Raw genomic sequence first — 136,492 nt, forward strand, 5'->3', positions numbered from 1 at the left:
TGAGCTGCCTTGTATCTCCAGCATCTGAAGCAGCTGGAAACAAGGTGTTGAGTAGCACCATGTCTCCAGAAACAGAAGGAAGGGGAATTAAATTGTCAGACGGAGTGACGGACTCAGCCCCTGTTGTCCTGCTAGACCTGCAAGAACAAGTTTCCATGAGATAAAAAAGCAACAGTGACAACTATCTATACTTGGCTAAACTCTGACCAAGAGCCCTGAATGTGCAAATAGTTCAGCAGCACCCTTTTCAGGTTGCTATCAAAACTTGATGATTGACCAGTGGACTAAAGAGTCCTACCATGAACCTGAACCATATGAAGAAAACAACATAATAAGACAGAACAATTTTATGCTAATCCAAACTTAAACAAGTGCACACTACCTACTGCAAGGATTGGTCAAAGCATCATCTGTCGGCTTCTCACCAACCATGACATAAACATCAACAGTTCCAGAATCTTCATGAAAATCAATCAAGCGTCTTATATCTTTGTCGCCAGATATTGTGATGAGAGTCTTATTGTTGTTAGGGAGGAAATACTTGACAATCATGGAATTAGGATCATACTTCCACATCTCCGCCATCTCTAACTTCAATTCATCAAATGAACTCTCTTTATTTACACTGAGAGCATGAGCATCCCCACCCGAGTACACCAATGAACCATCATTGGCTGTTGTAAACTTCCCACCTGACTGACATATAAGAATAAGTTTTCCCTTACCCATAGCTTCACACCCAGTGCCAATATCTGTGAAAACCAACATCAAATGAGTCCAATAATACAAGAAACTTTCCATCAAATATCAAAATCTGACACATTAGGCATAAACTGCTTAAAAGCACTCAATGCTCCATTCAAGTTTCTTTTGCATCAAATATTAGCTCCATTCACAGCAGAAAGTGATGCAGGATTTAGAATTCACGTATCCAACTATTTGATATCATACTCTTGAAAAATAATCTAATTGTTTCAGGTCCAATTAAGGGGGAAAAGAAAGCAAAAATACTAACCTACAATTGAGCAAAATGCGTTATGTAAATATCCATAAAAATGGTAATTTTAGAGGTTCTTCAAGTTATTGTTTCTCCCCAAACCCTAGATACCAAATCGCAATCAAGGGTTTTTAAGCACCGCTGTTTAAAACAACTTTGACGAGATTTTAAACACTAAAATACAAGTAAAATTCGAAGAACAAATTAGAATAGCAAACCTGATCCACGAACCCTAGCTCGACATGCGGAAGAGGAGAGACGAGAGTGAAGAAGAGAAAGAGGTCAATGGTGAAATTGAGGCTAAATTGCATATAGCCCCCGTCAACGAGGTTAATCAAAATTTGGTATAACATTTAATGGTCCCTAATATCTGAACTTTCTACAAACAAAACATAATTTATCTATTTATATCACATAAGTCCTAATTCTTACAGCAATGACTAAAATACCCATGTGATCTTTATTTATTTATTTATTATATGAGACTATTGCTTAAGAGTACAACTCACATTACATGAAATTATAACTTATATTTATAAATCAAATATTGTTAAGATTATTTTACACATTAATTTTTATGAAGCACGGCTCAAATTTTAATATATAACATTCTCTAATATTCGAGGATGTCTACTACATTTTTAAAAAGGAGAAGACTACATTCACTTAAATTGAGGAAGGAAATTAAAACCCCATAATATTGAGGTTAGGGTTAGCCTAGTGGCTAAATACCCATGTGATCTAGTTTGGTGATAAAAATATTTTTATTCCCAGCAGCATTGCGTTTGGAATGTATTTGATAGAAATTGACAAGATATGCCTTTATTTCATAAAATAAGCACATTTAAGAGAGCTGCATAGTATATACATTACTGTCATAAAAAGTTTTACCCAAAGAGTTTTATTTATTTATTTTTTTCATGCAAAAGAGTCATTTAGAAAATAAATTTTATATCTTGAAATTATTATATAATTCAAAATTTTTCAAAAATAAAAGTAAATCATAATAATTATTGAAGTCACACCACAATTGATGCCATGTAAAATTATAATAAAATAGTTCAAGGCACATAAACAAAAATATATTTAAAAGAAAATACTACGTAAAACTTCAAAAGCTTTAAATCCAATAAAACGTACTTTACTTATTCTCGTAATAGTATTCTAGTATGCAATTAAAATTAATGAATCTAACTATTTTCTTTTTTTCACTTTTTTTTTTAACTTGAGAATTTCATGGATAACAACTTTACCTTAATATGGCTTTATTAGAAAATACTCTACAATACCCTCTTTAAAGAAAATTCAAACTAGTGAACTTTTCAAAATCTTTGTGATTGAATTTTTTTATAGTTAAAAAAAAACATGAGAGATGATGTGTCTGCATAATGTTGGAATTTGCATTTTAAAAATTTGATGATATTTTTATTTTAAAATCATTTTTAGAGGTACTTTAGACTTCTTAATTAGTTTTTTTTTAATACATCAATTCATTTAATATTTTTTAATTTAAAAAATTGTACTTTAGACTTCTTAATTAGTTTTTTTTTAATACATCAATTCAATTAATATTTTTTACCCCTTTTAGAGTACACTGTTACTAACACCTATCTTTTATTAATTGTTTTATCCCCAGGATATCTAAGGTTGTAGTTAAGCCCATCAGTAACATAATGCTTATTTTGTGGGAATACCTAATTTATATCATAATTAATGTTTTATTTTATGTGTCATCTATTGATTGAGTGCATGTTAATAATCAATAATAAAATTAATTAATATCATACATAAAAAATCAAACGAGATAGGTGAAAACTTGAAAAATTAATTTGCACCCCTATAAATATTTCTTAATACCCCTTTTCTTTATTAACCCCATTAAAATATTTTTAAAATTATAAAATTCTTTTAATACCTCCATCAATGACAAAAATACCCTTAATTAAAACTTATTATTGTAAACCACATTCTCTAATTGTTGTTTATTTTCATTATTAAATCTCATTTCAACAATAGGATTTCTTCAATTCAAAAGAAACAAAAAACAATCGGTTTTCTTCTCTCCATTGCAATCACCGGTGGTAAATTCCTCACCAAAAAATTAGAGGAAAAAACAACTTTTTTTTAATTTCTAGAATGTTAGATTTTTTAAAAAGAAAAAATTATTTAAATTTTGAGTGGGGTTTTAATTAGAAATCATCTTATTATGTAATTTTAATAAAAGTAAAAATTGTAAAATAATTAAATGAGTCTTAAGAGATATTGGAGGCGTGCCAATATTCCCACTCAAATTCAATATAAGAAGAACCTTAGAACTTTATGTAAACAATGGACGCATGACATCAAAGCTAAACATGCGGGCACAAATTACAAAATATATCTAATTGACGAGTTTGTAGCTTAGAACTGATGAATAAAAGGCCTGACCCAACCTGATTCTTGTAAATACGCGTGACGTAAAAGATTTTAAGTAAAAGGAGTTCGATGAGAAAGACGCCAGGGTGCCGACGGCACTAAATTTATTTTATAACTTGGGGCATGTGGGTGGGTGAGAAAGGAATCGTTCACAATCAATTGGGCCTAAGAAGGCCCAGATTCTCATTGCGGTGAAAAATGCACCATGGGACTTGGAATGCGGGGACAGAGGTTCGTATTTCACAATCGTAATGGCTCAATTTGAAGGAAAAGCAACAAAATCAATTAATTAATCTGTCGGAAAGCATGACATCTTGTGCTTTACGTGATGTTGTCGGGTGTCAACTAACTATAAAATTTGCTGCTGGAGTGGATCCCGTGGAGGCGTGAAGCTTCGTCCCTTTATTACTAGAGAAATATTATTGCTATTTTGTTTTGAAGCGACGGTAGTAATATTTGGTACGTGTTTGGTGTCTAACCACATGGTGGGTAGGTCCACCGTATTCTATCAATCGACCTTGTTATTATGTGAACTCCATGGCGGTCCCTTCAACAGTATCAAATTTGTCCATTGCATAAGGTTAAGACTCGAGATCAAGTTTCAATAGACTTTGGAGCATCTAAATTCCTAATGTACCCAGATTCTAATATATTTTGTAAACATTAACCAAAAAACATAAATGAATAAATAAATAAATGCACTGCCTAAAAGAACCTTGGCGTCACCGCCTCTCCAGAACCGAGTTTTTACTTTTGATAAAGTCACCAAAAAATTCTTTCTTTAGAGTTTTCAAAGTGAAAACTAGTAATAATACAAATGACTGTAAACATCTGGAATGAGGACGCTCTGCCCTTGTGGGCTTGTTCTGGCTTCACAAATCGCAATCCTGGCAATCTTACCTACTTCATAAAGATTTTCTTTCCTTAGAATAATGGAAAGACATTGCTAGAAAGCCTAGAGCTACCAAGGTAAAATAAAATGTTGAATTATGTTAGAATAACATCGAAGTCACTAAGTGTCCACTCTGCTACTTCATCTTTCTTACTAACAAAAATTTCAGTACCCGTGTCGAGTGATGTCCATATTCTTCTAGCTGGATGGGTGCCTGGATCCTAAATAGAAGGAAGCCATTTCCATAAATTAAAATTGATTGATAATGAAATGTAATGCATTGTCATTAAGGTAGTTTATGCAACACTAACCTGATAGAAGTATAGCCTACTGGATAGGCCACCGACATCAAGCTCCCAAGTTCTTGCATCCCCTACCCAACCCTGTCCTTTTTTGGTTGGATAGCCATATTCAGCCCAAATAGGGTGCGGCAGCAACTGAACTATCTCCTGTGCCTGAGGATTGCTGTAAGGATCGCAAGTGTCGACTGGCTGCTCCAAATGCTGAGCATTCCCAGGAGCACAATAGTAGTGATAAGCTCCATATGGGAAGTTGGCAGTATCATTCCTATAAATCTTTTTGTTGTGTGGAGTAATGTGATACGGTGGGCAGTTCTTCTGAGCTGTAGGGCTGCACCAAGCTGGAGTTCTAGGGTTTATGATCATCTCACTGTATCTGGTTACATCAGTAAACACGTCCCCATTACACGGACTGCCATCATTCTTCCAACAGCTGCCCATATCTATCAGGTAGAACTGGCTGTTTGGTCCTCCCCCTTGTTTGACATCCAAAGTCAATCTTACCTTGAAATTAGGTGACTCCGGAAGCTGGAAAACAACCATTTTGTTCATGTCACACAACCGTGAAGATATAGCAACACACAGAAGACAACAGAGAAACTCAACTTAACCGAATTGGACGGAATTGAAGTTTATCTCCATAAGCAATCAGAACAATATGGACATTTGATTACAAAAATTGGGTCACTCCAACTTGATCCAAGGTTTTGTAATCTAACTGTGTGATTTACATTTAACTAACTACCATAAGGGGAGCCAAGAAAGTAATGTGTATCTCTTGTAACTGCATCTAAAATTCTGTTTCAGTTTGACCTGTTCTAAAGGTTACAGAAATATGAGTGAAGATGGGTCCATTGATCATATATTAAGTTTTTGGTTGAATTAGTTGGGATTTGACTACCTCAAGATTGCAGTCCTGGGAATCAAAAAGGCTGAACATGAATACAGCTTCCAACCATAGCTGTATGGCTTTTATGACATACAGAGATAAATAATATGACCTTGTGACTTTCACTACTCTAATTCAAGGTCTATGGAAACAATTCCTTATGAATATGAAAGAATAAATATCTGTTGAGGCTTTACATATTAACTTTATTTGGGAAGAGTTATTAATCTATACTGGCTGGATAATGACAGGTTAATTGTTAATGACTTACCCATCTTTGAAGCTACACCCGAATTTAAATCATTCCAATTAGAGTTGCAGGAATATGCTTTAACTATCTAGTTTACAATCTTTCTCTTATCAATATCTGCCAATTAGACGAATACATATTTAGTATTAAGACAAGCAATAAGACTAGCTACCTATCTATTTTTCACTTGACGAGAGCCACAATTAATATAAAAAAGAAATAAAGACGGGTCAATATCCATAATAGAATTATCAATATAACAATTAATTAGTAATGGCATATTAATAAAAGAAAAAAAGAAATAAAGATGGGTCAATATCCGTGGTAGAATTATCAATATAACGATTAACTCATCCAATTAGTAATGGTATACTTACAGTTTTGAGCATTCCTCTTGTTTCATAATGGTAACCTCCAGAGAACCCTTTAGTTGCATCAGCTCTGAGGTAGAGCATCAACCAAGGATATTTTTTAGAAGTCTTGAGTTTATGTTTAAAAACCCAACTCCCAGCACCAACTTTCTTCTCCCAAGCCACCTCATAAAAGGAAACTCCATCAAGTCCGGCTTCGATGTCAGCTCCCAAATCATAAGTACCTTTAAAGCTTCCTCTCAGTGTACCATCTCTAAAGAGCTGTGTTGGTTGATGAAATAGAATGGGTTGATTCATACACCCAGCTCCAAAGCAAGGAAATCTTCCAGGACTAAAAGGTGGTACTTTTTTCCCATTTGCAGGACACAAACCAGACCTCGTGTCATAGTTTCCATTTTTCAACATAACCATCCAAAATTGCCAGGGATTTGGGGTGTCCTCAACTTGACACAATGAACCCAAATACAACTCCTTCTCTGCGGCATAAAGGTCTGGGTTGTTCACGGCTTCTGGGTTCAAGCCGGAAAATGCCATCCCCACACCAAGCTTGTTATCAGCTTCTGATACTCTGTGCACAAGAGAAGAAGAACCTGCTCCATTCCAACACAACAAAGATTCAAGACTTGCTAAAAACAGTAATAAATATAAATGAAAAAATAAAAAGAAAGAACCCAATAATTTTATAATGTGATTTTTCTTCTACGGTGATTGTGCTTACTTGAAAGATCAAAGCAGTCAGCAGCTCTAGGGCTGCCCATGCCAGGAGCTTCTTTGCCGACTTCATTGCAAAAGTCCCAAGCTTCAAACGCAACTCTCAAGCCATCTCTTCTCATTCCTGGGTCTCCCACAGCTGAGACAAATTCATTTCCAGTTGCACCATTTGCAGCACTCGACACTATGAACACATTTAGCAAGAGAAACATCAAATTCAACCACCGGACCTCCTCCATGGCCGTTCCCATTGTGTTCTGTTGTAAAAGCGAGGCAGAGGAAGGTGTTATTTATATATACGTGTCTAACTGGAGATTCTGTATGTGGGTCTGCTCGCTCAGTTGCAGCCTGCAGGTAAGGTGAAGTTGGCCTTCTCATGTATATTTTTAATTTTTAAAATTGATAATGTATTAGTAATTAGGATCCAGCTATGGTGCCACAGTTGTATGGTACCACAGCTGGATCCAACCATTGGATCTAGCTCTGGTGACAACTGTGGGCTAGATCCAATGGTTGGATCTATCTGTGGTACCATACAACAGTGGTACCACAGATTTGTCCTAGTAATTAAACTGATCATTGAAAATACAACTTTCCATTTATTGTGATACAGTAAGATATGATGACTGATAGTTGGATAATAAATTAATTTCCTTATACAATTTTTGTTGCTAAATATATTTGTGGGGTCGATTTTTTTTTTTTTCAAAATATATCAACTATGAGTTGGATGAAAAATTATTTTCATTGTCAGTTACGTTAGGTTGATTCTCTAATTTCTACCAAGTATTATATGATTTTATTCTAAATATAAATGATTCATTCTTAGGTTTGCCGTCATAAATATCTGGCAATTTTGTAAGCATAATGTTTTATAATAAAAATAAAAATAAAAATAAAAGTAAAAGTAAAAGTAATTGGAATCATTTTGATATTTTTTTTCCGGGAAAGTAGTTTTGTTTGATTGTTTGACTTTTACTTGAAGTTAACATTAACAATGACAGAATGTCCACCCCATTTCGGTGGGCTTTTTTGGTCCCAACCTATCTCGCTCGCACTATGTTCCGTGTGGGGTCAACAAAAGTGAATTGTGCCATTCGGCATTTGACCTAAAACGCAGTGACACGGATCACGGGAAAAAGCTTTTATGTACGTAGCGACTGAAAATCAAATCAATTTCTGGTTCTCGTTAGTCATTTTTGGGAGGTCGGATTAGACTGAATTAATTCTTAAAATTAAATAAAATTGAATTAAATTAGATTAATTTTAATTAGATTGAATTATATAGTATTGTCCTTTCTTTGGTATGGTGTTGGACAGGGGTATGTCAAATTTAATTTAATGAATCTAAAATAATATTTAAATAATATATTTTTCTAAATCATATAACTGTTTGTTAAATTTAATATTTAAATTTCAATATTATTGTAAATAAATGATTGAATATTTTTTATGTTTAATATACTACATACTAGTTAAAATAAATTATTGAAATATAAATATAGTTTAATCTTAAATTTTAAAATATTAAAAATAAATTGTGCAATAAAATTTTGATATTAGCAACAAATTTAGATTATAAGATATTTAATCCTATTTAAACCCATGTAAAAATAGACATTAATAATTCTATGAATGTTGGACTAAATTATTAGTCACGACAGTCAAATATGACACTAGATTTGATTTTTTTTTTTTTTATTCTTCAAATTAGTCTAACCCCACCTTTTATTATCCAACATCCGAACATAACCCTAAAATCCTATATTTAAATTTAGATATACAGTAAAATAAAATCACTTAAAAGTCATTCAATCAAATCCTTAAAGATTAATTCTTTTATTTATAAAATTAATAAATATAGAAAAGATTTGAAAAAATATATATAAAAAAATGTATTCCCAATTAGTCTGAAAATTTGAAAATTATTGACAATACAATTAGTTTTTGGGTAAATTTAATTTAACCAATTCCTGGAGGAGATAGTTGTTAGTTAATTCAGAATTTTACACTGTGGGATGAAACATTACAAATCCAAATTCAACTTCTTTGTAGTCTCTGTCTTATTAACGACATGTTACAAGACTTTTTAAGTTAAAACAGCTCTACCATTTTACTAACGTCGGCCTAATTTACAAGAAGAGTGCCTTTGAAAACTGCAGATTTCGCCTTATAGTACATTTGTTTCCAGTATTTATCCAGCATGCTTAAAACGATTTAAAATGCTTTGTGATATGATTAAAGCAACCGGGTGCAAATTAACCAGTGAAGCAACTTCTGGTGTGGAGTGGACTCCCAATAAATATGTATAGAATTACTTGCACCTGTTGATTTATTATTGTATTTCTTCGCAAGTACATCTGGTATTCTACTTACTTTGGGTATCTAGTGGTGAGTTTTTAAAACCTGTTAATTAAATAAAAGGATTGATTTCGAATTACTTCCTTCATAAATTAATTATCTTTAAATAATCTCTCTTACTTTTCAAAACTTTAATTTACCCATTTTTTGAAAAAAAAAACAAAAAAAATATTAACCCACTTTTATTTTTTTTTTCTTATCTTTTGAGTAAATATAAAAATAAATTGAAGTTTTCAAAAATAAAAAGGAATGATTTAGAAATAGTCAATTCACAAGGTAATAATCCGAAATTTACCCTTAAATAAGTTCACTTAATCCGTTTGACATCTTTGACAATTAATAATAATAATAATCTAAATTGTAAAACAAGCCGACATATGTGAACCTATCCATACGACGTTAGGGGGACTTATATAATTATCAATTGATAATGGAACTGGTAACGAATTTGGTAGAGCAAACAATTTTTAGTCAAGAATAGAAGGTCGACACATGTGCCACTGACTTCCTAATGAATTTACTTGATATGACTCCTACTCTCAAGTCTCAACTTTGTTAGTTTAGTTGATTAACAAAGAAAGTTGTTTTCACCAGCAAAGAAAAACCGAAACAAATTGGAATAATTCGTTAGCGATTCAGAATGTGATACTTACACACCGTTTTTTTTTTTTTTTTTAATAAATATATTGAAAATAAAAAAAGAGAGAGAGAAAAAAAATCTGCCCTTTAGCTGGGCAATCTTTAATTCTTTGCGTGATGTTTTAACTTAGGCAACCTATCAATCATTAGAATATCAATGATGAAAGAAGGACGTAGTGTTGGGGGGATAAGGCTACGTTGCAGACGCTGTACCTAACAGCTGCACCTTAGCCAGCTCCACAAAGGGTGGATTTGGGAAGCAATTTCTTTCTCCTGTGCATTCGTGTCCTTCCACCATTGGGTGCGTAGTACGTAACAGATAATGTACTGTACCGTAGCAAGCTCCCTGTTTGGGATATTCATGAAACCGGCGGCCACATACATGTGAAAATGTGTTATTTTTGTCGGGAAGAGGATACAAATACAATACAGATGTTGCTTTATAATTTGACTGCCTTTCCCTGGGCAAAATAAAGCTTCAAAGTCACTCGACATAATATAAAATAACAACAAACCCCGGCCCATTCTTCAAGTTGTTGAGAAATCTTCTGACCCACTTCTCCGTATGTGCTACAAGCTACATATGTTTGTTGTTATTTGTAACTATACGCCCCTCAATTCTCATAAGTTACGTATGTTCGATGATGGGTATATCTCAAATTCAAATATTTCATTCCTCCTCCTTAAACAAAAAAAATCAGAATCAAAACAGCTGTCCTCCGTTTGGTTTGATGTTGAATTTATGAAGAGGTGGACAAGGACAACCGCTCCAGCCTTGTTGGGAACAGACGCATGGCAAGTACCTATAAATAATTAAATCATTAACACGCGTAGTGGCGTACAGTTGTTTGGCGCATGGCCTCGGCCTACCTCTCCATCCCAAACTCAACCCATGTGATCAGAAAATTGCCATTAGTCCATTACTATGTTATGTAAATGGGTCGTACACTAGGTAATTTTTAAAAATCTCCCATGAGATTTGGGTTTGTTGTAAGTAAATGGCGAGAATTTATTTATTTGTAAAAAATCTCTTACCGTCAGTTAATTTTAACATTGATCACTAGTTAACTGTACAAAGATAATATTACCATTAAATATAATTTGTAGACTAACATAACTAAAAAAAATTAAAATTGTTGGCGCGAAAAACACAAACCCTATTTTTTGACAATTTTATCCTTGTCAATTCCAAAGATTTATAACATCATAGGTAAAGATTATGACTATTTCATTTTCAAGTTTTTAATTTTATCTTTCTTGTAGGAACTTTAAGGAAATATCAATAATTTAAAGATAATTTTTCAAGTTTTTAATTTTATCTTTTTTATAGGAATTTTAAGAAAATATCAATAATTTAAAGAGGGTAAAATAGTCAATAATTTTAATTTTTTTTTAGTTATTTCTGTCTACAAACTATTATTAAAGGTAATACTATCTTTGTACAGTCAACTAACGGTCAATGTTAAAATTAACTGACGGTAGAAAATTTTTTATAAATAAATAAATTCACACCATCTACTTGCAACAAGTCCAAATACCATGAGAAGTTTTTAAAAATTACCCGTCGTACTCTTCGTAATGGCCATTTATTTTCGGAGTAGTGCTATTAACTAACAGATTCATTTCATTATTCTCATTTTAATTTTTCGAGCCGTGATCATCCAGTCAACTCAACTGTCATCGTCAGCGTCGACCAATCACTGGGCCTTTAGAAAGATAAGCTGGCCGCCGGGGCTTGATAAATGATAAACTTGGGTCCCTTCGGACTTCCCCTTGCGTTGTGCTCAATTTTGTTTTGTTCACCGACTGGATTGACTGATCGAACTTGTTAATTTGTCTAATTCAAAACTTGTAAAATCTTATTTCATTTATGTTTGTAATTCTTCAAATTGCTTGTCAATAATGTCATCACTAGTTATGCTTTCAAGATTCATTCTGAGTTATCGTTGTCAGGCAGGCGATCTCTACTTGGAAATTGCATGTTTTGCAGGCTATATTTGCTGGCCTGTGCTTGCAAATGAAATTGATCGGCTTGTGCAGATTATTCGACTTTATTAGTTTTGTTTATGACTGAATAATGTTAAAGACCCGAACACAGATTAGGAGCCAAATATAGTGAGTGATCCATAGCGTCAATGTTTGCGACTACTTGCTGCTTATGCTTACTTAGTTACATCAACTACTACCTTCTCTTATTGTATAACAAAACGTGAAAAGGCAAGATGATATATGATAATTGAAAAGAACAAATAATTTTGGCTTACTAAAATTTTACTATCTAATATTCTAACTGTTACCATTTTTCATCAAAAACTTAAAATTTTGCTAAGGTTACGAGAATATTTAAGAAATTTCAGCTAATATTACTTTCCTAATTATTTTTTAATTTTTAAAATTTTTTTTATAGACATCCGATTTCCAAGCCTTTTTTTAGTTTTTTCTTTATTTCAGTTATTAGAATTTCATTTTATTAAAATAAGTAAAAATTCGTTTAATCCCTATATTTTGAGGTTAGTACTCGTTTTGTCTCTTTATTTTTAAAAATGCCTCAAAAATCTTTATCATAAAGTTTTTGACACCCCTACCGTTATTTTTTGTTCCTTTTGGCTTGTTTTTATAATAAATAAAAAAATAAATTACTAATCATGAATTACTTTGTTTATGAATGTATGATCATAGTTTTCACTAATCGTCACTCTATTAGAAAACTTAAAATTCTATTTTGAGAATATTTTAATATAACAAAATTCTAATTACTGAAAAAAAAATCTCTTAAATCAGATGTCTAGAGAAAAAATAAAAATTTAAACAAGAAATAAAAAAAAAACTTCAATTTGAAATTTCTCAAATATTCTCATCCTCGTGACCGCAAAATTTTTTTAACAATGTCAAGATTTGAATGGTAAAATGGTAACAGTCAAAATATTAAGTAATAAAATATAATTGTTAGAAAATTTTAATGGCGAATTTATATATCAAGAAACTTTGATTATATTCCTTAATTTTAATACTAAAGCTTTAAAAGAAGAAAAAAAAAACAAAGGCCCAGGTGATCATTTACTAGCGAAATCCTTAGTGGCTCTGGAAAACCATGACTACGTTCGAGAGAGAGCAAACATTACTTTCTGCAACACGTCAATTTCTTATCCAGACGCTCAATGAAGGACCTGATAAAATACACAGACGTCCCTCTCTTTCCTTTTCACGCATTATTTCTCACTGGAGTCTGAAGCTATCAAGTTCAATTACCGATAGATACAATAACAAAAGAAGAGAAAAGATGATCATTGTCTAGGTTTGAAATTTTCTCACCGTATGTGATTACAGTATTGACACATGTATCATATATCACCGATCACAAAATCATTTAAATTAAAATCAGAATTCCCCAGAAGCCATGGGATTATATTTTCTTCTAATGTTCAGTTTCTACAAGTTCCTTGTTCTTCGAAAAGGTGCACTATCTTAAAAAGAATTACTAAGGTTTATATACTCCTTCAATGACCAACTCATGCAGCAGCCAGCTGCAATTTGTTGTCGATAAACTACAATCTTCCCCCCTATCCTAAGAGGCTAAATACTATACACTTAATTTTTGTCATCTACTTTTTCTGGCGAGAAGATCATTGCAACTTCAATGTCTCTTCCAGGAAAGAATATAAACGAAAAATAATTCATCCCATGTCAAAGATGATTCTCCAGGAGATCAGGCAGTGTAATCTTTCCACAGTTGTTAGGATCAAGCCTGTTAAACTGATTGCAGATTTGTGATATATCTTTCTCTCCAATCTTTCCCATCTCTTTAAGCTTGAAGATAACATATTCTGATTTGCTGAAAACAAATTTTCAATTAAAAAACAATGGACCTAAGTTTTCAAAAATTTAATTACAAAAGCTACTTAAAAGATCATTTTTTTTTAGTTATTATTATTATTATTATTATCTAAGTTTCACAACGAATACACTAAATTCCTCTGTTAATAAACGTGCAACTACGTATGTAATTCCATAAATGAAAAGCAATCACATATCAAAATTTGTTATAGACAGAAAAGCTCAGAATCCTGACCTGATGAAGCCATTATGGTTCATATCCGCAGCAAGCAAATCATCAATGGTGATCTCTCTCTGCAACACCCATTTAGCAATTCTCCTGTGTCTCTTATCAATTCTCGCCTCTGCCAAATACAAAAACGCTCTGGCAACCATGAGGGTGGAAAACAGAAGCCAAATTGCAGCAAAAAATCTTCCAGGCAAGGTCTTAAATGCCCTATCCCCGTACCCAACCGTGGTAACTGACATAACTGACAGATAAAACGAATCAAGCCAATCAAGATCCTCAAGAAAAAAAAGGATCAGAGCTCCAATAGCAATACACAGAACCACCACGCCAAGTGCCAAACCAACTTTCAATCTTATCCTCATCCTTCCTTTTGCCACGTCAACAATATAATCCCTTGCTGAAAATCCTTCCTTCACTTTGCCCATTTGTATGCCAGTTAAAATCATGTTCTCTTGAAGATCAAGAACATAGTTCACAACCCCACTTAACAAAATATCAATAAACCCAAATCCCACCAATACAAATAGACAAGCAAAAACTTTTGTAGCCGGTGTTAAAGGAGCAATGTCACCATAACCAATGGTACACATAGTGACAATACAAAAGTAAAGAGCATCAACGACTGGGTGAGTTTCAACACCCGAGAAGTGATCTGTGTTAAAGGAATATATAACAACACCAACAAAAAGGTAAATAGAGAGCAAGACAAAAGCTTGTCTGATAATGAAACTGGACTCTGACTTCGGCTTTGGAACTTGGGAGGTCTGTTGTTGCACATCACGTAAAACAACCAAGGCTGGGGCAGTCTTGGACCGGTGAAGCGAACCGGGTTTCCAGGTTGTTGAGGATTCAGGCGGTGCTTGTGATTGTGGTTGGTCCAAGTTTTCGATTTCGTTGAAGATGTGTGGAGAGGAGAGAGACTGTGGGACTGTATGCAACGTGTCATGGTCGTGTTCTTCTTCAAGGATGGCTTCGAGTTGGTGTTGGGGTCGAGTTTGGGAGCCGAGAAAAGGCTCTTGTTCCATCCGAGAAAAAGAGAAAATGTAAAAAGAGAAGGTGGTGAAGGTTAAACGAGAAGCCTGATGGGTGTGCGGTAGTGGTTGATGATGTTGAGTACGATTGGTTGCTTTGGTTGTTCGCATAAGCCACCAACCCTATCATATTCTTGCCAGGTTATCATGTTCACGGACCCACACCCACATCAAAATAAGATTGATGTGGGTGTGGGTCCGTGAACATGACAAGTTCATTGGTGGCTCTCGCCTCTCCCCGGGTACACATCTTGCTGAGGACTGAGTTTTGCCATTTTCTCCCAATAACTAACTACTGATAAGGGAAACAAAAATTATATATTTGCGCTTTTTTGTATCTTGACGTTAAGGCTTAAGCCTTGAAAATTTATTCCAAACGGTAATTTGAAGCTGACGTCGTACGCGAAGATACTAACTCGGCTCAATTATTGATTGGCACATGACAGTTCACAAGCCATGTAGATGTAGCCACTTGAATTGTTGTGCATCATAGCCTACTATATTCATGATCCATATATATAATCATTCACAAGTGCATATATTCGTTTTTTTTTTTTAACGTTAACACACTATGCAATTTTAAAAAATTAAAAATTATTATTTTTAAATCTCACAATTTAAAAATGTATCTGCATAAAAAGAAAAATAAGGACACTTAGACTAGAGAAAGATTATATATACACACATTAACCAGTTATATTCAATAATTTAAGACAACCATTAAATCAAACAATATTTAGGTTATTAAATGCAATCTCTAAGTTTATGTAAATTACTCTTAGCGCGGCCTCCGTTTATACGTACATATAGAGCCTCGTTTGAATGTTTGAATGTCAGTCACATACTCATTAGAGAGATAGACAATGACCAAAGGAGCGCCCCAAGGGAAAGCATCCGGTAAAAGGAATAAAAAATATCAGATTCAGAGATGGGGTGGAGAAGACGACAAAGCCAATTCATGGAGACAGTTCCCTATTTTATTTTTAGCCCTTGCCCTTTCTTTTCTTTTTCAGGTTATTCTATTAGCTTTGCTTGTCTCATTTCTTTCGTTGTAAACAATCTGTCATTGTTCCATATGCATAATAGAGGGAAAAATCATATTAAAAAGAGGTAAGAGGAAAATCCTTTCTTGCTCTGTTATGTCTTTTTATATAGGGAACCAAAAAAAAAAAAAAAAAAAAAATTAGCAGAAAAATAAAATACAGTATGAGTTATGACGTTTGCAGCGCAGCAGTTATTTAACTTTTTTTTGTTCGTTCTCTCGTTTATGAAAGCAATTATTGACTTATAATTTCCTCTTTTTCTATTTGAAACATAAGGGGGTTGTTTGCTTCAAGGAAAAAAGTGTGAGAGTTTATTGACATTCGAATTATTTTGTTTAGTTCCTTATTATTTAATAAGTAAGTTTCATTAGTTAATAAGTAAATACATTGTAATTTAAAATGAGATTGTTTAATTACTAAAATAATAAGTTTTTTTATTGTTTAATTAGTAATTCTAATTTCAACGTGTTCAATAATATTAGTTTATAAAATAAACGTATCTATATATGATAGCTAAATTATTATTTTTTTTTAAATTTGAAAAATAAAATTATGTTTACAACCAATTCCGTCTTCACCAAAATACTACTAAACAATGAACATAATTCATTTCAAATTTTCAATCCAATGATGGTATAACCGTGCACAAAATTCCTAACACAAGTCATACGGAATCCTACATTGCCAAGTTATCGTCTCACACTACCAAACCAGAATTAGACTTTAAAGTCAAGTTCACCTATTTAAAATATTAACTTCCACTATCCTCTGCATATGGTCCGTATAAAAGAATTCAAGCAATGCTCTAACGATGTGGTCAGAATCAGAAAGTTTTATTGCATAAGCTCCCTCATGGCTCTCCCCGTAATCAGATCAAACCGAAGCCTCGTAAGGCCAGCCGAGCACACACCAACACCATCTGGCACGCTGGACCTGTCATCCATTGATCAAATACCAGTTCTAAGATGCAATGCTCGAACACTGCACGTGTTTAAACGACGTGGCCCTGAACCTGAAGCAGCAGCACATGTTATAAAAGGAGCCTTGTCTAGGGCATTGGTTCCTTATTACCCTCTGGCAGGAAGGCTAAAGGAGTCTAGCCAAGGCCAGTTTCAAGTTGAATGTTCTGGAGACGGTGCATGGTTTGTTGAGGCATCTGCTATTTGTACCCTGGATTCTGTTGATTACTTCAATGATGTTACATCCATTCCCTATGATCAGCTCCTTCCTGATTCCGTTCCGAAAACCGACGGCGACGTCGAACCCCTTGTTCAAATGCAGGCACGCATTAGTTACTAGCCACGATAAATATCAATTTTAACTCTGCAAAAGCCAAATAATTAAAAATATTTGATGCAAAATTAAGTAACTTCGTGTTTCCAGGTGACCCAATTTGCATGTGGTGGTTTTGTGATTGGGCTGACATTCTGCCACAGCATATGTGATGGACTAGGAGCTGCACAATTTCTGAATGCTGTTGGGGAGCTAGCTCGAGGCCTCGAACATCCCAGGGTGGCACCAGTGTGGCACAGGGACTTCTTTCCATCAACACCTCAAACTCGATTGGAAAATGCCACACTATTGCACAATTACTTACCGCCACCGATGCCCAGTTACCGGCTAGAGCATGCCAACATAGACATTCCAATGGATCAAATCAACCAGCTCAAGCGACAATTTTACGACTCAACAGGCCTAAAATGCTCTGCCTTTGAAATTGTAGCTGCCAGTTTGTGGAGGCACAGAACAAGAGCAATAAGCTTCGGGCCAAACACCCAACTCAAGCTTGTGTTCTTTGCAAATTGCCGTCAACTTTTGGACCCTCCACTGCCTAAAGGCTTCTACGGCAATTGCTTCTTTCCTGTGACTATTACTACAACAAGTGATTGGCTTACACAGGCGACGAATGTTGATGTTGTGAAACTGATACAAGAAGCAAAAGCCGAGCTACCTGTTGAATTTGCTAAGTACATGAATGGAGATTTTACCAGGAACGGTGAGGACCCATTCGCCCCACCTCTGGCTTATACAACATTGTTTATATCAGAGTGGGGACGACTGGGATTCAACCAGATTGACTATGGGTGGGGCCCTCCTGTCCACGTGGTACCAATTCAAGGCTCGAGTATTATTCCGGTTGGCATTGTGGGTTCGATGCCGTTGCCCAAAGTTGGCCTCCGTTTGATGACGTGGTGTGTTAGGGAAGCCCATCTCAAAACCCTCCTCGATCTCATCACAAATTCAATTTGACCCGTTCTTTAAAAGTTAAAACTGAAAAAATAAATAAATGAGTTGGACTATTGGCACCCCTCTAATGTCTTGATAAAACCCCTCTTCTAAACGAACTCCATTACTGATGGAAATAATTCATTATTTATAAGCATATCTATATTCTTTCAAAATTGCCCCTATATCAATTCCAGTAAATCGATTCTTTATCTTTGCGAACAAATTCTTTTTTTAAATTAATAATTCATCAAAAAAATAAAAAGAACATTATAAGAAAACTAAATTTTCCCTAAGGGGATGCTCCAGCCAATTAGGGAGTCATCTTTTTAACCTATGCTCAATTTCATCAAGACTCTAGAGGAGATTTCAAATGTTCATGCCAACTTCTTGGTAGATGTCGATGACTCGACTTATGAAAACATGCTTAATCTCGTTGCTTTTGTTAAGGAAAAGGTTGATAAGAAATTTGGGGTGTTTGAAATGATAGCTAGTCGTGTATTTGGCTAGGGGATGAGCTTATGCAATTTGTAGTTCTCTCTCGTAATATTTTCTGTTAATGCAGCATTACTTTTTTCTTTTTTGAAAAAGACATCTTTCATAAAGAAAGAAGATGAAAAAAGATTGAATTAGGGCTAATTTTGGAAGAACATATATATTCTTATAAATTATTAATTCTTCTAATTAATTAATGGGTTTTTTTTAGAAGAGGAGTTTTATTAGAACTTTAAAAGGGTGCCAATAGTCCCGGTCTAAATAAACTGTTGGCTTGATATGTACAACGATTGATGATTATATCATTTGAGCCCACTCATTTTGGGCCCTTTACGACCCAAGTTGTTATAAATTGTCACAAACTCATAATGTATGAATTTTTTTTTAGAAAAACTGTTATACAAGATTGTTAATGATATTACATCATATATTACAATTAATATTTATAAATAAATTATATGATTGGGACCTCCTCTCGTGAGTGGAGTAAATTATCTCTATTTAATTATTTAATAATTGAAAGATGACTAAAACTAACCCTCATAATACTTTTATGGAAGCTCAAGCCCTTGCTCTTAATGTTATAAGTGCAATGGCTCTTCCACTGAGTCAAAGACCCTTTGGTCCATAATGTATGAATTTAATTAACTAGATTTGAGCAATTTTATTTTAAGATAAAGGTGAAAATACAAAATAGGTGAAGCGATTTTGACCCTTTAAAAAAAAAAAAAAAGATACTATGAGGACCTTTTACTACTTTCTCCACTCATTTAACAAAATTTAAAAATCAATCTCATTCTACACACCCTCTCTAATGCCAAAATAATTTTAATCAAACCTAACACTAGTATTGTTATGTTTTATTTAAACCACAATAAATTTCATCACGTCCAAATAAGTACAAATTCCCTTTAATTCATTAAGAATCATCTTCTTCCACTCCTTTCTTCTTCTGCTTTGTTGCTCTTGTTTGATATGATTTTGTGCCACGATTTGAGAATTTCAAAGGGTTAATGAATTGTATGCCTGACTTACGTTTCTATTTTATCAACATCATCATCATCATCATCATTCGTTTTATTAACCAATTGTTTTGTGAATATCATAGTCATGGATTTTCAAACTAACTTTCAGGATGTAAATAGGGGGTTAGCAGCAGGCCGTAGTAGAACCGCACAACTCCTTTATTTAATTTTTTTTTAAAGCGATATTTGCTAAGGATATTGAGAATGGATGGTGATATAATTCTCCTTCTCTCCTTCCAAACACAAAAATAAAAATTTAAACAAAGCAACCGTGTCGACGCAGATTATACTAACTGGCGGACATAACTCCGCGTAAAATAGATAAAGTTGGACCAGTCCAAGCTCAAAGGCCCAGCCCAACTCTCAGCCCATTTTTAGCATTTTGAATTTTCGACACCAACTACAGAAAGTTCAACGTAGTTCCATCCAGCTCCCACTCCGAGTCCGAGCTACCCACCTCTCGACTTCTCGTCAAACTGTCATCATCAATTTAAACATTGGTGGGTTAGTGGAAAGCATATCCACTCGACCTTGATCTTTGATGATGAAAAGTTAGGCGCAGGGCGCAAGATTTCTGGCAAATGTGTTTTGTGTGTGGCCCCACTCTCCACCTATTGAAACTTTGGAAGAAAAAAATTAAAAATGATATGACACCATTAACAACTTTCTTACTGTGGTCCCCGAAGTTGTTGAGTTCCGAATGTTTTGATTTCATCAAATATTTTCTAAATTCCAACGTCATCCGGCCCTCCCGGGAATCAATCAAATTTATGCTTTTACAATTTCCTAAAAATAAAATTTAAAAAAAAAAATTCTAGAAGAAAAACCATGCCGTGCTCTACACGCATGACGGGCAACAAACGATTGGGGCTCCGAGGCTGCGTGGAGATCAACGACAACAACCAAAATATTGCCTGCGGGCTTTCTGCATGAGGTACAATTCCATGTCCACTATTCTAACTTTGAAAAGCCTGCAGGCTGTGACTTTCACACAAGAATAATTAATTAATTCCTTTTCCTTGCTCTATACGTTACTTGCGAGCCCCTATTGCCTGGGATCCGACTGTACTGCGGACGTTATGCCATATGCCCACCGTTTGTTATGGCTCCAAACTGAAATTAATTTAAATTATTTACCTCATTTTATTTTTCTAATATTAAAATAAATTTTGGCACTAAAAAATTTACTGGAAAAGAAGAATAACTAGGCCATTTGTTTAATAATTTATTTCGGAAATATAAAATATATATTTATATAAGAAAAATATTTAAAATTAAAAAGAAATACAAGAAAAATATCTTATTTATTAATTTTTTTCACACTAACACATATAATTTTTATTTTTAGTACTTAAATTTTTTATTTTAATTTCTATTTATATGATTTATTTAATTCATAGTAAATATAAATATAAGTGCATTTGAAAATAAAGGTAATGCTATATAATATTATGTTGTTGAGGGTTTATTGATTATTATGAAAATAATAGGGAGTAAGTGGTGGTATACATTGATTTTGCGAGAAACGGGCAAATCTCCTTTGGTTTTCTTGGAAATAGTGTCACATTTCACTGAGAACCTTATACTCTATTTTATTTATAAAATATTCATAAGTATATTATTATACAATATTTTTTTTTTCCATTCCGCCACAGGTTGCATTTGCATTTGCAACGTACATCTTCAAAATAGATTTGATGATACATATTGCTTTTATCTCTCTTGTTTTTTTTCAAGTGACCTTGGCTCAACGTAGAGTGGCAGTTGTGGAGTTAGCAAACCGGAGACTCACCTCCATATGTTTGTGCATTTACTGGGATCTTATTAGTTCTCCCAATTGATACTTGCTCTAACACTTATATACTGTATATGCCACCAAGTGTATATGCTTACAGATTGTATAACGTCAATCTTCACTCTGCACATTTTTCTCTTATGTACTTGCATATAAGCATGATAATTTTATACTGCACTTGGTCCTGTAACTTGTAGATGTTTTGCCTTTTGCCTTTATTCAGTTACTTGAATGATCAAGTAATTTAGGCTCTTTATACAATTATTAAAAAAAAAACAATTAAGGGTATTTTTCTTTTAGCTATTTAGTAAACAAAAAATAGTAAAGATACAAAACATTGACAAAAAAATTGACTAGGAAGATATTAAATTTAGCCCAATTTTAGCATTATTTTTTTCAATGCATTTTTTATGTCTAAATATTAATGTTGGTAAGAACTTGCAACTTGATTTACACAACCTGTCTATTTATTTTCTAAATCTGATTACAGACATAATGGCATGAGATATACTAAATATATGAGAAAAATTAACACTTAGTTTACTTGTAAATGAAACTTATTTCGATTAAGCATAATTTTTAAATATGTACAGGGGCGGCCCTTCCTCTAGGCAACTTAGGTAGTTGTCTAAGGGCCCACTATATATGAAAACCCCAAATTTCTCTCCAATATTATAACTAATAAATTATTTATTTATATGTATTAATATTATTCTATAATAATCTTTACTCAAATTAATTATCAAATCCCTACAAAATCTCTATTTAATGTTATTTCATTTCAAACTCTATAAAAGTCACACATTTGTTAACTTGTTATCCATTAATATTTTTATCAATTAAAAGAAAAAGGCACGACACATTCAATGCTTTAATGCATAAGGGGAAAAAAAGCTTTCTTTAATTTTTGCTTAAGAAAAAAAATCAGTTATTTCCATTGATCATTGTTGTTTAAAATTTCAATCCATCAAAGCTAAAGTTTCAAATATCTAGGTTTTTTTCCTTTCTATTCTCTTCTTAATTAGTTGTGTTATTCAATCGTTATTTTTTAAAAATATTATTGTTGTTTTCTTTTATTTATCTAGCATGATTGTTTGCTTGTTTACTCTTCTTTCACTAAAAAAGAATAAATGTCTAATAGAAAATGTGCATCAAGATACAAAAAACTTGGAAAAAAAAAAGAGAAGAATAAAAAAGTTAGTTTAATCTAAAAAATGAGCTCTTAATAAGTTTGTCAAAAGTAGTAAAAAGATGTGAATTAGAGTGAAAAATTAGTAATTGACAAAGTTTTTCAAAATTAAAATTGATAAAAACTTATTTAAGACCAACTAAGTCGCAAGAAAAGTTAAGTGATTTAGCTATGTTGAGAAAAATATATTAGCAAAATTAGAATATAAAAATTTGATCAATAATTTTGCACTTAAGAAAGCCAAAAATTTTGATTTTAAATAAATAACTTTTTAGTAAAACTAATACATTTACTTGACCTCAAATTTTTTAAAAGGTCTAATTAAAATAATTTGCCTAAGGCCTTAAAATTAGTTGAGCCACCACTAAATATGCGTCAATAAAAGCGAAATGTACCCCGTGTTATAATTAGTTTTTAAGAAAATGAAGGTGAGAGGAAAAAAGAAAAAAGTTATAAAATTATTTTTTAATTTACAAAGTTTAGGGTACTTTTATCATTTTATTGATATTAGTGTCTCATGTTGATCAATGTCCATTGGATGTAAATAAAAAATAGTGTAAGGTTCTAAATATAATTTTGATAATATTGTAAGCAGATAAATATCTTACATATAAAAAAGAGAAAATGAGTGTGAGGTCCCGAATGAAATTTGACATTAGTCAAGTCAAAGTGGTGCAGGCTGCAGCATAATCGGATCCGTCTGTTTGTTGCTGATTATGCAAATAATTTTCATTTTAATTTTATCAGTTTTGTTGCGCATCCTACTCCTTACAAAGACAGGTAATTATTGTTGTCACTAGTCAAAACCGCGACCTGCAGGATTCTTAATATTAAACACCACATGCAAATGGATTCGAAATCTCATGCATACAGTTTTGTCCGTTGACCTACACTGTTACTTCTCCCTACTCATGACATGATTTGTTTTTTTTTTTAGTGAGTGAATAAATTAAAAAAAAAATTATCTACGTCACTATGTGGTATTATTAGAAAATAATCTTTCTAATTCGATCTGAAAGGGGGCGGATAGGACAAAATGTCCCAATTTAAAATAGCGAAGAAAATACGAGCGAAATTGTTTCAGAAGTATTTAGTATTTACATGCGGCCATATTGGGTGTCAAAATGCAGTGATTGAATCCTGTGGTTACGTTTCTCCCCAAAAATGCCGAGTTTATAGGAACGTGTGGTGTGATGTAATTCCACCCGGCGGTTGAGAATTCCCAGGCTGTTGCCTCATCTCATTTTAATGCAACGAAGAGCGTAACAAACATTAACCCACGCCCACTTGCACACAACTAGTTATACTGGTTTCGTTTATTTACCATTCAAAATTTTAAAAAGAGGATTTTCAAAAAAAAAAAAATTGCTAATAATAAAAAAAAAGGTCAAACAAGCTGGAATCATTCGGTTTCTTGCACGAATAATTACTGTTTATTAAGAGGTCCATTTGTCAACATCAGTCCTTTGAACGTCTAATAAAAATACGATGCACAATTGCTCACGATTCGTCGGCATCCCCAAATTAACTTATTTGCAAGGTTCAAACAAATAGAAAAAAAAACGAAAAAAGGGTTCACATTCGAGGCTCGGACTACCGAGTTCCGGAGTTCTCCGTGTGTGGAATTTTCTTTTTAGGTAATGAATGGTGGGTTGGAAGTCAAAAATGATTTCCAGCGCGACAAAGAAAAGCCGTGATATTCTAAAAAGGTCATAAATTTCAAAAATTTAATTAATACGTACAAACAAAACAAATATAAAAAGGATTAGTCTAATTAATATTATCTGATCAGAGGCAGGAAGAGTCGCCGTTTTAGGGTTACAAGTGGCATTGCATCAGCTGCCTCTGCCCAATCAGAGAGCAGATAACTTCCCCTTTCAAGCCTTCTTTCTCGGTACATTACAAGCTTAAAAAGTAAAAACTAAAAAGCTTACGTAATTTTTTTCTTTCTTTCTTTTTTTTTAAAATTAAAACCTTCCCTTTATCGTTAACAAAACTTTGACTTTATGACTAGTTTTTGCCAACTGATTCATTTTTGCACGCAATCTTTCTTTGAAATGTGAATATAAAATAAACTGTTACCGTGTGACTTCAATTAGTTTACTATATGCATCCTTCGTCGCCAAGGTTCCCAACATTTGAATTGAATATTATTTAATAAGTTGGTGATCAGGAAAGGTCAGCAACTCTTTAATTTTTTTTTTTAAAAATTTATTTACAATTATAAAACCACGATAACCAGAAATTTAATTACACATATATAATTTCGTAATGACAAAGGGAAGAAGGACTCCATGTTAGCTTAAAGAATTCTAATGTAAAATTTTTTGACTTACCGTGAAGAGAAGAGAAGAGAAAGAATGAACTCTTGCTTTTTATATTAAGAGAGTGTATCCGGGTAATCAGTTTTGTTGTACCCAACGCTTTTTGATTAAAATCTTTTCTGTCACGTATAATCCCACCGAATTTAAGCGTGACGTTTGCGGAATTAAAAAAGCATTTCTTGTTTATCATTTTGTTTTTCTTGTCGAGTAAGTAAGGATACGGGGGGCTAGCTATAAGCCTATAGCTTGATTCAAATTTCAATGCACACATATTTTAAAAGAAGTTATTATGACTTTTGCGCTATACAGAGAACAACAGCCCATCTTATGCTTATCTGACCCAGACTCACTTACCCAATAGCTAATTCAGCTTAATAATGATCCTTTTTTTTTTTTTGAAGTACAAAAACAAAATCAATTAATTTAAATCAGGTAAAAAATGAGAATGAAATGCAAACAACCTTGTATATATACAAAAAAGCGGCTATTGCTGCTTTATGAACCTGAAAGGCAAGTATTAATCTGACTTTTTCTGTACAGAGAACAGGCCGCCTTATCTGACTCAGATTTACCAAATACACGCTAATTCAGCTTAATAATGATGCTTTTTTGTAAAACTTTTTTTATTTTTATTTTTATATATATACAAACAAACAACCTTGTATATATACAAACAAACAAAAAAAAAACGGCTACTGCTGCTTATGAACCTGAAAGGCAAGAATTCAAAATATTCTCTTTATTTTATGAATTATTTCAATGCAAAATAACAATTTATATCAAAATCTTGCTCACTTGGAAGGAAAGAAAAAACATTTTGTCTTCTCGGAAAGAGAGACTGAAAAATTGGATTTGAGATTTGACCAAATGAAAATACGAGTGGTTGACCACCAGCTTTTAACAATTCTATTTTTTACTCCTCGTGAGTGTTTTTGCTGAGAGTCAGTGTCATAAAGCTTGCCATTCAAGTAATAGAAATGCATATAAATTAATGTCAGCGAGCAGCAGCTTTGCTTAACATCACAGAAAGAGCCATAACTTCTAACTGCCCGCAGTCAGAGATCCCTCCCTGAAACTGCTTTTTGCAACTACCCTTTTCATCTCTGTCAAGGTATATGTTTCCCAATGGCCATTTGCTTTTCCTTTTTTCTTGGATGGGTTACAGCTTTTTATTATATTCTTTAATCTTTGTCGCAATTTATTTTTTATTTTTATTTTTTCTGGTGTGTTTGGATCCCATGAAGTTCAGTTTAAGCGATTTAAAGATGCGCCGCGAGTTGATCTTTTTAATTTATTCTCGGTTGTTGTCTGGACAACGAAGAACAAAACAGAAGCAAACGTTCTCTGTCTCTTTCCGAGATCCTTTTTTTAATGGCAGCTGAAGTTTATATGATTAGCTATTTGATTTTTTGTGTCGTGTTATGTTGTTTGGTGATCTTCTCAGCTGGTTGAATGATTTTTCTGCGGAACAGAGGTGTTTGTTTCTGGAATACAGAGCAGTTTCCTTATTGATTAGTTATTATTATTATTATTATTATTAATCTCCTTCACTTGCACAATTAAATTTTGTGAATAAGTTACTGCACTTCTTTATCAATCTTTTTGCTGCCATTAAATCTGGACCTCTTGAAATGCTCAAAAAAAATATTTACATATTGTAGGAGTGATATCTTGGGGACGGTGTAATGACCTCGGAGACCATGAACGGCGAATCAAATTCAAACGAGGCCTCCGCATCAAAAAGCCAAGAAGAGGTTGGCAAAGACTCCAGCATGAGTGGGAACGAGCATGATTCAGAGAAGGGCAAACAAACTGAGAAAACTGAATCTGTTCCATTCTACAAGCTATTCACATTTGCAGATTCTGCTGATACAGCACTGATGATCATCGGCTCAATTGGTGCTATAGGGAATGGGTTGTGTTTGCCCCTAATGACACTACTATTCGGTGACCTGATTAATACTTTTGGCGACAATCAGAATAACAGTGAGACGGTTGATAAAGTTTCTAAGGTAATCCCCTATTGCTTCGAGTTGAGCGTTCTGGGATGATTTCAAGACTTATCGTTAGGAAGATAAGCTTTGGTTGCAAATTTGTCTTTCTTCTGATATGACAAAATTTTTTTATGTCAACATTTTTAGGTGGCTGTAAAATTTGTCTACCTGGGTATTGGGTCAGGGATTGCGTCATTTCTCCGTAAGTACTCGTCATAATACTACTCAAAAGTCATTACAAGCTTTTATTTCCAAGAGAATTAGTTAATCTTTAGGGTCAATGATAACTGAGAAGCCTTTGTTTTTGTTTCGCAGAGGTGACTTGCTGGATGATTACAGGGGAAAGACAGGCTACAAGAATAAGGGGTTTGTATCTAAAAACTATACTGAGACAAGATGTGGCTTTCTTCGATAATGAAACAAACACAGGTGAGGTGGTTGGCAGAATGTCCGGCGACACTGTTCTTATACAAGATGCAATGGGTGAGAAGGTAGGATACTTTTAATTTGGCTAAGAAAATGCACCATCAGTTTCCTTAATCATGTCTTGCACAACACATCCCACAACTAACTCTTTCTAAATTTTGCCAGGTGGGGAAATTTCTACAGCTGATGGCTACATTTTTAGGAGGTTTTCTTATCGCATTTATAAAAGGGTGGCTTCTCACCCTTGTCATGCTGTCCTCCATTCCTCTGCTTGCAATGTCTGGTGGAGTCATGGCTATCATGATATCAAAGATGTCATCCCGTGGGCAAGGTGCTTATGCAAAAGCAGCATCTGTAGTCGAACAAACAATTGGCTCAATTAGAACAGTATGTTACGCGGCCGGTACAAGATAGAAATTCCAGCAAACGCTGAAATATCTTTTTCAAAACGCTTTGAATGACCATTATTTGATTTTGATCCAGGTTGCGTCATTTACTGGGGAGAAGCAAGCCATGAGTAATTACAAGAAGTTTCTTGTTACTGCTTACAAATCTGGCGTCCAAGAAGGCCTTGCTGCGGGGATTGGTCTCGGCATGGTTATGTTGATCGTTTTCTGCAGCTATGCTTTGTCTGTTTGGTATGGTGGAAAGTTGATTTTAGAGGAAGGATATAATGGGGGACAAGTGGTCAACGTGATGGTTGCTGTGTTGACTGGTTCCATGTAAGTTCCATTTCAAACTGTATATAATATTAAGATATAAATTCACATCCCATAATTCTGAAAAATTCCATCTCTTCATCACTACCAACCTTGTTTGCACTTGTTTTGGTTTACTGATCACTTCTTGCAATGACAAAAATTAATGCATCAGGTCCCTTGGGGAGGCATCTCCATGCTTGAGTGCATTTGGTGCTGGTCAAGCTGCAGCATTTAAGATGTTTGAGACCATCAACAGGAAGCCAGAGATAGATGCTTATGACACAAAGGGAAAGATATTGGATGACATTCGTGGAGATATAGAGTTGCGTGATGTTTATTTCAGCTATCCTGCGAGGCCGAATGAGCAAATATTTAGTGGATTCTCTATTTCAATCTCAAGTGGCACTACTGCAGCTTTGGTTGGGCAAAGTGGAAGTGGCAAGTCAACAGTTATTAGTCTGATAGAAAGATTTTATGATCCACAAGCTGGTGAAGTTCTTATAGATGGCATCAACCTAAAAGAATTTCAACTTCAGTGGATCCGGAAGAAAATTGGGCTTGTCAGCCAAGAACCTGTGTTATTTACAGGCAGCATTAAGGATAATATTGCATATGGAAAGGATGATGCAACTACTGAAGAAATAAGAGTTGCAACTGAACTTGCAAATGCTGCCAAGTTTATTGATAAACTACCTCAGGTTGAGTTATACACTATTTAATTTGTTGCTTTTGTGATCCATCTTTTTATAAAATATGATTGCTTATATGCTTTGATTCTCTTTGTTATAGGGGATAGACACGTTGGTTGGTGAGCATGGAACCCAGCTCTCTGGTGGACAGAAGCAAAGAATAGCAATTGCAAGAGCAATTCTAAAAGATCCTCGGATTTTACTTTTAGATGAAGCTACTAGTGCGCTTGATGCAGAATCAGAGAAGGTAGTGCAAGAGGCATTGGATAGAATTATGGTCAATAGAACTACAGTCATAGTTGCTCACCGTCTGAGCACTGTGAGAAATGCTGACATGATCGCTGTTATTCATCGAGGGAAGATAGTTGAAAAAGGTATGTGAAACATGTGAGGCTCATTTTAGATGATCCACATGAAGAGAAATGTTATACACAAATTGTCACCCAACATACAAAATTTTCATAGCGTTCAATCTTGTGGCATGTTTTAATCCCAATATACGAACCCTGAAAATTTTTATCATAATAAAACCAACGTTGTTGTATATGCTTAACAACATATATATATCAATTGATCAGGTACACATTCTAAACTGGTGGAGGATCCTGAAGGAGCTTACTCTCAACTTATACGCTTACAGGAAGCAAACAAAGAGTCAGAACAGACTATAGATGGTCAAAGAAAATCAGAAATTTCTATGGAGTCTTTAAGACATTCTAGCCACAGAATGTCACTGCGTCGATCCATAAGTCGTGGTTCATCAATTGGAAATAGCAGCCGCCATTCGATCTCGGTCTCATTTGGTTTACCTTCAGGACAGTTCGCTGATACTGCTCTGGGAGAACCAGCAGGCCCTTCACAACCAACAGAAGAAGTCGCTCCAGAGGTCCCAACTAGGCGCCTTGCCTATCTCAATAAGCCAGAAATTCCGGTTATTCTAGCTGGGACCATTGCAGCTATGGCTAATGGCGTTATACTTCCAGTTTATGGTCTATTAATTTCCAGTGTAATCGAAACATTCTTCAAACCACCTCATGAACTGAAAAAGGACTCCAGGTTCTGGGCACTAATATATGTGGCCCTTGGCGCTGGATCATTTTTGCTAAGTCCAGCCCAATCATATTTCTTTGCCGTGGCTGGAAACAAGTTGATCCAACGGATAAGATCTATGTGTTTTGAGAAGGTGATTCATATGGAGGTTAGTTGGTTCGATGAGCCTGAACACTCAAGTGGCGCTATTGGTGCAAGGCTTTCAGCAGATGCAGCATCAGTTCGTGCTTTAGTTGGAGATGCACTGGCTCGGATAGTTCAAAACATTTCAACAGCAGCCGCGGGCATGATCATTGCTTTTACTGCAAGTTGGGAGTTGGCCCTTATTGTCCTTGTCATGCTTCCTCTTATAGGAGTCAGTGGATACACCCAAATGAAATTCATGAAAGGATTCAGTGCAGATGCAAAGGTATATATTTTCTGAGTCTCAAATGTTATAGCATTTACTAGCTGTTAAGCATTTCCAAGCTGCTGCTCTAAAACTTCGTAATGATTATTTGTGAAGTTTTATGGTTTGATTTGATCATTTGGTCTTGAATTGCTGCAGATGAAGTATGAGGAAGCCAGCCAAGTTGCTAATGATGCAGTTGGAAGCATAAGAACAGTAGCTTCTTTCTGTGCCGAGGAGAAGGTAATGCAACTTTATAAGAAGAAATGTGAAGCTCCTATGAAGACAGGGATCAGGCAAGGGATGGTCAGTGGAGGAGGATTTGGCGCTTCTTTCTTCTTGCTGTTTGCTTTCTACGCAGCTAGTTTCTATGCCGGTGCTCGACTAGTAGAAGATGGAAAAGCCACTTTCTCAGATGTTTTTAAAGTAAGCATATCATTCGTCTCTTACGTCTATCTATCCAGTTTCCCAAAGTGGCAGATCTTTATAAACACTAAAATGTCCCACTGATACAATGTCTTATGTTTGGTTTGCAGGTTTTCTTTTCTCTGACCATGACAGCCATAGGAATTTCTCAATCCAGCTCATTTAGTTCAGATTCAAACAAAGCGAAGAGTGCTGCTGCTTCCATTTTTGCAATCATAGACCGGGAGTCAAAAATAGACCCTAGTGATGAGTCGGGGACAATTTTGGAAGATGTAAAGGGAGAAATAGAGCTTCATCATGTAAGCTTTAAATATCCATCAAGACCGGATGTCCAGGTTTTCCGAGACCTCAACTTAAAAATTCGTGCCGGCAAGGTGAGTGCTAAGCTGAATTTTCAGTTCCATTCTTTGAAGCAGTTAACTACGCACTGTTAGAATCTAAATTACATTATTCTATTTTTTGTTCTCTCTTTCAGACTGTTGCTCTGGTTGGAGAAAGTGGGAGTGGGAAATCAACAGTAGTCTCATTGTTGCAAAGATTCTATGATCCTGATGCAGGCCACATTACACTTGACGGAGTTGAAATTCAAAAGCTTCAACTGAAATGGTTGAGGCAGCAGATGGGTCTAGTAAGCCAAGAACCAGTTTTGTTCAACGACACAATCCGCGCCAACATCGCATATGGAAAGGGAGGGGATGCAACTGAAGCAGAAATTCAAGCTGCATCAGAGATGGCGAATGCCCACAAGTTCATCTGTAGCTTACAACAGGTTAGAACGAGCCGGTTACTACTGTAAGCAAATCAATATAAATATTAAAATAAGTACTGTACAGAATTGCATAACTCAATTAATGTGGGTTATACATGCTTACGCTACTCTTTTTAACCTGAAATTAATGTAGGGTTATGATACCATGGTTGGAGAGCGAGGACTCCAATTGTCAGGTGGTCAAAAGCAACGGGTAGCCATTGCACGAGCTATAGTTAAAGATCCTAAGATATTACTCTTAGATGAAGCTACCAGTGCGCTTGATGCTGAATCTGAACGGGTAGTTCAAGATGCATTGGACCGGGTAATGAAGAACAGAACCACAGTTGTGGTAGCTCATCGTTTGTCCACTATCAAGAATGCAGACATGATTGCAGTGGTCAAAAATGGAGTTATAGTGGAGAAAGGAAAGCATGAGAATTTGATTAATATTCCTGATGGATTTTATGCCTCCTTAATAGCACTTCACTCTAGTGCTTCAACTTCATGAGACTTTTTGGGCTAAATCTTTTTTTTTCCCCTTTTTTGGTCAAATTTTAAATTTCTGCGGAAATCTAATTTCAGAATAGTAGCAGAATGTAAAATACTGTTGTTTAAAAAATATTTAAATAGGGATAAATGAACAAAGAGAGGAGAAAATTACTTATTTGATTACGAATAAATACGAATGTGTTGGTTTCAAGAAATTATGAATTTTTTTGAGGATTGTTTAAGAGGAAGCGTTGAGCAATGGTTCCGTGGAACACAATGTCACTTTTCAACAACTTCCTGAAAAAAGAGAGAACACAATTTTACTTCTCAACAATTTCCTAAAGAAAGAGGGTGAAATTTTGAGAATACCTTTCGATTAATCTCTCTCTCAAATAATAACAACTAATTTATTTAATTTTTAAGACAAATTTGATAAATTTGTATTTTTTTTCTTTTCGTTAATATCTCTAAGAATATCATTGCAAGGGTATTATCGTAAAAATAAAAAAAGTAAGTGTAGAATTGTAATATAATTACCAACAAAGGTGTCATTAGATATTTTTTTTAAATATAGGGATTTAACTCAAAATATAAGAACTAAACAATTATTTATCTTGGGTGAGATTTTAGAATGTTTTTGTTATACTATATTTACTTAATGTATGTATAATATGTGTATACAAAATTAAATATAACTATTAATTACATAATTTTTTTTAAAATAAATATATACATATCATGTTGATTAAGTAGTATAGAATAAAAGTATTCTAGAATCCGGGGTTTCTCGAGAACGAACGTCACTAATGACGACTCGAAAGGCAAGTTTCACTTGGATCGAGCTTTTCAAAGAAACGGTCAAAGATTGGTTTGAAGATAATCTTCGATTGGGAAGCCATAAACTTCATTTTGTTAGACAAATTGGCACCGATATGCGACCAAACACGTTTAATGGCCAGCTATCTGAATCCGTTGCCTTCGCAGGCATGTAATTTAAGTCCAGGTCCAACTCTCTGCCAATAACAGAAGAAATTTCGTTAAATTAAATAATATTCCTTCCGCTCCCACTACTTTTACTTACTCTCAGTTACAAAGTCAAAGCCCATCTTTCGACGGCAAGTCGGCAACACTTATCCTATCTTTCTGCGGATAGAATCGTAGAAAATCTACTCCATATTGCTGTCGCTATAGAGACTTCTTAGCCAAAAATAATAATATTTTAAGACGAGTTCTACATCTTTCCTGGTTGATGAGGAGTGGCTTTCAGAAACAGAGCAAAGCAATCAATTGGAAATTGTTTCTCAACTCTCCAGGCCACTCTGTTTTGCGCTTTGATGGTTTACAAATTCGGAAGGCAAAAAACCCGAGATAGATTATCAATCGATGATTTACGTTTCTTCAGTTTCAGGTTATCAGCATTTTCTGCTTACCACTTTCAATATGTAAAGAAGAGTGGGAAACCGCCGTAACAGAAGTGCCCCTAAATATCTTTTCCCTGACATAAATTCCCAATGGCTAAGAAAAGTATTGACAAATTAACTACCAATAGAATTTGCCTAAATCCTAATAGCAAATTAAATATGGACAATATGCCACATAGCTAGCGACTTTTGTCAGCCTGAGTAGTATCACATGTTGATTGTTGACGGTGTCAGTGGGGACTGTTTGGTTTGGTCCGGTTTAGGGGTAGAATTGAACCAAATCTAAACCAATTAATTCATGATTTTGTGAACTAAATATTGGAACCGAACTAAATTAAACCAAATTAATTCGGTTCAATTCTATGGTCCGGTTTGCTTTGATTTGCTTCGAATAATTTTATCTTCTATATTTTACAAAAAAAAAAAGATATAATAGTAATATACTATTACTATAAGAATAATCTTGAGTTCTTAAATCCACAAACAATAAAAAAAAATAATAAAATTCAACAATAACCTAAAAATCCATTATAAATTACAAAAAAAAACTTTACTTCAAAATTTCATTGCTACTGAACACTTTCTCAATCACCACTTCTTGATCTTTCAAATTTCATATCCAAAGTAGCTTCATTATCTCTCAAAACCATTAGCCAAGCACCAACAATTAAACAAAATAAAGTAGAGCGTATAATATCACATTGATAATCACATATATTAATTAACAAATAAAAGTATCAATTTCATTATCTAAATATTATTCATTTTGAACCACATAAATGAAAGTTAAACAAAAAAAATTGTACAATCTGCTTAAATATAAACTTAAATATAAATTTTACAAAATATACCTTTTCAAAGTTTATCCATAAACTCATTTTCCTAAAGTAATTTATTAAGATTTGTAAAAGAGAAAACCACAGTTAATTTTATGTTAATATCAATATTTCAACCATATTAGGACTTAGACCTTTAATATAGATCTAGTTTAGGCTAGGGCTAATTTTAAAATTTTTATTTTCATAAATTCTATTTTTAATTTTTTTGGTGAACTATTTAGTTCGGTGGCTCCGTTTGGTTTTAAACCAAACCAAGACCAATTAGTTAAGAAATTTCGAAACAATTTAATTTTTGCTGCCCGAACAGAACCAAACCAAATGTCCACGCCCAGTTGAAAGTGGATTACCAAATCAATGTCTCTAACTTTATCTAATGCAATAGTCCCTTAGGTAGTATAAGAGACTTGAACTGTTTTAAAGGATCATTGAATAAGCCAGACTGTGCAAGCTACAGCACCTCGACCTATGCATTATCAGATTGCCATTGAGCCAGCAGTAAATGCAATCATGTGAGTTTGATTCTGGCACCCCACGCACCAGCACTACGTGCAATAAGTTTCTTCGGTCTTTACCCTTCTACATTGTTAGGATCGGAAGGAAAATTACGCAGCAAGAGAAAACCCAATTCCGTTAATCATACGATATGGATGTTTGTTGATGATCCCTAAACCCATATCCTGAGTTCGTACCCCAAAACCTGTAAATAATGCCTTCCATTCTCAGTTCATAATTCACATTAGGTGAGCTGCCCTCAATTTCTCCTAAGTGTAAGCATGTAATGTGAACCCACGACTATATGCAATTTGAGAAGCCAAATCCAAAAGTCGCATCTGTTCTCATGTTAGAAACAAAAATTATTATTCATCATCATCATCACTCTCATCACTGTATGAAACCAGGCCTGTCCTAGTTACATCATTAGATTTGTCAGTATCGCCATTAGATGTTCTCACTATGTCTGGTGATTTTTCTGTCTCAACATCAGGGGCTTTCGCAATGTCTGCAGGTTCTTTAACACTTCCCTCATCTATCCTTGCTTTCTTTGCTTGAGGCTTAACTTTTATAATCATGCCTAATGGACGAGTTGGTGGATTCTTCCTCCCAGCTGTTTTCTGTTCCTGAAAACAGAAATAAGATGCCTTCAGAAATTAAAGGCACATAGTGGTATGAAACCTTTAATTATACAACATAGATCAAGTCATCCCCGCAATAATATGGATCCACCAAGTTCTTTCAACTTAAAGAGGCTAAGTTCACCATGAGCAATCAATATTTGCTGTTCCGGGAAGGTGGGCTCGTCACTAATGCAACTAAAAAGAACTTTTAAGTACCAACCTGGACTGCAGGAAGAGGGGGTGTTTCCTTCAATTCATGTACAATAGTAGATTGTGCTGCCACCGCTGCCTGAAAGAAGAAACCAAAGAAATACCGTCTAAGACGAGGGTGAGATAAAAAAAAAGTTCTGGAAATCATTATGCAGCTGCATGGGCCATCAAAATCATTACGACAAGCATTCATAGACAGCTGAAGACCGTAATTAATTTGACAGCCTAGGTAAGCTTATATTCATTGGTTTAACACATATCCAAACCTAAAATGCTGCACATTTAATAAGTATATACATGTGAACGTGTTGGGGAGTTGAGCAATACTTATATTATTCTAACATAAAACAAAGGATAGGGCATCTGTTTTCTTGCACCTAAACCTTAAAGCGACTCTACAAATCAAAATTGGAGAGAAAATTACCTGGAAACTACGAAGCTGTTGGGCCTCTTCGTCAGCCACTTGACGCTCATAGTCTCTCCTAGACTGGAAGAAGAATTTAATAATTGGTAAAGGAAATTTGAAAGAATCATGGCTGATTTGGAATGTAAGTCAATAAGTAACAATGACATTGATTATACACCCCCATGAGGCTCGTAAGGGCATAAAACTTTATGGGAAGAGAAACTAAATAATCATCATACAGTCCAAACTCTTAACAAAAATGTGATAGGCAGCATACATGTTGATCAACAACAAAATTTCCTAATAGAATTCTTTTTTGCTTGTTGGTGGGGGGGGGGGGGGGGGGGTTCGCACTTCTACTAGAACTTCATACAATCTTAAAACATGGTCTCACCGTTTCCCATTTTTCAAGAAACTCAGTCTCATCTTCGTCCAGAGCTTTGGGTGGTCCTGCAAAAAAAAAAAAAAAGAGTGATTATTCTTGCATTCTTTCTAGCATGTTAACATTCAACAACATTGAAAAGTGAAGAAATCGATATTCACTTTGCAGTGACACAGCTGAACTGATCAAACATATATTTTAAACAGGATTAACCACATCATAGAATTAGAACCCATTCCAATTTAGAAATTTCACTGATATTTATTCAACCATTAGTAAAAGATAAAAGAATAAATCGACTAATAGAGACCAGCACTTACTGTGCTTGAAGCGTTCATTGAATTCTGCATCCTTCTTGTCTTTATTCTCCTTCAGTATCTACATGAAGGAAAAAGAACTATCAGCAACTCCGTAGAGCTCAACAATATTTTTGATCAGCCCAAAAAACAAAATCGAAAGAGGCACATTAGCATTATTATTATTATTATTTTTTTAAAAAGAACAAACCTCAAAGAGAGGCCTATCTCTCTGAGCAGTGCCATCATCAACTCGTTCGCCCCTTGTTCTTTTAGCTTCATCCAACTGTCACAACAAATGCATCAACTGATTTTATTAAAAAAAAAAATTAGGGTTTAGGAAGAGGTAATTAATTTATAGAAATTTGTAGTACCTGTTCCTCCGATATGAAATTCATCAACCTTATCGGACGCGATGATTCCTCCGCCATCTCAGAACTAGCCTAATGCAATTCAATAGGTTTGAAATTTCGAGGATTTAGATCGAAATGCGATGAGAATGACACTATCGAGAGCTTAGCTTTTAACTCAGCAGTTGCACCCGATTGTGTTTAATTTTTGGGCGGCTAATGTGCTGAAATGACAAGAGTACCCTCCGTTGTAATGCGTACCCTCAATAGTGATGCTATTTGAACGGAAAAAATAAACAGATGAGAGGCATAATTAAATCAACTGTAAATCACATGACTTGAGAGTAAAAAAATAAAATAATTAATTAATACTATAAACTTATAAGGTTTAATACTTCATGATGTATTCTTTCACTTTCTTTATTATTTTTCTAGTCAATTTATCTCAATAGCCTTAGTTCTCAATTGCTTATTAAACATATTAATATAATTTTCCTCTTAAATATATTTTATATACATGAGACGAATACAATTACTTTAAATTTCAATTTCTCAATTACGGCACTTATATTTATTTTCAACCAAAAAAAAATTGATATTATTATTTTTTCTAATCATTCATCCCTCTTCACCTCATTCTAAATTAAACATATTCATTCAAAATTGTAACTACAAGTAGGCTAAATCAAATACGGTATGCTAATTGGTATAATGTAAATGTAAAGCAATAAAAATTGTCGAATTATTTGGTACCTGGTTAATTTTACCTATCATGATAAGAGAAGAAAGAATGATGTTCAAAATTGACAATTGGGAATAAAAATTTTAGGAAGATAATGAAGTAATTATATTACAAATTTTTTAAATCTTATTTATTTATTTATTTATAGTTTAAATCTTCAATCTATTTGGATTTTGGAATAAAGCAGGCTGCCAGCTGGCAGCTCCAGTTGGCTCCATCCATACTGTCCGTAACTAAGGTTCGCCATCGCACCGTTGGTATTAAATGAAAAAGTTAAAAAAACAAACGTGAAGCCGCGTAGGAAGTGTGGCGAAGCAAAACCGCCACGAGCGAGCAAGCGCGAAGCAATACCAGCAACCCACGTCAGCATTGGCACTTTCTTGACCAATATATCTTCGCCACGCGTCTCTTACTAGTAATTCCAACCGCTCTTTCATCCTCATTCAAATTTTTGTTGGCAAAAATACATTTCAAATATTTCATCTTCCTGAAACACTTCAAGTCCGCAAAGCCTCTGAATCCCAGCGATGGAAACGACCGCCATTGCTCAACGCTTTCTTCCATGCATACCTTCCGACACCGGTGACCGGTTTCCGATCAAGTATCATCTGGGTTTTGGAGATTTCAGAGTTTCAGAGCGAACCCGAAATTCTTTCAGACGATTGAGTAGTCGGTTTTCGGATTGCGGACATCAGCAGTATTATGTATCGCCAAGGAAAGAAACCAAGAAGAAAGAAAAGGAAAAGAGTTCTGAGATTAAATCAGTGAGGAAGAAATTGAAGTTTATGAAAAGATTGTCCAGTGACTTGCTCCCTCTTGAGGCTTTTGGCAACGAGGATGCAAGTAGTTTGAGGAATGAAGAAAGGATTTCAGTAAGAACATGAACCTGTTACCTTCTTGGTGTTCTTTCGACTTTCAATTTGGTTTCTCTATTTTTCATATTTTCCAAATAAGCTATAAAAAAAAAAAAGGTATGTAAATAATCTCATGTTTCTTTGATGCAGGAAGCAGTACAAGTGCTACAAGCACAACTCTTGCAGTTGAGATCAGAGCAGAAAGAATTGAAGAAAATGATGAAAGAGAAGAAAGCACAGATTAAAACCACAATGAAGGAGAGAAAGGGTAATCGCAAATCTGGGTCATCATCGAGCTCATCATCTGAGTCCAGCGACAGTGATAATGGGGACGTAATTGACACGATCCCCTTGAGAAGTAACATTTTGAAACTATCAGAAAACATTGAAGTACAAAAGGAGATAATAGTACCGGCTTTAGCTAAATCTGCTACTTCATTGATTCAACAAGACAAGTTGGAGGATTGCTGCTTTAGAAGTGGGGGTGAATGCAGAAATTTAAATGGCCGGAGTAACGATCAAGGCTATGGCATTGTTGAGAGGACAACCACAACAAGAACTAAGAGAATTGAGGTCTGCATGGGTGGCAAGTGTAAGAAACTAGGAGCTGGAGCTCTGTTAGAAGAATTTGAGAGGAAGGCTGGTGCTGAATGTGATGTGTCAATGTGCAAATGCATGGGCAAGTGCAGGGATGGTCCTAACCTCAGGGTTTCAAATAGTCACGATGGAGATTCAGCTATAAGAATACAGGGCTATGCTAAACCTTCGATCAATTCTCTTTGCATTGGCGTTGGTTTAGAAGATGTGGATATGATTCTGGCAAATATTTTGGGCAAAGATATGAATAATAATTGCATGATGGCTCCTTCTTGACAATAGCTCATCCTTTTTATTACTCTCTTGATAGTTCAGCTGAAACTTGAGATGAACGTTGTTTTGATTTTGGAATTATAAAGATGGTTCCACAAGGAAGATGGTGACTTACAGCTTAGCAAATGTTATTTAAACTATAATTCTTCTAAATTTCTTATATTTTTTCTTTTTATGAAAAAAGTGGGTGAGACATACTATTTTTTATTCAAATGTATGTTCTCTTTTACATTCGAGGGGGTATTTGGATCATGATATAGAAGTTCGCTCATCTTCTAATTTAACCATGCAAATACACACTCAGATTGCGATCACTGTCAAATGAAGAGACAAAATAAAATTCATGAAAAGGCAGCTGAATTACTAAAGAATGCCAGCTTTCATACATTATTGTTGTGAATACAAGGGTAAAGATAACAACGATCAACCGTCTAGCAAGTTAGGTCAGTGTACAACAGTTTCTGGGGTAACTTCAAAGTTAGGGATGAACATATGCCTCAGTTTTGCCGACCGTGCTGAAGTAGAGTCCACAGTTTTGTGATTCAACGGCTGTGGCAAGGCACAATAACTGGTGAATAATCATGCTATTCCATTGAATTCTTCCCAGCTATCTACATCTAACTGCCAAAAAAGGAACACAGAGAATAAGGAAAGATACTTTTGCATCAAGTATCCAGAATAAACACATAATACGACTTGATAATTCAAGGCACTTTAAAACAAGTAGCAGCACAGTCAACCAATTATGGGTGCGTTTGGGAGTGAAGTGCTGCAGCGTTTAAGATGCAGCTTCTGTGGAATAAAAGCCATATCTGTGGAGTAGAACTGAGAAAAAATGGCTGCTGAGCAGCTGCCAAAACCTAGCTGCAAGGTGTTACCAAACACCGTGGCAGCTGGGCTGCCCACTGCCATACATCACTCCCAAAAGCACCCTACATCTTGGAAGTGCACATAAATCCACAGACACACAAATAAGCTCATTAAATTATTCAAAAACATCCTCCAAAACAAAATATGAGGTCTCGCTACACACGGGGTTGGGGTCCCTGGGAAAGTAGAGAAATGTTCCTGGCCAATGGTGGGCACTAATGAAAAATAACTGGTTCTTAACTATTTCTATCAATCAATGTCCACTCTCCTCGTGAAATAATATTCATCTTACTGACTTGTTCTGCACCCTTTGAGAAAACCTACCACTAAAGATGTTATCCTGCTTACTGATGATCAAAATTCCTTAACTGGCATTTTCTACCCAGTTCAGTAATACTACACTTCCCAAATAGTATCCCAACATTTTACATCCCAAGTAGTAAGGTGGCATTCATCCACTATTCCACTTGTAAAATTACTCATTAGTTCATCCCACTGTCCAAAAGATGAATGTCACCTCCCTAGTGATGGATAAGGTTGGATTTTAATAGTGGGTGTAGTATTATTCTATCCATATTACCAATCAGCCTACATTCATTGACGGGAATTCCTAAACAACTTTTAATAATTTTCTATGGAGTTAAAAAGTCTTTATGGAATCAACACGAGAGGAGTAAAACTCAATTACTCTTATAAGGTACTCTAAAGATCATTTAGGGTTGCAGGGATTGTCACAACTCTGCAATGACGAAAACAGTATACAAAAGAACTGAATTAACGAGCTGCAGCTAGGACATGGTAATGTGAAAATCAAAGCATCATGATGATTTGGATGTCAGTCACTCAATAAGTCATTGTATGTGTCAGCAGGAATGTAATAAATAATAATAACTGTGATTAAATGAGAACCCAGAGCAGCAAAACATCTAAGAGAGCAAAATGACCTGTAGATGCCACTGTCTCCACATATTATTAGAACGTGCATACAGCAATATGAAAAGCAACGATAGAAATGTAGCAACACAGACAAAATTAGCACTAGAAAAGCCATAATTCTTGATTACTCCTTACTACCAAGTTGCCAAGAAATGTTATTTGCAATCAGTGAATTTAGGAAGTAATTTTCAGAAAGAGATCATCTTAAATCTAGAAAAAGAGATATTTTAAATGATTCAATAACAAAAATGATAACATATTGTCCTTCTGGACACATTTAGCAGGCAACTCCAAGGAAGTGATGTACATAACATAATACTGTGTCGTCCTTCAGGATGCATTTTACAAGCAACTCCAGGGAAGGATAAAAACAAACCTCTCCATTTTCACTCTGTCAAAAGCATTTGGCAAACCTGCCCCTCCTCGACAAGAAGAATAACTGCATCCCTAAATTTCTCGTAATCCTCCAATGTATTATAAACCTGATGAGAAATCCTTGCATACCCTGTTATAATCCCATCTTTATCCCTAGCTCCAGCCTGAGGCTGACCATCATCCTTTGGCGCCTGATAATGAATAGGAACCTCGACTCCAAAGCGCACCCTTAAATGCCCCCTCAACCTCAAGGCATCATCCTCACCCATAACCCTCAACCTCGAAGGCAACCCAACCATAACCATTGCCGCACATATTTCAGGCGGAGACCCAAGACTTGTTCCCCAAGCATTGGCCAACATTCTCGCCATCTTCAGGGCTTGCTCATGGTTCCTCTGCATAATCCCATCAATTCCACCCTCAAACCTACTCACAAACGTCACAGCTGAGGGTATCACAAGCTGTGCACTGTAGTCTCTAGTCCCAATCCACGCGCTCTCTATTGGCAATCCATTACCAAACTCATGTGAAACCACCGGGTGATGCATATCAGACGATAAAATTGATTTTCTGCAATACAAGAAGGCTACAGATGGTGGGCAAAAAAACCACTTGTGCAAATTACTAACATAGAAATCGGCTCCAATTTCTTTCACATCAATTTTAATACTACCCATAGCATGTGCCGCATCTACAAAGACCTGATCCACACCTTCATCTCTACAAATTTTAACCAATTTACGAACGGGAATCACAACACATGGCATTGATGTAATGTGATCGATGATTGCTAACCGTATCATTTTTCCATCTTTTTTACCCTTTTCAATCCCCTTTTTAAACTCATTGATAATTTCTTCCTCCGAGGCTAACGGAAACGGTAACTGAACTTCAACAACAGACCCACCTGCACGGGTGACGTAAGCTTGGATAGATTTTTTAACGGCTTGGAAGGCGCAGTGAAGCATCAAAACGGTATCGTTTCTGTGGAACCTCCCCTCGGTAAAACCGCGGCCAATTTGCTGGAGGACGATGGCGGCAGCGGTGGTTGCGTTGTCGACAAGTGAGATTTCGCCGACGTCATCGGCGTTGATGAGGTCCTTGACGGCGGCACGTGACTCCAGAATCCCCTTGCGGAGAGAGTTGAAGTAGAAGTCGTCCGGTTGTTGGAGGAATTTGAGCTGCCACTTTTGCTGGTCGGCGAGTACGGACTTGGGGCAGCTCCCGAAGCTCCCGTTGTTGATGCGGGCAACGCCGTGTTGGTGGTGAGAGAACTCGTCGCGGATTTCGGCTTCGGATATGCAGCGAGTGAGTTTGGGTTTTTTAGAGACGTGGTGAGTCAATTCGCCGTTTCGAGCTTCTTGATCCATGGCTGATGTGTCAGAGTGAGAGTGAAGAGGGAGAGTGAAAGCAGGGGATGCAGGGTTAAAACTGAGGATAATTTTAATTTTTGGGTGCTGCGGCAACTGATGCCGTGTCACTCGCTGTGCGGAGACAGGCTACCTTTGTTATACACTCACGCAATATATGTGAGTGTATATAACAATTAAATATAATGATAATTACATAACTTTTTATATATATATATATATTAATTATAAATATTAAGTGATTATAATACAATAAAAATTTTTTGGGATGTCTTGACCTCATTAACTCCACGAGAAAATAATATTAGGATAACAAAAAAAGAGGTATTGGATTAGATTTAGTTTGGGTGAGATTTTTTCCCCCATTTGGGTGAATTTAGAATTTGAATTTGCTGCTTGGCAAAATTCTTACCAGTTGAAATTTCAGTTTTATACTTCAATAGAAGCAAAAGTTTGAATGAGAGACGAAGTTATTTTTGGAATATAAAGGGTTCGTTGAGTAAAATTAGATATTTTCAATGTCAATCAAGAGTGTATAAGCATTTCGGTTTTAATGAGTTTCAAATTTTCAATTTAGTAGTTAACTAGCTACATTTTACATACAGTATGAATATCTAATATAAGTTACCTTAATAATATATACATATTTTTTTTTTCAATTGTTGTACTACGTACATAATCAAAATAGAATACAACATCTACAAAATAATATTGTTGGAACTAAGACAAATATTATTTTCACAAAGTTATTTATTTATCAATAAATAAATAAATTATTAATTTATTGATAAATGAATATTCAGTAACTTAGAAAAAGATTTTTATTTTAAGAAGAGTTTTGTTAGTACATGTACATACTTACTTATAAAAGATGTTTCCCCAAGTCAATAGTATCTATTCATAATAGTATAGTTTAGTTAGGAAACTTGTAATTATATAATATATTTCTTTCTTTACTCAAGCACACGCACATATGTATGTATGTATGTATACATATATACATATATATATCCTTACGTTAAGAAATATGAATACAAAAGTATTGTCGAGCTTCATTCAATTATTTTGTAAATTTTATTCTCAAAACTTTAAATTTTCATGTCTCCTTTTTGGTCTCATTTGAAAAGAGTTCAAAAAAAAAAAAAAAAATACTTTCATTGAAAAATTATACTAAAAGTGATACACGCTCTACACAAAATCAAGGACAAGGTTGAATTCAATTTAAGAATAAAGAAAAAATAAACAACTTTAGATGCATATTTTGTAAATAGTTAAATTTAGATAATTGAAGTTGTAAGAAAAAAAGAACTCCTTAATATTATAAATTTTAGATTTGATTTATTATTAATTTTTGTATTTGATTATTTTTTAATTTATATTTTCATTAGGCCCTAAAAAATTAAAAAAAGTAAAAAATATTATTTTATGCATATATCAAAATTATTACTTTAGTACTCTATCCCAAACCGAGACTGAAGAATTTTATTATTTAATTAAGGTTCTTAATTTATTCTACATTTATTAATTGAGGTTTTACTGTTATTTGTTCCCCTCTTTCATCTAGAGCTCTCTTACGAGCTCAAATTAACAAAATTCAGCGTTGATCTTTAGTTGATCTTGTTCCATTATAAATAGAGAGAGAGCACAGTAGGTTAGATTTGTTATTTTTTGAAAAAAAAAAAAGGGTGGATCTATATGTTATTGGATGTCTCCGAAGAGATGTGGACCTATATGTTATAAATAAGATTGAATTTGAGATGAAATTTTGGGTGCAAGATGTGTTATGTACTTTGAATTTATATAATCACGTAATATGAAAGTTACAAGATTTGCTCTTCAGATACGATTATGGATCTTTTTTTTTCTTTTTCTTTTTTTTTTTTGTCGCAATTAACCATTCAATGTATCAACTAATGAATTTGTTGAGAGCTCGCGTGGCATTGATTTGGCAAGTCCACGTCAGACCTTTTTTGTTGGCAAGTCCATCAACTACCAATCAAAACGAGAGGTGCTGCCAGCACAGCAAAGGCCGTGAAAACTGAAAAGTGACAAGGGAAGTGTTTGAACCCATGGCCACCGGAAAACACGGGCATACACATAACACCGTTGAGTTAAGGGCAAGAGAAAAAGGCTTGCTTTATGCATCACATAAAAACCACAACACATAAAAACTCGAATTCTGAAATTCATGATATACATTCCGGCTTTTTGAATTTGAAAAAGATCACCTTTCTCTCAATTCCCTTCTCTCAGGTTTGTGATTTCCCAATTTTATCCAATTATCGTTTCTTATTCATTGCAATCGTGGATCTTCCGGGATAAACTAATCTGATTCTTTTTTCTTTTTTTCTTTTTTCCCAAGATAATTAATTGTGGGAGAAGGGTACAATTTTGTGGAAAGAGATAGCTAGGTGAGATTTTATCAAAGCCCGTTAGTTTGTCGAAGTGAAACTGAATTTAATTTTGGAAGGTGATATTTTTTGTGCTCTTTGGCGGTTTCTTGATTTTGACGGTCATTTCTTGAACTGGGTTTGGATCAAAATCCATTTTTAATGACTAGGGTTTTGGATTTTGTGGGTTGTTTGATGTAATACCTAGATTGATTTCGTGTCAATGGTTCTTTGAAAATCTCTGGAGAATTAAATTCCCTCTAGGTGTATCCGCTACTAAAACAGGATTTGGGGTTTGATTATTTATTGTTTCCTTTGAATTCTGATACTCGTTTCCAGGTATTGAGAATTATCGTTGCTTAGTAAAGGATCCTTCGAATTTCTATGGCTAATCCTCCACAAACTTCCCTTGGATACTCTGTTACTATCGGTCCTTCAAATCCTGACATATCATCACCTCAGCCCGAGAAAAGTCTAATTCCTCCTCCTCCAATGTCCTCCGCACCACCTAGATTTCCTCCGCCAAAGTTACAACAAGATCATATGACTTCCCCATCTATTAAAACGCCAAATTTACTGTCACCTGCAAATGGGGTAAAAACTGGCAGCCCAATTCCTCATTTGAGCACTCCACCTGGCCCTCCTGTCTTCACTTCACCTGTTCGGCCTGCTGCTGTGCCTTTCCGGACCTCTCCTGCAACTCCTCAGCCTGTTGCTTTGTCTTCGGGTTCATCTTTTCCTACATCTTCACCTCCCCATTTCTCCAATGGGTCAGCTGAATTGCAGCATCAAGTTCCTCATGCTGCAGAGGAGACGATGCCTGTTGGGGAATCCTCATGTGTTTTATTCTCAGCACACAAGGTACACTAATTCTCTCTGTGCAGAGGCAAATTCATTCGTAATGAATGATCCTGCATTTTTGTATCCAAAAATCCATCGATTCATGTACTTTATGTTGTTTCCACAATTCATCACCACTTGCTGTTTACTGAAATTTTGTTGTATAGGTGTTAAAAAAGAAGAAACAAGCTAATGTACCCAGTTTAGGTTTTGGGGCCCTGGTTTCACCAGGAAAGGAGGTTTCACCAAGTTTGCAAATAATACAGCGTGATCCTCATCGATGCCATAATTGTGGAGCATTTGCAAACATCTATTGCAAAATATTACTTGGCTCTGGTCAGTGGCAGTGTGTAATTTGCCGGAATCTAAATGGAAGTGAAGGTGAATATGTAGCTCCCAGCAAGGAAGAACTTCGCAACTTTCCTGAACTGTCGTCGCCCATGGTTGATTATGTTCAGACTGGGAACAATAGATCCAGTTATGTTCCTGTCTCTGATTCCAGAATGTCTGCACCCATTATTCTTGTAATAGATGAGTGCTTAGATGAGCCACACCTCCAGCATCTACAGAGCTCTCTGCACGCATTTGTTGAATCAATTCCACCTACAGCGAGAATTGGAATCATATTGTATGGTCGGACTGTTTCAGTTTATGATTTTTCAGAGGATTCAATAGCATCGTCTGATGTACTTGCTGGTGACAAATTGCCTACTGAGGACTCCTTGAAAGCTTTGCTTTATGGAACTGGAGTATACTTGTCACCAATGCATGCCTCAAAACAAGTGGCTCATGACATATTTTCTTCACTAAGACCATATAAGTTGAACATTACTGAAGCTTCAAGAGACAGATGTCTGGGAACAGCAGTGGAGGTTGCCCTTGCCATAATTCAAGGTCCGTCAGCTGAAATGTCTCGAGGGGTGGTTAAAAGGCCAGGAGGTAATAGCAGAATTATTGTGTGCGCTGGTGGACCTAACACTTATGGCCCTGGATCAGTCCCTCATTCTTTTAGTCATCCCAACTATCTTCATATGGAAAAGATGGCTTTGAAATGGATGGAGCTTCTAGGTCGAAAGGCTCATCAGCACAACGCTGTTATTGACATTCTATGCGCTGGAAATTGCCCTGTTAGAGTTCCTGTTTTGCAGCCTCTTGCCAAAGCTTCAGGTGGTGTGTTGGTTCTTCATGATGACTTTGGTGAAGCCTTTGGTGTGAATTTGCAAAGAGCATCCACAAGGGCTGCAGGATCCCATGGTTTCTTGGAGATACGCTGTTCTGATGATATTCTTGTAACCCAAATTGTGGGTCCTGGTGAAGAGGCACACATAGACACTCATGAAACATTTAAAAATGATGCTGCTCTCTCTATTCAAATGCCAAGCGTCGAAGAAACACAGAGCTTTGCAGTGTCCATGGAAAACAAAAGAGATATTGAGAGTAATCATGTTTTTTTCCAGTTTGCCATTAGATATTCAAATGTCTATCAAGCAGATATTTCAAGAGTAGTAACTGTCAGGTTACCCACTGTGGATAGCGTTTCAGCTTATCTCTCAAGTTTTCAAGATGAAGTGGCTGCAGTCCTTATTGCGAAGAGGACGCTTTTGCGAGCCAAAATTTTTTCTGAAGCTATTGATATGCGAACCATGATAGATGAAAGAGTTAAAGATATTGCTTTAAAATTTGGATCCCAAGTACCAAAGTCAAAGCTTTATCGGTTTCCAAAGGAACTTTCTGCTTTGTCGGAGCTCCTATTTCATCTTAGAAGGAGCCCACTTTTAGGAAATATTATTGGCCACGATGATGAGAGGTCTGTTCTACGAAATTTGTTTCTGAATGCATCCTTTGATCTGTCGCTTCGCATGGTTGCACCTCGCTGTCTTATGTACCGTGAAGGAGGCACTTTTGAGGAGCTTCCAGCTTATGATCTTGCTATGCAGTCTGATAAAGCAGTTGTTCTTGACCATGGCACAGATGTCTTCATTTGGTTGGTATGCTCCTCAACTCACTTTCTTTCTGTCATGGAATACTTCTTTCTTTATGTTAGTTGTGTGCAAATGCATTAATTTCATATACTCTATTTTCCTCTTCTCTGCTGCATAGGGATTCTGCATTTTTGAACAGTAGACATGGGCCTGCGTATTCATGCATTTTGAGGCCCAGTTTTTGCCTACTGTACTCCTATATCTAAATCATGGTTAGATTTCGAAAATGTGTCATATGTGGTGTATGATCAGCAAGGATTTGAGTGCACTAGGTATGGGTGTGTGAAGGGGAGCAAAAGTAGGAGCACACAGTTAATTGTTCAGTGTATTTGTGTATCAGAACATTAACAGTTTATTCTAGGTGGCAGACAGAAAGTGAAAGATTGGGATTGCATTCGTCGCTTCCCTGTTGTCTTCAGAACCTGCTTTCCTGATCATTATTTGGAAATCATTTGTGTTTTTCATTGCAAGTGGAAAGGCAAAGGAAAGAAGGCGAATGGTGTAGTGGACTTTAACAGACTTTTGCTTTTTAAGTAAAATCAGTGAAAATGAGGGCTTTATTTTCGTTCTATTCATTTGAATGTTAGGTTTATTTTGTCCACTTGTTCATCAAGATCTTAAGTTTTCTGTCATCTATCTTCCTTTTTGCAGATACATTGTACTTTTTTCCTTGCTTTTCTACTTACTCCTCCAATTTTTTAATGAATAATCATTTTATTGGTAACTTCAGGGTGCTGAACTTGCTGCTGACGAAGGAAGAAGTGCAGCCGCATTAGCAGCTTGCAGAACATTGGCTGAAGAACTCTCTGAATTTCGGTTTCCTGCTCCTCGTATCCTTGCATTCAAGGTTCTTTTCTGTTCAATTCCACTACCATGTATTGTTCTCTCATTTTATTATACTTGGCAGCCACAATTGCAGAGATTTTACTGGTCTGTATTTATAACAGGAGGGGAGCTCTCAGGCTCGGTACTTTGTAACCCGGTTGATACCAGCACACAAGGATCCTCCTTATGAGCAGGTAAAAGGGGAAGAGTGAAAATTCAGCTTAAATTTTATACCAACACCAGAAAACAAATTTGGTAGTGTGCTTCAGATTCCAAATCATTTGTTAACTTATGGCTATATAGACTGTTTGCATAACTTAAAGCATACTATTAGTGGGCGCTTAAAGTAAGCTGTGTTATGTTCATTGCAGGAAGCAAGATTCCCACAACTTCGATCATTGACACCGGAAGAGCGGATTAAGCTGAAAAGCAGTTTTTTATTCTTTGATGATCCCAGCTTCTGTGAATGGATGCGAAGCTTGAAAGTAGTGCCCCCAGAACCAAGCTAAGCAATGTTGTGAATTCTAGTGGCTAAATATACCTGAAAAAAGGAAGTCTAGGTAGGGAGCTCAAACCGCTCAGCCCTGTATTCTATTGGAGGTGCAAAACTGTCTTCTCCTTTTCTTTTTCCTTCATTTTGTCCCCACCGATAAAGAAATTGTAACTTGGAGGAAGTCTAGGGATATCTTCTGGTCTTTTTTTCTTTTCTCATGCAATTTTTTTTTTCAAAAAACATTTTACAACTGACAGTAGCTGGAAATTTCTGAAATTGGTACATTAACATATTGTTTATTTGGTTGATGTGATTTGGCAGAGCAATAAACATATCCTTTCTTCAGTTCACTGACATGCAGCTGACTATATGTTCAGCACTTCTGATGAAAAGAGTAAATGCAGAAAGTGAGTAAAATGAATCTGTAGGTAACAAAGATGGTTCCAAATTCATGGGTTAAGTAAGCTAAACTTGATTCCCAAGCAAAGAGAGGGATGGTGTACTGGTGTCGTATTTTTGTCTATGCGATTTAAAGAAAGATTCATGATTCTTTTATCATGGAACCAAAAAACCCAAGGAGCCTAATGGAACATCAAATCATCATCTTGTGTTGTGTTGTGTAGTTCCCCTGGTGACAATTCTCGGTAGCTTCTGCTTCACTATGCAGGAGGGATTAGGTTCTCCAAACAGACGACACATCGTTTTGACTTCGCAAGATTCCAAAATGGAAAGGTCTATAAGCCTGCGGAAGTTGAATATCCGAGCCGTTACGCGCCGGGAATTGGTCACAATTTATAAAACCCTAACCCGCTGTTTGACCCAACTGCACTGTCATTAGATTATTTGAGATAATATCATCTGGGTCCCTATTTTTTGAAGAAACAACATCAAATGACAGTTTGCAACGTGTTTTCAAAAAGGATACTGTCGTTATGAACTTTTAACTGGCGTTAAAGAAATCATCCACAATTACACTCTTACCCTTGTTGCTAAGATTAGGATAATAAAATGAACTTCTATTTTTTTCATAATCATTTTTCATCGTGCAAACAAAAAATTCAAATGCACTTAAATTTATCACAATTTGAAGGAAAAAAAAGAAAGAAAAGATTTGTCATAGAGTTCCTCACTTTAGTAATCTCCATTACTCTTGAAATCTCACCAGCATTTCATAGCAATGTGAAAGAAAAAATTTCGTTGCGCTTTAATCTTAACAATATTTAGCCGTCATTGTGGCAAGGACCTATTTCGAAAAAGATTCAATTTTCGTCTTCCATTGTTATATCTTCAAAAATCAGGGATGCTCTTTATCACTCCATTCCATATTATTTTCTAACGAAAGAAAATTGTAAAAATGGAAAAAGAAAAAAAAAGACAAAAATGAGTTTACTTGCGCACGTCTAGGCGGCTAGGGATTAATAACTTTTACGTGAAAGAAGAAAACGCCACCAGTCGAATAATACGTCAGATCGGTACGCTCACTCACAGTTTCCATTTAATTGTAAATGCGTTTCTCTTTATGATTAATTGCGAGGAATGTACGGAATCTGTAGTTGTTATAGCTGCTTTGAAGATTGTTTTTATCTAATCGAATGCATGTTTTTTGTACAATTATGACTGATGGAAGTTATTTGAGAGTTTGGATACGTATGGCTTTTTGGGTCTATCTAATTTTATAGCTGAATTATTTAAATTCTACAAATGCATGAGTAATTTTGGTGCGGTGTAAATGGTGGAGTACCTGTTTTGCAAGTTGATTTTCAGTTTCTCACTGGGTATTTGTGCATAGAATTTAGTTGAAGTTACTTCTGTCCTTAAAGAGTAATTTGCATCCTGAACCTTGGTATAGTTTTCTTGTAACAATAGTGGGTGTTTTGGTTTGTTTTTGCCAGCTTTTTATTCTACTTTTTGTTGTTTTTGAAATCTAATCTGGGGTTATGTTCATTTTATATATGAAATGTGACGTATCACAGTTCTAGTTTGTAGGTATAGAATGACTACCTGGGAATTGATTTTCTTTTGTATGCATGATGATCAGTTTTGGTTTTGGGGCCTCAATCTCGATTCAAGTTGTGTGGTCTGTGTCTGAATTAGTGTTGATGTATTGTGTCCAGGATTAATTTTAGGTTATGGCTGGTGGTGGGGAGAAAAAGTCCAAAGCTAATGCGACCGGTGGTAAGTGTTAACATTACAGTACGCTAGTTTATGTTTCTGTTCATGCATGTATGCATTATCTGATGTGAATATGCTTCTCTTTTTGTTTTGTTGACTCTGTTAGGAGGGAAGAAGAAAGAGGTGAAGAAGGAAACTGGTTTAGGTCTTTCCTACAAGAAAGATGAAAACTTTGGGGAGTGGTATTCAGAGGTATGTTGAAAATTTTTTATTTTGTACTCTGGGTTCCTGTAATTGTTGTATTAAAGATCACTTACATTTTCAATCACATATCTCAGGCATATTATTTTGTTACACATATGAATGCCCTGTTACATCATTTATCATTGGGAAGTGCGGTGGGAATTCTTAGGTATTTCAGGATTTGAAATGATCTTTTAGGGAAAAGAATTAGAGAGACCCATTAGGTCCATAATATCAATTCTAAATACAGAGCAACAAACAGGTTGGAAATATCCTCTGTGTGGGAGTTATTTATGTCATCCTTGTATTGCATATTGATGAGTTGTAAGTTAAAATAAGTTTCTTATATTTCATATGGTTTGTTTTAAGCATTCTAGCAATCATTTTATTATTGAAAAACGAAGTATCATAGCCAATTAATATCTGAAGTGGACTTGGAGTTTTCCTCTTGATCATTTGTAATATTTAGATCATCAATTTTCAAACTCTTTTTGGTCAATATTTGATAGAAATTTATTAGCAGTTGTTTGGTAACTACTTGATCAAAATTCCATACTTCCAATAAAGAAAGATTTTGATTCTGTAGCTGCAGCTAGGAGTTCGCTGAATTTGTAGGGAAAAGGTTTGGTGATTTGGTTTATCTAAGAAAGTTGTCCAAAAGAAAGTCTTTTAACAGTTACGTGAGCTGTGGATCCTAGTGAGATGGCCAAGCCAGGAATTGATTTTATTACTCGTCTTGGTTGTATTGCTTGGTCATTTTTCCGGCTGACCACTTGTATGTTCTGAGTGGCATCCGACTCCTGTTATGAGATCTATAAACATGCAAGCATGTGTATTGGAGTTGCTGGGTCTCATCCTTTTGCTCTTTACTGAGTTCTGTACTTATAGATTTTGGGTACATGATGATATTGTAAATATTGGATGTTATAATTATTTTTATTTAATCTTTATAGGTAGTTGTCAATGGTGAAATGATTGAATACTATGATATCTCTGGTTGTTACATCATAAGGCCTTGGGCAATGTCAATTTGGGAGACCATGCAGGTAAGTTTGAGTCGCTTTTCTAAGTCTTTTAATGTTTGTTCTTTTTTATAAGTACACTATGATAGACTTGTTAGTGCTATCAATATGCAGAAATTCTTTGATGCAGAAATCAAAAAAATGAAAATTCAGAATTGCTACTTTCCTCTTTTTGTATCCCCTACTGTTTTACAGAAGGAAAAGGATCACATTGAGGGTTTTGCTCCTGAGGTAAATTTTGAGTTCTTTTTTTGCTTCAGAAAATGAAATTTTGGTCACCCATTTTGGGTTGAATTTCATCATTTCGGTTTGCATGTCATATTCATCTTTTATAACAACAAAGTTTTTAAACTGCTTGGTTGCCCTTTTGCAAAAAGTTCACTTCAACAACCTGGAGGATGGCCTACTCTTCTCTTCAGGAACATGTTGGAATGTCAAATTTGAATTTGAAAAATGTTTCTATCGCCTTACCTTTTTTTTCTCCTTCCTCTTGGAGGGAATGCCGGTGATATACGGTGTAAACATGCAGTGCTTATTTGTGTTGCATGTGAAATTATTGCAGAGTTTGTTTTCTGTGCAAAGTAGAGCATATATTTCTTTTGGCAGCTGCTTGGCTAAAGAAAACTCTCTGTTTTCTTTTTTAACTTTTTCTTTTGGCAAATGTTATTCATTCCTTCTGTAAATTTTTTAAAAGAGATTTTTGATAATTGCAAATTTGCAATATAACCAAGGAAAGAAATGTGAACACTGTGGGATCCTTTTATTTTTTCAGGTTGCTTGGGTGACGAAATCAGGGGAATCTGATTTGGAGGTTCCTATTGCTATCCGCCCAACTAGTGAAACTGTGATGTATCCATACTATTCTAAGTGGATAAGGGGACACCGTGACTTGCCTTTGAAACTTAACCAGTGGTGCAATGTTGTTCGATGGGAGTTCAGCAATCCCACCCCATTTATCAGGTTAGTTGATGATGTTACTTTCTAGTGTCATCCATTTGATTTATTTTCACCATGTTGTTAGAATTTAGAAATTTGGTCTGTAGGGATGACAAAATGCTTTACTTTTAGTCGGCCTATGAAATTTTACTCAAAAAGCTTCAGCTATTCCAAAGTTGAGCTGGTGAAGTGCAGCCTCATGGTATGCTCACATATTATTTTATTTTTTATTAATATTACAGTGCATCCCTTTTCTTTCTACTGGAAGAGGTTAAATACTTTTGTGCCCTATGCTTTATATCCACATCAAACTTGTAGGCTTCTTATGTCTGTTTTTTCCAATCACTTCTCTCTCTCTCGCGTATTTGCATGTTAGCTTTGACAACTGATAAGTATTGTGTGTGATAGTCTGATGACATTTTCGAAGAACTTGCTGGTTGAAGAACATCTATAATTTGGATTGTGAATTTACTGGGCATACTTGTCTTCTTGTAGGAGTCGTGAATTTCTCTGGCAGGAAGGGCATACTGCTTTTGCAACTAAATCAGAAGCAGATGATGAGGTATGAAAACCTGGGTTTTCAATTTCGACTTGTGGCCAAATGTTCTCCGTGAGATAATAAAACTCTCTGTATTTTTTACAAGCTTTGAAGTGTAAGAGAAGGATTGATGCATGGGCGCTTTGTTGTTATATTCACTTCCACTTTGCCTCAGTTTGGATGTTACCTGTCAACTTATCATGCTATTGTTTAATTGGTATTGACTTTTTTTGCTTATAAATTATCTGCTCGAGGAATAGGAATGAATCCTAAAGTAAGAGAAGAAAGGATTAGCGGAATCTTGTGATAGATCTTGTCTGATACCTTGGTGCATTTGACCTGCATTATATGTCAGCAGCAGCAGCATTGCTTTCCTTGCTTCTCTTTTCATTCATGATATTTAGAGTCCATATTCCTGTTGGAACATGGCATTTTTTTTGTAATTAATTGCTGTTACTGTTTCCAGGTCCTTCAGATACTGGAACTCTACAGACGTATTTATGAAGAATTCTTGGCTGTTCCTGTTATAAAGGGTAAGAAGAGTGAGCTAGAAAAGTTTGCTGGTGGGCTTTACACAACGACCGTTGAGGTAACTAATAATTAACATGCTAGCTTTGGTTATCCTGCTCTGCTGTATTGGTTATCCTCTGTTGAAACTTTATATATTTGATGTGTCAGGCATTTATTCCGAACACTGGTCGTGGTATACAAGGTGCAACTTCTCATTGTTTGGGCCAAAACTTTTCAAAAATGTTTGAGATAATTTTTGAAAATGAGAAGGGAGAGAAGGCTATGGCCTGGCAGAATTCTTGGGCCTACACTACCCGAACAGTAAGACCTTTCAATATTGGTTGTTTCTTTGAGCTTGATGAGTCATTAATCTCGAGTACATTATTATTATTTTTTCCTTTGTTCTTGGGTATTCTCAGCTGAAGACGGTAAATATCCAAATATTATGTTCCTTCAGTGGTTTAATAAGATTTTCAAAATATGTTCCATATTTGTACAGATTGGGGTTATGGTGATGGTCCATGGGGATGACAAAGGCTTGGTGCTGCCACCTAGAGTTGCATCTGTGCAAGTGATTGTTGTTCCTGTGCCTTACAAAGATGCTGATACTCAAGGAATTTTTGATGCCTGCACTGCAACTGTAGAAACATTGTGTGAGGCAGGTATTTGTGCTAATATGGACTCAAGAGACAACTACTCACCTGGATGGAAGTACTCACACTGGGAAATGAAAGGTGTTCCCCTTAGGATTGAAATAGGACCAAAAGACTTGGCAAAAAATCAGGTCAGGACTTTGTTGTTTTGTATGTTACTTTCACTTCCTTCAATGTTCATTATTTCCTGATATTCTTGCACTTATTGTCTTTTACATTAGTGGTGTGACTGATGAACTGGAAAATGGTGCTTATTGATTCTATCCACAGGTACGTGCTGTTCGCCGTGACAATGGAGCAAAAGTTGATCTGCCTAGGAGCTCTTTGGTTGAGCGAATAAAAGAACTTCTTGATGAGATTCAAGAAAGCTTGTTTGTTGCTGCAAAACAAAGACGGGATGCCTGCATTCAAATTGTAAAAACTTGGGATGAATTTGTGGAGGCTCTTGGCCAAAGAAAAATGATCTTAGCTCCATGGTGTGATGAGGAGGTACGTTAAGGGAAAATTGGAAATTTTATGTAAAACAAAAAATGGAAAATTTTTTTTATGTAGAACTTTGTTTTTTGCTTCCTTGAACATTAAATTGTAAGCTCCTGGTGTTTTTCGAACTGTCAAATTATTTGTTCTGCTGATGCTTCCTTATTTCATTGTTGTGTTGCAAGGTTTTTCTTGCTGGAACTTTCTTTTATAAGACATTTTGCACTTTAATTACTGTGTGTAGTAGAGTTTTCCTAATATATTGCATTTATCTCTGGGCTAGTTCTATAATGAATCATCCTTTTGGATATACCTCTCCCGGGGCAGGGGATGCATATTTCTCCCAACATCTGTTGTTTTATTTTATTCGTTGTTTTTCTGTCCCCAGGAGGTGGAGAAAGATGTGAAAGCACGAACCAAGGGTGAGATGGGAGCAGCTAAGACCCTTTGTTCCCCGTTGGAACAGCCAGAAATCCCTGAAGGTACTGTCTGTCTGTCGGAATTGTTCTTTTTATATGATCTGCACTAATAATTAGAATGTATTTCAGTACTATGGGCGGATAATTTTTTCTTTAGTTGCATATCTTCAATTCTATGTTATGTTTTCCTGTACAATGGAAATGAGACTTTAACGTTCTGTTCATACTGAGCTCGTTTCAAGTGAATATTTGCTCTGCATCCGTTGAGTGATTATGGTCATTATGTGCCGATGGCACATGTTCTCAGATTTTGTTGAAATCTTTTAACTAATTTTATTTTTCTATGAAATTGATACAGGTACTCTCTGCTTTGCCTCTGGGAAGCCTGCAAAGAGGTGGAGTTACTGGGGCAGGAGTTATTAGATTCTGAAGCTTACCATACATTTCCTCTATATTCCTTGGATCATGTGTTTGATTCTGAAACGAACCGCAGAGAATTGCAGCAATAGGATAGATTTTCTTTATATAATTTGTATTGGAAAGTTGGGAGACGCACTCAGTTTTCCGTTTACTTCAATTTTTATGTTATTTTCAATTTCTCGCCTTAATTTGAAGGTTTTTCGAGCCACGAATCAAATGGTTCTTTTACTACGAAATTTGTGCTTGGATCTTGATGTGAGATTTTAACTTGAACTGCAAATGAGAACGGGATGTTCTGCGAGGACTGGACGACTAGCTGCTTAGCACCAGTGTAGTGGCAATTTGAAAAAGAATAATCAATGGTACAAACCGCGCGGCATTGATAGGATTTATTTATATTTATGAAGATATTATTAGAAAAGGAACACAATAAATATATTATAGAATAATTTTATTTATTTTAAATTTATACAAAATAAAGAGATGGGTTTTATTTTTATGGTTATATAATTACTATATAAAATTAATAAAAATATTATAAATTATAAGTTGTAGTGAGTGACAGTGAAAGAGACAAAAAAATGTATGTTATGATTCATATTTTTTTTGCTACTCACCTGTGTCCATATTTATTTTAATAAATTCAGTAATAATAATTTATCATGCGGGCGAAGTGCATCATAATATTTTTTTTCTTTGGTGGCGTGTAAAATTCCACACCCTTGGATTGGATGATACATAACATTATCACAAGGTCATCTCCAGATTTTGATTTCTGAGCCACGTCAGTAACTGAGAGTGCTCATTAGCATTATCCCAGACGAAGTCCAAAATCCAAAGCCACCAAAGTGCGGTGAAAATGGCGGCAAGCCTGTGTGAGTCGCGGTTGCTAAACCAGTATCATCCCTCACTTTCGTGTTTCTCTCCAAAATCTGTGATGGCCAACAAGAAGAAGTCTTGGAGTTGGAGTTGGGGACACCAAACGTGTAAATGGACACAGGTGAGTAGCAGAAGAAGTAGGCGGATGCGTGTAAGGGCCTCCCTTGGACTTGGAGGTCTATTAGGAGGGATTTTCAAAGGAACCGACACTGGTGAGTCTACTCGCCAGCAGTATGCTGCCACTGTTAATACCATCAATAGTTTAGAAGCCCAATTCTCTTCCTTATCTGATTCCGACCTCAGAGACAAGACTTCCATGTTGAAGGAACGAGTCCAGCAAGGAGAATCCCTAGATTCTGTTTTACCTGTACGTTTTTTGAAATATTCAAATTTCATGCACTCTGTTCATTTCAATTTTCATTTCTTCCCCTTTTTTTCCCTTAATTTTAAATCGAACGAAATCAGTTAGCTTGTGTTTCATTCCAGGAAGCCTTTGCTGTTGTGAGAGAAGCTTCCAAGAGGGTGTTAGGCCTCCGTCCCTTTGATGTGCAACTCATAGGTATTAATTAATAAATTTACTTTTCAGACTTACAGTTCCAAATTATGACATGTTACAGCATGCATTTGTTTGTTTTTGTGTAGGTGGCATGGTTCTTCATAAGGGAGAAATAGCTGAAATGAGGACTGGAGAAGGAAAGACACTTGTTGCCATATTACCAGCTTATTTGAATGCACTAAGTGGGAAAGGGGTTCATATTGTTACTGTCAATGATTATTTAGCCCGAAGGGATTGTGAGTGGGTTGGTCAAGTTCCTAGATTTCTTGGTTTGAAGGTTGGCTTAATCCAGCGTATGTCTCAATTCTTTTGTGTTCGCTGTTCTACATATCTGTTTATTTACTACTCTTGTCTTGAGTTATGAGATGATTCAGAAGACATAACAGTTACGGAATTGCTGAATTAGCTAACTGGTTGTATTGGTCTTTTGGACAGAGAGCATGACTAGTGAACAAAGAAGGGAAAATTACTTATGCGACATCACTTATGTCACTAATAGTGAGCTTGGTTTTGATTACTTGAGAGACAATCTTGCCACGGAAAGTAATTCTTGCCTTTTGTTTTAGTTTTTCTTTGTATCATGGTATTGTGGTTAGAGACAGTCCATTGAGAACTTTTATATATATATAGTAGTTTTCTGGTCCGGGATTTTAAAGTGCAGGAAAAGTTCGGAAAAACTTTAAAACCGCGGGGTTTTAAAGGTTAAAACTTGAAGTGCTTAAACCGCACATTTTATATGTTTTCCTGGACGTTCCTGCACTTTAAACTTCCGGATTAGAATATTTCTATATATTAGTAGTTTTCTGGTCTGGGATCTTAAAGTGTGGGAAAAGTTCGGGAAAGCTTTAAAACCGCGGGATTTTAAAGGCTTAAAACTTGAAGCACTTAAACCACACGGTTTATGCGTTTTCCCAGACGTTCATGCGCTTTAAAATTCCGGATTTGAACATTTCTATAGATATATTTATATATCATTTTGGCCTTAGTTGATTGTACTTTCTGGCATCTACAGAGTGTTGATGAGCTTGTCTTAAGGAATTTTAATTACTGTGTCATCGACGAGGTTGATTCCATCCTTATTGATGAAGCAAGAACTCCTCTTATCATATCTGGACCAGCAGAAAAGCCTAGTGATAAATATTATAAAGCTGCGAAGATAGCCTCAGTCTTCGAACGAGATATACATTACACAGTGAGACTGCTAACCTACATTTTGTATATCATTAACACTTTAGAATTTAATTTCGTACTCAATGGCTGGTTTTAATCTTACTAATCGAGTCCTTTTACTAGTTTACTTGTTCAACTGCAGAAGTAATAAGCTTAGTTAGAAGTCTATTTTATGATTCTTAATGTATTTTGTTTGCTTCACATTGCTGTTCCTGTAATTAATTGATCTTATTTTTATGTTGGGGTACAAAAAGTTATGGGATAGGAGTATCCATCCATAGCAATGAATTAGAAAATGAGATTGGAAATCAACATAATACCATCACTAATGTATACTTACAATTGTTAATTGTTATAGTAGAGGTCAATTGGAGGTGGGCAATGGTAGAACCTTGGAGCATAAGAGAGAGACACTTGTTTCATCATGAGCTTAAATAAAATTTATGGTTTCTATAATCTGAAGTACTAGTATGATCCAAATAGGTTAAACAAAACATGGCCATTTCATATACTTGCAAGTTTATTGTTGCAGGTGGACGAGAAACAGAAAACAGTTCTACTCACAGAGCAGGGTTATGAAGATGCGGAAGAGATTTTAGATGTAAAAGATTTGTATGATCCTCGAGAACAGTGGGCATCATTTGTGTTGAATGCAATTAAAGCAAAAGAACTATTTCTAAGAGATGTAAACTATATTATCCGCGGGAAGGAAGTACTGATTGTGGATGAGTTTACTGGTCGAGTTATGCAGGTAGTTCTTTTTCCAAGTTTTGTTCTATAGGAAACAAATGCAACTATTCTATTTTCTACTTGCTCCATGCATTAGTTCATTCCATATACTGTGGTAACAAAAAACCCTTCTTAAAGTTACAGAGTCAGTTTTATCAGATTTTCTGCAACAATATAAATTTTCAGGATGAATGATTTCTTTACTAAGAATTTAAAATTACCGATGTGCTTAAAAAGCAACTACTCGAGGAAAGAAATTCATGTTAGAGAATGTCAATTTAGAATTATTCGGGTGATCTATTTCCTGCTCTACTTCTGTTTGATGGTTGGACAATATTCTCATCGTTGCCTTGGGGCCCATTTGATGGCCTTTTTGACTGAAATTTTGGATTATGAAGTTCACATTTGGTTTTCGTGTACCAATCTGATTCGTATAGCTTATATTTTCTAGATGCCATAGAGGATATTGGTTGATATTAGTATAAAACCTGGCGTCGGATGTTATTAATATTTATTATGAAATTCCCCTCCATGAAATACTTATATATCAAACATTAAGGAAACAGGGAGAGAGAATTTTATGACTATGGGCACAGTCATAATGCTGTAGTCTTTTTGGCTAGGGGAGGCGATGGAGTGATGGACTTCACCAAGCTGTTGAGGCCAAAGAAGGTTTGCCTATTCAAAATGAAACTGTAACCCTGGCATCAATTAGCTACCAGAACTTCTTTCTTCAGGTTAGACCATTCTATCTCTCAGCTCAAGAGATGGAGAATTTCTGGAAAGCTACTTTCTGAACTTCCTAATGCTGATATGCCCCGTTACAGTTTCCAAAACTATGTGGGATGACTGGCACTGCAGCAACTGAAAGCACAGAATTTGAGAGCATCTACAAGCTTAAAGTAACAATTGTTCCTACAAACAAGCCTATGATCAGAAAGGTTAATTTTGCATGCCATCTACCTGTGACAATTTTTCAATTGATGCTAGTCTTTTGGAAGGATGGTGTGATGAAAAGAAAGTTTACAGCACAAAAAATGTTGATTTAAATTAGTAAACTGTCTGTAAGGATAGGGGTGATTTTATATTTCTTTTCTGAAATTTTGAATTGTGGGATTCGTTTGGGATTTCTACTTATTTCAGGACGTGATTTTATCATTTATTGCCTCTGAAGTCCTGTATTATATTTATAATTTTTTTGTCAGGATGAGTCAGATGTAGTTTTCAGGTCAACTACTGGAAAATGGAGGGCAGTTGTGGTAGAAATATCTAGAATGCACAAAACTGGTCAGCCAGTGCTTGTTGGAACAACAAGTGTTGAGCAGAGTGATTCACTGTCAGAACAGTTGCAAGAAGCTGGAATTCCCCACGAGGTTAGATATTTCTCGTTTGTGAACAAAATTTGTGGCAATAAATTACTGACGTGAAGTAATGGAACTCTTTTAGAAGGACAAAAGTACTAAACAAAACCTAACTATTGTCTAAGATTCTCATAATGAGGAAACTTAACAGATTTTTGTTTTCCTACAGGTCCTTAATGCAAAACCAGAGAATGTTGAGAGAGAAGCAGAAATTGTAGCACAGAGTGGTCGTTTAGGGGCAGTGACAATTGCTACCAATATGGCAGGTCGTGGAACTGATATTATCCTTGGTGGTAATGCTGAATTTATGGCAAGATTGAAGCTACGTGAGATGCTTATGCCAAGGTATCTTCTGATATTCATTACAATAAATTTTTTTGCAAGGGCCTCCTGATATCCATATATATTCTTACTGGTTTTTTCTGGCTCCAGCACTCTATGGATTTTTCTTAGAATAACTCTTAGGGAGGAGTTCAAACAATATACTAGTTTATTTCGTGCTAAAATGTGCATTCCATTATCTCAGAGTTGTTAAACCAGCTGAAGGAGTTTTTGTATCTGTGAAGAAACCTCCTCCAAAGAAGACGTGGAAGGTTTGTTTGTATTGTATCCTTGAATACCTGTGCAGAGAATGCTGCAGTATCCTGTAATTTTTCTATCCTGAAACTTAAGTATTAGAAATGAAATTACAGGTGAATGAAAGTTTATTTCCATGCAAACTTTCCAACAAGAATGCCAAGTTGGCTGAGGAAGCTGTACAATTAGCTGTCAAAACTTGGGGTCAGAAATCGCTAACTGAGCTTGAGGCAGAGGAGCGTCTATCCTATTCTTGTGAAAAGGTGAAATACTGAGTTGAGAATATCAATATTGCTATATCAGATTTTTAATGGAGAATTAAACTGCAGAGATACCTCATTGATGTTTTTCCTACATGCTTCCAGTGGTAATTATTTCATCCATAAGTTATTAGATGGTTATTATCATATCTTTGTTTCTACAGGGTCCTGTTCAGGATGAAGTCATAGCCAAACTGCGTATTGCCTTTCTAGAGATTGCTAAAGAGTATAAGGTTTATACTGAGGAAGAAAGGAAGCAGGTTAGTTTACACCCACTGGAATTTTACTTGGATTTTTCTGATCATTGGTAATTGCAGTTTCCTTTATTTTCGCGTCACTGCAGGTTGTGTCAGCTGGTGGACTTCATGTGGTGGGAACGGAACGTCACGAATCACGCAGAATTGACAATCAGGTTAAATTTGCAAACTAATTATCTAATCAAACTGGATAATTTTTTTTTTTTAATGTAACTCGAGAATCTTTTGCATTCTCTGGCTGTGCAGTTACGAGGTCGAAGTGGCCGACAAGGGGATCCTGGAAGTTCCCGCTTTTTCCTAAGTCTCGAAGATAACATCTTTCGAATTTTTGGTGGAGACCGTATACAGGTTTGATCTGTGATTGCAGTGTTCTATTTGTTGATACCACTCTAGGGCATGCTTACCAAAAACTTTCTTGATTACAATTTGTAGGGTTTGATGAGAGCCTTTAGAGTTGAAGATCTACCTATAGAATCCAAAATGCTGACTAAAGCACTAGATGAAGCTCAGCGGAAAGTAGAAAATTATTTCTTTGATATTCGTAAGCAATTATTTGAGTATGATGACGTTCTCAACAGCCAGAGAGACCGTGTATATACAGAAAGAAGACGAGCCCTTGAATCCGACAATCTCCAATCTCTTATTATTGAATATGCTGAATTGACAATGGATGACATCTTAGAGGTAAACTGTTCATGAACATTGTTAGCTAAGCTTCTATTTCTTTTCTTATCTTCTCCTTAACCATTTTCCTTTATAACCCATGTAACCTATCCTGGAGTATTTCTAAGGTCATTTTAATGAGTAGGCAAATATCGGTCCTGACGCTCCAAAGGAAAGCTGGGATCTTGAAAAACTCATTGCGAAACTTCAACAGTAAGAACCACCCTCCTGTTTCTTTGCTTCTTAGTTTTGGAGAATCTGTATGCCTAACAAGATGAAGTCTTGAATTCAATAAGATGGATCATAATGTGTTTCATGTTATTCAATTCTTATATGCTACTGTTGTAAGTGTGTTACAGTTTCTGTGCTGTATTGAAGGGTGCTTTTAGTTGAATTGGTCTAAAGATGCCACTTATTGTGAATTTCCTTGTTTAATATTTGACTATAATATGATTTCACTGACAAAACTTATCACTGGAAAATAGGTACTGTTACCTGTTGAATGATTTGACCCCTGATTTACTGAGGAATAAGTGCTCAAGTTATGAGGACTTACAGGAATACCTTCGTCTTCGTGGCCGTGAAGCTTATTTCCAGAAAATGGTCAGTAGATTAGTCTCCTTGCGAATGGCTTCTCTTGGTAATGGTGTTCTTGAACACAGAACGTCTAGGGTCATGTTCTTTTTGTAAGCAAATATAACTTCTGCTGAATTGGAGTATATTACTGAGCTGACTGTTGGAGAGGACGCACTGTGCAGTTTATTTAAGATAATTAATAAATAGGTTCTTATCATGCAGTTTTGCCTCCCATTGTGTTTCATTTCAGGATATGGTAGAGGAACAAGCGCCAGGCTTGATGAAGGAAGCTGAACGGTTCCTAATTTTGAGCAACATTGATCGCCTATGGAAGGAACATTTACAAGCACTTAAGTTTGTGCAGCAAGCTGTTGGCCTGCGGGGATATGCACAGCGGGATCCACTTATCGAGTATAAGCTTGAAGGCTATAATCTCTTTCTGGAGATGATGGCACAAATAAGAAGGAATGTCATCTATTCCATATATCAGGTTCAGATTAACTAGACGTATTGGCAACGTTGATTTTCAACGTTGATTTTCCACAGACGTGATCGGTTGAATGTAGTTTGTTTATTCTAATTTTCTCCATGTTGCTTTTTTTTTTTTTTTTTTAATTTTAATTTTTTTCCTTGTTTGCAGTTTAAACCCGTGCTGGTAAAGAAGGATCAGGAGCAGACTCTGACTGACAAGTCTGGCAAACTTGTCACAAATGGCAGGGGTGGTAATAAGGAACCCGATCCAGCTGCTGTTGAGTCATCGTCATCAGTTTCCAGTCCCCAAGCTAGTGCGTAAGGTTGATATTGGAAAAACATTTATAAAAAATTTGAGAAGGAATAGGATACTCCTGGTCCTGGAATTTAATTTTGCTCTGAAGGTGTATAGCCTGTATCAATTATGAGGTAGAAGAATTCTGGTCCGTGTACATCAGGATCTTGTTTATTGTACATTAGAGCAAGCAGATACAGAAATTAAGAGGAAACGAATTTTAGAATTTATTGTACACTCTGATTTAGACTTTATTGCATTGTACTAATACGAAATGCGAAGATTAATGAAAGCCCAAAATAATTTTTGCTGCTTTGGCTGTCTCAAAAGCTCCAACAACAGTTTCTCATCAATAAGATGTCTTGGATGCTCTCTCCTTCGACGGTGAGGAATGTGACCAGCTCAGACATGATGGAAAGTGCAGAGCAGTTGGAAACCCATGGCTTTGAACGCATTTTGCAAACCTGACGGCCTTGAGGAGTAATTCAATTTGTCTTCATCTGACTCTGAGAATGACTCAAAACAAATCTATATAGCTTTGTCTGTAGTTTTAGTTCATTCCAAAGTTCAATTCAATCGCGTATCCACTACTGCTTTGTAGCATATAACTGACAGGTTATTGACGGGGTGCTTCCGGTGTCTCAGACAACTTGAGGAGATCTACTTCATCACCATGAAGAATTTTGTCCATGAGTTGATTTATGATATTTCCTTTAGCCTGAGTCAAGTCAGATAATCAATCAAATATTTAAATTAGAAAAAGAACTTTAACTGCAAATGACGATCATGATTGACAATGGGAGATATAATATCCAAGATCATGACCGGTTACCTTTATCCCAACAGCAATTGCCGTTTTTAGCTTGACGAGTTCACCTAATCTTAAAGATCCACCTTTTTTATCTTTAACAAATATCACAGGGACGTTCCTTGATAAAGCCAAGCCTGGTAGATGCTTTATTAACCATCGTGGGTTGCAATCAGCAGCTAACAAAATGACCTTCGAGCTCAAAGCAAGATTCATTAGCATCCTTGTATCATAACTAACAAGATATTTCAAGAAACAGAGTTATGTCCTCAAACATACATAGACCACAACAAAGACATTAATTTGCTTCGATATATAGACAACTTGATGGATGGTACTGAATCAGGATGTCTATCTCTAGTGGTAAGAGATGCCGGGGCAAGCCACAGGTTCTAATGCTGGAAATGGGTATTGAACATGATCTGGAGATGGAACTGCTGCTCCGAGAGCAGGTTTCAACTCTCAGCATGACTCTTTGTCCCAGCCTTGAAGAGACATAATTTTGCTTAGATATACAGACAACTTCTTGATGAATAGTACAACTTAATGTGCAGGTATCATGTCTCAACCAACATATTTAAATTAATAATTGACGTTGTTCTAAACAAAGGAATCATCAATCATCTGGATTAGATCATTAACTAACTACAAAGCTCTGTGCAACAACAATCGGCTTATAAATGCATATTAAGTGATGGAAAAAGTAGCGAACAAGATATATTGTGTATCACGGGTCACGACTGATAACAGACGATGTTGAGAATCATGATTTGAATCCCTAAAGAGCTCGCAGTCAAATAAACCGAAGCAATACATGTTCCAGAACTACAGCTGGCTGAAATTAACTTTGAGATTATGATGCTACTATCATTTAATCCTCAGCCACTATCATATAGTAAGCCATTTTACAAAAATGCATCATTCCTCATCAAATCAAGACTTCAATTACACTTAAAATGACATGCTTGAAACATGGAAGTACCTACATAGGCGTAGTCTCTAGGAAAATCAAATCATAACATTATGGAAAATCTAAAGAAAATCTAATTACCTGAAGCTGAACCGAAGGCACTTTACTGTTGCCACATAAGATATGAGGTTGCTGAGGAAAGATTCCCATATTGGCTCTTGGTGCCATCCTCTCAAGCACACGGGTAACTTCATTGACCCCAATTGAGAATTGTTGCTAATTAACATTCCATTCATTAGATACAAGAAAAACATACTCAATTCATCATACACAATAATGCAGGGTTTACTCAGGAATTAGAATCCCTTAGTTATAAAGATTTTTATTATTCTATCCGAGGAATGTTATTTTTGCATGCAAGGCTCCAATAAGAATCAATAAAACTGAAATTTTGAATGCTGTAACAAACCTTGAACCACAATTTTTCAGGTAAAGAGTCTCCATGCAAACTTCGAGCTGAAACTATCTCCCTGATATAAATTAATTTAAAAAAAGGGTGGCAAGTTATGTGCTTGTCTAAATTTATAGCATCAGTGAAAAAGTACAAGTACTCTTTGAAGTTGTTCTGAAATAAATTATTATGTTACCTCTGAATCAATTTGAGCAAACGAACTAGACTTTCCCCTTCATAGCATCTGTACATAAGAAAAAATATCAATTTTAATCAAAATAAAATTTTTAAAAAAAAAAAAGAAGAAGAAACAGAAGAACCCCATATAACAGAAAACTGACATACTCTGATTCTTGAGGAACAGAATTTGGTGGCTTTGAGACATCATGAACAAGCTTTCTGCTGGCCCTTTTCCCTCCCTGCATGATTACGCACTACACACCACTTGCTCGACGAAACGCTCCAAACGTCTTTACTTTTTAATAACAGAAAAAGTAAAGCAACAACCCTATTTAAAAAAAGAAGAAGGTAATAATAAGGTACAACACCGCTCAAAGAAAAAGGCCCAATTGCCAATAAAAGGAATTAAATATTTGGGCCTCCACTGAGCCTAAAAAGTCGCCAACATGCAACGAATGAAACTGAAACATGGGCCCAAGGTCCAAATCTCGAATGCTTTTTGAGTTTAGTATTAAGGGCATACATACATACATACATACATACGTACGAACACACACATGTAAATAGAATCATTCTCTAATGAGAATTTTTCACTTTAACAAAGTGAGTGTACTAGTAAAAAATTAAAAAAACATAAATTTCAATACACTAACAGATAACAATACAGTTTTTGTTTTCAATATATTAAAATATATATTTTTTTAATATTTTAGTGACATCTTCACTTTGATTAAATGTGGATGTCTGATTAAAGAAAGAATACACGCACATATACAAATTTTACTGAGAACATCCTTATTTTGTTAGAGTAAAGTTGTCAGTAAAATACGAAAAACACAAATTTCAATATATATATATATATAGTCTGCAATGTATTAAAATTTATATTTTTTTCATATTTTACTGACATCTTCATTTTAATAAAATGTGAATGTCCTCACTAAAAAAAGATTAATATACACACACTATGATTAATAATAATCAATCACATAAAATTTGTACGGCAATCTAATTATTAATTGTTTAGCTTTTGATCAACGTTAACCTGGGACTGGGATGACTGACTAGAGACAAGTCTAGGATTGGTCCCCATTTCTTGGCCACCTGCATTATTGCTAAAAGAAAAAGACTTAAAAACCTCGTATCAATGCGTTAATAAAGCATTATAATTAAACATCATCACATTTTTAATGAAAACAAGACATGAAGTGGTCCTCGTAATTAGTTAGTTTCTCGAACAGAACCAAAAAAAAAAAAAAAAGAAATTTTAAGCAGTTGTTGGTGGAGAGATCCAAAAACAAGTTATCATTTAATTGTTTCCAGGCAAGTTACTGTAGCGGCCCCCCATCAATCAAATTTATCAAATGTTGAACCCAGAGAAAAATATTCATGGACAGTGACCTGCGATCAATTAACTCAATAATTAAACGTGCGAACAAATTAGAAGAGATCAGCAATGGTGTCCGAGGTCGTTGGATATACATTTTTTTTTTGTGGGTCATTCTGTAATTGAATTTACGTGTAAAGCAAGTATTGGTGATGCTATAAACATGCATTCTAGCTATCATATACGTAAATATAATGGCGCCTACCCGTTGGCTCAATCCACTGGACAATCGCAAAATTGCTAATTGATTTTTTCCTTTTTTTTTTGGTTCCCTTTGTATGTATGCGTGTGTAGGTCAGCTAAATCATACTATTAAATAAAGTTGTACCGTAATGACATCGATTTAAGGTGATGAAGAAGAATGTCGGTGTTTAAAACATGTTATTGCTGGCTATTTGCTCATTGTAAGGGCAGTAACTCATTACTTCATAAAATTTTGGAGAATAATTACACGTAAATTGTTAGTGAAGGTTTTTACTATCTTGGTATCATACCACATGATAAATTGATAATGTATGTAGGATTATTTATAGAAATCTTTTTTCACTCATGGAAGAAAACAAGCAAATGAAAAAAAAAAAAGGGGGGGGGGGGGGAATTGGGTTGTGTATGGTGCATTTTCTTGCCAATTATCCTTTATGAGACAAACTCACAAAAGCAAAAAAAAAAATGCAAATCTAAGAAAGATTTTGGTAAAATAAGGTAACGACAGAAGAAAAAACAAAACAGAGGAGGAAAATATATTGTTGTTTGTTGTCGCTGGCATGCATTGGCTGAAAAATTCCAAAATCCAGAAAGTTGCTGAGCTGATGCACGCGAATCCTGTTCCTGTATCACATTATGATTTTATGACTTACACATCACTAAGTTGTGTTTGGTTAAGTGGGCATTGGATTCCTGGCTGAAATTTATTACACGCTTTTAATATATATAACAACACAGCACTTGCCCCTTTGCATTTTCATTGTCCTGCTTTGGACCTTTGTCCCCTTACTTATAGACATTTTTTCTCAATTGCCTGTTCCATTCAGTACTCTTCTTTGTCCATGTACGATGTACGTTACCGATTGTTGCCCATGAGATTCGGATCCGATTTGAGGGTTCCTTGATAATTAAGTTTCACTAAGTAGCGTTTTCAGTTTTTCTATTCCGTCGTTAAATCTAACCTGTGAAATGAGCCCGGTGCGGGGGGTGGTACTCGGGTTCAAAGCCAAACAAGCCCGAAGGTTAAAGGGTATTGTGGTCTTTTTGTAAAAATGTACCGAAGTTAAGTCATTACCAACCGGTGAAAGTTAGAACTGTTTTGAGTTTTTTGACTGCCTTTATTGCTGAGACGATGAAAGAGCTCGGGATTAGAGTTGTTGTGGTTGTTGCCAATGCAACGTTCGTTATCTGTTTGTCAGTTATAAGATTAACATTCAAAAGAGACAAAAATCAAAAGCTTTTGTTCTGTAACCTTGAAAAAAAAAAAAAATGGAGAGCGAAAGAAATTGACCGAGTGACGCCGTTTGTCTTGTAAATGGTTATGATTTGCTCTGGCATTATCAACAATTCCCATATAAAAAAACCCAGCTTTGGCCTGTGTTTCATACGCTGAATGGAATTGGTGAGATAGAGAAAATGATGATAAATCACAAATGTTGATGTGAAAAAAATAGGTCAGTATTCCCCCCCCACCTCAAATCCTCTCTTTTTCTCCATTTGATGGGATGATCATGTTACAATTCACAAAACCTTAAAACTAGTAACTGAATTTGAGATGCCCCATGCAAACAAACTTATCATCATCCGACACTTACAATTCACAAAACCTTAAAACCTTTACTGGGTCTGGGTATCATCTTTTTTTTTTTTTTTTTTTTTTTTTGGGATCGCTGTGTATTGAAGTGTAGTCAGTAGTGTGTGAGACAGAACGAGAGAGAGACAGAAGGGAAATGGAGGAGCGGATGAAGACATAAGAGGGACCTACTGCTTATTTTCTGGCGGGCAGCAACGGTCACTATCAATGATATTTTGCTTTGGGTGGTTCTCTCAATGAATGAATGACCCATCCAATCACTCACACACTTTGCATATTGGTTGGAGAGAGAAGAGTAAAGGGAGATCTTGATTTAAATTACCAAACCATATTCATCAAACCTTTCTCTTTCTTTCTATCTATCTTTGTTCATTAAGATCCAAGTATCAGTTGGTGACTATCTCTGCTTGCTCGTGTCAAGCAAGTGTTAAAAAGCTTTGCTAAGGCGCTTGGGCTCTAGAGCAAAGCAGCAGATCCCATTCATATGAGGAGATCTTTTACTGTGAGTTGCTTCATCTTTGATTAATTCTTCTTGCTTCTTTTCTTTGTTCTGCTTTGCTTCTTACTTCTTCTCTGTATGTAACGCTCAGAATTTACAAAAATATCTGAAATTAGTTTTCAAGATGAATCATTCACCGGCACCCTGAGATGAATCGTCTAAATTCAGCCGCAAATTATATTATTAAGGGCAACTTTGAAGTCAGTTTCAGTCTGATCGATCAAAACTGTTTCCATTTTTCAGTTATTTGTTTATTTATTATTATTATTTTTATGACTATTGATTCCGCCTTCTGTATTCTGTGTGGCTCTTCTTGGTTTATTATCTCTTAGGCAAAATGTGGCTCATTTCATCAGCTTTCCTACATGATAAATTACAATGTAGCTGATTAAGACCTCAAATTAAGTTGAAAATTTAGTATAATTAATCCCTTTTCAAAATGTTCCCTTTTTTAGCTGGTGGATGTGTTTCTGGTACTTGCATTATTTAGTGAAGCTCCATGGGCTGTCGCGGGCAGCTCACAATGTAGTCAAAGCAATTTAGAGGTATTTCGGCCTCATAGTGTCTCTATCACTGAATTTGGAGCTGTCGGAGATGGTGTCACTCTAAACACCAAAGCCTTTCAGAATGCAATCTTCTATCTCAATTCATTTGCAGACAAGGGTGGGGCCAAGCTTTTTGTCCCAGCTGGCCAGTGGTTGACAGGTAGCTTCGATCTCATCAGTCATCTAACTTTGTGGTTAGACAAGGATGCAGTAATTCTTGGATCCACGGTAAGCTCCCTTTTGCAATCTCTTTATTGTCTAGAAGGACATATGCTCTTGAATCTTCAGTATTCAGTTTGCCTCTCTTTGCTTGGAGTCTTTGCAATTAAATCATGGCTATGAAATATTAATATATGGAATTGTCAGGATATTTTTCAATGTTTATGATGTGAAAGTTGCATTTAGCTCCTTTTCAGTAAATCATGCTCTATGGGCAAAGGGTATTAAATTATGCAAGAATCCAAGGTTTCGTGTGATCATAATGCTTCAATTTCTAGTTGAGGAACATTTTCAAAATCTGAAATGGTTCATTTTCAAGACCAATGTGGCTGTGGTCTGCTGTGACATTGAGGCTATTTGTAATTATGTTAGCACATTATGCTAAATGATTTATCCTTTTTTTTTTCAGAACTCGGACACTTGGCCGGTTATTGATCCTCTACCATCATATGGCAGAGGTAGGGAGTTGCCTGGTGGAAGGCATCGGAGCCTCATTTTTGGACGCAATTTGACAGATGTGGTCATAACAGGTTGACTATTTTGACAAAGAGCTTAGATAAATATATTGTCTGTTTTCTTGACGCCGCCTATCACTCTATGCAGGTGATAATGGAACTATTGATGGTCAAGGCAGCATCTGGTGGGAATGGTTTCGAAATGGAACACTGGATTACACCCGACCTCATCTGGTTGAATTGATGAACTCGACTGGGGTTATCATCTCAAATTTGACCTTCTTAAATCCACCATTTTGGACCATCCATCCTGTATACTGCAGGTTGGTTCTTTCTCTAAACATATTCTTATTAATTTCTGTCTGCTGGGTTCAAATATTCTTCTTTCCAAATTTAACTGTACGACGGTGGAGCTTTTACTTAATTCGGGGGAGAGTTGAGACTGTTTTTCTGGTTGAACAGCCATGTTAAAGTGCAGAATGTCACAATCCGTGCCCCACTTGATTCACCAAACACAGATGGGATTGATCCAGGTGAGCATCTTCTACTAATCTGAATATCTCCATTATGCAAATTGGTGTTTTCTAACATAATGAGGTTTGGTCCTCTACATTTATATGCATCCAGACTCTTCTGACGATGTCTGCATTAAAGACTGTTATATTAGCACTGGCGATGATCTGGTTTCCATCAAAAGTGGGTGGGACGAGTATGGTATTTCATATGGTCGGCCAAGTACAAAAATTACCATCCATGGACTCATTGGAGAAACTAAATTGGGTGCGGGGATTGCAATAGGAAGTGAGATGTCTGGAGGTGTATCAGAAGTTCATGCAGAGAACCTGTACTTTTTCAACTCAGTCAGGGGTATTAGGATAAAGACATCTCCTGGAAGGGGTGGCTATGTGAGAAATATCTCTATCTCAAATGTGACCTTAAATCACGTAGATGTAGCTATAATATTTACTGGTCACTTTGGGGAGCATCCAGATGATTCGTATGATCCAAGTGCTCTTCCCATAATAGAAAGGATTACCATAAAAAATGTCATTGGGGAGAATGTAAAAATGGCAGGCCAGCTAGAAGGTATAGAGGGGGACACTTTTCGTTACATTTGCTTGTCAAACATTAAGCTCAATGGAGTTTCAGAGTCTCCATGGAATTGCTCCTATATTCAAGGATATTCTGACTTGGTTTTCCCAGAAACCTGTGATCCTCTGAAGGAGAGTATCTTTCCCATGCATCACTTAGATTGTTACGATCTATCCAATCATTTTAGGAGTTCAAGAAATCAAAAAAGACTTGCTCGGTTATTATCTTGGTAAATAATGGAATCTTGGCATTTTATCTCCGGTGAAATCACCTTCTTCTGTGAATGTTGTCATTAGTTGGAAATTTGATTCTTGCCATTTCTCAACACAACCGCCCAGTGCATTGCCGATGAAAAGATTGCCTGATATGAGTTAAGTGAAGTGCTGATCTGTGGTTGTTGACCTGCGAGATGGTGTTGAGAAAAGGTTATTTCATGTAATTTTGTGTGCAGTTACGAATAATTGAGTGAATATCAGAAATGAAGATAGAATGAGCTTACTTCTGCAAAGGTCGTTCCTTTTTTAATTTTATTGTTTATTATTTTCTTCTGACTGCGTTTGTTGTTTGAAATTTCAGCAAGAGTAAAAAAAAGTGGGGGATGATGGGATAGAGAGTATACTCTGCCGCTGCTTTAGGCTATGCATGAAAGTAGCGCAATTTTGTTCTCCCGAAAGATTTCCTTGTATTTGATCATTTTGGTATACGATGAATTTTATTATAAATATGTGAAATGGGGTTATTTTCACTACACTGATGCAATGCTTACAAGTCGAAATACAAAGTTTAAATATCAAACTCGTACAATATCAGTAAAATTTTCCGCACGAGTTAAGTGGTTCACTTATGTTGTATGAGGAGGACGTGTGTAATATCATACCCCAACTTTGAAAGTGTAACATTATTCAAATAGTTTATATCTAAATGCCTTGTAGGATTATGCCAAAATCAGAGGCCGTGATTTCATTAAAAGCAGCTACGTATAGTTCTTTGTAGTAATAGATCGGGGTGGGTACGGAGAAAGGGCATTAAATCATGTTGCATTAAGATTATTTTTTTTCCCGAAATAGATGGACCCAAATGTTTTTTCTTCACTTTTTTTTTAACCAAAATGATGACTCATCTGTCTAGAAAGGAGGGGGAAAAAAAACTATAAACTGTAGGAAAAAGTAAATACATGGGTTGAATTCAGTTTACTAATGAGACACGCATCAAGACTATATAACCAATCAATGAATTTTTCTCAAAGGCTGAGAATCCACAAATTCAAAGCTGTTCTATTTCGGAGATGCCTCAGTACCATCCTTCTTTATAACAGAGCATAAAACCTGTCTTGAGATGTAAGTTTCTAGCTCTCTGGATACCTCAGTTAACTTCAAGTCGAAATTGCTTCTGTATTTATGCTTTGGTGATGGCACGACGCCAGAAAATCTAGTTGGGGAGACAGAAAATCGTCTTCTTGGGCTCGAAAATCTTCCTGGTGACCCAGTAAGCTTCCCTATAGAAATGAGAGGCGTTGATCCTGATCCTGTGGTAGCCAAATTCCTATCTGGGTTCATCAACGGCCCGCATTTAGTCTCCAATGGAAGTGGCCTCAGTGAATCATGTTCCGGGACTGGCTTCTGTTTCATAAGTCTCTCCCTGGCCTTTTCTGCTGCCAGTAGAGCTTTCTCTCTACTCAGCTTTATCAGTTTCCATGGGTCAATGCTCACTCGAAAGCCTTGTTTCTTGGGAGGTTCTGGATTTTCGTCAATTCTTATTGACAAAGCTGCTGGGTTCTGAAAATTCAAACGGATTTTCTACCAGGGTGAGTGTGAGTTAGAGTGAGTTAATTGCTTGCGATGGAACAAATTCTAAGATTAGTTCAATTAAAATATATACCTGATCTCGGTGTCCTCTGCATATGAATCTTGACACTAGTGTTGATCTTTCAGGTGAATCAAAGTCACTGCTGTCATCTGAAGAGAAATCTGAATCATCTAGTTCTGAAAATTGGTTCTGCTCTTTCATTGCCAGGATATAATCATATGTTCTTATTCCCTGCAATGACAATTAAATAGAGGGAGTAGACAGCCCAATTCTATCGTGTGGATAAGTATCAGCAAAGAAAGATATTAAGTAGTTTAAATTAAGAGCTCAGAAAGAATAAACAATCATGTCTAAAAACTTGGGTGTTCTTGGATAGAATGACAGCATTGTCAGCTCTATATTAACAATTTTTAAGCAGATGGGTGAAAATACATAAAGCAAGATGCTTCAATAACAAACCATGTTCGGACAGGGCAAAAAGCTTGAGCTCAATAAATTGAATCTGTTCAGCCACTCAACACAAATGACAATTTTGATCCTTTTTAATTGGAGAAATTTTGAAAGATTTGAAAACAAAAAAATGTGTGGCACATTTCGTTCATTTCATGATTGTCAAGGCCCATAATCGATAATAAGTATGTCTTATTGATTTTGTTTTGGTGATGCGTTATACCTTCCTTATGAGAACCACATGAAAGAAGAAAAGCTGTCCCATTGCTGCTGTACTGTAAGCTGTCATCAGAACCAAGAACACCTGTAACATACATTTTAATGAGTTACACCTCATGAAAAAATTGTGCAATGAAACATTGCCAGAGGAAAGAAAGATGACTCAATATTACCAAAATAGTAGCCAGAACTTCTCTTGGGAATTCCACATGCAGCCTCCTTTCAAGCTCCTGCTCTATTCCTTTCTTATCTACAAAACACCTGATGAATACGGCAATGGCAGTTCCTCCTTCTATAATTAGCTGTACCAGTTTCAATTTAATTGGCAAAGTAAACATCAAAGCAAGTACACTGAGAATAGGAATCAACATTTACAAAGAAACTGACCATTAACAGGACGAAAACCATAAGGAGAATAAACGTTGTGTAGTTCCTTTTCCCAACACAGTTGTTTAGCCACTGGAGAAAAAACAAAAAAAACACTCGGGGTAAACATTGGTAGCAATTGCCTTATGAACAGTGGACGCACAATGAAAAAACGACACCAATGCTAATAATGTCAAATAAACTACCCAGCTTACCCTGCAATGGTGATCAAACCCTTCAACACAGCGGTTGCAAGTCCTACAATGCTTGCTATGCTTTTTCACCTAATATGTATAAAAGAAAGCTTTACGTGACAATATACTTTAATTTCTCTCTCGACTAAATATGATGCTAGTATAACAAGAAACTACCAAAAATTGCAAGACGACCAACCTCAAAATCACACAGGGAACAAAATGAAATGTCGTCCTCTTTAAGCTCAGGTGAAATTGCATCATCCTTGATGACAAGGGGAAATGGAAGCAATGGTTCCAGTTGGGTACTAGTCTTCAAGGGATCCAGATACTTCCTCCTTATAAAAGTCATAAGTATCTTCCTCTCCATTCTCCTTAAAAACCTCATAACAATTTGTCCCAATATGTATCCATGATTCAGCTTTGTAAACCCATTGGCATTGTATTTGGCCTTTCTCTTCCTTCTAAAGCTGGTCTTATCAGTTGGGTCGATTGCTGTACACCTTATAAATAGAAATATAACTGAAAGTGCCTGAAAATAACATCAAGAAATTTAGTTGATATCATGAATCTTTTGACTTCTTGTTGATAAAGGAAAAGGGTACATTTGAATTTGCTTAACGATATTACCACAAATGAAAATATTGAGGTTACTGTGAATTCAGCAATTCTGTTTCCGAGGAAAAGGCCCAGAAACGTATAGAAGGCCACTACCAAACAACTGTACACTGCCATCCCCACCATCTGCAATATTCAAGATTATTTTTGCCCGTGAGTTTTTTTAACAGAAAATTGAACTGAATATCAATGAATCGGTAGAAAAGATAATATAATGAATGTAGTGCGACGTGTTGCTAATTGGACTACTTGAAGAAACCCTGAAAATATTACTAACGAACTTGTAGCAAAGAAAGCTAATTAAGACTGTGGTTTGATTATAAATAAAATTGTGGTGGTACCTGCAGAGGGTGGAGAGGGCGTTGCCAGCCATGGCGTCGCGTATTCATTGGAGAGAGGCCGACCGTTTGTTGCAGCTGTTGAATAGAAATAAAAACAGAGTTTGAATTGTAAGGTTACTTTTAGAGATCCATAGATGAGTTTGCTTTGAGCCCTGAAACTCGCAAGTAAAAAAACAAAAAGTGTTTTGCTCTTCAGACTTCAGCTCTTGTAAGGTGGCAGCAATTAGCCTGTTTTGGAGTTGTGTCTGTTTGTTTTTTTTTTTTTTTTTTGCCCTTTTTTTATTCGAAGTTCACGCCTTTCACGCTCAAAATGGAACTCGCATGTCCCATCTAATCTCAACGGTCAAATATTTCGAATTTTGAACGGCGCTAAACCAGATCGGTCACATGTTTTGATGCCGATCCAAGCCCATTTTTTTATGGCATTCGGGCAGTAGGCCCTGTCACAATTAGGCCTTGAAGTGGGCCTTGCCGAACACTGAGCCTACACTCAGGCATCTGTCATCAGTTGCCCGTGTTCTCAATTATTCTGTTTCCCTTGAGCTGATACTTCCATCTAGAGATGGCAAAACCGCGGGTTGGGTCCGGGTATTGCAATGACCGGACCCTGCCCGGATGCAACCGGTTTAGGTCCGAGTCCGAACTGGATTTTAATCTGGGTACCTGAATTTTATATTTTTTAATATTATGTGTATATATTTTTTATTTTTTGGTAATTTTATAAGTTTTAAATTTATTTTAATAAAATTGGACATGAAAATATGAACTTTAAGTATTTAAAACTTTATATATGCATAATAAATAAGTCAAATAAATATAAATATTTAAAATAATATATATTTTATAATATTTTTTTAATAAAATCCGGGTTCTGGGTTTATCAAGTGATGCCCAAGACCGACCCGGCTTCATACCCGGGCCGGATAATACTCAGCCGACAACACCTGGGTACGGTCCGGGTCCGGACCGAACGGGTATTTTTGCCACCTCTACTTCCACCAACTATTTGTGTAGGGGAGGCACACTCAATTTCTCTTTGGTCATAAAAGAATATCTTTAGATTTGGACTTGAATTCAGTACTAAGTTGATCTGCACTCAGTTACTTATAATCTTTTGCTAATCTTTTGCTATATGTACGTGTATAAAATATATATTTAAGATTTAATTTATATTCTTATTCAATAACTACCAATTATATTTTTTTAAAAGATTAACTAAAGATCATATGGGAACTGAATTCAAACTAACCTCAAACAGTTAAAAACAGGAAAAACAAAACCTTCGAAAATAAAATCGAGATAAGCAAACCATTCATCGAGATATTCTGAATGTACGTAGTAGTTGTGTTGATGCAGAAATCTGGTCGTCTTTAGGGCTGACCAGGTTGTCTCGTCAACACTTACACTGACTCTGACTGGAACACACCGCTTCTGGTACTTTCCTTGATTAAGCAAATCCAATAACTTGGGTCAACCTCCTTCCTCCTTTATTACCTGCACTCACAAAAATATATCAGGGGTGCTGGTGTTTTTTCGGGCAAAAACCCTCTGATACTTAAGTCAGTATGCGAGGTTTTAGGAAAAATGTTGAATTTTATATTTGTGCAAGATTATAATCGCTGAGTAGAAGAATGTTTTAGAAAGTTTTTTGTGGAAATGAATTCTAAAATCAAAATGACAGAGTTTCCCCCCTTCTCTTTTCTTTTTTATTTTTTTCCGGGTTTCCACCCCTTGTCTCTAGAACCTTCTCCCACGTCTCCCATACCTTGGCGATCATGAATCCTCATGGACCGCGAAAATCGTGCGTTGGTTATCGTGCTTCCCCAAACAATTTGGGATATGGCGAAACTGCCGTGTTAACGTAGGATCGTGCCCGCTTTCTAAGTAACAGGTCTCTTGTCGGTCCTTAGGTGTACCCCAGGGAGTGCTGGCACTAGGAATATGCTCATACCTTATTGAGCCGAGGGGACTCTTCCTCAGCTAGATAACGAGGACATGCACGACTGGTGTTCTTTTAATCACCCAAACAAGTTGTATATTTAATTATTGATCTCCAAATTAGATTATGCCTGCGCAACAACAACTTCAATATCGGTCTGTAAATATATATCTTCAAGCACTGAAATAATATATGTATGTATGTATTGTATGTACTCGGCAAACTAATTATTTCGTCTGACACAATAAATCCACCGTTTCATTTGTACATCTGACTGAAAGCTCTATAGAAGCTTAGGCAATACATGTTCACCTCTGGAATACACATCATAATTGTAACTATACACGGTGATTATTGATTAATAAACGTATGCACCAATAAATTTATCCTCTTTTATGGCTTAGACATGCCAAAACTTATCTCTAGGCTCTGGCCCCATGCTGTGAGAGCCATCGACATTAATGTAACCACCAGGTTATCCAATGCCTGAAACCCTAAATCGGAAGCAATAGCTCAAAATGCAGCTTCTTAATTATATCTACCAGCTAGCTACCTAGCAAGCTGCTTTCCCCAGCAAACCTGGGTTCCTTCTCTCAAGGGCCAAACCACCATAAGCTTAATTATGTAAAATGATTATATATTATGCATAGCGTAGGGCGGGCCCTAGTTAAGTTAATTTGTGGAGAAAGTAGTGCAAGATTGAGGAAGCTGTGGAGAGCCAGGCTGCATCCCGCTTGTCCCGTTATTACCATTGTTTCCGTTATTGCTCCCAATTATCGTTGAGATTGCTGCAGCTAAGGCAGCTGTGAAATTCGGGTCGGAAGTAATGGCTGCGGTGACCGTCTCAACCATTGAAGCATGGCGTTGCCCTAATTGCATATTATTTGGCATTCCGGCAGCAGGGCCGTACCTTAAAAGTTGTGGGTAGCCATGCAAAGGTAGAGGAAATGTGGACGACGAAGAAGGTCCCCGGAGGAATTGCATTGGGTTTGGGCTCTGCGTTAAGTCAAGGGTAATGGTGGGAAATGGTGCAGAAGCAGATAGAGTTGCCATTGTTGATGCAAATGGCACCGAGTGAAAGAAACCAGAACTTGTTAGACCGTCTTTGCTTGTGCTCGAACCTGACAGGAGCATGGCGGCCGCAGCTGAGGTTGTATTGGCCATGGCTGTTGCTGCTGGTGGCAGCGGGTGATTGTGGTTTCCTTCATAAGTTGTGATGAGAATGGTCCTATCCTCAGCGCATCGTTGCACCTGTTGATGATCAGAAACATGACCAAATTTATTGCTTCATATATAAATGCAATCAGTATCATGCTTTGTATATATATTAACCTATTATCACTCCAGTATCATATCATTGTCATTCAATTTCTAAATCACATCAGATTCAATTTCTAAATCACATTAAACCGATATGTTATTCGTGTAACTGTACCTGCTTGCGAACTGGGCATCCAACGGCCATGGTGCACCGATAGTAGGCGCGTGGACAAGGGTTACCCTTGGCCATCTTTTGACCATATTTTCTCCATTGACATCCATCACTGATCTGATCAAGGTCACAACCAGAGGAAAATAATAATAATCCTTAACGTCAGTTGTATAGATTCTCATAAATGCATGTAGATATAAATTAGAAAAGAGTAATAGTACACAAACTCCTTTTACGAACTATTCAATTTGTATTTGGTTGAATAAAAATAAATCGTACGAGCATGTGATGTTTACGTGAATAGAAATTGTTTGTGGCTCTAATATTAATTACTAAAAACAAATGTGATAAAAAGTTGCAGTTTGAATTTATTACCAAAGGAGCTTCTGATCTTGCTCTTACAGAAACCCTAGCCTTACGAAAAGGCACTTCAGAAACTTGCTCATCGTTCTTTGGTTGATGATCAAGTTTAGGACTTTTAGGAGAGCCCCAACTCTGAGACGTTTCGGCACCATCTTCACTATTAGAAACTTGCTTCCCTGGAATATTATTCTTAGTCAAAGGATGGTCAAGCTCCTTTGAAATTACTTCAGCAGTATTTGCTGGAGAAGCTGACAGCTCTCGTGTCTTGTCATCGGATACCGAAGGCTCGTTGACATTCAATGCAGCAGAAGGCCGTGGGTCCATAAATTGTTGAGCTAACATTAAAGGACTTGGCATGCCATTGAAAGCACCAGCCTTCTGTTCCAAGTTTCAACCGTAGTTCATCAGTTAATGAGATATTAAAATGTATGACAGTTAAAACGTTTAGAGCTAGCTATAATTTAGAAAACTAACTATGATGTTGTAATTAGTATCAAATTTACTCAAATTCCTTGATGAACATTAAACTACTATGGGTTAACAACCTGACAAAATCGTCCGAACATTGAAAAACATTAATGGCTAAAAAAAAAAAAAAAGGACCCATAGGATAATACGATCTTTTTCTTATATATAGATAGTTCGATCTGGGGATTCATGGGGCATTTGTTCTAGGATCGAGGAAGATCAACCTTTAATAATTTGGGACCAACAACCTTTCGGCTGTGCACGTAGTCGGCGCACAAAAGCCAACATAATTGAATACCCTTTAAGAAAACACGCGCTCTACTATAATTTTTTTTTTTTTTTCAAGGAAGAAAGTGAATGGTATATCAAGAACACCCTCTACTACTGTAAACCTAAACTTTATGTAAGCTGATTGAGGTAGTTAAATTTACTGGGAATGACAGATGTTAGATACGTCGCTTGCCACCGTTAGGTGGATTGCCTAATACACTACAAGAAAATCCTAAATGGCAAAGATGAACAAGTAAGTTATTGCAAAAGTTGACGCCAATTTGAGTCAGGCACGTTACCCAATTCCATATAAAAACAAAATTTTAGTTTGAGGATTTCAAACAATTAAAAATGATAATCTAACGTATATTAAGGTAAAAGGTAATTAAATTACTAACCAAATTCACCTGCCCTTGAGGGCTCCCATGTGCCAGTTTTTGCATTGCCAAGAGTAGTTGACTCTGCAAATCATTGTAACTTTTGGTTGTCTGATCCAACATGTTTCTCAGCTTTCTGTTCTCTTCGTGCAACCTTTGTAACTCGCCTTTAAGCTCACTCAGCTGAATATCAGAGACCCACTTGAAAATCAATAAATAGAATAAATAGCGTACAAAAATCAAAGATAGATGAAACGACATCAAATTTTTATACTGATATTGAAACTCACTTCTGTGTGGGATTTATCATCATTTGCTGTTCTTGAAATTCCAGAACATGAAGTGTGGAGATTTAATCCTATCTGTAAGAATTCATACATAACCTTGTGGTCATAAAACAACCCTGCGACAAATTAAAATGATAAAAGTGTTTCAAATCTTACGTTGACACCAGAATCAAGAACTAGAGTTGAGGATTCGATCTTTCTTTCTTGATCATGCAATTGATTATTGTTACTAGAAAAGAAATCCATTTCTTGGATCGGTGGCTTATCACGATTGATGGAATTCTCCATCATGCGATGATCAGAGTTTCGCCGGAGAAAGTCGCCGGAGTGCAAGAGTGCCAGTTCACGGCGTTGCTGTTGTTTTTCCATAACCAACGAAAGAGTAGTAGTAGTTTTTATTGTTGTTGTTGCTATGTAGTATTTTCAAGTTTCAACTGAAGTACACAAGTAATTTTCTCGCTGTATCAAAACAAGCTTAGCTTATAAGTGGGGGTCCGAAAAATACTAATAAGGCACAGGGAGAAAGAGTGAGCGAGGACCAGCCGTTATTTTCGCGGGGATATGACGTCACGACTCATTAGGGCACACGTGGCAATATTTGACCCAGGGAGGACATTATACGCGTGAAACCGACGGTGGATAAAGCGACGGATCGGCGCTTCGGTTCCGTTAAAATTAACTGTTCAGGATAACGGGGTTCAGAGTTTTGTTGTAGAGTTGAAGTGAGTACGGCAGTACACGTGGGGGCGTCGTCTTGAGGTCAACGAGGTTGACGGCACGGCTCTATCTTACGGTGGTTACGATGAAACCGGTCCCACATAAGAGAAATAGAAATACCTAATCCCACTGACTTTGAAGCCCAAGCCCTCCATGTCATTTATGTGTGCATCACCCACGTCAACTGCGCTTATTTTGAAGAGACTAATCGGCTCGGCTCGGCTCGGCTCAGCTCACACCTCTTGTTTTCTTCTTTTTCTTTTTCTTTTTCTGTGCCTTTTTTTCAGAGAACAACAATGTCAACAAAAGTCTCCTCCAAATTGAAAATACCAAAATAAGACAAATTCAAGAGTTCAACCTTGATTTGGATGCCTTAATGGGTAGTTAATTTGGTTTTGGATTTAATTTTTTTTTTTTATATATATGCACCTACGAGATATAATATTTATATATGCCGCCCATATGAATTCGACAGGAAAATGTGTAAATTCATTATTTTAATTAAAAGTAATAGAATTTAATAATTATAAGATAAATTCATATCCATCAGTTGAGACACAAAATTTATGTACCTATCATTATCAGTAACGAATTTATTATCGTAACTGCTTACAACTAAATTGCAAAATTTGCACCATTTCAAGGGTTGGTCATCCTTAGATAAAGGGTCTTGGGCAGGATGCTGCAACGTGCAACGGCCAAGATTTTCCCAAATATATGCAGTTGGACTATCGAATCATAGCTCCTTTTATTTATTTATTTATTTATCTAATCATAGATCCTGAAAACAGTAATATCCTAAATGAGCGGGAAAATTCAACTTGCTTGATTCTGGTTGATCTTAGGAAGTAGGGACCAGTAATCGTAGAATGGTCCTATTGGGATATACATAATTACTCAAAAATTACCCAAATCATTGATAATTAAACAGCAACATGTATCTGCTTTTCTTTTTTTAATACAAGTAAATGGCATCCAGTGTTATATACGCTATATTATTCTGTGTAGGTAATATACGCGAACTAAGGTGGCGTTTGTTTTTTAACTTAATGACTTAAAGTGACTTAACTTAATTAATTAAGTTAATTAGAGGTGTTTGTTTTTATAACTTAATGAGACTTTTTAGATAATTTTGACTTAATAAAATAAGTTAATTTTTTTGACTTTTTACTTAATGGAGAAATCTGAATTAAGTCAATTACTTGCTAATGTCAAAAATATCCCTGTTTTATAATTTATTTTTCATGTCTATCCCAAAACTCACCCATAGATATTTACCCCACATAAAAATATCTATGTTTTGTCTTTCTTATATTATATATTGTAAAATTTAAAATTTATGGTATTTTATATATTAAAATTCTAAAATAATTATGTATTCACTTGAATATAGTTTTACTTATAAATGTTAAAATATTGTGGTATTTAATATATTATTTATTTGACATTCAAATTTAATAAGGATACAAATGTAAAAGTACATATTTTCAGCTTTTTAAGTTGAAAAAAACAAACAACTTAATATTTATTTTTTGAGATTCAGACGAAAAAACAAACATATTATTCAGATTCAGACATTCAGACCTATTCAGAATTTAGACTAATTCAGATCTATTCAGATTTCAAACAAAAAAACAAACGCCACCTAAATGTATAAATAACAAATAAAAGGTTCCAATAATACCACATACATAACAGTTACATTGAAAATAAAAGTCCGGATTTTATTCTTCAAATTCATTAAGTCATTTATATTGATGAATGACTTCATTAAGTTCGAAGATCCATAACAGATATGTAAGGAAAAAGAATTTTAATTATTTTTTAAGAAATTAAAGAGGTGTGGATAGAATTTAAATTCATTTTTTTCTCATACCTTTTTATAATTTAAGTTTGGGTGACCAACTAAATAAATCTGCTTTAAAAAATACTTTATGAAGTCTCTGAGGACTAGTTTATTTTGTGTAAAAATACAAATGATCAGATGGTGCTATATATGTTCTGTGCATTATTGTAGCCGCTTAATTAGACCTCTGAGTATTTCAATATTGGTATTTTTCCCTCTCATTAATGTAAAATAGTATTAAGTTTTGAATATATTGCTGTTAATGTCTTGGTGAATTTTGAGAAAATATTAAAAAAAGAAAAGAAAAAGGTCAAGTATCTTTCTTAAGATATAATGTCAACAATGTCCAGCTTCTTGACAGTACTAAATGCCGACTGCTTACGGATAACAAAATTAAAATTAAAATGAATTCTAGCAAGACTGGCATCACATATTTTAATTTATTGCTAATCAACACCATATTTTTTTTTTTAATTTATACACAAAAAATCTCAGTTTGATTCGTCAAGTCGGGGAAAAAATTAGGTCAATGATAGAAGATTTCCTAATTGATTCTGAAATCCATAGCTGGATGACTGGAACGTCGCTCTCTTGGCAAATACATAATAGAAGACTTGAGAATGATCAGCTTGTCCCTTGCTCTCACAAAAATACATCCCACATCTTATAATACATGTGAAGGGTATCTCCAAGTCAATGCAACCAAGCATAAAAAATCTGCAATTTCGAAAAAGATTTGGCTATTATTAAATACTAGCAACTAGTTTGAGTCAGGTCTGGAAAATGTTGAAACAATGAAGCTTTTAAAGTGGCATTATAATTGGTATGTTTAATTAGGTGTGTTGTGACGAAGATTCAAAGGATAATTGCGGAACATTGGGTCATGGGGTAAGTGAAATCACATGAACGTGGACACTAAAGAGTCAAAAACATTAAGTAAAGACAGGAGGGAGAGAGAACATGGGAGAGCTGGCTGGCATTCAAAGGGGTATACGCAGGATTACTACTGTCTGTATAGCCGTGAGTGTTGAGACGGCTGCCTTTGCGCACACGTTCAGTTCCATTAGAATTACTAGTAAGTCCCCGACTCAACTCAAGCTTCCCGTGTACCTCTACTCTTCCTTATTAATTTGCAAATATTACTCACTTGGACGTCTTCTAGAAAGTTGGGAAAACCCTAACCCATCCCTACTAGATACAATATTACAACCCTGCTTATTAGTCCCTTACCTACTGCTTACATTAGACACGACCCCACGTTTGCTTTTTGGCTTTCGCTTTAAACTTTAGGGCAATTCTAACGCCTGCATGACGTGTTGCCTTATATGACTCCAATTTAATTACTTACTCTTGCTCCCATCCCCCCCCCCCCCCCCCCCCCAACCCTTCAAGAAGCGTTATTTATGTAGTATGTGATTATGTGTAGTCAATTACAGTGACGGCAGTATTGCCTTGCTGTGAATTATATATGCTGATATCTAGAAGAGACCAATATATATGTGTGTGTGTGTGTGTGTGTGTGTGAATTATATATACAGCCAGACATATTTATTAACCATGCAAGGATCTTTAAACTTGAAAGTATTTTGGAACTTGAATGACACCGTTAATTTTGAAGAGGAAAAGATGAACATCCATGCCCAAATATAAAAAATATTATCCCCTTTTATTACCCAAAATTTTTTTAAAAAAAATTAGAAGTCTAACAAAAGAAATCTTGAACCAACTATGGTGATAACGACCTGCAAAGAAAATAAAGGCACCCAAAGGTAATCCTAAAGCACGCCATGCATGACTGGCTATTTGTTGTTGAAAAAAGACTTTATATTTATCATATAGATTCTAAATTACATATAATAGCTAAAGAAGAGTGAAGAGTACAATATATATATATATATATCATATATATGGGTAAAATGAAATTGGCATGATAAGTTAAATATAAAGTTATAATGAAAAGTTATTATAGTCCATAGATGGGGAAGACAAGGAAAATAAATGCATGAAAGGGTTTGCTAATTGCTATCGAGGGTTCCGTGTTAAACTCATCTAATGTGATGGAAACTGACAAAGAAATGCTTTTCCTTTTTCCTCGCTTCCGTTTTAGCTTTGTTGTCTTTTTCTTTTTATTAGGGATTAGAGCCAATTCAGAATCTTGACTTTGTTTTTCCAAAAAGTCAGTTTCATAATGGGACCTAACTTGACGGTTTGATCTATTAGCCATTGGGTATCTGGATGGCTCAAGCTCGTCTTAGTAACTTTGAAAATGGAGCGACCTCCTTCTAGAGATGTGTTATCATTTTCAATCTTATAGACTTTGCTCTCTTCTTTTGTTGTTTTTTGAAATTGAATGGGGGCTTTTATTGCTGTCCCTCTCTTGCCTTATTATTTCTCTCATCTCTAAGCAGAAAATGAATTGGATTAACATCACGCCACCTAACCCAAACCATCAACTTAATTAAGCCTTTTTTTATTACAAAAACTTAATTAAACATCAGTTCGTCCTCTAACACCTTAGCTTGAGGGCTTAATTCATTTTACTGTTATTAATTTTTATTTTTCCTTAAAAAACTAAATTATTGCTCTATTAGTGTATTATTAGCCCAATAGTTCTTTCTTATGATTTTCTAATTATTTGCCAAACAATTGAGTCATACAAAAAATTAATTTTGGTTTGATGTAAATTAAACATTATGTAACCTAGCAACACCTTATTAGTTGTCCACCTAATTTTTAGCGTAAATTCAAAAATATACAATTCTTTTAAAAATTATCATCGATCCACACCTAAATTGTATGTGATCACTTTTTCATTAGTTGTGTTAGAATTTTGTAAGGAATATTTGAAAACAGACCACCGTGCCCCTAGAAATGTATGTGTTATTAAAGGAAACCGAGTATAAAGCTTAAAGCATTCAATATTTGTCCAAAATTTACACAATAAGTCTTTGTACACGAGAATAATTTACATATTATTTTCAAGGGCTTAAGAAGATATTGAAGTCTAAAGCACAACGGATGAAAAGAAAGGGCGTCGGCAAACTCTAGGTGCTGCTTTGGCCAGTCAATGCTGTTCTTTCTTTTTCTTTTGCTTCCATTCTTTGACTGTTAAAATAGATACAAGTTCAATGAGTTTGTGATCGCACGTTCTCACTGTCATCCACTGGGTCTGCCGTCCAAGTTTCTTCATGATAAAAAGTCATGGACCACTAAGAATTAAGTTGATGAAAATTATATAAGGGCGATAACATAACGACGCAATATGCCCAGGATTAAAAATATGACTGTGATTGTGAATTAAAATCAAAATTCATGCAGAAGCGGTGCAACTTCTAAGCTAAAGTAAATGGGTTTGGTGAGTGAAAACGAAAGTGATTTTTATTTGTAAAGTAACGAGAACAAACAGGTGGGTTTGTTTTAGCTTAGGAAAGACGTTCAATAGCGGTCTAAAGAGTTTGGAAGAAAGAAAGCAGAGGACCCTCTCCTTCCAAAATAGAAGGCAAGTTAACTCCCACGTTACTCCTAATCAATCAAAGTCAGTAACCAGTATTATAGGAAGAAAAGTTGGTGCTCTCTTTAAATTTTGATGAGACGGCTGGAAATAGAATGGGCCTTTTTTCTTCTTTGTCAAATTTGTCCCACTTCGCCATTTATTTCGTCTTCAAAATAGGACCACTTTTTTCTTTCTCTTAGTCTATGCGGAGAAGAATAGGTTATTAGCCAATGGCCGTGGATGTTCATATTCTGGTCGAACCAATTAATTTAGGCCACATCAATTTATATAAAATAAAATTATATAAGAGTTTGTAACTCTTTCATTAATCATCTTGTTTTCTATCCTATATACAGATTAAAAAAATTTCTAAGCGATGAATTTTTAATATCAATCATTGATCTAAATTATACAAATTTTAAAATTATAATTTAAAAGTAATCTTGTATACAAAAATATTTAATCACAAAGAAATAGAAAAAGAATAATATGTTATCTTAAATTTATGCAAATTATATGGGAGAAGAAGTGATGTGACTAATTATGGATGCAAATAATTTGCAGGAAAAATCTAAGAGCTTATTTGTTAAACATCTAAAGTCTTAAATTTTATAAATTTCAAACACATTTTTTCAATTTTCTTGTTTATTTTCCTAAACTTATGTTTGATGTTTGTTAAACATTTAAAGTCTGAAATTTTATAAATTTCAAACTTTTTTTTTTTCAATTTTCTTATTTATTTTCCGTAACTTATGTTTGATTTCCAGACACTTATTTTATAAAATAGAAAACATAATTGCTTCATTTATTTTGAATTATAAGTACATAAAATGTCAAATAACTATTTAAGATATTTTTCATTTATAAAAATAAACAAGATGTCACTTGTGTTTATATATTAAAAAAAAGTAAGAAAGAAATCCGATATGTCATTTAAATATTTATATTCAGACTCATTAAACTTCAATCAAATTAAGATCTATTCATATTTTTTAAAAAAATAAATAAATACTACCCAAGTGGGCTTAATTAGATTTATTTTGGTCCTTAAAATTACATTTTGTTTGGAGCGGGGTTTTGTAAGGACAATGTAGTTATGCTAATAGCATTACTGTTTTGGACCACACAATTGAAGCCCAGTTAGATTCCCACTCCAGCCAATACAAAAGACTTGTGAGGCCTGGACCAACATGTTTTCTGTTGGACCGGACAGTGAACTGTGGAAGATCTCTCAGGCCTTTTCACAAGGCTTGTGAAGCAGTGGACCAATCATTTATCCATTTTAATATTTTAGTGCTACTACCAATACACAGCAAGCATTTCTCAAGCGATATATTGAGACAATTTCTTACAAGAAAATCACATGCCATAAAAGTTTTGAGTTTTGACTTGCCGCACTGGCAGTGGCAGGCATGGATTATATCTTCCGCGTATGGTGGTCGATGTTAGCACAATCCACATTAATGGTGGACTTCAGTGGACAGCGATAACTCGAGACTCAGTCCAAATTCAATTTTTTTATGATTTATTCTCACAAGTTAACGTGGTTGGTGGGTGTAGTTGCTTGCGTTGACCACGACTGTCTTGCACCAGCAGTCGCCACTCATCACCCATGAATTAATCAATCAGAAAAATCCCAAGTCGAACTCTCAATCCAAACGCTTCCTGTCGAAAAAGTAAGTTATAATGTTGACTAATAATATTCTTTTCGTATACTATTCTATTGTCAAATTGGGTAAAAAACTTGAGCTCTGACTTCGTCGTAACGAATTGCAGGCCAAAGTACGTATATTTTAAGACCAGCTCTCTGCTGGCTAAGCAAATTCACAAACGCATATGGGCATGGCTTCTTCCTCCTTTCCTCCTCTCTTTCTCTCGTTCTTGATATCTATGAGCATGCTCCTCGTCCTCTGCTTCGCAACACACACAGCTGAAGCTAGGAGAGACAGAGACCCCCTCATCTCCAATCTTGTTAGTAAAGAGCTATTTGCTGCCATATTTTTACACAAAGACGACAATGCATGCCCAGCAAAAGGTTTTTACACTTACGATTCGTTCATACAAGCCACCAGTTGTTTCCCAAGATTTGGCAACGTGGGAAGTTTAGCAACTCGCAAGCGTGAGATCGCTGCTTTTCTAGCTCAGATTTCACACGAGACCACGGGTGGATGGGCAACTGCACCCGATGGCCCATTCGCTTGGGGCTTGTGCTTCAAAGAGGAAGTTACTCCTCAATCCGACTACTGCGACTCTTCCAACCGTAAATGGCCTTGCTATCCTGGAAAATCTTACAAAGGCAGAGGACCTATCCAACTATCTTGGTAACTATTATTTATACTCTTCATTTATTTATTTAAGCATTATATATTTGGTTAGGCTCATCAACCATCAAATGTATATCATATGCATGTATATATGTCTTTGGTTTAAATTATTTATTTATAGTACATACACATGTGCAGGAATTACAATTATGGACCAGCAGGGAAGGCCTTGGGGTTTGATGGGCTAAGGAATCCAGAAATTGTAGCCAACAATTCTCTGATTGCATTTAAAACAGCCCTCTGGTTTTGGATGACTGAGCAGAAGCCGAAGCCATCATGCCACAATGTTATGATTGGAAAATATGTTCCTACAAAAGCTGATTTAGCCGCTAATCGGACGGTTGGTTTTGGGCTGGTGACGAACATAATCAACGGTGGTCTTGAGTGTGGAATCCCTAACGATGGACGAGTCAACGACCGGATTGGTTACTTTCGGAGATATGCTAAGTTGCTTAATGTTGATACGGGGAATAACTTGGATTGTGAAAACCAGAAGTCATTCTAAAAACTTTTTCTGTTTGTTTTTAGGTTTAAATAATGCTTTCAAAGTAATTGGAACTTTGTGTTTTGTTCTGTTTTTATTTTCTGGATTCATTTCTGGATTTGAAGATGTATGCCGATTATAAAATGACGAGCAAAGCTGCTCGCACCCAAGGATATCAAATTGTGAAATTGTGTTGTGTCTTATTCATGTTATATTAAATTTAAACAAGCACGAATATAATCTATTTATTAATCGTGTCAAAACATTAAAATACGGAGACAAATGATTTATTAATTATATTAACCCATTAAATATATTTAACACTAAAAATTAATTTAGAAAATAAAAATATGTTAATATTATTCTTAAAAATATGTCATAGATAAGTTAACGTAGTATAAATATACACAAATAAATTTATAACGCTAAATAGATATGACATGAATAATTAATATAGTGCACAATATACATATTAGTTAATTTTTTTTCAATAATATTACCACATATTAGTTGATATTAATATCATAAACGTGTAATCATATTGAGGTGATCTAATATAAATATGAAATAATTATTTATTGTGTCATGTCCTGTCAACATTCAACCTATTTATTAATTGCGCGCGTCGATATCTACCAGTATGAATACGAAAAAATCTCTTATATTTGTATTGTGCAATCGTGTCGTAACCCACTTTACCCTCTCTACTCCCAACTAAACAAGATCCGTAAAATGAATATGACATTTCGAACATCTCTCTTGTCTTTATCATGTGGTCATTACTCCAGTCTCTAGTGCTTGGTGCTTGGGTTTTCGCTTCTAGAAATCGAAATTGTGTTTTTAAGAGTGCCCTTCAAAAAACTACCTCACTTTTCGCAGTGGATACCCGGCAATTAATAGGGTCTCGAATCTGACTATGATCTTGGGCCTAAGTTTTTTGTTCGTCCGGACACTCAAATCTATTGTTTACCATGTCAAAGCTTTATGTTAAAAGAAGAGTGGTGCTTTTAGCATCTCTTCATTTTTTCTCATAAAACTACTCTTTCATTGTAATTACTTTTGAGACCAAAATAAATTTAATGAAACTCATATTTTATCTCTTCGAATACTTCAACCTACAAATAAATTTGATTTTTCTGCAAATTTTTCATGTTTTAACAACCCACTTTTATAAATCAATTTTTCTTCTCCAATATCCGACTGTTCATTTTTCTAATTAATCTGTACAAATTTAAAATAATTTCTTCTTCCTTCTCCTCTTACAGGTTTAATCGATTCAATACATGAAGCCTACTTTTAAATTCTAAAACTAAAATATATTCAATTTAAATTACTTATTTAGCATTCAAAAAGTTATAACTTTTTTTTTTTTTTACCTACAAGATAGGTGTCACAGCTTCAAGCCATATAGGCCAATGCCGAGGCTTGGTTTGAGGTCTTGTACCAAGTCGAGGGCAACAGTGTGGGTGTGCGTGGAGACGCTCACTAAAGTAAGGAAAGTTGGCATGAGTCGTGATAGCAAGTAAGGTTGAGGTATCAAGCGATGCAAGTTTGGTGCACAGGATGGGGCGTGACAATAACTGGCGCACACTAATGGGTAGTGCATGAGGGCACACAAGGCAGTAAGCGCCAAGGCATGTGTGGACGGCGTGTACACTGGTGAGCAGCGCGCACAAGAGCATGTGAGGTAGTGCATGCCAAAGCGTGCAGAGGTAGTGCATAACCATAAAGCATGTAGCGCATAGCATATGGAAATATGCATAAGCGCCAAACTATGCGAATATGAGATGCACCCAGGGGACATACAGTGGTTGTGTTCAGACAGTGGTAGTTCAGTGTAGAGTATGTTGAATAGAAACTCTCTAGTTGAGGCTACGAAAATAGGCAAAAGTGGGCTAGTGCTGTTGGAACAATCAAGACTTAGTCAAGCACATCAAAAAATACCTAGGAACGTAGAGATCATGTAGGAAGTGGGCTATTGGTGACTTAATCAAGCTTTTCCTCGATTTTAGGCATAGTGGCTGATGGTTCCTAACCGCATGGGTAGTGGGAAGTGGCTTGCTAAGTAGTTTCATATCTTATGCCTTAATCACCTATTTAAGAGGGAACTGGGCAAATACTTCCTAAACTTGAGGGATTGTAATTTGAGATGACATCATGGGAGAACGCCACTTAACCTAGGTAAGTGGGGTTGTCACTTGTATATAAGGCATGGGTTCTGCACTTTGTAAATAGCTTTTTAAGCTTTTGGTTAGAGAGCTCAAGGAGCATTTAGCTTTGGCAAAGAAGAGTTCTTCCATTCTTTGTATAGAGTGTAGTCTCAAAGAGTACACAAGCTTTTGGTTTAAGCTATTTCTTTTCTATTGATGAAGATTTAGGGCCTGGAGCCTTCGTCAAATTTTTTGTGTTCTTGTTGCCTCATGCCTGATTCTTGTTTATTATTGTTGGTTTGGCTAGTCTATTGCAATAAACTCTATTACGGCGCACTCTGTTGACATTGTTGAATGGCTGGCTAAGTGAAACTTAGCACCATCACGCGGGTTGTCATATCTTCAAAGAAAAACTGGTAACAATAGGCATGATTGCATTCTTTAGATTTTAAACTCGGAAAGTACACAACGAAATTTAGAGAAAAAAAATTACAAATTAGAAAATCATTTATTTAAAGAAGGTCATTTTTGCTATTAAATAAATAGATTTCAAAACTGGATTTTGATAGAGATAACAGAAGAATGTTAGAAGCACCGCTCTAAAGAGTGATGGAAAGTTGGGCCATACAAAAGTAAAGATTTTCATGGATTGCTTATGGCAATTGAAGCAAACATTTGAGTAAAGATTCTCGTGTGGATGTATCTATGAATTTTTATACAAATTTAAGGTTCACAATGGTAGGAAGGGCTTTGAATTTCACAGTATTGTGAAATTCCAAATTCGCTCAAAAAGTTCATATAAATATCTGTCTGATAATTTTCTTTTATAGTTTGAAAATAGATCTTACAATCCGAGTGAAGAATAGAGAACCACTACTTGCTTAATCTATCATTTACACGTGTCCCTAAATTATCACTAAACTCAAAATGTTTAAACAAACAAACAAACAGCAGAGGACTATAATGGAGTTAAATTATTCATATATATGGATGGCCCTTAGGCGCATAGCCTAACAATGGGCTATTGCTCTCTCTCAATTGTTGAGGGTACGAGATTGAGTTCCATAGAGGCTCTCTTTCCTTACCACAAAAATATGGAATATGATGGGAGTTTTCTCTAATGTTGTTAAGTGGGAGTAGATTTTTGAACTAGTTTCAGTAGATTTTTGGACTGTATTGTAGACCCATAATCGTAATATTTTTGTAAATTGTAACCATTATATACGTATGGGATGCGTTTTTTTTTTTGAAGCTGTAAAAAGATTTGTTAGGATGCATGCACTAAGAAAATTTACAGCCAAAACACTACTATTAATGCTCGTATCATTTGCTCTAAAATATATACATAAGTTTCTGCCTACGCTATTCTTTTTCACTCCTGAACGAAATGTTGTTAGAAAAGAAAGAGAGGCATATATATATATCGATCAAAATCAGCTCAGCAGGCACTGCTACATGGCCCTCGTGATCTTTAATCTCCTCACAGTGGACAAGAACATCCTACAGGCAAACAACACAACAAGATTATCACTTTAATTGTGCTATAAAAAAACTTAATGAAATTATTTATTAAAAAAATCAGATATAGAAGAAAAATATATCGTTAATTAAAGGGATAAATATATAGATGAAGCTTACTCCCAAGGAACATCTCCAACCATCATCCAGTCCCCTTCCTTGTCTTCATATGTTAACACATGGCATGTCTCTGAATAAGCTGATACTGATCCGTCCATCTCAGACCCTGCTTATTTGTGCAATTAAAAATTAATTTTATTTTTATTTATCCAGTTAAACTAATTAAAACTGCACCAAAATACAGTTAAATTAACTAACTTACAGATAATATTGGTGCTGAACATATAATCGAGGGTCCTAATCAAGTCATGGTAACCGTCATGGGCTAATAGATCAAGTTTTCTGCCGATTGGGATCCCTTCCATGTAGACCTTCACAAAGAACGTAGCACTACTGCCTTCGTTTTCTTCTTCTTCTTCTTCGAGGGCTCTTCTCATAATAAGCGGCTTTGTCGGTGGCCAATCCGATGCTTGATCATCATCCCCCACACTAACATTGAATATACATAAATAACTACTCATTATTTATCATAACCAAGCAAATTAATTAATGATCATAAGCAGGGTTGCATTATCAATCGATATGTATGTATGCATACCTTGGTAGTGAAAAAGGGTCATCTTGTTGAGAGGCCGAGATGCTCAGTCCAAGCCGAAGATCAGTACTAAGGTTTCTTCTTATCTGAGTGCTGCTCTCAGTAGAAGAGGAAGAACAACTTGCAGCTCTGGCTTTGCCCATTTGCTTCAATTGTGGAGACTGAAGAGGAAGAAGCCGCCACCCTTGGGCTTCTATAAATAGAGAAATATGGATTATTACTCTGTTGATTGTTGGGGGAGGCATTTTCTTCATATGACTGGTGCTGGGCCTGATATGTTGCTGGAGTAGCCGACATGTACACGTGTCCATTAGAAGCCGAACTGGCATAATTTCCTTTTTGAACCCCAAATTAATTAAATGTGCTTCATGTGTGCATTATTATTTAATTAACTATTTAAACGTATATACATTTTGTCATTGAGTTCACGCTAAGGTAAAACTTAAAAAGACTCGTAAGCATCATCTTTCATGATCGCATTAATAGTAGACTTGAATTCCTCTCTCTCTCTCTCTCTCTCTCTCTCGTTAAAAGAAAAAGTTGAAAATTACATTCAATAGCATCAACTGCACATTTAAACACTATACTTTGTAAAGCAAATTAAATACTATTACTGTTAGGTAGTTGAGGGAATTATATGAATGTAGACAATTCTCAGAGTCCTTGGATGTTCCAACAGGATACAAAAGCATCGATGTTCGAATCCTTTGCGAGAATAAGTCTATTAAATTCGACCAGCTCGTCCCGAATCAATGTCCAATGGATAAGATTATCGTGTTAAGCACCCATGCCTTTGATGCTAATGCATATAATTAAGGGTATTGGTAATGATGAGAGTACTATAGGTGTTGTATAACAGAGTGACAGATTAATGTGGGTTTAATTAAATGTAAGACATGAAACATTTCCATTGCAAGCCATAGTGTTTCACAAGATATTTTAGTAAAAAAAACTATATAATATTATTCATTGCATTCCAGCCTTATTATATAATATGTCTTTAATTTGATGCATCTCAATTCTCACAACCCATCATCATTATGAGAATGGAGTGTCACCTGAGAAGATTGAAGACATACATATATGTTCTTTTTTTTATTTAAAAAAAAAAAATCTTTTCTTTTTAAGATCCTGTCTTGAAGATAATTTTGCAAACACAGGGAAAAGAAGAAAAGACATAAAGTGCACTTACATTGTTGATGATTTCTTCTACATTCAACAACATTATCCTTTCCCCACGTTTACACTCCACGTGTCTAATGCACGCATATCAAATTCATTCTTTATATATATATAAATATTTTAACTATATATTAATGGGCATGAAAAGGAACAGGCAATCTTCCTTGTAACTAAAGAAACGCCAATTGTTAGAGAAGAAGAGACTGAGCAACAACGGGTAATTTAACAAACAAACGAGGAAGAAAAAAGGAAAAAGGAAAAAACAAGGTAAAAATGTTCCCCGCTAGCCCTACCATAATGTTGCTTCAATTGGTCATCATGGGACTTTCTCTTCCTCCAACGACTTTTATTTTGTCTATTATGAAGTTAGAGCATAATCACCCAACGCCCGCCCCTTTCCACAAATCCGCCACAAAATCTCTTCGCAATTAGCTGTGTGTTTCAAATTTCACGCATCTGCTCCATCATCATGTCTACTCCTCTAGAATTATCAGTCAAACTAATTAGGATTGCTTTTTATTTTCCCATGCTATATTGTCTCCATAAACAGGCCCTACTATGGAGGCTAGATCCCATTTCCAGCCTTACTTTATCGACTTTTTTGTCTCATTGCCTGTAATTGATTCGTGACTTTTCCTACAGTGTGTTCTCTTGTTTAGTTGTTTTCTGGGGTGGCTGGGTATTTCATCGAGGCCAACCTTTGAGCCACCAACGCAGTATCTAGCCACTAGCCTCAATAATCAAATATTGTGCTTCCCTGTTACTTGCTTTAATAGTAATGAGTTATGTGCATTATGAGCCTTTTCTCCAATAACTAGAATGTATATATAGTGATGTCGCTTGCTCATTTTAAAGTAGATTGCACTTTTTAGAAGATTACACAGTACCGAGATCTGCACTTTATCGGATTTGTTTTGTCTTTGTGTGTGTGTGCGTTTCTTTTTTCTTTTTTTTTGGGGGAGGGGGGGGGGGGGGGGGGGGGGGGGAAGCATGTTCGAGGAAAAAATAAATAAATAAATAATAAGACGAGCAGTTGCCACTGTGTACTAAATTTTTTGAACCACGCAGCACTACACAGCCAATGACAACTCGCCCTGCCGCCGCTATGTTCCGGCGGCTCAAGGAAGGCCGAACCCTTGCCTGTGGCGGCCCTATCTAGTTTTAGACATTGGGTCAGGGTCATATCAATATCATCACAAAAAAGTCTACAAGTGTTTGACATATCTCTGGTCATTAATATTAGCACAAGGATGCGGGGACCCAAATCTACTGCATCCACTTATCTTCAGACCTTCACTCGCCCGTGATTAATACTTGCATCGCACGAGTAATTAAAACATACCAAATAGGCTCAAGATGTTATATACAATGCACCATATCCTTTCCACGTTCCCTCGGCGCACTGATAAGTACTATTTGCAAATCACTAAATAAACTGACGCGAAAATGGGGTTATTCACTATCATTATGATATGCCCAGTACAGAGGAGCTCCACTTGCAAAATAATCAGCATAAAATTCTACAAAATAGGGAAAGGGAAACTTCCCTTCGGTACCTTTCTACATAATGTAACTGTCATCGATTAAATTCGTAACTATTTGTATGCATACTGTGATAGAAAATTGGAAACCTCGGATGCAACCTCATAAGCACTCTCCACACATCGACCCAAAGCCACACCAGCTACATAGTTTCCCCCTAAAAATAGCCCTTGATATCCATTATCTCTCAGAGAAGATTTTGCAGCATCTAAGAGATCAAGATGACCAACCAAGAACTGTGGAATGGCTTGTTGCCACACTCTCACACCCAATACAAGTGGATCTTTAGCATTAGGATTTATAAGCATCTTTCTTAAGTCGCGGTCAACTGCTTCTACAAGCTCGCTCTCCTTCTGCAAGGAGGAGAAAATTGGTATTGTTAGAAGTAACAAGAAACAGATTAAGGCTTCAGAAGATGTAAACCTTTTGAATACAAACTCGTCAATATAAATATCTCCACTTAAAAGACAGCTACAAAAGATAGATTGGCTGATGACGGATGAAAACTAGAGAACAATCATTCTTGAGGAATAACTATTACATGCGTGCAACATGATATTTTCTTGTGCTCAAATTTGAATTTGTAAATGATTTTGACCATTAAATGTCTCCCAGATTAAATCAACTGAAGAAATTCTCACTGCAAAATAGATGCAAAAATATGCTTCTCCTTTACCTAAAGTTTCTTTGTATCTTTCTAGATGATTTAGAACGCAGATTAGTCATTTCTTCATTCAGCCAAAAATCACCAACTCTACAATGAAAAAGTTCCTATACCTTTACATGAAAATCTCAGTATGTTTTCATGAAACACTCTTGTATTGTCTTAATTACAAGACAATGTTCCATTCTCGGAGGTGGAACCATGACTTTATTTTTCTTTGGAAAGACAAAATAATTTTACTATTCAATGCCAAAATTATTATACCATCCAAATAGGCATGAGACAATTTAAGGAACCAAACCTAGAATTTTTAATTTAATTGTATCCCATATATATAAATAAAAAAATGTAGTTCTTTTTTTTTTTAATGAAAAAAATGAGTTCTACCGGAAAAGGAAAGAAACAAAAGAGGAAGAGGGAAAGGGAACAGAAATTAGAAAGGTATATTCTGGCATTTTATTAATTGATAGATGGAGAAAAATATAAGGGAAGATGAAGAGAAAATAACTAAAATACAAAAATACAGACATGAAATAAAGAGTCCACTCTTAATATGCTATCACAAGTCCTAAAAATACTGGAACTCTGAAATGACAGGGGCCAGTTAACAGAATATGTAATTCTTCCAAGATTACATAGCCTGAGGAATACGTGGCTCTCCCCAGACCATTCTTCAGTCCAAAAACACCATCTCTACCATCAAAATACTACCATATCCATAGGAAAAATATCACACAACAGACAAACAAATAATATATGAGAATTATCTTACCTTGGACAAAATTCCAAGATTTGTAGCACCTCCAATGTAGTTTAAGAGCAAAACCCTTCCAGCTGGTGCTCGGTTGGGAAAAAGTGATGAGCTATATATTGTTCCTTTAAAAAGGGAGGAAAAAAATAAGTCCATTTTAAAATAAAGCTCTTAATATGGTTTGATGACGCTTATTCTTTATAAAATGAAAATAAAGCATCGTATTACCTAATGTTTCCACCCCTTGGCTCCGTGGATGCAATTGGCCAAACCCTTTTAATTCACCATCTATCAAGCACTCTGTCCGAATTGCTTCTTTTGGATAAGAAACAGACACCGCAGCAACTGGTGGGTAGTAAAATTGTGAGAGTGCACCGGCAGCATCTACCTGCAAAGAAAATGTAGAGATGTGGAAAGAAAGTCTATAAGCTAACATACAGTATAAGATTGTCAGAGTGAGGTCAAAATTTGAGTTGATCAAAATTATATGGTTGTGCATGTCTACACGTAAAGCAAAGGCTCTTTGGACCTAATGAAATGATCCTTGTCACCCAAAGATATCACTCAATTAAATGCCATATCAACCTCTCAAGGGACAATTCATATAAAATTAATATATTGAAATCCTACGTAAATTTACATCCTAAGATAAATATCACTATTAGTTCGGGGTGTATAGAATAGGCTGGATGCAGACATTCAGGCAGTATAAAAGTGAAGGAAGCTCCTATCTGCCAATGTGAGCAAAAGAAACATACAGAAAGTGGACGTAGTAGACTACTAGCGACATAAGATGGAACTGTCATAACAACACTTCTGCTCCGCAGAGAAACCAATCCTTCAGGTGTTTCATAAGTCAAACTATACTCTCCGCTATCCAATTTCTTGACCCCTGAAAGCTTCCAAGATAATTTGACTTTGCTACCTAACCTGCCAAGATTACCACATCTCATTAAGATCTTCTACCTTCCATCCATACTTGAGGAACAACAATGAGAGAAAAAGGAACTACCAGAGAGGCTTCTGTTTGTTGCTCAGAATGGCAAATAACCATGCTACCAGAATCATGTAATCAACAGCATATAAGATCAATAACAGAAGTTACCTTTTAGATATTGCCTCTGGCAGCATAGTAAGTCCCTTCCTAAAAGATCCAACTGTTTGGCCCTTTGGCTTTGGTAGACGCCTGCAAGAAAACTCAACTCAGCAATTTGAACATAAATTCTTAAGAAAAACATCACATAAGCCTCAAAGCACATATAAATTATTACGGGTCTCGAGGTTGCTTAGGAGCTTTATTTTTTTCCTGGATTGCCTTAAAAGTTCCACCAATGATACTGCCACCAGTCTGCTCCAGTTTCCAAACCTTTCCAAATGCTGCTTTCATGCTTAGTTTTGAAGGATCTCCTGCATAAACCCCTGCCGGCAATAACAACTTTATGGTCAATTGGATTATTAGGGAACTTATACAAAATGTTGTTTCTAAGAATTCCAACCCCCAAGCACAGAGTTAAAGCAACCAAAGCTTGATAGAATGCTTAACAACATTTGATACTGAAAATACAGATTATCAAATATCACCTGAACAAAATGGCTCAATTAGACGCTCAAAAACCTCATCACCAAGGTTACGCCGCACAAACTCCTCAACTGATTCCTCGTGACCCTGTCACCTTTGTCAAAGTCTATAGTATGAGAAAAACAATTGATGAAAACATGAAAAGGGTGTATGGCCTTGTGATAAATATAATTTAAACAAACAAATGAGAGTAAGAGGACAAACTGGAGGAGGAGGTCGAAGGCCAAGAGCACCAAGGCCAGCCCTAATTTTCCCTCCGATGCTCATCAAATCAAAGATAGGAAGGTCTGTTGGACTAGATGGTACTGGCCTCAATCTCCCATTCCATAATACAAATCTCGGTGCATTTGGGTCCCCCAAAACTAGATCATCCTTCAACCCACTATCCACCTAAAATGAAAATGTACATTATCAATACAATCAAGTTTCTCAACATTTTAGCTAAAACACACGCAAGCCTGCAAACAATTTCAAACCGTTAAAACAGCACGCAAGCAGTTCCTGAATCTAAGAAACTTTAATTGAGCCTCAAACTATCATCGAACTAGCTTATAACATAACAAACACGATGAAGCGCTTAAAATAAATAATGCAAATGTAGAACTGAATTCCAACAAAACTACGGCCATCGTTTCATTTAGAGCTTATAAATTAATAATTGCAGGAATGATAAAAGCTTAATATGGGTCTAAAACGTACCACCATTTTGAGCATGGGATCAGAGGGCTGGAAACTGTTGGGCCCCTCTTCCCAGAGATATCCATCTCTCTCAACAGTGATGATGTTTCCACCAACTCGATCTCTAGCCTCGGTGACAATCACATTTGGAGCAACAGCGCTGTGGTTGGTGGCGAGTGCCTGGGCGATGCAGAGGCCACTGATTCCACCGCCAATAATCACACAATCTGCCGTGGCGGCATCTGCAGCGTTGAGATTTGGGCTCAACTTAGATGGAGAAATTTTGGATTCTTCGGCGATTGAGCATCGAAGTTTGAGGGGTAGTCGGTGAATGCGGAGCTTTTCGGTGGGTTTTAAGGGACAAGGGAATAGAGATGGTGTCGGCCGGAGAAGCGAGATGTCTGTGAATGTCAACGTCGGCATTGGCACTTGGCAGAGGAGGAGGAATTCGAGGTTGTTAATTGTTACCGTGCCTTCTGGGTCTCGAACCTTTTGTGCTACGACTTATCTCTTAGGGGAAGCATACGGTGTACATACTCACACCAAGTGCTCAACTTCTAGAACGCTGTATGTATCTCTTACTCAACCTCCCTTTTGACTTTAGCTTTCTTTGCCCACTAGAAAAATCTCATCGCTCTACGAGTTAGCTAGTTAATGATCCTTGTTCTTTTCAATAAATAATCTTCCGGTGATGCTATGGGCCTAAAATCAATTTCAGCCTCAATTATTGTCAAATGCGGAGTGCAGCTCTGGTTTCATATTCCTTACTAATTACTGCATAATTTACTACCACGCTCTAAGAGCATCACCAAAAATTTCTTTAAATAAAATTTTATTATTTATTTGAAGAGTTACATCATTATTTAAAGCTCTAAAAGACATTCCAGTTAAGATTGTTCAAATAAAAATTGATTTTCTCTCTTTAAATTTGGAGAGTTAATTTCTCTCTCTTCAATTTATATTTTATTATTTTTCATTGAAGAAAGAGAGAGAAATATTTTAATTGCTATTAACTTTTCCTTTAAAAAATTAATTATATGATTAAAATAATATTAACTTATTTTTATTTAAAGAGTCTTTTAGAGAATATCATATTTTTTCATCCTTCTATTTGCCACATAGGTAAACAAATAGGTATTTGAAGAGTAAAATATATAGAGGCTTTTGAAGATGCTCTAACAAACACAAACTCACAAACGCTTATAGGCTATTATATCAATCAAAGAAGTTTAAGTTTGTGGTGAAATATGAGCAATAAAGGGCATTATCAACACCCATTTGTAGACTTTGACTTTTCCAGGCACATATAAGTTATACTATAACCCTTATCCTTGTTACCCTCTACGCTCAGCATCTCGACAACATTAAGAATAATGTATTTCTGGCAAATCGTGAAACTGAGAAGTGTGCAAATGAGCAGAGTTGCGAAATGTTTGTTTTTTGTGGACCACACAAATGTGAAATTTTGTGTCAATCAGTCAAAAGTCAAAACCTTGTTGCATACACCCGCGTCTCTAAAATCTTCCAAATCTGCGAGAACAAGTTAAACAGACTTCCTCAAAAAAAAAAAAAAGGTTAAACAGACTTCCTAAACTTATAACCCCAATTTATGTGACCTTCCCAAACAAAATGAACATTCCGTAGTTCGTCTGTTTCTTATAGAATTATTTTTTTTAAAGTCAGATTTGGACTTGGTCTGTTTTAAAATTTTTATTTTGATTAGAAGAATTTTACTATAAAATAATATTTTAAATTTACTTATTTTGATAAATTTACGATATTTAGAGTTATTGTATAAAGGGTCCAAAACCCTATCTTTATTAATTCAGACTCATTCGATAACTTCATAATTCAGAAACTTTCGTTTCTCTATTTTTCAACCTTAAACATTTTTGGTTCATCAAATATTCTTGAATTAGTTAATTTTAGGTATAAGTAAAAAAAAATTAGTGACATAAATGAAATACTTATAAATGGACATCTTTTTTCTATATTCTAATTCCATCTAAACAGGTGCATAAATTGACATGGCTAACCCCGTGATTTCAAGACAAAATTTGAATTTAATTCCCTACTCTAATCCATGCGAGGCTTTCCAAATATGAGATAAATATTTAATCCCAAAAGCTAGTCCAATCTCATACTTAATCATGGCTTTCGATTATAGTCTTTAATTGGGTAGAAAAAATGAGAGGAGAATAGAGGAGTGGAAAAGAGAGAGGGAGGAAGAATTAAAATGAGGAAAAAAGATGATTAATTTTAATTTTATTATTTAATTTGACATGAAATTTATTTTTTTCCTTTTATTTTTTACCTGTCTCTTCCTTTCCTTTCCTTTTAATTTTTTCAAACCAAACAAAACATAAGTTTCCATTTCCCACTTATAAAAAAAAACCTCATTGCATTGTCTGACAACCGATTGCAAATCAAATTACTCACTTCGTTACAGCGAGCCATGGAACAATAGGACCATTGAAATCCATTCAAGAATAATCAGTACAATATGAGAAAAAATGTGAACCTCGTAGCAATATTGTTTCTAGGGTCTTGTTCAGTTAAAATTAATAAAACTTACAGCCCACTTAAAATAATATAAAAATTAAGTGGACTCCACTGCCATATTACTCTTTTTTGCATGTTTTATAAGAATTGTAAATCGTAACTTAGTAAAACTCTTGTTTTTCATAAGAATATTGTGATAGTATTGACGCACCACCGATGATCAGCCGTATGATTCGCGCACCAAAGGGACTCTAAAACAAGTTGCAGTATGAAACCTCGTGAATAAAAACGAATGCTTCAATAAATCAAGTGGGAGCAAATTTCATCCACAATGCCAAAGTCAGCACAAGCAAATAGTTGCTGCTCAATACATCACAAGACAAATCGCCAATCGGAAATCCTACAAAATACTAAGAATTAAAAAAAAAAACCTATAAAAAAGGGACACATTCGTCTCCGATTTAAAAATGAATGACCTAAAGGGCAGACTTTGCTAAAAAAAAATATAAATGTCCAAATATTGACACGCTTATGAACTTTGTACAAAATATGCGGCATAAATTTATTAATTGAATGAAAATATAAAATAATAAAAATAAATTACGTGAATCAAAATATATTTAATCTAATTAATTAAATTATATCATATAAATTCATACAATAACTTGTAATTCTATCATTAGTTTTATTATAACGGTTGCATGTCTTTAATATTTATTTTTTAATATTTTTTTAAGCTATTATATATGGCGGCGAAGCCATTGTGCCGACATAGAACGAACATTGGAAATAAGATGGCATTTTTATTGCTTGTCACTACGGTACTGGGATATCATACATCATAGATTTAGATTGTCGGAATTTATTAAATTTTGTTGATTTTTTTTTTTGTTATTTAGTGTTGCATATGTTGTGGGGTACTCCAGGTTACCATAATCGGACCCATGCTTATTTTATCAAAATTAAAAACATACTTATATAGTAAAATCTAATTTCATTTAAGTCCAAAACTATTACAGTAAGTGAGTAATGCTAACGAGACCTAATTTATTTCTCGCATTACCAATTTTTAATGCATATCACTATGTGTATTTTTCCATTATCGTAAAGGAAAGATTACATAATTCTCATCTCGGAACTCATTTATCTTTTATTTTTTAGTGTAAATTTTTACAGACATTCTCCATAGATTTTCTGAGAATGCTATAATTTATTATCAACTTTCAATAAACCTATAGTTGTATTGTAAGTAGATTGTAATATGTATGTATAGAAGCAGATGTGCATCAGTAATTATCTTTTTAATTATAATTTTGATGCAATAAATAAAAATACCAAAGATTAAGAAAGAATTTGGTAGTCTCAAATTGAACCAAGTGCATAATTAATACTCATTATCTTTGACCATGATGCACATTCTTTTTTCTTTTTAATTGTTCTTTTAATGCCATATTTATTGGTTTAGGGGATTCGGAGAACTCTACTTCCAGGTCATCTTAGGTTTTTTAATTTAATATCATTAACGCCCCATTTGCTGTTTAGGTAAAATCGATGTCTGCAATTCTTTAATGTATTTTTGTAAGAGTGATGATACAGTCATAAATTCTTGTACAAACTGATGTAGTATTCATTAATTGGTTGAATAAAAATATAAAATAATAAAAATAAATCATTTGAGTCAAGAGATATTTAATTCAACCAATGAATTAATACCACATCAATTTGTACAAAATAAATTTGCACATGAGTTTGTGGCTATATCATTACTCTTTTTCTAAACCTTTAGATTTTATTGTTAAGTTAACGGTTGCAAGCGTCCGATTTGTAACAGTAGAAATTATAAAATAATCTGAAATTTGGTAGATATATTTCCACCCGAAATTAAAATACATCCGCTTAATACCAAATTTACCCTCAAAATAACGAATTTTTTCCCTTATTTTCAATTTTCTTATTTACTCCCATCCTGTTTTCAAGTTCATGAAAAAGATAAATCAATGGGTTTTTGCCCCATTGGGAGAGCCCTTACACTTACAATGTTGAGAGTAAGGGTTCGAGCCCTTATAAAAGCATTATGAAAGTTAGTTTCAATCCTCCTTCAATTATCAAATAATTGAGTGAAAACAGTCTTTCTCTCACGAAATGTAAGTGGAGTGGACACCCCTCGAATATTAGAGAGGATTTAAAGAATCTGGGTAGTACATCAGTAACAGTCCTGTATAACAATATTAAAAAAAAGTTAATAAAAAAATATATTCAAGAGAAAAAAATCACAAAAAATAAAAAGCATAGTATGCGAGGAAGCCTCCTAAATTCTTAGAACTCTTATACGATGATAGTTAGAATTCAGGAAACTACAGCAACACAAGGAATCATACTAATAGTTTGATTAGCGAGAACTACAAAGTGAAATGGGAGGAGGTGACTTGAGGAATGAGGTTGGTTCTTTAGATGTTTAGGATTGTGTTTGGTATTGAAGTGTTGTACTTTTTAGGATATAGCTGTTGTGAAAAAAATATAATTATAAAACAAAAAGTTAATAATATGTATTAAATATAAATTTTGAATAATAATTTTAAAAATTATTAAAAATAAAATATATTTTTCGTCATCTAAGTGACAAATCATATTAATATAACTTTTAACTTACAACAGTTAATATTTACCAAATACTTTAATGTTATAACTTCTACTGAACCTTAATTTTAAACACACCCTAAATTACTTTTTCAATCAAGCTTGAAATTTGAAATTATTTTGACCCCCATAGTAGATCTTTATTTGGGTCACCGATTCATCATATATTGGAAAAAATATTTTGTTAGCAAAACCAACTACCAGCCATAAATTTCTATTTTCTTTAGGTTTTAAACGCCATATATAATTTGATTTTGTGGTTGAAATCTATGCCTTGGTGGATGCCAATTTACGGTGGATAAAAATTCAAAAAAGAATAAAATAGTTGTTTGAGGATAAAATTATAAATACAATAAAAAAAAATCATAAACGGAGTGTTATTACACAAAAAGAAGGGTGAAATTTTCATCACCCTTTGAAAATTTGTTAAATATTTTCGAGTTTAGTTTAACAAATGATGGGTAACCTGTTTTTAAAAAGTTACAATTACTATAATTCCTTTTGAACAACTTAGTTGCGCGATAATAGTAACTGAAAAAATGTCGATCCAATGCTAAAAGTATAAGCAAAATCATGCAATTGAAAATTTGTAACATTTGAATTTCATAATAAATTGAATACATTCCATGATTATGATAATTTTACTTTTTACGTTCTTATTTGAAATAAAAATATATATTATCACAATTATCATAATCACTATAGACTTAAACAGCTAAAGGGCTTTGATATATCGTCGTGAACCTTTAAATGTAGGAAAAAGAAATACAAAATCAGGGAAATTGTGAGAAAAAAACGTATAATAACACTACAACTGGACAAGTTATGGTGCAACGTGTAACATTTTAAGATTCAACAAAATTTTCCTAGAACGAACCAAAGCCGTCCAAATGTCGACTCAAACATTAGATTGATGATCATCACTACAATCGGTTCCTCGCGGCGGGCACTCTTTGCCACGCCGTTCCTATCGGACAATTTAAAATCGAGGGTTAAAATCGTCAATTTGCAGGAAGAGCGGTGCGCACTTCGCATTCGGTCGTTTCGAACTTTCGATTCAAAAATCAGTGGCCATTTGATTTTCCCGCTTCTTTGTTTCGCCGCAAAACTTCGCGATCCGAAATTTGATCACTTTCTCTCTCCCGTGAAGAAAAAATCTCTCTGCTAGATCTCAGATTTCTCGCACGAATTTCGAAACGAGCATCTCATCCCTTTACGCTGCCAAATAACCAGTGAGCGATATCCTTTATCTTCCTATGAATTTCTATTTTAAATTTGATCAGTTGAACTTTTTATTCGTCATTTTTCACTTTCTCTTAGACTTCTCGTTATGGCGGATCTTAACCTAAATATTTGTATTTAAAACCGCATAAGTCGTCGTTCTAGGGTTTTTATGGTAGCTGATTTTTGAATTGCACAATTTTTACCTGTTTTGCTTCTTAATTACTGAGATCGAAAATTTGTAGTCGGTGGAAAATTGAGAATGCTTGAAATTAGTTTTAACCTGTCTTCTTGTTAGATCTGATCCGTTCTTTGTAGATGGCAATGCTAATTTTGAACTTATTCTCTTTGTAACAATCTACCTTGCTTAGTTCCCTCGTAATTTTCTTTTTCAGTTACCACACTGAGTTTTGGAATTTTTTTTTTTTTTGGTTCCAATTGCTTCTTACTCTAATTGTTTTTGTTACTCTTTAGGTTACAGCTGTTGTTGGTGGTGTTGGTTTGTCGTCTTTGCAGCTTAAGAAATCGTGAGATGGGGGTTGATGTGCGACAAATATTGCGAGACATAAGTGAGAAGGAAGTTGATGTGCGACAAAAATTACAGGACGTAAGGGATGATAATGCCAACTTTAAGAATTTACAGCATAAATAGGATGTTTTTTCATTGCTTCTTAGTTAAAGTTGGCTAGAAGATTTGGTGTAATTATATTTCAACTAAAATTATTCTGTTGTCCTAGGTTGATAAAAGATGGCCTGTACTTATTTCCGACATCACAGATCCTTTCATAAAGTCAATACTTATTTAATTCTAAAATTTCGGATAGTAACTCGTTTACAGAATGGTTTTCCAAGATCAAATAATTAACCCTTTTGTTTTTAAGATGCTTGATAAACTCATTTTTGCTGCATAGATTTATGCTTGTCCATTATTGGATTTTACTTGGGATAGTGATTGTGGCAGTTTTTTATTGCTGTTTTCCTTGAGATTGTGTGTGTGTTTAATTAGTTGTTAAGAGTTGCGTGGAGAATGGCTTTTGCTTGGATTTGTAGTTCTGTGCAATTTGTAGACCTTGCTTGATCAGTTGATATATTGGTCATTTTTTTGTATAATCAAATTTTGTTTGGAACTCCAATAGTGTATATCTTGTAAATATTGCCTTCTCAGAAGTTATGTGAGGGCACGCTGACAACATAATGATTTTATAGAACTGGTTATTTGGTAACTCAGTTTTGCACATTTTGTGAATTTGGCTTTCCCTGTGTTTAAAATAAGTGTGTGTGCCTCAGCATATTTGAATTTGGGTTATAATGTTGCGATTGAGCATATTTGAATTTTGTTTAATCAAAGCTCCAAGTAAATCATCAGTTGCCATCTGAACTAATAATTGAATGACCAGAAGATGAATAATTGCAACCTAAATGAATTCCTGAGAAGATGAATAATTGATGAGCTGCAAATTATGTTTCAGGATGGAATGACCAGAAGTCAGAGTTTTGGAAGCAATAGTCGTCCATCTAGCCAACTGAGAAAGATCTCAATTGGAATTACTGTAGACAAGAAAAAACCTGAAGCTGCAGAGGAAGATGAGGCTAAAATTCCAAATGTGGAAAGGATGAATCTGAACAAAGAAAAATCCATGCAAGCAGAAAATAAATGTGAGGGTGCCTCAGCTGCCACCAAAGGAAAGCAATCTGACGCTACAGAGGAGATGAGGTCACCTTGGATTACTAAACGATTCTTTTACAAAAATGCACCCATTTCAGATACTGTCCCATGCACTAATCAACCTTCTAGCGGACCTGCCACTGGTGGGAGGCAGAAAAAGCTTAATAGAGTGAAGGATGCACAACTAGCACATTCGGTTCAGTTTTTTGCAAACCATTCTTCTATTTTACGATCTGGAGATAGCAATCAGAAGAAGTTTAATGGCATAACCTATTCAAGGAAGGGAGGGAAGAATGGGAGCCAAGTGCAGGTGGAAGAGTTCACATTTGCAACTGCACAAGAAGCAATCGTATCGGATAAAGTTGTGGCAGCAGAAAAAACGGATAAAGCAGAAAACAGAACTGAAACTTTGAGAACAAAACTTTGGCAGATATTGGCAACTGTTTCTTCACCCAAAAGTCAGCCTTCTAATTCTCAGGCTAAGGAAACAGGTGTGGATAAGTTGAAGCCAGAGCAATTTGTTGATCAAATTGGTGACAGAATTGTCAGACCCAGGCAGAACTCAGATACTATAGAAACTGATTCTGAAAGTCCCAAGCAGCCTACAAGTAGACCCTTAACTCGATCTTTGTACAGAAAGAGAGCTTCAACTAAAGTGCTACAAGAAAAAACTAAACTTGGTTCATCCTCTAATACCAAACAAAAACACCAAATGAACATATACTCTTTCCAAGATGGAAGGTCTGCGAACCTGGATGGTGCTATCAACTTTGGCTCTTTAATGTCTACGCTGAAGAAAGGTCAGATAAAGAAATCAATCATTGAGCCACATGAAATTTCCTTTGCTGAAAAGGATAATGCAGATGAGCCTCAGCTAGCAAGTAACAAAAGTGTGTCTCCAACACATGCTGAAAAAACACTTGATCATAAAGAGGACAGTATTCATGGTTGCCCCCCTCAGAATAAGAGAGATTACTTTGAAAATAATAATAAAATGCAAGACAACGAGTTTCATCAACCATCAGATTTGAAAAAGATGAATCAGAGGGGTGACAGTCTGGCATCAGCAGGAACTAGGGAACATCAAGAAGATTGCAGCAATCCATCTTCGAAGAATGTTGTTGAACCACCAGATGTGATCGAAAGTCCAACATTTGCTTTTAAATCTCCTATCTTAAGCCCTTCTCCCTGCTCCACTCCGAGAACAGTCCAAATGGAGCAAGATGTTCACGATCCTCCGCTGAAATATAGAAGATTTAGCTTACGAGCCATCCGTAGCTTCAGGGCTTTGCAAACTTCAAAACCAGATTGTTCTGGGTCAGATGCAGAAACAGAGTCTCCTGTATCCTTAGCTAATTGCTATCTGAGGGATATGTTAGTTGATTACATGCAATAATATCAATGTGAGAATATCTTTTCCTGCCTTTGCCTTTCCTTATTATGCTTCAGGGTGATGCAGAAGAACTTCAACATTTTTCACCCAGAAAACCATCACCTTTGAAGGAAAAAAAAGACGCAGAAGAAGACCTGGCTGAATTTTCATCTGAAGATGGGGATCTTGGGAGCTCTGAAGATGGTTCCCCCATCATCAAAGCATACGAATGTATGTTTGCTTGATAATAATATTTCTAAAATTTGAAATAAATAGATTTCCAGTACTCTTTTTTGTTTTTTTTGCTGATCTCTTTTGTGAAAACTAATTTAGCGTGAGCTTCATTTGATATTTTTGTGCAATGCAGTTGCATTGCAGAACCTGTTAAAATACTTTCCCCATACTGTTGCATGTTTGCTTTCCTTATTCTTAGATGTTATTACTGGCAGTTTTGTATGATAGGTTTAGTACATTCAATTTAGGAATGATAAACATCATCATATTCTAACTATGATCTCCTTTCATATTAGGGTATTTCCTAGGTAATTGGTGTTTTAGTTATTTCATTCTTTTCTTTAAGATTCTACCTTCCCCACAGAAATGCCCAGGACACTTGACTTCAGTGCGTTCAAAATGATTTTTTTTTTTAAAAAAAAACTGTTTCAATTAGAAAAAGGGTCATAGTCGTTTTAGTTTTCACCCCTAATACAAACGACATATAATTTTCAATAATTCAAAAGAAATTTTGTCAGACTAAAACAAGTTTTATAAAGTTTGTTGGATTTTTAATTTGTCAAGAGTCAAGATATCACTGGTTTTAGAGTTGTTCAAAATTCGGCTTTAAGGATACTGGGTATGACAAAATAGTACAGGCATCTTTCGGATATCCTTTGGTATCCTTTGATTTATTCTGCTGTCCAACATATTTCTTAGAATTTTGGTTCAACAGGCAGTTCCTGATTCCTCTGTATGTAAACCAATTCAAAGAGCATGACATCTTCTCAAAGAATTTAAATTTTCTGATTCGTCTCTTTTATTTCATAATGTCAGCCACTTTGTTGGCTTCATCTTATGGTCACATGCAGATAACCGAAACATCTCTCCAGAAATTCACACTAGTGAGGAACCAAACTCCATGCATTGTCATACTAAACGGCTTTGCAACCATCAAGGCATTAGAGTTGATCAATTCAGTCCCACCTCGCTCTCCACAAAAGGTATAATTTTACTTATATGTCAATATCTTCTGCTCTGATCATCTCCATATGAAATGTTCCTTAAAATGTTATATCAGTTTTTAAATTCTTTCTTCTCTTTTTCTGCACCAAATGAGCAGACAATGGAGAGAGAGAATGGTTCCTGGAACCTTCAGAAGAGAGCCAAGAGGATGAGTTGGCAAGGTTTTTCCTTTGTATGCTAACTGAAGCAATTATGGTTTTTCTTAGGAAACTATCTTAGCTCCAATCTGTTTGTTGACTTGGGTTTAACATGACAATGTTTCAGGGCTGTCACATTGTTTGCTGTTGGTTTAGAAAATTTCAGAAGGAAAATGGATGCTGCTACGAAAAGGAAGTCCTCTGAGATTTTGTTGTCTGTTTCTGAGGGGATACATTTACAGCTGCAGAATGTTGAGTCACAGATCCAAACAGATATGTAGGTTTTTTAGATTGACATTTATTATTGCAAAAATAAATTACTTAGGTCTGAACTGATGATCTTCCAGAGGGAAGCTGACAAGCCTCAGTAAATCAAAAAGAAAGCGTCTGGAAACAAGATTTGAGGGTAACGAATTATGTAAACTGAATAGTTCGTTTGGTTTTCGTAACTTTGTTAGCAAAAGTGCTTTATTTTATCTTAAAATTTGTCTTTATAATCTTGTTGCTTGAGATAAGAAGCCTAAATTAATGAAAATCTAGTGGTGTTTCTTGCACCATAGTACACATCTATGGTGTTTCAGGACTTCTATCTAAGTCACCCCTGAAGGGACAGTTTCAGCAGATATACAGTTAATTCTTTAATCAATGTATTATGGCGCTACCGATTTTATGGGTTTTTAATAATAGCTCAAGAAATTCACTTCTAGGAATTTAGCTGTTGAGATGTCATGTCCATTTTTTCACTTTTTCATTTTTGACGTTTTGCTTTTGTTTCTAATGCAGAGCAACAAGAACAACTGAGTTTGATTCATCAAAAATTCAAGGAAGACATTCATCATCATCTCCAGAGCTGCCAAAGTACCATTGAGGAGCTGGAGGCCCACCAGATTGAACTGAAGGGAACTGTGAAAAAGCAGAGTATGATAACGATTAAATCTGTTATTATATATTTTCATAACTGATATTGTTGTTAATATATATCTTCCACCTCTGTCAATGTATAATTGCTTTACAAACAATTAAGTAGGTTTTTCCATATGGCTCAAGTGATTTTGGGGACCGAGAATACAGTAAGATTTAATTTAATTCTTTGAGTGGAAGCAGTTGACGAATGAGGTTAGCAGTCCCTTTGTGGGTCTCAGGATGACTGCATGTCTCGGAAGATGAATCATTCCATATATTTTGCATAAGGCTAATCAAAGGTTCAATCTGGATGAGTCACTGATGTGAATAGATATGAGATTGTCCCTAAATTTGTGCAGAAATTTTGGAAAAGAAATCAATATCTTTAACTGTTCGGTGGAAAAATAAGTGTGTTTTGGGATCTAAACAGAATTGGATCCATTTCATTTTTCTGCCTCTTCCAAAAACTTGTTGACAATTTTAAGTGCATTCAAGTAAATGGATGTTTCAAATCTTTACAGTGCCATGTTATTTCTCATTATCATTTATTGAACGTCCTGTACAGGATTTTGGTTTATTAGTTATCTTTTGTGTTGACAGGAACATCGCATCAAAAGCTCATCTTCCAGGTGGAAGAGGCAGTTCAGACTCTACTCAATGATGCCCAAAGAAGAATCACAACCGTCCATGAGGCAAGCTTCTCCTATTTATATGATTTTTATAGGTTGGTCTTCTGTTTATTAAATTAATTGGAGATTTAGGCACTTGGACTTTTATGAGCATGAGATGGCCACACCCACTTGGCGTATTCTTGGCTGAACTGCTTTTAGCGCATTCAATTTCCTAGGTGTTGACAAACTAGAAGCAGCTTAAGAAGTAATCTCTCTTGGTATATTTGTAATCTGGCCAACTTATCATTAATTCTTGGGATTCTACTGGGATATCCAGTGAGTGAAAGTTAGATCCTTAAAAGACAGTGCTCCATTTTGAAGTTAATCAAGTTGTGCCTTAGTTTATGTAAATGCTATGCAACAACTCTCATGTAACTAGTATAACGTGATTGTTATTTTCATTGTTCATTGCAGTCGGCGAGGAATAAGATGCTCCAGTTGAAACATGTAATAGCTCACAGTCTGAAAGAAGAAGGTATTCTAAATTGACATGATTCATACAGCCCGCTAGCAACAAGGAGAATTTGTCCATAATTAGACAGAGCTGGAGATTTTTATTGATGCTTGATCTTATAATCCTCTAGTCGAGGACCTCTACGTAGGAATTTACTTTTCATTATATTCCAACATGTAGTATGCAGAAGAATGCTTGCAATTGTAGAGAGATTTATTTGATGAACAAAGAATACGTAATGCTGACGTTGTGTGCTCACTCACATTCCTGCACTGCGTCCATTTTCAATTGTATTGCCACTGTGCTTTCAAATCGGTCGATTTTCAAGTGTTATTATTATGCATGTACATTTTTTTGGTACGTTTGGGTTCATAAAATTATGCTTTTTAATTGTTAGGCTGGAGTTCTTTTTCCTTTATCATTGAAGTGGTCTCGCCTAATTGGCAAATACAAAATCTTATCTGTTTGTTTAGCATGACCGCTTGTGGTTTTGCTTCGTCGCTTAGGCGGGAAAAAAGTGCCGACAGAACAACACAGGGCACGTGAATTCACACGGCATCACGTGAAGGACACGCTTTTCTTCCTAGTATTTTGCTTCTTTCCCTGGTTGTGAGGGCACGATATGATGTTGTGAGGGCAGAGTGCAGGACTGCAGGTGAAGTACTTTTGGGGTGCGGGGACCCCACTCCACGTGGGTATATTCGTGGGCTCGTGGTAAAAAAAAAAAGAGTTGTGTCTTCATCATATCGGAAAACGTCGCCTTCGAAATATAAGATAAGGAGCAGATAGGCTAGTCTATAATTGCAAAGAACTGAACGTGACTGATGAGATATTTTTCCTGTCATTTTTGCCGTGAAGTAGAGGGGCCCAATTACTAAAGCAAATGGCCGAATGGGTCACTTCCTACTTTGTGTCACAAAGAAATGGGTCCTTCTCCGTCCACCCCCAGTCTTACACAGAAATCAAATTACTAATTAGGACATCCTTCGCCCAAGAAGAGAAACGTTAAGGTGGGATCCTACCACCAGGCTTGGACAACTCCATTACCACAGGGTTGCGAGGATGGGAGTAGACGTGCTTAAATTTTGTGCACTAGTTCTTGTGGATGCTGGCTGGCACTTCATCTCTTAGGATTCTTTCATTATTATTATATAAACAGTTAAGTTGTTCGAACACTCGACTCAATTGACTATTTGATATGAAATGGTCTGATTTCGTAGCAGTCTCTCTCCATCTGGGAAGCGCGTAGAGTGAAAAAGCAAGCAGATTCGATTTTACAAATATGCCAATATAGAATCAGCCTTTCGGCTGCTTACAGAAATTACATCGATCCTAGTTAGCTATCTGAGACTGTGTTTTCGTCACCTTCTTCTTATCTATTATCATACTTATCCTATATATTATCGTCTATTCTTATATTCTGATAAGTACAAGAACTGATGAGATCAAACCCAAATTTGATTCATTAGAATATCTCTTCAACTACGGAGAATTAAAATTAAAAAAAAAATGGTTGCGACGACAAAACGCATTCGGAACAGCATCCAATTAATATCGCCCAGCTGAAGTTGACCAGCAAGAAGAGCGCTAATTTAACTTTGACCATGTAAGATTTTCCTCAGCTACCCTAGCATAATAAGCAAGTGTTTCCTATTTTTGGAGGACTAAAGGTTGATGAAATTTCTGTTAATGCAGGTCTAATCAAGAATTTTTGGAGCTTGTGTGGGAAGATGGTCAACTTCGCATGCGAGGTTCTTCAAAGAGAACTCAAAAGAGCACTTCCTCGTGCATTGATCATGCTTCTCGCTCGTCCAATGCTCGTTTGGAAAATGGGGGAAATACAGACACCTTTCCTCCAAAGAATGAGAACCAACATGAATCGCTGCTTGAAATATCGTATAAAAGCCATTTTAATGCATTTTCGGAACATGCTACAGGTTATAATATTGATTATGATGATAAGCTACGCAAGGACTCTCAAGTTGTTCCGGTGCATGAAACTACCCCAACTCCAACGGGTAACCGTCAGTCTCGTGATTCAACTCCACTTAAAAGGCCACGAGTTAAATACAGCCCGAATCTACTTTCATTGGATGTATTGAAAAGAGAACCTGAAAAGAAAAGAGAGCAGCCAGTTAACTTTTCTCTTTTCTTGAGATCTCCAGCGCTGCGAACAAGCAGTAGGAGAGGTTTCTCAAGAGCTGAGCCTGAGAAGGTGCAAAATAAGCCTCGACTGCTATCGCCAGCAGCTAATGGTTCAGCGAGTGTTAAGGGATTTCAGAACCAGCTGAATTCTGCAGACACAAACGCGGAGCTGTTACAACCAGTCCCAGTCACAGTCCCCGATGTACAATCGGAAGCTGATTACAGCCGAACCTCGAGCTTACCGGCTGAGAATACTGTCAAACGAAAGCTGGATGCTGGAAAATGTATAGAACCACCAGTTCCGTCTTCTTCCTTATGCTCACTTGGAGCTTCAAATAATAATCCTGCGTGTACTACTTTTAATTTGAAGAGGAGATATGAAGATACCGAGGTATCCGCTTGTCCTTGTGACCAAGTACGTAAACTTACCCAGCCCCTGATTTGTTTTTCATGTTCTTAATTTTGCTATGATTCTAAGAAAGTTCAATTTTGTTTGGTGCAGTATGAGAAGAAACTGGAGAGAAAAGCAGTGACTGTTCGGGGCAGCAAAAGTAACCGGAAAAAACGAACTCCTGAAGTTCATAAGCGATATGAACGGGTGAGTTAGTGATCCCACTCAGAAACAAAGAAAAGCATGCATGTTCCAATGTAGTTAATCTACACACACACACACTTATATATATATATATATATATATATATCGCTAATTGGCTGACTATCTGCCTTCAGAAGCGAAGAGATAAGATCAACAAGAAAATGCGTGCATTACAGGAGCTCATACCAAATTGCAATAAGGTAATTAATTATATACAGCACCGGGCTGCGGGCTACCCTACCTGTCACCTTAGCTAAAATATTTATTTATTTATTTTACCACTTCCTAACATCAGACGGATGATGCTTAGGTGGACAAAGCTTCGGTGCTTGAGGAGGCCATTGATTACTTAAAGACTCTTCAGTTTCAAGTAATGGTATAAACACCATACTATAGATGCTTTTGTTTTGAATGAGTGTGTATATATATATTAGTTATTTTCAGGGGAGCGCTTATTTTTTAAATGTGGACACCTATTAAACTGTAGAGTTATTTTTTAACACACTATAAAGTTATGTAGTTTAATAGTAGTAGAATCTAATTCTATTACACGTGCTTGCATGAAAAAAATGACGACCTCCACAATATATATGTGTGTGCGCATGCGCGCGTGGCAGGAATGACCTAATAAATTAAGGCGGTTTCTTGAATCTTGATGCAGATGATGTCAATGGGAACAGGGGTTTGTATGCCTTCGATGATGCTACCTACAGGAATAATAGGAATGCAACAAATGCATGCAGTTGCACCGCAGATGAGTCATTTCCCTCCCATGGGAATTGGAATGGACGGGAGAATGCAAATGGGTGCTGGCTGCAACCCAGCACAGTTCCTAATGCCACCCATTCCAGGAGCCACTGCTGTGCCTGGAATCCAGATGCCTGGCTTTCCTGGACAGCCGCTGCCCATGTCCATGTTACGCACACCATTAGGACTAATGCACAAAACAAATCCAGTTGCCGGCGTCTCTCGAGCTGCTGCTTCAATGGAAGTCAAGGACTCTGCACCGCTCACAAATCCCGGGGATTCCAATCAGAACGTAGAAATTAACAAAAGAAACGTTGAGCACCACAAGATTCGACCTTCTGCTTAGGTTTGGGCTAATGTCATACTCACAACGAACATTTTTTTTTAACCCTTTTAAGACTAGACATAAGGGAAAACACGTTAATTAAGAAGATTCACCATGCATTCATAATTTGCATAAGCTTTTAGGTATTTCCCCATCACTCAAGTCTTATTCCTTTTGTTATAGGTTCCAGTTCCCAGGCCGTGAAAGTTAATCCAGAAATTCTGCTTCATTCCGTGCAAAGATACCATGATTCTGTCACTAGCAATGGGGCTGTTGGATCTTACAAGCGAATAATATTGTTTCCGGTACTACTAGTGGTACGGTTCGATTACACCAATTGACTTTAGTCCTTCAACTCATTTCAATTCAAAAGAAAAAAAAAAAAAAGCTGACTATTGAAAATGATGCAGGCTAGAAATCGCAATGCGCACTAAATAAATTCCACAAGAGGATATATGTAACCCGATCGAGAGTCCGAGACAATAAATACCTCCAGCTGCTTGGCCATATTTCTCCAACAGCCGAAGTTCAGAGGGAATCTCCAAATAGGCTTGAAGGTGATGTAAGTGATTATTGCTTTGGAGAGCCCGGATAATTCAACCTTGAGATGTCTTTCACCAGCTGAGACTACTGCTGAGGAGTTTCAACGGCTTCTATACAACACAAGTTAAAATTTCGATAAGGCATTGCTTTCTAGCAGTTATTCACCCTCAAAAATCTTAAAAAGAGGAAAAGCCTCCTGCCTGCTGCAGTGAAAGAAGCATTAACACATTATTTCTTCCCAGCAAAAGTCGCAGGAAGAATGGGATCCATCTTGAACATTCACCGTAATGGCTAGCAGTTGAGGAACTTTCAGAGACTACACGAACCTATCTTTAATTACCCGTGAGTTGGGTCTCTCTCTGTTATTGCTGTAGTGCAGGGATCTGCAAAAGATCGTTCTTTGATAAGTCAGATATCTGTAGTCTGTTCATCGTGTAAGTGAAAAAAACGCACATGGACTAGTTCACTTTATCAGATCCTCACCATAGTTTGCATTGGAAGATTCTTTCTCAGATGTATCGTGTTCACCCAAAAATGTCTATTAGAGGCTGATATCACCCAGAATCTTTATCAATGCCAATTGGAACATTGAGATCTTAAGCTGACATCAGAATTGACTAACCACTTCAGCATCATCGATAGGATCACTAGGAAACAAATCCGAATACAGCATATGTCCTTCATCCTTCATCTCTATCAGTAAGGTTACTAGTACTTCTTGAACCTTAATAAAGTCTAGATGCATTTTGCTTCTGGCATGGAACATGTGAATGCAAGAACCAATCTGGATCCAACTACTTCCTGGTTTCTTCACCACACCATTCTCTTTTATCATTTTTCTGAACTTCAACACACCATTCAATCTGTGAGTGTATGCGTATATATTGGATATGAGAACATTGTGACCTGGATTGTTCTGATTTCTCTGGAGAATGTGCTCTCCAACAAGCTGACAAAGCTCAACCTCATTAACATGGGTGAGTTTTCTAAAGCCTAGGAACTTTATCACTTGATGCTTATAGAAGGTTTGGTCCCTGATAATTTCGCTTTCCCACTTGTTTTAAAGGCTTGTTCTGGATTGAATGATCTTGAACAAGGTAGAATTGTTCGAGACCAAAATGGTGTTCAACGAGACTCGTTATAATATAAGCCGTAATATTTACGTTCACTGTGCTGTGATTGATATGTTTGGCCGACTACTCTTGTTGGGTCGTTTTATCAAATACAAGTGAGTGCTTCTTGTAGACAGCCAAAGTTAACATAGACACTGACAAGTTCTGAACCCAACTGTCTGTCGGTACTCGTAGGGTTAAAGAAACCAGAGACGACAAGACGGGCGTGTAAACTTTTGGCTTCAGAAAGATGAGGTGGCGACTTGAGTTGAGAAAATAAATCGGCGCAAGATATTTTTTGTTGATTGAAGAAAGATTTTTGAAGATGGAAAGCTGTGGCAGTGGGTATTTGTGAAACAACCAACGGTTTTTTTGACGTGTCTGGAAAATGAACGGGAACTGCCTTTGCTGAGTTGGATTGTGATCACTTGTTTTGTTTGTAGTTTCATCAACGGCCTGTTCAGAATCTGCTGCTTGATTTTATGCTACACCGTTGATGAGCTCAGCTAAAATCTTTAAAAATGCGCCGTAATTTTCAAGAAGCCGTGCAAGGGCATGCTTTCCTGACGGCGTCGTTTCGCATCTCCCTGCACTCCTCCCTACACTCTTACTCGACTAACGTCAATCGACTGAAAAATAAAATAGAAGGATCACATTCATATTCCAATTGGTTGCTATCAAGTGCAAAATATTCCACAGCCTATACGCATTTTCAAAATAAAATTATACTGAGAATGTTACACGCAAAAATTAGATAAAGAAATCAACTGAATCACATTGAGGACTACAGTCACTACACCACATATAGTAAGCAAATAGAATCACTGTAGCGTAAGCCAAACGAGGAATACTCTTAACTGTGAACCTTTTCCCCCCCTCCTTCTAGACAAGAAAAAACTATGCAGATTCAAGCATGGGGTGTTTGGATTCATTGCTTCTGTCTGGTACCACAGTATCACTAATTGCTAAGGCTGTAGCTTGACCATCGTTAAGGCCAATAGTTGAGAATGCAACACGCAACGACTCAGCAGATTCTGAAGCTGCTGGTTCATTGACTCCAGTTTTGGATACTGTAGGTTTAGGTCTTTCGCACTCAACTTCCTGCTCCAATTTCTTGAACTCCTCTTCTATGTCTTCGTCATCAATTCCTGTGTATGATGGCACTGATTTTGAAGTGACCAAAAAGACAAGTCAGATACAATACAAGGCTGAAGTAACAAAACCGTCCAGATATATGAAAGCCTGAAGTAACAAAACCATCCATCCAGATATATTAAAGCCTTGATTCCTACAATATTTGCAATTACCACAATTTAAAGCGTGTAGTATAATCAATAAAATACCTATGACTTTTTCAGCCTGCTTTTGCAAATCAATGCTCTCCTCAAGTTCTTCTAAACAGAGTTGAAGTTCCTCCACACTGATCTTATTTTTCTTGATTGCTTGAGCTCCAATTTGGATTGCTTCAGAGACCTATCATCAGGAGAAAATGGATCAGAAGAACCTAAGTATCCTGTATTTATTCTCAAGAAACCTACAAATCAAAGCCAGTCGAAATCATTTCGCCTATGCTAACATACTTTTTTGGTTGATTCAGCATTTTCTATCAGACTCAATACTTCCTCCACTCTGTTCAAAAGCGATGTACACTTTTCTCGACTCTCTTTGGTCAGCTTTAATTGCTTTGCATGTCTCAGGGCCACTGTCTTGTTTCCAGAATGCAAGGAAGCTAATGCTGATTTTCTTGACCTGTACAGTAAAACTTCTAGGCATCAGACTAAACCATTTGTTTTCGAACAAACTCGCTGCACATCCAAGAAGCAGATGTTGATTACACTCAATAATCTTGATTACACTCAAGATTATTCAGCATATTTGGCAGGTATCGAGATCAAAGAATATTACATTTCATAGTGCCTATCAATGATGTCAAGCTGTAGCTGAAGCTTTTCCACAGTCCAAATCAAGTGCAAAACATCATAATCTAAACTTGAGATGCTGGAAACAGCAGCTGGAGAAAGGGACACTTTTACACCCTGTAAACATTATCTATTTACACAACTTTAGATGAATAAACACAGATATGCTTATTGCATAATAAGATAACAATATATGCATTTATTACAGTATCTACAGGCATGTTTACCCCAGGGAATAGCGAAATATTTGCAATATCTTCTTTTTTGATCTTGGACATCTTTTGTGGTCCATAAAATATTATCTTAAGCTTTTCCTTTGACATGTCCATAAAATATTATCTTAAGTTTTCCCATTGACATGACTAAAAGAGCTAGATAATTCATTATCTATAGCTGTTTCCCAGTTCATTCTGATCTCACAATTCAATAAAACCAACTTGGCTTTCAAGAGTACAAATAATTTTTTTTCTTTCAAAACACAAAACATAAAACGTAAAACCTCAATATGCAATACCTCTGTAAACTCATTCTTGCTGATTGATAGATACAGTGCTTTCCCTCGTCCAGTCAAGAAACTCAAAACTGCAGATGCTTCATCTTGTCCTCCACACTTGTCCTGGAACTTCTTCATTGTAATAATGCATGAAGAAGTCCAATGGCTTTCCGATAAAAGTTTGATAACTTCATCTGCTTTATCCTTCAGAAAGAGTAATTTTATTACAACCCAAGTCAGCAAAGCCTATCCTCAACTACTTTGGCTGGCAAAAACTGAAATAAACTCCTGGAATTAAAAATGAAACACTTCTCAATTATATACCTTCAAAACTTCCATTAGAATAACATGATCTTTGAGCAAAATTTCTGGAGTTGCTGCTGATCTGGCCATTAAACTTCTTACTTTTCTAAACAACTGGGTGAGCCGGCCACTAGCTGCATCCACTAGATCCACACTTCGCACAACATCACCTTCATTATACATTACAAACTGAAAAATAAAAAAACAACGTAAAATGTCCAAAAACCAACTCCCAAACGAACGCAGATGTGCGCGCGCGCAGAGGGGTGAAGCCAATATGAATGATCAAAAACTATTTTTATTCAAGCAACGGAAGCAAAATTGTTGAATGCAAGAGGGATAGACTAAAAACATAAAAAAAACTTATTAGCTCCTGAACTAGACAATTTGTCACTGGGAAAATCACTTAACGGTGGAGTATCAAGCACTAGCTTGCTTCATCGATCATTATTAACGACTTTGATCACAAAAGTAATCATTAAGATAAAAAAAAGAAGCTCACCAGAACATCGTCAAAACACAGAGGTGTCAATCCTCCTCTATTAAACCACTCGTTCTTTACCTTAAAGAACGAACAAACAAATTAATAAATTCCAAAAAACAAACATTTTCTTTTCTGTTTCGTAATAAATTACGGAAAGTAAATGAGAAATTAAAGTCTTTAATAATAAACGTGATACTTTACAAACCTGAGAAGGGTGAATGATGGCAAGGCTAAAATGGCGCGCAATTTTGAGGATCAAATTTTTCCAAAATTGGAATTTGGGCTCCCAATCGGATCTTTGTCCACTAAAAGCTTTGAATCGGGCCGTGGCGATTACTTCGTCGTTCCAATCAGGTACTTCCTTTAATACGAATTCGCGCACAGAGGTTGAACTCATCTTTTTAGAATTCTAGGGCAAAATCAGTTTGAATTTACGAAAATTCGGTTCGCTCTCGAATCTCGATAGGCTTTTTTTTTTTTTTTTAATTGTTGATGGGTTGAATTTGAATGTTATGAATTCCCACGCGATGACAGAAGGGTCTAGATTCTGGACCGGATCCTTACTCAACCCCGCACAGCGAAGCGAAGCTAAAAGGAATCGACGTCGTTTCGTTGCTCTCCACCTACAGGGCTGCACCCTCGGAGACACTTTTCATCGGCCAAAACGACACTGTTTCGTTTCTTATAGAAAAAATAAAAATCGATGCTGTATAAATTGATATTAGTATGTAAAAATATATTCGTCCCTTTATTTTCTGAGTCTTATATTTGTGTGTTTTTCTTATCTTATAATAAAGGATTGAGATCCTTTCTTGATCTGAGTACTTTGCACTCCTGATCTTTTACAATTAGTAAATAATTAAGATTTAACTATTTTTTCATTTTCATTTATTAACCACCAATCATATTAATAGTACTTGCTCAGATAAAAATCATATTAGATAATGATCTTAATCCTATAATAAATTCCTTACTTTATAAAGTATAAAATTCATTAGAACATTACTCTTATCCTTAAGCACAAAGTACATTTTCTTTTGATAGAAAAAATACACATCCTTTTTTCAGTTGGAGTTTTGAAAATAAAAATATCAATAAAAATAGAAACTAACAAAAATAGTCATGCGCCCCCAAATTTCATTTCATATACATATGGAATATTTTGTTTTCGATGATCTATTTAACAATACAATTATTGTATTCAAAAAACCATTTGAGAAGACATCATTGTAGCTAAGGGTGGGCAAATAACCCAACCCGATCTGATCCGAGTTTCGATTCGAAAAATTCGAGTTTGAATCGAATTCAGATGAAGGCTCCAACTTGATTGAGTTGGATTTTGGCCAACTCGATCAAATCATGATTGAATCGGGTCAAACCCAATCTGATCTGAAAATCCAAAAAAATCAAAGGCAAGGCAAGCATAAATCTTCGAGATCACATGTTCAAGTTGAGTTCGTGTTATATTTTTTGCAACCCAATTAACCTGAAATCCGATTGGATTTATCTGAACCCAATCTAAACTCAAATTTGTCCACCCCTAGTTGACACTATCCAAAACCGCCTTACCATGATGTTACCATCACATAATGCACCTTTACCATCATTTAGAATAGCCTTCTAGAATCTACCGTACGAAGGTGATGCTGAACTTTAAATCTTTAATATTTAATGACATCACAATGAAGCTGGGATTTGGGCAGTGATTGCTTCATCTCTAATGATTGTTTGGCGTCGGAAATTGCACCTTTCATAGATCATGAGAAAAGGATTCTAAAGGTGTCGACGGTGTAATCATTAAGTAGATTTTGCTTTTTTTGGTAACTTTGGCCGATAGCGACCACTGTTTTTTTTTTTTTTTTTGGGTAATGAAATTTAAATATTTATTAAAAAATTAAAAAAAAAAGATAAATTATAGGGATAATATAAGTATTTTTTTCATCTTGGCTTCCAAAGAACAATTATAAGTATTTGCCAAACACTTATATGGCTGTAGAGCCACAGTCATCTGATAAGTAATTTTCAATTTAGAAAGGGAAGTCAAAGAAAGTGAGAAACAAATAAGGAATATGAATTGATTAGAAGGGAAAAGACAATTTTCATTCTCTAAATAAAAAAAACCCTCTAGTACAAGCCCAATAAGGTCTCTTAAATAGTTTTGTATACATACCAAGAAATTGAAAGCTACAAAAGAGGAAAATCACTTGAAAATAGGAATATGAACAATTAAAATGGAAACGTGCATAACTACCACTAAATACATACACCCACTACTATATTTTATTCTACCTAAGACCATAACCATCTGAAGAAACTTGAGCCCCATGCATCTTGAGCACATACCATTCCCCACCCATCAGAATCACCTTATGCCCAAGGTCAAAGTGCCCCATTCACTTAACCAGTATCAGGTGGTGTGAATGATGGAAGATTTTTAATCATGAACAACTGTGGCCTTTGGCAGTGATGGCCAAGAAAGAATTTCTCATCACAATAATAACATAGTCATTTTTCACGTCTAGCATGTACTTCTTGGCTAGTTAACCACTAGATAGGAGGAGTGGTGGCATTGGCTGTTTGGTTTGCCTTAAGAGGGGGGCCCAAGATCCCAGTAGAACTATTTGGGATTGGTCGTTGCATTACGGAAATAGGTGGTGGTTAAGAAAAGTGTTCGGTTCAGCGATAGAGAGAATTTTGCTCCTCAATCAGTCTTGCCACACCAATGACGTCAACCAAGGTACGAGGCTGCTTAATCTTGACATCGAGAGTCATATTTCATCTTAAAGACCTGCAATGAAACAACCAATTAAAAAAGTTTCAAGTAAGCCATCAACTTGATGAGAAAGCTTTTCAAAAACTTCCTAATACTCAACCACCAAAGGAAGTTTGTTTTAGGCATGTTAAAGCTTCAGAAGGATCCTTATAATCCCTTGGACCAAAACTGAGGAATATAGCTTTGGTAAATTCAGTCCAAGTTTTTGGTCCTTTGAACTTGGTTAGCCAACGATGCCATTGGAGTGCTATTTCTTCAAGATGGAAAGAGGCCAATTGGACTTGCTATTCTGAAGCAATGTTTTGGAAATCAAAGTATTGTTCGGCTTTGTAAATCCATCCGATAGGGTCGTCACCACTAAACTTTGGGAAAGAGAGTTTGAGATGGGTACTGGATCAATCTGATTTGGAGGTGGAAAGTGAGGTTGGCAAGTGTCAAAGGATGTGAGTTGTGGCGAATGGGTTTATCTCTCTTTCCTGGGAAGTGTGTTGAAGGCGTAAGGATTGAAGTTCAGTAAGGATTCTTTGAAGGGTGGCGTGAACTTGGTCAAAATTGGACTCATGTCTAGCAAGGATTTCTTGAACCTCTTCACAAAATTCGGCATTGGATTTATTGTGTGTAGCCATGGATCGTTGGATGCTCTGATACCAGATGATAAGTAATTTTCAATTCAGAAAAGGAAGTCAGAGAGAGTGAGAAACTGAGAAAGAATATGAATTGATTAGAAGAGAAAAGACAATTTTCATTATGAAAAAAAAAAAAAAAAACTCTAATACAAGTCCAATAAGGTCTCTTAAACAAATATGTACACATACCAATAAATTGAAAACTACAAAAGAGAAAAATCACTTGAAAATAGGAACATGAACAATTAAAATGGAAACGTGCATAACCACCCCTAAATACATGTACCCACTACTATATTTTATTCTGACTAAGACAATAGCCATCAGAAGAAACTTGAGCCCCATGCTCCTTGAGCACATATCATCATCTCACCACGGTACCAAAGGGGCCTTGCTTCTTTCTTCTGAATTAAACACAGTATTCTTAGACTAAATTGAACAAATTCCACTGAGTGGGTGCACGTGGATTTGCTAGAATCTTTTGAGGCCGCTTCGCCCGTTAATAAGATTGACCAGGGAGGATGAGAAGACTCAAAAGATTGGCAGTTAATCATTCCAGGGGAAATTCCTTTATTGTGAAGATTCACAAGGACCAAGAAGTATTGGGGAGAAAATGGTAACGAATTCGATGCCTTTAAGATTCATTAATGGTGTATATCTAAAGTTGCTAAGCACACAAATGCACTGCTTGCCTTTACGGTGGGTCCGAGGGTTAGCGTAGCTCGGAATTTTGCAATGCCAGAAGCGAAATGGCAATTGCATTTGATGATTCTCCATAGCCAAAGGTTTCCCTTATCAATCTCCTCCGAGTATAAAACACACACTAGGTGGAGTTTGCTACTCTTGACATTGTCAAATGTCAATAACCAGTTAACTATTTCAATTAATCTTACAATTGATGAATTGAAAACATCATACTATACTACAAGGGTGCCTACTGCTCAGCCATGCGATCAACCAGATCAATCATGGCCTGGCAGCCGGCCTCTTTAATTATAAACAAAATAATAATAATAATAATAATCATAGCTTGAAATTGCAATCCATTACGCACGATGATATTACTAAAAGGTGGCAATTCCTGCAGCCGTTGCAAAGAGTAAATAAAACCACAACTCAAGTAACAGTCTGTTTTGAGTCCATGTATATAGTATAAATTGGAAAGTATCAAAAAATTAAAATTCCCAAGATTTACATAATGATTATAATCTAATTTCCTGTAGCATCAAGAATTGATTTCTGAAACTTCTTCGTGGACCTCCACGGAAATCGGAATCCTATTACAAGAAATTAAGCGGAGGAAGCCCGAGCTAGCGTTGCTTCCAACTCTGAATAGAGAATGAACTTGACGACGTTCCTGGACTTGTTGCCGGGAAAATTAATCTTGCGGCACCACGAGTCGGAGTCGGACGCTTTACGCTTTCTCGGTGCAGGAGGACACGTCAGGACGTCTGGAATCCTATGCTCTTTAGAATTCGGCGTCGTACACGTACAATTGACCGTTAAATTTGAATCTTCTTCCGGCGATTCATCAACAGCAAGTTTCTCCAGTTTTGTAGATACAGCGAAGGTTTCATTCTTGTGAACGTGAGGCGTCAGCATATTGCTTATTGCTGCTGCTGCTACACAGATAAACGAAAGATACGAAGGAGAGAAGCTTGGGCTGGAGACCGGGAAGAAATTTATTCAAATTGATGAGCAGTGGGGTCGGTCTGTGGGAGTTTTTTTTTTATTTGAAATTTAATTTATAGGCGGGCGGGCGGGCGGGCAGAAAGAATTGTTGCGTGGGCTGACCGTTGCTCGTCCGCCTTTATTATTTCCCCAACTGTAGAGGTGGAGTGGGGTTCTTTGATCTGATTTTATTTTAATTTGTCTGGATGAAAATGTAATAAACCAGCCAAAAAGGTTACTACTACTTCACTCAACTTTTAATTAAGAGAAGAAGAAGAGCCCCATCAAAATCTCCAACCAGTGTTCCCACTTCACCGCCGTGCCCATGGATTCTTTGTTTTTTTTATTTTTTGATGTGGGATTCTTTGTTGAAATAACTAATAAGTGAAAGCGAGTATTCCATTTAAATGATTTGTATTAGGGTCCCAATTATCTTGACCGTTGACCCACCCCATATCACTATCAAATTGGCACACGACTCTTAAACTCGTTGAGAATGCTGTCGCATTTGGATGTAGGTAGGTCCCTGGGATTAGTTGAATCTTAAAACTCCTCTTTTTTTTTTTCTTTTTTTTCCCACGCATAGTTCATAAAAATTTCCTAATTTCCAGCTATTCATGTGTTTGTACCGAATGTCATGTCACTGTTATCATCTGTTTTCATTCTTTAAAAATCTGATTTTAAGAATTAGTTTTATCTTTATTAAAATTATATATATATATTATTATAAAAATTTAAAAATATTTATTATTATTACCAATTATAATAAAATAACAAAATAAAAAATAAAATTAATAATATAAAATATTTGTTTTATTTATCAATTATTATATATACACAATAAAAAATATTTACATAAATATTTATAAATGTGTAAATTTTATTTATTATCAAGTCTATTTCAATCATTTATATTTTTATAGCACTTTAATAATAAGATTTATCAAACACATACGACTACTTTTAAAATCCACAATACTTTTAAAAATAAATTTTACCAAATATTTAACTTATTTTTATTATAGTTAATTATTTCTATAGTATAATTAATAGTAATTGTTACTGAGCATACCCTTAGCTTGCTCAATAGAATTTCGAGTAAATTAGCTTTTTTGATTACATGGCTCAGCGTGGGCTTGTTTATAATGATGATTGTCGAGGTGAAGTCAAAAGACCCCCATTACTATAAAGAGTTGGACTATTCGCACCCCTCCAAAACTCTTTTACGACCACATTTCTAAAAACACCCTGTTAAACAACTAAATAAATTATTATTTCATAAATCCTTTCACACTATTTTAAGTAATATCCATACAAACAACTCTCTCTCTCTCTCTCTCTCTCTCTCTCTCTCTCTCTCTCTCTCTCTCTCTCTCTGTGTATACACTAAGAATTGTCAACAAGTAAATTGATGTAGCGCAAAGTTTATTATCAAGTTGCAAGGTTAAAAACTAAAGTAAGAATGATTGTTGGTTAGATGTATAAAAAGTAAATTTAATCCTTTCGAACACGTGACAATTCTATTAATCATATGTAGTCTATAGATTTTACTAGTAAATTCTATTATCAAGTTGTTCTATGCTACAATCTTTCAACAAAATTATAGCTTTGAAATGATTGTTCTGTAGAATAATGATCGTGATTTGAAATAAAATCTCTTAAAAATGAGAAAGAAAAACGTTAATGGATAGGGAGGTTTATTAGGAAGAATTAAGGGCATTTGTGACCTTAAAAGAATTAAGGTATTTATGACATTAAAATAAAGGATTTCAAATTAGATTATTGGTTTAACCACTTACATGGGGTTCTTTTGGGAATTTAGCGGGGTGCCAACAGCTCCACTCCTGCTGTAAAACAAGGAAAAGAAAATTTGAAGGCACGCAGTTGATGGATTGCTGAGGCCCACAATTCCGAAAAAAACTGAACTCTGTTGAAGCATAGAATAACGAACCATCTTCCTCGAACACATAAAAAACTATTAGTGATGGAATCAGAATCTTAGGTCAACCTTTGACGGAAGCCAAAATATATATCCCCCAAATAGTAGGGTTATTTATACCTTAAACTTATTTTGAACGCATTTTTATTTTCGACATTCACATAATAAATTCTCAAAAACTAGTTTTTGTAGTGTACACTCTTTTAAATGCCAAAATAAAGCATCAAATATTAAATTTATAAACTAATAATGATGCAAAATATTTCTTTCGTAAAACCGTTTAAATTAGAGTATCATCTGACCTCATTTAACACATTATTAAAAATCTCATTGAATCATTTAAATTAAAAGAAAATCACGCTTCATTTAGAATTTAAGCTAATCATCTTACCTTGGTCGAATTCTAAAACAATATCTAGTATTTCCTACCCTATCAATTTATATAATTGTTAATACAAATGATAGTAACCCTAAATATATATATTATTTAAATAATTGTTAATACAAAACTGCAATATCTAATGGATTCTGTGACTCACTTACTGTTACCTATAATTAAATATTTTACAATTTTTAAAGTAATCAAACGATAGTAACCATAATATATATTATTTACATATTTGTTAATATAAAACTGCAACATCCAATGGATTCTTTTAACTTATTGTTACCTATAATTAAATATTTCTTATCTTGTTATTTATAGCCTGCAATTACGTTCAACAAATGAGTTTCCCATGTATTCATTGGTTATTTATATTAGACAACTCCGCATTAAGTGTACCAGTAATTAATTATCTCCACCAAAATAAGTTAAAATGCGAAATCGAAGGAAACAACTCATGCTTTAACTTTGCATATACCCAACTCCTCAAATTTTCAGTTCATTTCACGAGTTGTCATATGTCAGAGTTACAAGTTAGCATTGTGACACTACAACGTTGACAAGTTATATGAGATGTCATCATTTATTTTGGTACATATATACTATATACCCATCTTTGCAAATTTCCACGTACAATACAAACACAGTCATGTCTTATCTTCATCTTGTCATGGTAGCTTCGGTGGTCCTTGTTGTCTCATACATGAAAAATAAAATGTGTGATACTTTGTGTATGCTACCAGAGGGACATTCCTGTACGGGTACGGAGTAGAGCCCAGGATTTGCATTTCAGACCCGGAGGTGGCCAAACACGTACTATCCAGCAAGTTCGGATTCTATTTCAAACCACAATTAAGGCCTAGAATTGAAACGTTAGCCGGTTAAGGATGGGCTTTAATCAATGGGGAAGATTGGGCCAGCCATGGGAGGATTATCATCTCTGCCTTCGCCATTGACAAGCTGAAGGTCTCAAACTTGCCATTGTTAAATAAGCAGCTGTTCTTAATTAACTCACCAAGTACCAATTATTGAAATTTTTGTATCTGTTGATCAGCAACAATTAGCTTCTATGTTCATGGCTTGTTGAGCCGCACTGGTTATGATAAGGGAAATGGCAGAATGTACATTATCCATGCTTGAGGAGTGGAAAAATCAGCCTATAACAACTGAATCAATGCAAAATGATAGAAATGCAGGAAGAATTTAAAAATCTATAGGCAGATATAATCGCCCACACTGCATTTGGAAGTAGCTTTGCGGAAGGAAGAGAAACCTTGGAGGCTCAAGCAGAGCTTCAGGAATGTTGTGCAGCTTCAATTTCTGACATTTTCATCCCTGGCAGCCAGCATCTATACAATGGCCTTGCTCTTCTACGTTCACTTCTAACCAGGATTTGTTGATGGTTCAATCCCAGGCCAAGTGCTCAACAAATTAATTTCTTGATTCTTTCTGTCTCTTTTTGATACCTCCCCACTCCATGGAATATTGAGATATGGAAGCTGGACAGGAAGGTCAAAGAAACACTAAGAAGCATCATAGAGAGTAGGCTGAAAGCTCCGTCAAAAGGAATTTCAGATCGCTATGGGGATGATCTACTTGGTGTAATGATAAAATGGTTTAAACTAGAGCTGGTTTCCAGCTCAAAAAGGATGAAATCTTGGAGGAGTGCAAAGCATTCTTTTTGCAGGGCATCAAACCACTGCCAATTGGTTAACTTGAACCGTCTACTTCTTGAGCGTACATCAAGACTGGCAAGCTAAACTTCGAGAAGAAGTGCTTGAGTATTGTGGGATTGGAATTCCTGACGCAGATATTTTATCCAACTTAAAGTTGGTAAGATATCAAGACCTTGTTAATTAATTCGGATTTTTTAATTATGGCCCAATGGACTGAACTTGAGATAATTCACAGGTGAACATGGTTTTGCTGGAGGCTTTGAGGCTGTACAGCCCTGTTATACGATTGTACAGGCAGGGATCACAAGGTATGAAGTGAGGTCATGTAATGATTTCTAAGGATACGTGGATTGTAATTCCTGTTTTTAAGATACAAAAGGACAAAAAGTATTGGATAGAAGATGCTGAGGAATTCAGTCCACTAAGATTCATCAATGGTGTCACTAAAGCGGCGAGAAACCCAAATGCTATGCTTGCCTTTGGAGCCGGTCCAAGAGCTTGCATTGGTCAGAAAATAGAATTTTGAAATGCTTGAAGCTAAAACAGCAATTGCATTGATCCTTGAGAAGTTTTCGTTTTCACTATCGCCTGATTATAAACACACCCCCCCTGGGACCAATCTCGTTTTGCGCCATCAAAATGGCCTCCCTGTTGTCGTAATGCCTTTGCGTTAATTTATGTGGACATATTTGGCTACCTCCTGCTGGTTTAAGTTCAGCCACATTAAGGTCCCGTGTTCGGTATATATCCTTTTATAACAGCTGCTTTTGTTTTCTTTTCTAAAGTACAAAGTGCAATAACTATATCATGAAAACGAACTTTGGTTCACCGTTTTAAGTTGTAAAACATGTTATCTCACGATTTCCAAAACTTTTACTCCACTTTTCTTATCTCAACAATCTCTTTATCCTGCTATTCATTTCGCTCGATTTCATCCTCTCTCACCTTCGACCTTTGATATTTTCTTCCTCTTTGAATTTTCTTCAACCACCGATTCTCCATCTTTTCACCCACGGCAAAATCAGGTAATTTTATGATTTTTTTTTTCTCAACCGAAAGTTTGCTCTCATCTCACTGTGTATTTTTTTTTTTAATCTTGTTTTATTAGTCATACAATTTTTTTTCTTATCTTTATTTGCAAAAATTGCAGCCTTGCAGAGTTTCGGGTAAATTTTTTTCTTTTCTTTTTTATTGTCATTTTTTAAATCTTTTTGCATCTATTTTTGTTCTTCACACGTAATATATGCTTTTATCTCTAATCTTTAGGAAAATCATGTGAAAACACAACATATTTATGTGGATTTGTACTAATATTTATAGATCTACATATATAGTAATTGATATAAATTTATTTTATTTTATTTATTATTTCCTTTTAATTGAATTAGAGCTTTTTCATTTAGTTTTTTATACTGATATTAATGATCTAATGGGTCTATTTGTACTGTTAAGTCGGCATTTGTTGACGAACCAAGTGGCTGCTTCTTTTGTTTGGCTAATTATTGAATTAACACCTAGATTACATTTGTCGCCGTGCATGCAATTCATGGCCAAATGTCTTGTTTGCTGGCAGGTTTGGTATGTTATATTTGCTAGGCAAGATAATGCAATAGTTTTAATCATTTTGTCTCTGGCGAGTGTCGCAGAGATGAACGAGAGATAAAATTACAACTTTTATACGGCATAATTATACTCGTAATGCATGATATCTATTATATAATTTTTTATCATTATTTTCTTTAAATCATGTGTTGTAATATAGATGTTAATTATGGTGTAAAAACAATGATAATGTACAACTTTTTTAATGAATGATAATATTAAAACTTTATTCTCATGTAATTTTGATAATTATTTTGTTTAAATTATTCATGGTATGTTTGTATATGTATTTGTTAAACAATTATATTTTAGCTATAAATATGACTTAATGTTTAGTTAAAAACTATTTTGAAAATAATATTACTGAACACATATTCTTTGTTTTTATTATTTTCAATTGTATCTATTGAACGCAAATTACTATTTTTAGTTTTAAAATACAAAGACACAGAAAAATGATATCAGACATATACTTAAGTTCGAAAAACAACAACTACAAAATATCTTTTTTTTAATTTTTATTCTTAAAAAATATAAATTCAAAAACAATAACGAACGGACCATCCCAAGTCTTCTACTGCAACTGTCTAGAATCTTTTTAAATGGGCTTTGTGCTACCCTTCCAATCAAAAGCTTAACTTATTAAATCTGTTATCTCTGCGGCGCATTTAAATTGGTCTCACCATAAGTAAGTCAATAAATCATGGCATGCAATTTATCAAACACTTTATACCCAAAAATAAACAGGTCAATTTGATATTATATTTATATCTAACCATACACTGTGTCTCAGGTGTGAACATTTGTGTGTTGTTGAGCATGGGTTCCAGTTAGTATCAATATATCTTACTACTAACAAAAGTACAAAACTAAAAATCTCAACAAACTCTATGCTGCAAAAGCACAATTAAAAGTAAACAATTTTTACCTTAACTTTGGCATTTTGTTTTTTTTTTTTTAAAGAAAAAAGAAAAGAAAAAAAGCAACGTCCAAACCTCAAAATTTTTATTTAATCGTCTTACTAAGAAATAATTAATGCACTTGTTTCAAAATAATAATAATAACAGTTAATGCGTTGACGTTCAAGAAAATAAACTATGAGCCATGAGCCCTCGAGATTGAACTTGTTTTCAATTGGGCTAAGCAACCCTACAATGAACTATAAATTCTACTTTCGGCCCTTCAAAATCTCAAGGCTCTTCACTTAATACCATAGGAGAAAAAGGTGAAGCAATTGCGGAAAGGAACTTGAAAATTCCGCAAAAATATGGAAACAGAAATAATGGGGAAAAAAAGGGTCAATAATACTGTACAGTCATTACTATTTACCACCCACTTGATGAAATAGTATATGACATGAAAACTTTTCAAAATAATTAAGGAGTGGGGTTGACAAACTAAATCAGATGGAATGATTGGATTAAGTTAAAAATTAATAAGAACTTGATAAGGATTATTGCATTGTAAAGCGTCGACATGTTGTGTTGGAGAAGAAAAATTCCCTTCAATGTATCTGATCAAAACAGCTTTATGATAGAATTAATCTGTGAAGCGCGTCCCAATAAGATCTTGACAGCGAAGTATAATGGAATCATTGGTTGATAAGACTCGACTCCATTAGTGGACACAAATCTCTGAGTATGATTATGGTTGATTAAGGGCCTAATTATCCCCCCAAAGTGAGGTCAATGATGTAATGTTTGATGAAATTAGTTGACTATCATGCATTTTTCCCACTATTACAAAAAGCAAGAGTCGTAATTATTCAAAGCTAGGGCAGACAATTCAAGCATTTATTTTAACTTGACAACTCTCTTTTTGATTTATCAGTAGCTTGGACTGTTACACTTGCTTTCTTATTATAATAATTAATTATGTGGGTTGAAGATGCTCGATTTCTTCCTTGTAATGCTGTCTTCCTTCTCATTAAAGTCAAAACTTTTATAATAATTCATGTCTGCCTTTCCCTTAAATTGTTAAAGCTTACACTATATATGGATGGTGATTAGATGCTGAATCCCCTTTTCAAACTTTACTTTGATTTCTTATAAATAATGGCTATATATTACAGTTGGCAGCTGGTTAGCGAAAATATAAGTGACAAAGGCATGTGCTAATGTTGCCGCTAATGTTAATAAGACTATGAAGTGGGTTACATTAAGGGTCATATTGAATAGACTCTTCTCTAAGTGCCTTGCCATTTGGTATTTGCATTCTTTAAGAGTAACGTGGAGTGCTTCTCACAAAAGAAAGAAACTTCTGTGTGTGGGTCATGATGGTGATAATCTTGGGCCGTTAACATCAAGTTCATAGCACATATAGCAGCCACAGAAAAAACGGTGGTGAGTTTGTCCAATTGCATGAATGAAATAATTAGAGAATTTAATGAGGAATAGCAAGCAAGCATAATGTCTAATCCCATTATCCCAAAGTGATCGCTTGATAGTTGATCTTTCTTGTCAATAGGTTGTCATCCTTTTTGAAAGAGATGTTTTGGAGTTAAAAAGACAATCAAAAGATAATCAAATTTAAGGCAGGCAACCTCTTTCTTTCTTTGTTTCAAGGACATATCGATTACGCCGCTTTTGATTTCAAACAACATCTTGATTATTACATATAGGATCAGCATCTTTGTGAAATTTCCTTCGCTAATATCCCATCAACTCCCCATATCTAA

General features: G+C 35.6%; 21 protein-coding genes and 1 pseudogene across 39 annotated transcripts in view; 11 read left to right on the forward strand and 11 right to left on the reverse strand.

Moving 5' to 3' along the window:
* The window catches only part of LOC102626371 (uncharacterized), a 3,537-nt gene extending 2,174 nt beyond the window's left edge, over window positions 1-1,363 (reverse strand). Inside the window, exons 1-4 of one of the 3 annotated variants that reach the window (XM_052437920.1) lie at window positions 1,216-1,269; window positions 1,016-1,100; window positions 383-752; window positions 1-137 (exon numbers count right to left, since the gene is read on the reverse strand). The exon at window positions 1-137 is cut by the window's left edge and continues 2,174 nt beyond it. In XM_052437920.1, the coding sequence (XP_052293880.1) occupies window positions 1-137; window positions 383-729 (484 nt within the window). In that variant the 5' untranslated portion in view covers window positions 730-752; window positions 1,016-1,100; window positions 1,216-1,269. Of the gene's footprint in view, window positions 138-382; window positions 753-1,015; window positions 1,101-1,215 lie in introns of those variants that run through there. The other 2 variants (XM_006492346.4, XM_025093049.2) reach the window with 2 other exon arrangements.
* Window positions 1,364-4,089: 2,726 nt separating this feature from the next.
* Window positions 4,090-7,182, reverse strand: LOC102626856 (uncharacterized). The gene is made up of 4 exons (XM_006492348.4): window positions 6,832-7,182; window positions 6,120-6,703; window positions 4,616-5,131; window positions 4,090-4,525 (listed from the first exon to the last, which is right to left on the reverse strand). Exons 1-4 carry the CDS (start codon window positions 7,073-7,075, stop codon window positions 4,400-4,402), a joined length of 1,470 nt encoding a protein of 489 aa, XP_006492411.1. The 5' UTR covers window positions 7,076-7,182; the 3' UTR covers window positions 4,090-4,399.
* Window positions 7,183-13,093: 5,911 nt separating this feature from the next.
* LOC102627128 (two-pore potassium channel 5) lies at window positions 13,094-15,057 on the reverse strand. 2 transcript variants are annotated; one of them, XM_015525169.3, is made up of 2 exons: window positions 13,894-15,057; window positions 13,094-13,648 (listed from the first exon to the last, which is right to left on the reverse strand). In XM_015525169.3, the coding sequence occupies exons 1-2, from the start codon at window positions 15,027-15,029 to the stop codon at window positions 13,627-13,629; spliced, it is 1,158 nt and encodes a 385-aa protein (XP_015380655.3). In that variant the 5' UTR covers window positions 15,030-15,057; the 3' UTR covers window positions 13,094-13,626. The 2 variants fall into 2 exon arrangements, with proteins under 2 accessions (XP_015380655.3, XP_006492412.3); XM_006492349.4 differs by having other exon boundaries at window positions 13,094-13,656; window positions 13,894-15,052.
* A 1,527-nt stretch (window positions 15,058-16,584) lies between these two features.
* On the forward strand, window positions 16,585-18,362 carry LOC102616262 (acyl transferase 4). Its single transcript, XM_006492398.4, has 2 exons — window positions 16,585-17,242; window positions 17,345-18,362. Exons 1-2 carry the CDS (start codon window positions 16,736-16,738, stop codon window positions 18,209-18,211), a joined length of 1,374 nt encoding a protein of 457 aa, XP_006492461.3. The 5' UTR covers window positions 16,585-16,735; the 3' UTR covers window positions 18,212-18,362.
* A 7,597-nt stretch (window positions 18,363-25,959) lies between these two features.
* On the forward strand, window positions 25,960-32,120 carry LOC102627423 (ABC transporter B family member 11-like). 2 transcript variants are annotated; one of them, XM_006492350.4, is made up of 13 exons: window positions 25,960-26,126; window positions 26,677-27,027; window positions 27,157-27,211; window positions 27,325-27,500; window positions 27,601-27,822; window positions 27,919-28,157; window positions 28,309-28,834; window positions 28,926-29,199; window positions 29,404-30,284; window positions 30,423-30,689; window positions 30,800-31,063; window positions 31,165-31,458; window positions 31,592-32,120. In XM_006492350.4, exons 2-13 carry the CDS (start codon window positions 26,701-26,703, stop codon window positions 31,946-31,948), a joined length of 3,882 nt encoding a protein of 1,293 aa, XP_006492413.2. In that variant the 5' UTR covers window positions 25,960-26,126; window positions 26,677-26,700; the 3' UTR covers window positions 31,949-32,120. The 2 variants fall into 2 exon arrangements, with proteins under 2 accessions (XP_006492413.2, XP_052293401.1); XM_052437441.1 differs by having other exon boundaries at window positions 31,165-31,481; window positions 31,592-31,806.
* Window positions 32,121-34,965: 2,845 nt separating this feature from the next.
* Window positions 34,966-37,160, reverse strand: LOC102627729 (uncharacterized). Its single transcript, XM_052437442.1, has 7 exons — window positions 36,973-37,160; window positions 36,810-36,884; window positions 36,623-36,680; window positions 36,315-36,370; window positions 35,939-36,001; window positions 35,525-35,593; window positions 34,966-35,307 (listed from the first exon to the last, which is right to left on the reverse strand). Exons 1-7 carry the CDS (start codon window positions 37,027-37,029, stop codon window positions 35,047-35,049), a joined length of 639 nt encoding a protein of 212 aa, XP_052293402.1. The 5' UTR covers window positions 37,030-37,160; the 3' UTR covers window positions 34,966-35,046.
* A 975-nt stretch (window positions 37,161-38,135) lies between these two features.
* LOC102628019 (diacylglycerol O-acyltransferase 3) lies at window positions 38,136-39,648 on the forward strand. Its single transcript, XM_006492352.4, has 2 exons — window positions 38,136-38,562; window positions 38,695-39,648. Exons 1-2 carry the CDS (start codon window positions 38,218-38,220, stop codon window positions 39,415-39,417), a joined length of 1,068 nt encoding a protein of 355 aa, XP_006492415.1. The 5' UTR covers window positions 38,136-38,217; the 3' UTR covers window positions 39,418-39,648.
* Window positions 39,649-39,754: 106 nt separating this feature from the next.
* LOC102628307 (hypothetical protein) lies at window positions 39,755-43,099 on the reverse strand. 2 transcript variants are annotated; one of them, XM_006492354.4, is made up of 2 exons: window positions 41,597-43,099; window positions 39,755-40,031 (listed from the first exon to the last, which is right to left on the reverse strand). In XM_006492354.4, exon 1 carries the CDS (start codon window positions 42,963-42,965, stop codon window positions 41,607-41,609), a length of 1,359 nt encoding a protein of 452 aa, XP_006492417.1. In that variant the 5' UTR covers window positions 42,966-43,099; the 3' UTR covers window positions 39,755-40,031; window positions 41,597-41,606. The 2 variants fall into 2 exon arrangements, with proteins under 2 accessions (XP_006492417.1, XP_006492416.1); XM_006492353.4 differs by having other exon boundaries at window positions 39,755-40,035; window positions 41,597-43,098.
* A 1,779-nt stretch (window positions 43,100-44,878) lies between these two features.
* Window positions 44,879-49,845, forward strand: LOC102628804 (protein transport protein SEC23). 3 transcript variants are annotated; one of them, XM_006492356.4, is made up of 7 exons: window positions 44,879-45,218; window positions 45,328-45,435; window positions 45,695-46,216; window positions 46,363-48,183; window positions 48,908-49,024; window positions 49,125-49,196; window positions 49,374-49,845. In XM_006492356.4, exons 3-7 carry the CDS (start codon window positions 45,740-45,742, stop codon window positions 49,509-49,511), a joined length of 2,625 nt encoding a protein of 874 aa, XP_006492419.2. In that variant the 5' UTR covers window positions 44,879-45,218; window positions 45,328-45,435; window positions 45,695-45,739; the 3' UTR covers window positions 49,512-49,845. The 3 variants fall into 3 exon arrangements, with proteins under 3 accessions (XP_006492419.2, XP_006492420.2, XP_006492421.2); XM_006492357.4 differs by having other exon boundaries at window positions 45,328-45,376; XM_006492358.4 differs by lacking the exon at window positions 45,328-45,435.
* Window positions 49,846-50,804: 959 nt separating this feature from the next.
* LOC102629638 (proline--tRNA ligase, cytoplasmic) lies at window positions 50,805-57,061 on the forward strand. 2 transcript variants are annotated; one of them, XM_006492359.4, is made up of 13 exons: window positions 50,805-50,967; window positions 51,610-51,670; window positions 51,774-51,859; window positions 52,804-52,896; window positions 52,987-53,103; window positions 53,645-53,832; window positions 54,304-54,370; window positions 54,813-54,935; window positions 55,025-55,177; window positions 55,356-55,640; window positions 55,780-55,998; window positions 56,375-56,468; window positions 56,764-57,061. In XM_006492359.4, exons 2-13 carry the CDS (start codon window positions 51,625-51,627, stop codon window positions 56,826-56,828), a joined length of 1,536 nt encoding a protein of 511 aa, XP_006492422.1. In that variant the 5' UTR covers window positions 50,805-50,967; window positions 51,610-51,624; the 3' UTR covers window positions 56,829-57,061. The 2 variants fall into 2 exon arrangements, with proteins under 2 accessions (XP_006492422.1, XP_024948848.1); XM_025093080.2 differs by lacking the exon at window positions 52,987-53,103.
* Window positions 57,062-57,593: 532 nt separating this feature from the next.
* Window positions 57,594-64,930, forward strand: LOC102630213 (protein translocase subunit SecA, chloroplastic). The gene is made up of 20 exons (XM_052437326.1): window positions 57,594-58,071; window positions 58,191-58,263; window positions 58,347-58,553; window positions 58,696-58,798; window positions 59,272-59,452; window positions 59,963-60,181; window positions 60,783-60,896; window positions 60,987-61,100; window positions 61,365-61,532; window positions 61,690-61,865; window positions 62,047-62,113; window positions 62,213-62,359; window positions 62,521-62,616; window positions 62,700-62,768; window positions 62,860-62,961; window positions 63,046-63,297; window positions 63,422-63,489; window positions 63,762-63,879; window positions 64,103-64,342; window positions 64,493-64,930. Exons 1-20 carry the CDS (start codon window positions 57,685-57,687, stop codon window positions 64,643-64,645), a joined length of 3,054 nt encoding a protein of 1,017 aa, XP_052293286.1. The 5' UTR covers window positions 57,594-57,684; the 3' UTR covers window positions 64,646-64,930.
* On the reverse strand, window positions 64,762-67,299 carry LOC102629921 (uncharacterized). Its single transcript, XM_006492360.4, has 6 exons — window positions 67,133-67,299; window positions 66,984-67,031; window positions 66,806-66,866; window positions 66,478-66,612; window positions 65,451-65,618; window positions 64,762-65,336 (listed from the first exon to the last, which is right to left on the reverse strand). Exons 1-6 carry the CDS (start codon window positions 67,210-67,212, stop codon window positions 65,235-65,237), a joined length of 594 nt encoding a protein of 197 aa, XP_006492423.2. The 5' UTR covers window positions 67,213-67,299; the 3' UTR covers window positions 64,762-65,234.
* A 2,409-nt stretch (window positions 67,300-69,708) lies between these two features.
* LOC102630512 (probable polygalacturonase) lies at window positions 69,709-73,712 on the forward strand. Of its 2 annotated transcripts, XR_008053235.1 has the most exons (7): window positions 69,709-70,654; window positions 71,107-71,424; window positions 71,825-71,945; window positions 72,019-72,193; window positions 72,333-72,403; window positions 72,498-73,387; window positions 73,539-73,712. XR_008053235.1 is itself a non-coding variant. In XM_006492362.3 (6 exons), exons 1-6 carry the CDS (start codon window positions 70,637-70,639, stop codon window positions 73,193-73,195), a joined length of 1,401 nt encoding a protein of 466 aa, XP_006492425.1. In that variant the 5' UTR covers window positions 69,709-70,636; the 3' UTR covers window positions 73,196-73,712. The 2 variants fall into 2 exon arrangements, 1 of the variants encoding a protein (XP_006492425.1); XM_006492362.3 differs by having other exon boundaries at window positions 72,498-73,712.
* Window positions 73,713-73,968: 256 nt separating this feature from the next.
* Window positions 73,969-78,942, reverse strand: LOC102630823 (protein S-acyltransferase 18). 3 transcript variants are annotated; one of them, XM_052437436.1, is made up of 10 exons: window positions 78,722-78,942; window positions 76,957-78,450; window positions 76,628-76,741; window positions 76,197-76,529; window positions 76,019-76,087; window positions 75,825-75,896; window positions 75,611-75,739; window positions 75,442-75,522; window positions 74,841-74,999; window positions 73,969-74,758 (listed from the first exon to the last, which is right to left on the reverse strand). In XM_052437436.1, the coding sequence occupies exons 2-10, from the start codon at window positions 77,002-77,004 to the stop codon at window positions 74,237-74,239; spliced, it is 1,527 nt and encodes a 508-aa protein (XP_052293396.1). In that variant the 5' UTR covers window positions 77,005-78,450; window positions 78,722-78,942; the 3' UTR covers window positions 73,969-74,236. The 3 variants fall into 3 exon arrangements, with proteins under 3 accessions (XP_052293396.1, XP_052293397.1, XP_052293395.1); XM_052437437.1 differs by having other exon boundaries at window positions 73,969-74,737; window positions 76,957-78,942; XM_052437435.1 differs by having other exon boundaries at window positions 76,957-78,942.
* A 134-nt stretch (window positions 78,943-79,076) lies between these two features.
* On the reverse strand, window positions 79,077-82,585 carry LOC102631124 (probable WRKY transcription factor 47). Of its 2 annotated transcripts, none has more exons than XM_006492365.4 (6): window positions 82,249-82,585; window positions 82,096-82,167; window positions 81,827-81,988; window positions 80,703-81,065; window positions 80,331-80,444; window positions 79,077-80,146 (listed from the first exon to the last, which is right to left on the reverse strand). In XM_006492365.4, the coding sequence occupies exons 1-6, from the start codon at window positions 82,459-82,461 to the stop codon at window positions 79,568-79,570; spliced, it is 1,503 nt and encodes a 500-aa protein (XP_006492428.2). In that variant the 5' UTR covers window positions 82,462-82,585; the 3' UTR covers window positions 79,077-79,567. The 2 variants fall into 2 exon arrangements, with proteins under 2 accessions (XP_006492428.2, XP_006492427.2); XM_006492364.4 differs by having other exon boundaries at window positions 80,703-81,068.
* Window positions 82,586-89,898: 7,313 nt separating this feature from the next.
* Window positions 89,899-91,159, forward strand: LOC102606732 (chitinase 10). The gene is made up of 2 exons (XM_006492366.4): window positions 89,899-90,469; window positions 90,611-91,159. The coding sequence occupies exons 1-2, from the start codon at window positions 89,985-89,987 to the stop codon at window positions 90,975-90,977; spliced, it is 852 nt and encodes a 283-aa protein (XP_006492429.2). The 5' UTR covers window positions 89,899-89,984; the 3' UTR covers window positions 90,978-91,159.
* Window positions 91,160-94,086: 2,927 nt separating this feature from the next.
* Window positions 94,087-95,516, reverse strand: LOC102607031 (auxin-responsive protein IAA20). The gene is made up of 4 exons (XM_006492367.4): window positions 95,283-95,516; window positions 94,947-95,173; window positions 94,745-94,850; window positions 94,087-94,606 (listed from the first exon to the last, which is right to left on the reverse strand). Exons 1-4 carry the CDS (start codon window positions 95,420-95,422, stop codon window positions 94,558-94,560), a joined length of 522 nt encoding a protein of 173 aa, XP_006492430.2. The 5' UTR covers window positions 95,423-95,516; the 3' UTR covers window positions 94,087-94,557.
* A 2,381-nt stretch (window positions 95,517-97,897) lies between these two features.
* On the reverse strand, window positions 97,898-102,292 carry LOC102607324 (protoporphyrinogen oxidase 1, chloroplastic). Its single transcript, XM_006492368.4, has 9 exons — window positions 101,697-102,292; window positions 101,202-101,387; window positions 101,000-101,084; window positions 100,690-100,837; window positions 100,524-100,604; window positions 100,177-100,348; window positions 99,647-99,806; window positions 99,440-99,543; window positions 97,898-98,356 (listed from the first exon to the last, which is right to left on the reverse strand). The coding sequence occupies exons 1-9, from the start codon at window positions 102,096-102,098 to the stop codon at window positions 98,057-98,059; spliced, it is 1,638 nt and encodes a 545-aa protein (XP_006492431.2). The 5' UTR covers window positions 102,099-102,292; the 3' UTR covers window positions 97,898-98,056.
* A 5,383-nt stretch (window positions 102,293-107,675) lies between these two features.
* On the forward strand, window positions 107,676-114,837 carry LOC102607618 (meiosis-specific protein ASY3). Of its 5 annotated transcripts, none has more exons than XM_025093040.2 (11): window positions 107,677-108,046; window positions 108,510-108,642; window positions 109,505-111,043; window positions 111,151-111,304; window positions 112,159-112,290; window positions 112,410-112,473; window positions 112,577-112,726; window positions 112,797-112,855; window positions 113,233-113,367; window positions 113,953-114,076; window positions 114,438-114,837. In XM_025093040.2, exons 2-11 carry the CDS (start codon window positions 108,568-108,570, stop codon window positions 114,463-114,465), a joined length of 2,460 nt encoding a protein of 819 aa, XP_024948808.2. In that variant the 5' UTR covers window positions 107,677-108,046; window positions 108,510-108,567; the 3' UTR covers window positions 114,466-114,837. The 5 variants fall into 5 exon arrangements, 2 of the variants coding, with proteins under 2 accessions (XP_024948808.2, XP_006492432.2); XM_006492369.4 differs by having other exon boundaries at window positions 107,680-108,046; window positions 113,953-114,044; XR_003062456.2 differs by lacking the exons at window positions 112,797-112,855; window positions 114,438-114,837 and having other exon boundaries at window positions 107,676-108,046; window positions 113,953-114,044.
* Window positions 114,838-115,273: 436 nt separating this feature from the next.
* Window positions 115,274-119,595, forward strand: LOC102608210 (transcription factor PHYTOCHROME INTERACTING FACTOR-LIKE 15). 3 transcript variants are annotated; one of them, XM_006492373.4, is made up of 8 exons: window positions 115,274-116,083; window positions 116,173-117,037; window positions 117,125-117,220; window positions 117,355-117,417; window positions 117,528-117,593; window positions 117,879-118,310; window positions 118,473-118,606; window positions 118,700-119,595. In XM_006492373.4, coding segments are annotated over exons 1-6 (1,524 nt in total). In that variant the 5' UTR covers window positions 115,274-116,081; the 3' UTR covers window positions 118,473-118,606; window positions 118,700-119,595. The 3 variants fall into 3 exon arrangements, with proteins under 3 accessions (XP_006492436.2, XP_006492435.2, XP_006492434.2); XM_006492372.4 differs by having other exon boundaries at window positions 115,371-116,083; window positions 117,352-117,417; window positions 118,473-118,594; XM_006492371.4 differs by having other exon boundaries at window positions 115,372-116,083; window positions 117,352-117,417.
* A 1,099-nt stretch (window positions 119,596-120,694) lies between these two features.
* On the reverse strand, window positions 120,695-123,835 carry LOC102607917 (uncharacterized). The gene is made up of 8 exons (XM_006492370.3): window positions 123,349-123,835; window positions 123,162-123,221; window positions 122,681-122,848; window positions 122,378-122,560; window positions 121,850-121,980; window positions 121,525-121,693; window positions 121,288-121,417; window positions 120,695-121,107 (listed from the first exon to the last, which is right to left on the reverse strand). Exons 1-8 carry the CDS (start codon window positions 123,538-123,540, stop codon window positions 120,842-120,844), a joined length of 1,299 nt encoding a protein of 432 aa, XP_006492433.1. The 5' UTR covers window positions 123,541-123,835; the 3' UTR covers window positions 120,695-120,841.
* A 6,177-nt stretch (window positions 123,836-130,012) lies between these two features.
* LOC112496031 (cytochrome P450 709B2-like) lies at window positions 130,013-134,044 on the forward strand (annotated as a pseudogene).
* The last annotated feature ends 2,448 nt before the right edge of the window (window positions 134,045-136,492 follow it).

The sequence above is a fragment of the Citrus sinensis genome, chromosome 3 (genome assembly GCF_022201045.2).
Source record: "Citrus sinensis cultivar Valencia sweet orange chromosome 3, DVS_A1.0, whole genome shotgun sequence".
NCBI classification, from domain to species: domain Eukaryota; kingdom Viridiplantae; phylum Streptophyta; class Magnoliopsida; order Sapindales; family Rutaceae; genus Citrus; species Citrus sinensis.

Coding starts and splice junctions, on each gene's coding strand:
- LOC102626856 (XM_006492348.4), bottom strand. CDS start 7,075: ATGGGAACGGCCATGGAGGAGGTCCGGTGGTTGAATTTGATGTTTCTC. Junction 6,704..6,831: donor TGACTGCTTTGATCTTTCAA/GTAAGCACAATC, acceptor GGAATGGAGCAG/GTTCTTCTTCTCTTGTGCAC. Junction 4,526..4,615: donor GTAGGCTATACTTCTATCAG/GTTAGTGTTGCA, acceptor CCTTCTATTTAG/GATCCAGGCACCCATCCAGC.
- LOC102627128 (XM_006492349.4), bottom strand. CDS start 15,029: ATGCGAACAACCAAAGCAACCAATCGTACTCAACATCATCAACCACTA. Junction 13,657..13,893: donor AACCATAATGGCTTCATCAG/GTCAGGATTCTG, acceptor ATTTGTTTTCAG/CAAATCAGAATATGTTATCT.
- LOC102616262 (XM_006492398.4), top strand. CDS start 16,736: ATGGTCCGTATAAAAGAATTCAAGCAATGCTCTAACGATGTGGTCAGA. Junction 17,243..17,344: donor AACCCCTTGTTCAAATGCAG/GCACGCATTAGT, acceptor TCGTGTTTCCAG/GTGACCCAATTTGCATGTGG.
- LOC102627423 (XM_006492350.4), top strand. CDS start 26,701: ATGACCTCGGAGACCATGAACGGCGAATCAAATTCAAACGAGGCCTCC. Junction 27,501..27,600: donor AAGATGCAATGGGTGAGAAG/GTAGGATACTTT, acceptor AAATTTTGCCAG/GTGGGGAAATTTCTACAGCT. Junction 28,158..28,308: donor GCTGTGTTGACTGGTTCCAT/GTAAGTTCCATT, acceptor TTAATGCATCAG/GTCCCTTGGGGAGGCATCTC.
- LOC102627729 (XM_052437442.1), bottom strand. CDS start 37,029: ATGGCGGAGGAATCATCGCGTCCGATAAGGTTGATGAATTTCATATCG. Junction 36,885..36,972: donor ATTTCATATCGGAGGAACAG/GTACTACAAATT, acceptor TTGTTGTGACAG/TTGGATGAAGCTAAAAGAAC. Junction 35,594..35,938: donor AACAGCTTCGTAGTTTCCAG/GTAATTTTCTCT, acceptor TTCTTCTTTCAG/GCAGCGGTGGCAGCACAATC.
- LOC102628019 (XM_006492352.4), top strand. CDS start 38,218: ATGGAAACGACCGCCATTGCTCAACGCTTTCTTCCATGCATACCTTCC. Junction 38,563..38,694: donor GGAATGAAGAAAGGATTTCA/GTAAGAACATGA, acceptor TCTTTGATGCAG/GAAGCAGTACAAGTGCTACA.
- LOC102628307 (XM_006492354.4), bottom strand. CDS start 42,965: ATGGATCAAGAAGCTCGAAACGGCGAATTGACTCACCACGTCTCTAAA.
- LOC102628804 (XM_006492356.4), top strand. CDS start 45,740: ATGGCTAATCCTCCACAAACTTCCCTTGGATACTCTGTTACTATCGGT. Junction 46,217..46,362: donor TTTTATTCTCAGCACACAAG/GTACACTAATTC, acceptor TTTGTTGTATAG/GTGTTAAAAAAGAAGAAACA. Junction 49,197..49,373: donor AGGATCCTCCTTATGAGCAG/GTAAAAGGGGAA, acceptor TGTTCATTGCAG/GAAGCAAGATTCCCACAACT.
- LOC102629638 (XM_006492359.4), top strand. CDS start 51,625: ATGGCTGGTGGTGGGGAGAAAAAGTCCAAAGCTAATGCGACCGGTG. Junction 55,641..55,779: donor AAGACTTGGCAAAAAATCAG/GTCAGGACTTTG, acceptor TTCTATCCACAG/GTACGTGCTGTTCGCCGTGA. Junction 55,999..56,374: donor CTCCATGGTGTGATGAGGAG/GTACGTTAAGGG, acceptor TTCTGTCCCCAG/GAGGTGGAGAAAGATGTGAA.
- LOC102630213 (XM_052437326.1), top strand. CDS start 57,685: ATGGCGGCAAGCCTGTGTGAGTCGCGGTTGCTAAACCAGTATCATCCC. Junction 58,072..58,190: donor CCCTAGATTCTGTTTTACCT/GTACGTTTTTTG, acceptor GTTTCATTCCAG/GAAGCCTTTGCTGTTGTGAG. Junction 62,617..62,699: donor CTGAGGAAGAAAGGAAGCAG/GTTAGTTTACAC, acceptor GCGTCACTGCAG/GTTGTGTCAGCTGGTGGACT.
- LOC102629921 (XM_006492360.4), bottom strand. CDS start 67,212: ATGCAGGGAGGGAAAAGGGCCAGCAGAAAGCTTGTTCATGATGTCTCA. Junction 66,867..66,983: donor TTGCTCAAATTGATTCAGAG/GTAACATAATAA, acceptor AATTTATATCAG/GGAGATAGTTTCAGCTCGAA. Junction 66,613..66,805: donor CTGAAAAATTGTGGTTCAAG/GTTTGTTACAGC, acceptor AATGTTAATTAG/CAACAATTCTCAATTGGGGT.
- LOC102630512 (XM_006492362.3), top strand. Junction 71,425..71,824: donor CAGTAATTCTTGGATCCACG/GTAAGCTCCCTT, acceptor TTTTTTTTTCAG/AACTCGGACACTTGGCCGGT. Junction 72,404..72,497: donor CACAGATGGGATTGATCCAG/GTGAGCATCTTC, acceptor ATATGCATCCAG/ACTCTTCTGACGATGTCTGC.
- LOC102630823 (XM_052437436.1), bottom strand. CDS start 77,004: ATGAATACGCGACGCCATGGCTGGCAACGCCCTCTCCACCCTCTGCAG. Junction 76,088..76,196: donor GTTCCCTGTGTGATTTTGAG/GTTGGTCGTCTT, acceptor TATACATATTAG/GTGAAAAAGCATAGCAAGCA. Junction 74,759..74,840: donor GCAGAGGACACCGAGATCAG/GTATATATTTTA, acceptor TCACCCTGGTAG/AAAATCCGTTTGAATTTTCA.
- LOC102631124 (XM_006492364.4), bottom strand. CDS start 82,461: ATGGAAAAACAACAGCAACGCCGTGAACTGGCACTCTTGCACTCCGGC. Junction 82,168..82,248: donor TTCTTGATTCTGGTGTCAAC/GTAAGATTTGAA, acceptor GAATTCTTACAG/ATAGGATTAAATCTCCACAC. Junction 80,445..80,702: donor CAAGATCAGAAGCTCCTTTG/GTAATAAATTCA, acceptor GACCTTGATCAG/ATCAGTGATGGATGTCAATG.
- LOC102606732 (XM_006492366.4), top strand. CDS start 89,985: ATGGGCATGGCTTCTTCCTCCTTTCCTCCTCTCTTTCTCTCGTTCTTG. Junction 90,470..90,610: donor GGACCTATCCAACTATCTTG/GTAACTATTATT, acceptor ACACATGTGCAG/GAATTACAATTATGGACCAG.
- LOC102607031 (XM_006492367.4), bottom strand. CDS start 95,422: ATGGGCAAAGCCAGAGCTGCAAGTTGTTCTTCCTCTTCTACTGAGAGC. Junction 95,174..95,282: donor GACCCTTTTTCACTACCAAG/GTATGCATACAT, acceptor ATTCAATGTTAG/TGTGGGGGATGATGATCAAG. Junction 94,607..94,744: donor GTTGGAGATGTTCCTTGGGA/GTAAGCTTCATC, acceptor GTTTGCCTGTAG/GATGTTCTTGTCCACTGTGA.
- LOC102607324 (XM_006492368.4), bottom strand. CDS start 102,098: ATGCCGACGTTGACATTCACAGACATCTCGCTTCTCCGGCCGACACCA. Junction 100,605..100,689: donor CCTAAGCAACCTCGAGACCC/GTAATAATTTAT, acceptor GTTTTCTTGCAG/GCGTCTACCAAAGCCAAAGG. Junction 99,807..100,176: donor GTCTACTACGTCCACTTTCT/GTATGTTTCTTT, acceptor TTTTCTTTGCAG/GTAGATGCTGCCGGTGCACT.
- LOC102607618 (XM_006492369.4), top strand. CDS start 108,568: ATGGGGGTTGATGTGCGACAAATATTGCGAGACATAAGTGAGAAGGAA. Junction 113,368..113,952: donor GGGAACTGTGAAAAAGCAGA/GTATGATAACGA, acceptor TTGTGTTGACAG/GAACATCGCATCAAAAGCTC. Junction 114,045..114,437: donor GAATCACAACCGTCCATGAG/GCAAGCTTCTCC, acceptor TGTTCATTGCAG/TCGGCGAGGAATAAGATGCT.
- LOC102608210 (XM_006492372.4), top strand. Junction 117,038..117,124: donor CCGCTTGTCCTTGTGACCAA/GTACGTAAACTT, acceptor TGTTTGGTGCAG/TATGAGAAGAAACTGGAGAG. Junction 117,418..117,527: donor TCATACCAAATTGCAATAAG/GTAATTAATTAT, acceptor GATGATGCTTAG/GTGGACAAAGCTTCGGTGCT.
- LOC102607917 (XM_006492370.3), bottom strand. CDS start 123,540: ATGAGTTCAACCTCTGTGCGCGAATTCGTATTAAAGGAAGTACCTGAT. Junction 122,849..123,161: donor TGTGTTTTGACGATGTTCTG/GTGAGCTTCTTT, acceptor TTTATTTTTCAG/TTTGTAATGTATAATGAAGG. Junction 121,418..121,524: donor ATGCTGAATCAACCAAAAAA/GTATGTTAGCAT, acceptor TCCTGATGATAG/GTCTCTGAAGCAATCCAAAT.